This window comes from Onychostoma macrolepis, chromosome 13 (assembly GCF_012432095.1).
Source record: "Onychostoma macrolepis isolate SWU-2019 chromosome 13, ASM1243209v1, whole genome shotgun sequence".
Lineage (NCBI taxonomy): Eukaryota > Metazoa > Chordata > Actinopteri > Cypriniformes > Cyprinidae > Onychostoma > Onychostoma macrolepis.
The window spans coordinates 943,832-1,088,010 of record NC_081167.1 but is presented as its reverse complement, the minus strand read 5'-3'; the positions used below and the strand labels follow the sequence as shown (position 1 = coordinate 1,088,010).

At 38.8% G+C, this 144,179-nt stretch overlaps 4 protein-coding genes and 1 long non-coding RNA gene across 6 annotated transcripts in view; 1 reads left to right on the top strand and 4 right to left on the bottom strand.

The window, feature by feature from the left end:
* Positions 1 to 27,490: 27,490 nt before the first annotated feature.
* On the bottom strand, positions 27,491 to 30,092 carry LOC131552576 (uncharacterized). Its single transcript, XR_009274012.1, has 3 exons — positions 29,786 to 30,092; positions 29,426 to 29,516; positions 27,491 to 28,625 (listed from the first exon to the last, which is right to left on the bottom strand). It is a non-coding gene; the product is annotated as an uncharacterized LOC131552576 (long non-coding RNA).
* A 1,194-nt stretch (positions 30,093 to 31,286) lies between these two features.
* Positions 31,287 to 40,024, bottom strand: cutc (cutC copper transporter homolog (E. coli)). Of its 2 annotated transcripts, none has more exons than XM_058796434.1 (9): positions 39,805 to 40,024; positions 39,311 to 39,380; positions 39,131 to 39,190; positions 37,187 to 37,396; positions 36,480 to 36,515; positions 36,257 to 36,390; positions 32,805 to 32,832; positions 32,621 to 32,726; positions 31,287 to 31,681 (listed from the first exon to the last, which is right to left on the bottom strand). In XM_058796434.1, exons 2-9 carry the CDS (start codon positions 39,378 to 39,380, stop codon positions 31,570 to 31,572), a joined length of 756 nt encoding a protein of 251 aa, XP_058652417.1. In that variant the 5' UTR covers positions 39,805 to 40,024; the 3' UTR covers positions 31,287 to 31,569. The 2 variants fall into 2 exon arrangements, with proteins under 2 accessions (XP_058652417.1, XP_058652418.1); XM_058796435.1 differs by lacking the exon at positions 39,805 to 40,024 and adding an exon at positions 39,591 to 39,795.
* Positions 40,025 to 45,423: 5,399 nt separating this feature from the next.
* On the bottom strand, positions 45,424 to 66,253 carry LOC131552138 (Kv channel-interacting protein 2). Its single transcript, XM_058795694.1, has 8 exons — positions 66,129 to 66,253; positions 59,954 to 60,078; positions 59,640 to 59,709; positions 55,644 to 55,714; positions 55,271 to 55,378; positions 55,079 to 55,183; positions 48,403 to 48,465; positions 45,424 to 45,989 (listed from the first exon to the last, which is right to left on the bottom strand). The coding sequence occupies exons 1-8, from the start codon at positions 66,247 to 66,249 to the stop codon at positions 45,942 to 45,944; spliced, it is 711 nt and encodes a 236-aa protein (XP_058651677.1). The 5' UTR covers positions 66,250 to 66,253; the 3' UTR covers positions 45,424 to 45,941.
* Positions 66,254 to 68,142: 1,889 nt separating this feature from the next.
* On the bottom strand, positions 68,143 to 97,629 carry tp53bp2a (tumor protein p53 binding protein, 2a). The gene is made up of 18 exons (XM_058795693.1): positions 97,180 to 97,629; positions 95,706 to 95,853; positions 91,106 to 91,219; positions 88,910 to 88,977; positions 88,647 to 88,748; positions 88,372 to 88,546; positions 85,203 to 85,384; positions 84,951 to 85,121; positions 83,505 to 83,688; positions 78,968 to 79,078; positions 78,753 to 78,877; positions 77,517 to 77,898; positions 75,663 to 76,378; positions 73,266 to 73,401; positions 73,010 to 73,145; positions 72,109 to 72,275; positions 70,361 to 70,560; positions 68,143 to 68,804 (listed from the first exon to the last, which is right to left on the bottom strand). The coding sequence occupies exons 1-18, from the start codon at positions 97,186 to 97,188 to the stop codon at positions 68,763 to 68,765; spliced, it is 3,168 nt and encodes a 1,055-aa protein (XP_058651676.1). The 5' UTR covers positions 97,189 to 97,629; the 3' UTR covers positions 68,143 to 68,762.
* An 18,777-nt stretch (positions 97,630 to 116,406) lies between these two features.
* The window catches only part of slit1a (slit homolog 1a (Drosophila)), a 70,800-nt gene continuing 43,027 nt past the window's right edge, over positions 116,407 to 144,179 (top strand). The window contains 4 exon segments of the mRNA XM_058795179.1: positions 116,407 to 116,882; positions 124,337 to 124,408; positions 125,186 to 125,257; positions 126,141 to 126,212. Of these exon segments, the coding sequence (XP_058651162.1) occupies positions 116,701 to 116,882; positions 124,337 to 124,408; positions 125,186 to 125,257; positions 126,141 to 126,212 (398 nt within the window). The 5' untranslated portion in view covers positions 116,407 to 116,700.

The following is a 144,179-nucleotide window of genomic DNA, read 5'->3' as shown; positions in this document are numbered from 1 at the left end:
CAAAGATTCACATGGTTTTAAAAGAAAACTTGTATTCTCATCAAGAATGGGTTGCACAAATAAACAGGGAAAAAGATCCTCAATATCAGGAACATTAACCCATGTAAAAAAGTCTTCCAACATATGATCATCTTCAACTGTAAAACATAGTCTTAACTTGGTTAAAAATTGCTTGAACAGGTCAACAGATCTAATTCCCAAATGCTTGGAAGTTGCCTCCACATTCTCACATGCCAGTCTATGCCAAAGCGAAGAAGCGACTACATTGTTAACTATAAGAGTCCTCCCTCTATAGGACACATTTGGTAATAACCATTTCCATTTATCCATGCGCCCTTTGACTTTTTCCAACACCCCCTCCCAATTCTTCTGTAAAAAAAAACTGTCATCTCCCAAATAAACTCCTAAATATTTTATACCTCCCCTACCCCAACACAACCCATCAGGAAGACAGGGTATCCCTTCAAACCATTGACCTAACAATAAAGCATCACTTTTTTGCCAATTAACCTTAGCAGAAGACAGTATTCTCAAATCTTTGATTAAATTAAGCAAAGACTGCACATCACTTCGTTTACTAATCAACACCACAATATCATCAGCATAGGCTGACAACCGAACATTATTATTACAATTTGGTAAACACAAGCCACATACATTTTTTCTTATTTGTTGAAGTAGTGGCTCAATTGCCAATGAGTACAACATTCCAGACAAGGAACAACCTTGTCTCATACCCCTAAGAACCCGAAATGGAGCACATAAGCCACCATTAATTTTCAGTGCACTCTCAACATCGCAATAGAGTACTCAGATCATATCTACAAATTCTTTGCAGAAACCAAAATCTGCTAAAGTGTTCCACAAATAAGAATGCTCAACCCGATCAAAAGCCTTCTCTTCTCTTCTCTTGACCACAGTCTAAGTTTAACAATTTAGAAGCATGAAAAATATCTCGAATTAAAGAAACATTATCAAAAATAGATCTACCGGGGACACAATATGTTTGGTTCGGATGGATGACCTGATCCAACACCCCAGCCAATCTAGTAGCCAAAACTTTGGAAAGCAGTTTGTAATCGCTGCAAAGAAGCGAGACGGCGCCAGTTATTAATATCAGTAAGGTCCCCTTTTTTTGGAATAAGGGTGATAACCGCTCTCCGGCAACTCAGAGGCAACCTGCCCTCTGTCAAGCTGGCACTGAGTACCTCAAGCAGATCCTCTCCCAGCTCCAACCAAAAAGCCTTATAGAAGTCAACTGGGAGGCCATCCACTCCTGGTGCCCTCCCAGACTCCATGCTCTGCAGGGCCTTAAAAAGCTCTCTCAGGGTCAACGCTCCTGAAAGATCAACGCTAGCCTCCTCTGAGACTTAAGGCAAGTTGTCAAAAAAGACACTTTCCACACAACGCCCTGAATCAAGCTCACTTCTATACAGGTTTTGATAAAAAATAACTGCTCTCCTATGGATATCGGTGGCGTCTGACAACAACGTTCCATCCTCAGAGCGAAGTGCATAAATAAAACGCTTCTGCCCATTCTTTTTTTCCATGCTGAAAAAGTATTTGGATGGTACATCCATCTGATCAATGCTGTGGAAGCGTGAACGGACCAAAGCCCCCTGTACTCTGTACCCCAGTAGATCTGCCAACTGTGCCTTTTTCTTAGAACAGGCTTCCATATGTTGAATTTCACCAGTAGATTGAGCCAATTTCTGAGATTCAAGTATCTCTTTTTCCAAATGCTCTAAAGACCGAGTCAACTCTTTAGTAACATTGTGAGTGTACTGTTGTGTAAACTGTTTTATTTGGACCTTTCCAAAGTCCCACCACTGTTGCAAAGAATGAAAGGAACACTTCATTGTTTTATGAATGTCCCAAAAGGATTTAAAAGATTCCTTAAAAAAATTATCATTTAACAAATTGGTGTTAAAGTGCCAATAAGCACTCTTAGGTTTTATTGAACTTAAAATACATTTACAATGCACCATACTATGATCTGAAAAACTCACTGGTGTAATATAACACTACTTATATGTTAAGATGATAGTTAAAGCTGTAAAATCTATCCAGTCTGGCCAAAGATATAACATTAGCACGTGTATGAGCCCAGGTATACTGCCTTTCATTGCCATTTAAAGATCTCCAAATATCACATAATTCATATTTTTTTAATAAAATGAATAAGACGGGTACGTGAAGCTGGATGAGGCTCAATATGATTCCTATCTAGATTGAGCTCAGTACAATTGAAATCACCACCTAAGAACAAGAAATCTTCAGGGCTACAGTTTTGTAAGGTTGAACACAGTGTGTCTAAAAAAACTTATCTTTCAACTGGTGCAGTTGGAACATACACACAGATAAAAGTAAATACATAATTTTCAAAAACTGCTTTAACTTTTAAAAGCCTACCTTTAATAATTTCATCAATTACATAAGAACCAGGACTAAAATTCTTTGCAAATAAAATGGCCAGTCCCCACTGACTGAAGTGTTATGACTTAGCACAGAAGTGCCCTCAAACTCTCTCACCCAGTCAACAGCATTTTTCAAATCACTGTGGGTTTCTTGTAGAAAAGCAACATCAATATGTTTCTGTTTAATTACTTCAAATATCATTGCTCTTTTTCTAACATCTCTTGCGCTATTGACATTCAAAGTGGCTAAATGTACTTCACTCATAACTAACCAAAAATAAAAAAACAAACCATAAAGCAAAGAAAAATTAGCATTCCTGCTCATAAAGTTAACAAATGTCATTATTCAGGGCATTGTTAAGATTCCTCACAATTTTCTTTAAACGATAGACTTCTTTATTTCCTGAATAAGCCCTCTGCCATTAGGCCTCTTGTTTTTTCAACAAATTGTTCTAAATCAGGAAAAAATTCCTGCACCCGCACACCTCTTTTATTTTTAGTTGATCTGAGGAATAGCTCGATATCATCAAGCTCATAACTCCGGCCAACAAACTCACTCTGAGAGAGAGTCACACTAGAGTCAGAAGACTCAGCATCACTCTCCATATCTTGCTCTTCATCCTCATGCATTCCACTTTTTTTGCTTATTTTAGCATCAGGTACTTCATTACTTTTCTTTCTTTTTTGGGGCATTTTAAAAATGGATTGCTCTTCTTCCTTTCCAAAACAGTTATTCACCTCACACATTTCTTGCAGCTGTTCCGAACTATTGTCTGAACCCCTATCAGTTTGCTCATCTCCAGTGTCTCCAGAACCCTGTGCCACCTTTGTTAAATCCTTAACACCAGCATCTAATTGCGTTTCAGTGTGTGTCACACTCGAGGGCCGATGAGACGAGGTCGATCCAGTCACAGACTCACTGGAAGGACCTGGAGCCGCAACCGCCACGCTTTCTCCCGAGGGTACCGCCTCAGCCACACCGGCATCACCAGCTACATCAACACTTTCAGAATTCTCACTACCATTCTTTGCTTTTGCTGCAATTTTATCAGGACAGTTACGGATTAAATGGCCAAAAATTCCGCAGCCAAAACATTTCATCTTTGCGGTAGTGACAAAAACAATATAGTCAGAATCGTCAATCCAAAAATTAAGTGTCATGTCCAAATCAGCGTCATCCTTAGTGATCATATAAGCGAAACGCCTAAAAGAAACAATATGTTTCAACAAAGGAGAGTCACATGTAATTGGAATCTTCTTGATCGGAGAAACCAATTTACCATAACGAACCAAAGCCTGAGTTAAAATGTCATCACTCACAAAAGGTGGAACGTTTGACAAAGTAACTCGCTTCGCTGGTAATGAAAGGGGAAGAACAGGGACAAATTCACCACTGATAACTATTCCATGCTCAACTATATCATTAGCTTTTTCTATACTATCCAGAAGGACTACAGTAGCACTGTTCATTCTAGAGGCGGAGAGCACACTCTCATGTCCCACCACCTCTCCTATTGCCAAACAACAATCTTCCACACTCACCGCAGACGCCACCTTTACAGCGTGGCGTAAGTGAGCCTAAACCCCTGCACGTTTGGGACCGACATGCTTCCTCAAAGCAGATAGCACGCAGCCCGAAACTAACAAAGGATACACCTAGAACTACGCAGCCTAGGGATAGACACAGCGAGAAAAAGGAGAAAGGAGAAAAGTTCCACTCACAGCACTCCACTTGCACTCGCACTCGCACTCACAGCACTCCGCCTGCTCACGCTCACACTCACACCGGAAATGAGAGAGAGAGAGAGAGAGAGAGAGAGAAATAATTGTCTGTAAATTATTGCTTTATGGATTAGATTAGATTAGATTATTGACAATTATATTAAACAAAGAGAACATCACTATGAAACATTCGATGCTCATATGAGAAGAGATTAATGTCAAACAAGGGTAAGAATATAACAAAAATATACATGCAATGTTTATGCCTAAAAACAACTTCCAAATTCCTCAAAATGACAGAGGTATTTTCATAAGGTCTATTTTTTTCACATTATGATCTTCCGGCCAATGATAATGTTTACAGTTAATCATTACAATAGACATGATAAGATACAGTGTACTGTGACTCTGAGGATTCAAGGACACATCAGCGTGACATCAGCATGACAAAATGACAATCACACAGCATTTTTGCTTATAATGGTTTCCCTAATGAAAATGATCTTACAGAATTAGCAAGCTAAAGTTTTTTCCACCTACTTTTAAACAATCAGTCAAATTAGCTATATTGGTCATTCGTATAAGCGCTATATTTCTGCTCAGCAAACACTAAAGAATTTGAATAGTGATCTAATTCACCCACTGTTTTACTTTGCATCGCTAATAATGTTAACTATGTTCTAATTATTATAGTAATAGAGAATACCACCCCACCCCCATTCACAATTATATACCTGTGTGTGTGTGTGTGTGTGTGTGTGTGTGTGTGTGTGTGCAAGGGTGAATGGACACAGTTCAACTTCATAAGTGAGCTATTTCATTATAAAAGACCTGAGTGGCAATAAATAACCCAGTCAGCAAACAAATTTGGCCCAGATTTGGCATGCATCTGGCACAGCTGGCATTCATCCGGCACTGGCATACAGCATGTGGGCCAAACATGGCCCGGGTTTGGCAGAGATGGTACCGGGTTTAAGACGGCACACAAGACATGGGCCAGATGTCAAATGTAGTATTTGGCCCAGATGTCAAATGTAGATATGTGGGCCACATAAGTATTGCCGATCTTGACCCACATTTAAAGTCCATTTCAAATATTTTTGAGTAAAATGCCAATGTTTTCCCATACAGAAAGGTAATATATTCACATATATGTGAAACACTGTTAAAATTTTGAAAATATATTTTGAAAATGCATAACATAAAGCTCATGTTGTATGTTATTATGTGTTTACTTGTATGCAAAATTATATTCATGTCTCATATGATATTATATAATATATGATATTATATAGTATATTATAGAATAGTATATTCTGTTGTTTTATATATATATATATATATATATATATATATTCATCTGCCATTCATCCGGCACTGGCATACAGCATGTGGGCCAAACATGGCCCGGTTTGGCAGAGATGGTACCGGGTTTAAGACGGCACACAAGACATGGGCCAGATGTCAAATGTAGTATTTGGCCCAGATGTCAAATGTAGATATGTGGGCCACATAAGTATTGCCGATCTTGACCCACATTTAAAGTCCATTTCAAATATTTTTGAGTAAAATGCCAATGTTTTCCCATACAGAAAGGTAATATATTCACATATATGTGAAACACTGTTAAAATTTTGAAAATATATTTTGAAAATGCATAACATAAAGCTCATGTTGTATGTTATTATGTGTTTACTTGTATGCAAAATTATATTCATGTCTCATATGATATTATATAATATATGATATTATATAGTATATTATAGAATAGTATATTCTGTTGTTTTATATATATATATATATATATATATATATATATTCATCTGCCATTCATCCGCACTGGCATACAGCATGTGGGCCAAACATGGCCCGGTTTGGCAGAGGTGGTACCGGGTTTAAGACGGCACACAAGACATGGGCCAGATGTCAAATGTAGTATTTGGCCCAGATGTCAAATGTAGATATGTGGGCCACATAAGTATTGCCGATCTTGACCCACATTTAAAATCCATTTCAAATATTTTTGACTAAAATGCCAATGTTTTCCCATACAGAAAGGTAATATATTCACATATATGTGAAACACTGTTAAATATATTGAAATACATTTTGAAAATATATTTTTAAAATGCATAACATAAAGCTCATATTGTGTGTTTAATTGTGTTTACATGTGAAATTATATTCATGCCTCATATGATATTATATGATATGATATGATATGATATGATATGTTATAGAATAGTATATCCTGTTGTTTTATTTATATACAACTGACTTCAAACAATGTTTTGCATTCACTGCTTTCATATTCTCATTCAATTTACAGTTTGATGTAGGCCTACTAAACAATACATGATGAAGTTTCAGGACATTTTATTTGACTTTTATGTACCATTTATGTAAAACGTAACATGTTGGCCAATCAGGAGCCTGAAAAAGTTTCCAATAGGCGGAGATAACAGCGCAGGCTCCGACGTCACAAGCCAAAAACTCCGGTTTAGCTGTCTACAGGATAACACTGCAGCCAGAGTTTTTTAAAATCTTCACCCTGGCAGGAGTTTTCAAAATGTTCGGTTTCAGGGACCTGGTGCAGCGTTTGCGTGAGGACGAACGGCCAAACCGCATAGAAAAAGCTGCTGTTTTGAAAATAACTGCGTTCGTGTGGACGGCCAATGAGCGCGTGCGTTGAGCATTCAAATCATATTCAAACTGGAGCGGAGGAGGTTACCATGGTAACGGTGTCAACTCACTCAGCAAGAGGCTGTCTCTCTGCTTTCAGGTAAGTTTAGTCCCTAAAGTTACACAAATAATACATACAACCATTCCTGACACTTTCCTACATGTAATTGACACGTTTCTGTTGAATCTTTACTTTACAGGAGTGGTTGTGTCTTCAAAAAGACCGTTAGCATCAGGCTAACATATAGAGGTAAGCTAACTTATAGATTTGAGCTCTTCTTAATGAACGTTTGAGTTTTTAAGCACCTTTTATGTGTAGATGAGCGGCTCTGATAGTTTTGTAAATGTTTTGCTGATACTTTGTCAATAGATAAATGGAAGTCACTATAAGCTAATTAATTTAACCTAAAAGTCTGCACTGTGGGGTCAATCGGTGACGTCACTTACATGAACTAATGGGCTGAAACTATTTCAAACACATTTTGAACTTTCACTGCAAACAAATATTGATAAATTGTACTGTGATTTCAGGAGCGTCAGAAAAAAAGACCTAAAACGGGAAGTTACAAGAAAATTTGTAATGAGAGCTGCTGACAGAGATGCAGGAAACACAGGTGATCTGAGAAATCTTATTAAATAACTTTAAATGAATTTTTCACTATACATTTCAACTATATCATCATGCATCTGTAAAACCTATAAATATGAATTCTGGTATCTTAAGATTTTTTGTATGTTTTGTATATTATTATTATATGACATATTGTTCCTATTCTTCCATGCTGATGGTTGTGCTGCAGAGCTGGAGCGGAGCGGATCTCCTGACGAAGAACATCTCCAAAGCGCCATGAACCATCTGACTAGTAAGTAAAACCTCAAACATTCAAAAGTTTATCAAATATTTCCCAGACAGCAAGCAGTGTCGGCCCAGATCTGGCCCACATCTGGCCCGCATGGATTTCACACAGGTCAGATGTGGGCCGGATCTGGGCCAACACTATGTTGCTGTCTGGGTTCCTGTATGACCTACAAGGCCATCTTGTTTAACTCTGCTCTGAGGACACTTCATACACAACAACCTACAGAGGGGTCAATCATAATTTAAAAAAAGACACAGATGATAATAAAAAAGTTATTTGAAATTAAAATTAACAACGGTAAGATGGAACCAGAGTACTGTGAATGCACCTCTCTTCAAACTGTAACGGTCTGTATGTATATTATTTTCTAAACTTTAAATATAGTGAAGTTTTTGTTCAAGCAGACTTTGTTGCTTGTGGAAACCTCACGCGAGCCTGAAAGATACTTAAAACGTAAAATATTATTTGCACTCTTGAAGACGGTTCACCAGAGACTAAATTTCAGTCCAGCAGAATTTTCTGCACACTTCACCACCGAGACCAAAATGAGCATTGTGAATGTAAGAGCCTCACACTACATTGTTTGTTTGAATTGTATTTCAGGGCAGTTCGTGAAGACTGATAACCTGGACAGAAGTCGGTTCCAGATCCAGCCTCCACACCAGACTTCTCACTCACAAGGATTGCTGTCTACTAGATATTATGTGTACTCTTCAGACTTGGGTTCATACAGATATTATTCAGGGACATGAACACTTGAATATTGCAAAAATAGAGAAACTACCTTATTTAAGAATTTTGTGTTAATTGCGTGAACATTAAACAAATATACTGTATATTTCTTTTACTGTTTTTTGTTTTGTTTTCCAAAGCACCTAAAAGCCAATTCACACTGCCATACTCCAACAGGGTGAAACACACTGACCAAGCAAAACAAATAAGCATGTTTTTTATAGCTTTTGTGAAAGTGTGAATTAGAAAAATCATTTATTCAAAATAAATAACAGAGCGTCATATCTATACACATTTTCCCCAGAACTTTATCGCGACCCGGTAGGAATTCTTCCACGGCCCGGTAGTGGGTCGCGACCCGGTGGTTGGGGACCTCTGCTGTAGGCTACACAATCATGGGGAAGACTGCTGACTTGACAGTTGTCCAAAAGACGACCATTGACACATTGCACAAGGAGGGCAAGACACAAAAGGTCATTGCAAAAGAGGCTGGCTGTTCACAGAGCTCTGTGTCCAAGCACATTAATAGAGACGCGAAGGGAAGAAAAATATATGGTAGAAAAAAGTGTACAAGCAATAGGGATAACCGCACCCTGGAGAGGATTGTGAAACAAAACCCATTCAAAAATGTGGGGGAGATTCACAAAGAGTGGACTGCAGCTGGAGTCAGTGCTTCAAGAACCACTACGCACAGACGTATGCAAGACATGGGTTTCAGCTGTCGCATTCCTTGTGTCAAGCCACTCTTGAACAACAGACAGCGTCAGAAGTGTCTCGCCTGGGCTAAAGACAAAAAGGACTGGACTGCTGCTGAGTGGTCCAAAGTTATGTTCTCTGATGAAAGTAAATTTTGCATTTCCTTTGGAAATCAGGGTCCCAGAGTCTGGAGGAAGAGAGAGGCACACAATCCACGTTGCTTGAGGTCCAGTGTAAAGTTTCCACAGTAAGTGATGGTTTGGGGTGCCATGTCATCTGCTGGTGTTGGTCCACTGTGTTTTCTGAGGTCCAAGGTCAACGCAGCCGTATACCAGGAAGTTTTAGAGCACTTCATGCTTCCTGCTGCAGACCAACTTTATGGAGATGCAGATTTCATTTTCCAACAGGACTTGGCACCTGCACACAGTGCCAAAGCAACCAGTATCTGGTTTAAGGACCATGGTATCCCTGTTCTTAATTGGCCAGCAAACTCGCCTGACCTTTGTATTGTGAAGAGGAAGATGCGATATGCCAGACCCAACAATGCAGAAGAGCTGAAGGCCATTATCAGAGCAACCTGGGCTCTCATAACACCTGAGCAGTGCCACAGACTGATCGACTCCATGCCACGCCGCATTGCTGCAGTAATTCAGGCAAAAGGAGCCCCAACTAAGTATTGAGTGCTGTACATGCTCATACTTTTCATGTTCATACTTTTCAGTTGGCCAAGATTTCTAAAAATCCTTTCTTTGTATTGTTCTTAAGTAATATTCTAATTTTCTAAGATACTGAATTTGGGATTTTCCTTAGTTGTCAATTATAATCATCAAAATTAAAAGAAATAAACATTTGAAATATATCAGTCTGTGTGTAATGAATGAATATAATATACAAGTTTCACTTTTTGAATGGAATTAGTGAAATAAATCAACTTTTTGATGATATTCTAATTATATGACCAGCACCTGTATATACGTATATATATACATATTTGCTAGGGTTAGCTATGAGCCTGCTGCTCCCAGTATGAGTTGTGAGAGCTTGCCTCAGTCTGAGGGCCGACAGCATCACTCCAGAGAACGTCTCGGTTACGTATGTAACCCTCGTCACGTCGGATGACCGACGAATTGGGATCTCACTGCCAGAGAGACCAATCCACTTCGAGTGTAACTAAACGAGCCAATGGACATTGGCATGCGATCATTGCATCCAGCTGCCGCTGATCACAGCGTGAGTATAAGAGGCAGCAGGTGCACCGCATTAATTCATGCTTTCGCTGAGGAGCCGAGCCGGTGACCCGGCCGCTCAGCGGTGGTACAGCAACTGTGGCGACGGGACGTGACGTCTCCGTTCCCTTCTTCAGGGAACGAGGGTTACATACGTAACCGAGACGTTCCCTTTCAGTCGGTCACTCTGAGCCACGTCGGATGACCGACGAATTGGGATCCCTACCAAAACGCCACAGGAGCTGCCCCTTCCAGTGCCCTGTGTAGGCCTCCTGATCCTTCCTATAAGGCAGACGATAGGACCGGGCTCTACACAGAGAAGGTCAACTACTGTTGTTCCTTGGACAACCCAGACAGTAGGACTTGGATAACACTGGGAAGCGTGCCCTTCCATTTGGAAGAGGCACACTGCAGAGTCACCTCCTCCCCGAGGGGGTTAAGTGGCATTTAGACGTGAAGTAACCCCGTAGGGCCCTATTGCACATGGAAGTCTCTGCCAGGGGAAACACGGCTCTAATAAGCATACCGTGGAATACACATATGGGATCCCGGCAGGGTCTCTCATATGGGCACTAGCCTCACATCAGATTTCAAGAATTCATTGGCTGAAAGGCCTGGTGCCGGACGCTCCGCCACATCTGGACGCCGGAGTGCTGGGGGACTCGACAGGGTTTGCCTGGTTAAGGAACTCTCTGGAGAATTAGGCGAAAGAACGCCGCAAGCCGACTCTGAGCCGGGCCTCTCAGTGCCACTACCCGTTTGAGGTGAGAACACAGGAGGAAACCGGTTCGACACGTAGGCTATAAAACCTAGCGAACATGTTAGGAGTCGCCCAACCCGCAGCTCTACAGATGTCTGCTAGCGAGGCACCACGAGCCAGCGCCCAGGACGATGCGACACCCCTAGTTGAGTGAGCACGCAACCTGAGCAGGCAGGGCACACCTTGTGCTCCATAGGCCAAGGTGATGGCATCCACTATCCAGTGGGCCATCCTCTGCTTGGAGACAGCCTTCCCCTTCTGCTGTCCTCCGTAACAGACAAAGAGCTGTTCTGAGGTCCTGAAGCTCTGAGTTCTATCCACATACTGTCGCAGTGCACGTACAGGACAGAGCAAAGCTAGGGCTGGGTCTGCCTCCTCCAGGGGCAGCGCTTGCAGGCTCACTACCTGGTCCCTGAAGGGAGTGGTAGGAACCTTGGGCACATAGCCGGGCCGGGGCCTCAGTGTTGCACTGGAGTCAGCCGGCCCAAACTCAAGGCACGATTCGTCGACCGAAAATGCCTGCAGGTCCCCGACCCTCTTGATCGAGGCCAATGCAGTCAGGAGTAGGGTTTTCATAGAGAGAAACTTCAACTCGACTGACTGCAAAGGCTCGAAGGGGGCAGTTTGTAGGGCTCTTAGCACCAATGCCAAATCCCAAGAGGGTAGGGAGGGAGGCCTAGGAGGGTTTAACCTCCTGGCCCCCCTAAGAAACCTGACAACCAGATCGTGCTTCCCCACCGACCTCCCCTCTACGGGGTCGTGGTGAGCGGAAATAGCAGCAACATAAACCTTAAGGGTGGAGAGGGACAGCCTACGCTCCAACCCTTGTTGCAAAAAGGAAAGCACGGCTCTGATCGAACATCTCCGAGGGTCCTCACGATGAGAGGAACACCATTCGACGAACAGGTTCCACTTCAGCGCATAGGCCTGTCTTGTGGACGGTGCTCGTGCTGAAGCGATAGTGAGAGCTACCTCCTGGGGTAGATCACCTAGAACCTCCGCGTCCAAACTTGTGGAAACTCCATGTGTGGTCCCTGGACGGGACGCGGAGGTTCTAGGTGATCTACCAGTGCCAGAGGGTGCCCCGTCTCTGAGAAAGCAGATCCTTCCTCAGAGGAATCGGCCAGGGAGGGGCTGTCGCGAGGAGCATGAGCTCCGGGAACCAGGTCCTGTTGGGCCAATATGGAGCCACTAGCAAGACCTGCTCCTCGTCCTCCCTGATCTTGCACAGTGTCTGTGCTAGCAGGCTCACTGGGGGGAACGCATATTTGTGCAGGCCCTGGGGCCAGCTGTGTGCCAGTGCATCCGGCACGGACGTTTTGGTCAACCTGATTCTCTGAGTGTGGCAGTGCTCCCCTCACTGTGGGAGGGTCATCTATGAGCTTGCCGCTACCAAGCAGAACATGTGCGTCCTCCTCTCTACCTGAGAGCTAAGAACTCTACCCCAGGGCTATAGACTGCTCTTTCTGATTGAGCTGAGTTCTCCTCTCACTTCTGAGAGTCAAGCCTTCCACTCCCTGTTGGGCTGCTCTTTTGGTTGAGCTTAGCAGTGCTCCCCTTGCTCTAGAGAGTCGTCTATGAGCACACTGCTCCCAAGGTGAGCGTCTGTATTCTCCTCTCATCTTGAGAATTGGGTGCTCCACTCCATTAAGATGTGTTACAGTCACATCGGGTTGCTAGGCCTGTCTTGGCCTCGGGTTAGCCCTTAGCAACTGCACTTTCTGAAATCCACGTTTATGGTAAGTGCACACGCTGAGAATTCTGTGCACTTTCTAAAATCCTTTATGGTAAGGGTTACGTGCTGCCAGCCTCGTACCCTTTCTCTGAGTTGGCTCAGGCACGGTTCTTACTTTGGGCCCCACTCTACTTTTGTATCCTTGGTGATACCTTTTCTAAGCGGGGTGTTTGTTACCAAACTCTAGGAATCCTATGAGCAGGATATATGGCAAACCTAGATGCTCAGCCATATCCCCTTAAAGGAATATCATTGCTATCTGATTCCACACCACAGAAGCGGATGACATGTTCTCTCTGTGCTCTTTTATACTTTGGTCACGTCGGTAATGACGTCATAGGCTGTCGCTGGCAAATGTTATTGTTGTGTTTAGATGTATGCTTCAGACACCGGTCACGCTAAAGGCATTCCCCATAGCGACCGCTAGAGGACACAGTGTCTCATTCCCTTCTCGTTCTTCCAGCCTTAGGGGGAAGCTGTGTTTTATTGTTGTGTGAGCCTCCATTACAGGGTGGAGCTTTTGTTTATTGATGCATATGTGCGATTATTTTTGATGGATGGTTTCGTATTTGTAATATTATTTTGTTGTACTGTTCTCCTCGCATGTGCAAATGCAACTTAACAGTCAGCCAAACTCCATCCTGACTCCACAGACGAGTCAGGATTCATCTTAGTCTTTGTCACTTTAATAAGATGCCATTGAGATGTACATTATGAATTAGGAGTAAAACTGTAAAGAACAGCAAACAAACAATAATCAAAATAGTGCCAAATACAGATATTGACTCATATGGACAAGTTGTCATATCGAAGTAGAATGAAATCAACATATTAAATAAAGGCTAGGCTAACTGCTAGAGGCTATTACTAAAATTACATCAAATTGAAGATTCAAACGAACTTATTACAAATATGTGTACATATAGGCTATATATGTAATCAATCATTACATAACAACGAATTAACTTACAGATGATGCTTTCACAAACGCAAAACAAAGGATGGCATCCAAAGATTGATGAGAATCTGTTCGCATGAGATATGTGCTTTACTCTGAACTCACTTTCACTTCGCATAGAACGGCCACTAGGTGGCGCCAAACCTATACAACCTGGAGCAGAACATTTGTGTTTTGTAAATTCCATGTGGCAGAGCATATTTTTCTATATGTTGTATTGTGTTTGAGCTTTGTTTGAGTATTTTGGGTTTTATTCTTTGTAATCTGGATACTTCTAACATTTATCTTTATTTGTAATATGCTGACGTTTATTTTTCCTGTGTTTGAATTTGTGAACTGTGTGACTAGATTTCATTTTACTGCAGCCACAACTATATTATTTCCTTTTCATAATTTAATATATATTGTTATTTTGATGTTGCTTGTTAACTGACACAGTTCTATTTGTTGCAGTTGTTGCAGCTCTGTGGTTTATGTGAAAGAAGATGATGTTTGGGTACGTAGTGGCCGACATGGTTAAAGAGCCTAAATAAAAATAGTAGCTTTGACACAGCGGCGAACTTGGTGTCCTCCTCATTCACTTCTCACACCAACACAACGCAGAGACATTTGAGGGAGCACGCCAACGAGGAGGGTTACATACATACAGTGGGGCAAAAAAGTATTTAGTCAGCCACCAATTGTGCAAGTTCTCCCACTTAAAAAGATGAGAGAGGCCTGTAATTTTCATTATAGGTATACCTCAACTATGAGAGACAAAATGCCAAAAAAAATCCAGAAAATCACATTGTAGGATTTTTAAAGAATTAATTGGTAAATTCCTCAGTAAAATAAGTATTTGGTCACCTACAAACAAGCAAGATTTCTGGCTCTCACAGACCTGTAACTTCTTTAAGAGGCTCCTCTGTCCTCCACTCGTTACCTGTATTAATGGCATCTGTTTGAACTCGTTATCAGTATAAAAGACACCTTGTCCACAACCTCAAACAGTCCAAATCCAAACTCCACCATGGCCAAGACCAAAGAGCTGTCAAAGGACACCAGAAACAAAATTGTAGACCTGCACCAGGCTGGGAAGAATCTGCAATAGGTAAGCAGCTTGGTGTGAAGAAATCAACTGTGGGAGCAATTATTAGAAAATGGAAGACATACAAGACCACTGATAATCTCCCTCGATCTGGGGCTCCATGCAAGATCTCACCCCGTGGGGTCAAAATGATCACAAGAACTGTGAGCAAAAATCCCAGAACCACTCGGGGGGACCTAGTGAATGACCTGCAGAGAGCTGGGACCAAAGTAACAAAGGCTACCATCAGTAACACACTGCGCCGCCAGGGACTCAAATCCTGCAGTGCCAGACGTGTCCCCCTGCTTAAGTCAGTACATGTCCGGGCCCGTCTGGAGTTTGCTAGAGAGCATTTGGATGATCCAGAAGAGGATTGGGAGAATGTCATATGGTCAGATGAAACCAAAATAGAACTTTTTGGTAAAAACTCAACTTGTCGTGTTTGGAGGAGAAAGAATGCTGAGTTGCATCCAAAGAACACCATACCTACTGTGAAGCATGGGGGTGGAAACATCATGCTTTGGGGCTGTTTTTCTGCAAAGGGACCAGGACGACTGATCCGTGTAAACGAAAGAATGAATGGGGCCATGTATCATGAGATTTTGAGTGAAAACCTCCTTCCATCAGCAAGGGCATTGAAGATGAAACGTGGCTGGTTCTTTCAGCATGACAATGATCCCAAACACACCGCCCGGGCAACGAAGGAGTGGCTTCGTAAGAAACATTTCAAGGTCCTGGAGTGGCCTAGCCAGTCTCCAGATCTCAACCCCATCGAAAATCTTTGGAGGGAGTTGAAAGTCCGTGTTGCCCAGCGACAGCCCCAAAACATTACTGCTCTAGAGGAGATCTGCATGAAGGAATGGGCCAAAATACCAGCAACAGTGTGTGAAAACCTTGTGAAGACTTACAGAAAACGTTTGACCTCTGTCATTGCCAACAAAGGGTATATAACAAAGTATTGAGATGAAATTTTGTTATTGACCAAATACTTATTTTCCACCATAATTTGCAAATAAATTCTTTAAAAATCCTACAATGTGATTTTCTGGATTTTTTTTTTTTTTTTTCATTTTGTCTCTCATAGTTGAGGTATACCTATGATGAAAATTACAGGCCTCTCTCATCTTTTTAAGTGGGAGAACTTGCACAATTGGTGGCTGACTAAATAGTTTTTTGCCCCACTGTACATACATATACAGGTATATATATATATGTGTGTGTATTGACATGATTTCCTGTATGGATTTTGCCAAATGCTAAATAAATGTCATTGAAGCGAGGTAGGCTAAGACAGAAGGCTAAAGTAAGTGCAGATTGGCAAAGAAATTCAAAGCTTGGTTAAAGAGTTGAAAGTAGGACCTCTATGCTCTCAATGTTTGGTTAATGATGGACAAAGTAAGTCAGGGATGATAATAAGAATGAATGGACATTGTAAATTTTGAAAGATGCCTTGAGGATGTTTGTGTGTGTGCGTGTGTTGAGCAAATTACTAACAGTGAGGAAATTAAATGAAGAGAGGAGAATGTTTTACTGAAATACTTTTCAATATGTTGCAGGGTTCTTTAAGTGTGTGAGCATGTGTGAGAAGTGTGCATGAGACAGAGAGAAAATAGAAGAAGACACATCGGTAACACTTTAATTTGATAGTCCACTTTAGACATTCTACTAACAGTAAGTAATTGTGCAACTACATGTCAGCTAGCAGTCATTACAGTATTAGTAGACTGTCTGCTTAATATCTTCTAACACTTTATTTTGATGGGTCCACAACATACAACATACAACATACTGAGTTTGAGAAACTTTGGAAGTATATGTCAACTTATTCTAACCCTAAACCTACTCTACTGAGAGTTAGTAGACATGTAGTTGCAAATCAATGAGAATTCGTTGACATGTAGCTGACACGTAGTTACAAAGTTACTTACAGCTAGTAGAATCTCTAAAGTGGACTATCAAAATAAAGTGTAACCGACACATCTGCTCCCGTGTAGCACTGTGTTCTTATCAAGTGTTCGATCAATTAAATGTAACATTAGTGACAAAGATGGCTGTTGTAGAGTGATAATCAAAAGTGAGCTGTTGTGATGACCTGCAGAGGGCTGTCTGTATTTGCTTAAAAGCAGCAGAGAAGAACCTGTAACTTGTGTATACTGAGTCCACTTGAGATGTGATTAAGTGTTTGGCTTCCTGCTGAATCTCACCAAGCAAATTAATTATCTTGAACAGTCAAACCATTTGATAGGCAGTCTCAGTCTTGGGAAGAATATTGTGAAATTTTGCAACATTTCTTTGAGGCAAATGAGATTACAGAAGTAATTATATATATACTATATTGTTGAGCTCTGTGGAAAGTCAAACATACAGTCTACTGAGAAATGTATTAAGACCCGTTAAACCAGGAATGAACACATTTGGTGAATTAGTGGAATTGCTGAAAGAACATTTCAACACAAAGCCCGGTGAAACCGTACAGCGATTTAAATTCAATTCAACATCAGGAGAAGAGGGGGGGGACTGTGCTTGAGTATGTGGCAGTATTGAGGAAATTGGCTCATGATTGTAATTATGGAGAAAAATTGAGAGAAATGCTTTGGGATAGACTGGTATGTGACATACATGATGACCATATTGTATACTATTGGCAGAGATGGATTTACTGTAATATTTGGAAAGACACTGAAAGTAGCCCAATCAATGGAAACAGCTAATAAGGATGTGAACAAATTTGCAAGCTCAACACACAGAAATGTCCATTTCAATGAGAGTGCATACAACATCAATAAAGCAAGATGATAGTAAAAGTAGAGCATGTTACAGCGGAAGTTTGCGACATTTGGCAAATTAATGTAGATTTGCTTCTGAGAATGTCGTAAATGTGGGAAACATGTCCACGTTATAAATGTATGTAGATCAAAAACTTACCTTGGAGAACAAAACTTTCAAGGGGGTGGAACACACAAGAGAGGAGGACAGATAATGCATTATATGTGAATCTGCATCTAATTTACAGTTTGCAAAAACCAGAGATACCAAAAGTAGCTCCACTGACCATCACGTTGGCACAGTTTGAAGTGTAGAAGTCAGATAGAAGGGAACAGTGAAAGAGTAACCAGTAGTCGTAGTACCTGGAACAGGACCCAATTTATTAGGCAGAGGATGGATCAAGGAATTGGGCATGAAATGGGAGGACATACATAGAATTCATGGGGTGAAAAATTTAACTTTGCCTAAAGTCCTCAACCAACATACAGAATTGTTTAAAGTTGAGTTTGGTGAATTGAAGGGATCCATTTATGTGGATAAGGAAGCCAGAGCAGTCCCTAATGCAGAGGTAGAGGCAGAAACTGAACACCTGTTAAGAGAAAACATCATAGAACCTGTTAAACATTCTGAATGGGCTGCACCTGTAGTCCCTTTTTTAAAGTCTGATAATACAGTATGACTACTGTATGTGGTGACTACAAGCTAACGCTAAACAGAGTTTCAAAGTTGGAATCAGATAGAGGATTCACGAGCAAATTTGTCGAGTGGACAGAAGTTCATAAAATTGGATATAAGCCATGCTTATCACCAGACTGCATTAAATGCAGAGTCCAAGGAATATGTCACAGTGAATACCCACAAAGGGTTGCTTACTTACCATGTTTTACATTTTGGAGTCTCCTGTAGTCCCACCACTGTAGTCTTCCAAAGGGCCATTTGGGGGGTTGGGGGGGAGTATTGGAGAGTTCTTGCCCAACTTGTCTACTCTTTCAGCCCCTGTGCACAAGTTGCTGTGAAAAGATGAAAAATGGAACTTGGTGGGGAAGAAGCGGCTGCTTTTGCTCAGTCTAAAAAAATATTCAGAAAATTATATAAATTAGTTCTGGTCCACTATGACCCCATAAGGATGACATTTGTTTATTTATGTTTATTATGCAATGCTTCTCCTTGTGTACTAGGTGCAGTTCTATTGCATAAGATGCTTGTTGTCTTTATTTAACTAGTTAAAGCTGTTCCCAAATGTCCTCTCCTAGAATCCAGCAAAAGGCTGTGACCCTAGAGCAGGGTTCCTCAATAGGCGGCCCGCAGACTGGAGAGAAAAATGTTTGTCCCGCGCTAATTTCAAATAATGTGGCATGAACATTCAAACGCAGCATCATAAAGCGACATTAACTTAAATCGTGTCTACACCGACCGGACGCAAGCGGCATGGTGCGGCATGGCGCGACGCAACAAAATACAATAGAATTTCTAATAATCAGTGATGCTGTCTACACTGGATGCGGCACATCTGCGTACTGATGCTTTACTGACATAAAGTTCAAATGATTTGCAATGCTTTGTCGCGTCCAGTGTAGATATTATGTGACAGCAAAAACATGGCAAGTGTAAAGAAAAGAAAAGTGGACATGGAAAATAGATGATTCAAATGTGAATGGACTGAACAGTTTTGAGTGAGTGACTGATACCATCTTTGTTATGGATGTTGGTTCGCAGTGAGTTCACAGTTTTAACGTAAGTTTGCTTTAATTTATTTTCAAGATCTGAGGTAAAATACCCTAATCAAACACACCTGAGCATGCTAATCAGCGTCTTCAGGATCATTAGAAAATCACAGGTAGGTGAGTTTGATCAGGGTTGGAGCTAAACTCTGCAGGAAAGTGGATCTCGCGAGCCAGATTTGAGTATTACTGCCCTATAGAGCATATGAATACAATATCAACTACAATGCTGGCAAAGATCACAGAAATGCAGATGCTCTAAATCAGCTACTAGGGGTGTTGCAATTTACCGGTGTTGACAATAATCAAGAATATTAAAAATTAAATATCATTATCTTGTTAATTAGAGGTGTGGCAATATACCGGTATTGACAATAACTGGTATTTAAAAATGAATAGTACATATATCACATATTAAAATAATCCAGCGATAATAATCTGGTAGACATCCCTAGGTGCAGTAGATGGCAATATTGCATCTTAATGCTGGTTGCCATGTCATAAAATCATCTGAAATACAGAGCAGTATTTCTAGACTGCCCACACTCTGAAAAAGTTAGCTCGCCAGTGTGGGAGTTTGTCAGATTTAGACAAAATTAATCATTAGACACACCAACTTGCAGGAATTGCCATAGCGCAAAAAGGGGCAATACCACCAACCTGTTGACCTACCTTTGCCTCCATCATCCTATGTATTTTGTCACTGTACAAAGAGTAAGTTGCAATTATTTTACTTTAACCCGTTATTTTATGATAAACTATCAATTATTTTACTTTAACCTGTTAACGCCTCTCTGTTTTATTATAGTTACATCCCCCGGGGCTTTTAGTTCCGAAAAATGTTATCATTTGGATAAAAAACGTATGGATTATCACGTTTACCTAAAAAAAAGAGGATTATTTTTTGTTGAGGTTTTACCCAAAAATAGAGCCATGTTTGAGCATTATGGAGAGCTAAACTCTCACATATGTCTGTTTCATCCATTCATGGGCGCCATGGTGCAGAAAGTCCTCAAGCTACACTCACAGGAGTTATAAAATGGCATTCCTGGAAATCCCTAATATGACCAAAATGCATCTGTCACTGTACACTGAAAAAAATGATACTTTGGACTAACCTAAAAAACATACTGTAATTTGTTACAGCTAAATTTATTAGTTTTCCTCAAACTAAACTTTTGATTTGGTTGAAACTTTAAAAATGTAATTTTATATGAATCAAAATAGTTCCTCTGCCCAAGAAAAAAAATTACATTCACACAATGTTAAAAAAAATTTTATTATAGAGACCAGGAATATTTTTTTTTTTTTTTTACTTTGGTACAACTTAAATTTTTATTTTGGAAAAACCTACATTTTCTATAACATCCAAGTATAAGTTTTACAATTTTATTACATTTATTAAAGTCAAATTTCTGATTTAGTACAAACTATTTTTAATAATACCTTAATCAATTTATTTATTTTCTTTAGTCATGACTCACAAGACAAAACTTTACTTAAGGTAGGTCAATATAATACATTTTTTGGCTTTGTTACAACTTAACTTATACATTACATTTAGCAGACACTTTTATTCAAAGCGACTTACAAATGAGGACAATAGAAGCAATTAAAACCAACAAAAGAGCAATAATATGTAAGTGCTGTGATAAGTCTGTTATAAGTCTCAGTTATAACAAAAAATTCATATGGAATACTTTTAAAACACCTTTATGACCTTCTAGGATATTCATAGTTTTGGTTACCTGAACTTTCAATGGATCGACAGAAATCTCTCAGGTTTCATTAAAATACCCTTAATTTGTGTCTCAAAGATGAACCAAAGTCTTACAGGTTTGGAACAACGTGAGGGTGAGTAAATGACAGAATTTTCATTTTTGGGTGAACCTAACTTTTGAAGCCTCTGTGTCCATCTGTAGAACAAACAAACAGAAAAAAAGTTTCTTTTTCTGCCAAGCAGGGCTGTTTTTTCTCGTACTTGTATTTATATAGCGCTTTTTACAATGCAGATTGTGTCAAAGCAGCTTTACAGTATTAAAAAAGGGAAATAGTGTGTCGAAATAGTGTTCCGTTCTCCTCTGGCCAGACGGACCAGCAGTTTAATTCTAGGGTGTAACAACGTCAGATTGTGCAGAGGATCTGGTTCCTGTGGTCTTGTCCCGATGGCTGTCTAGGAGACAGGGTCTTCACTGGGAATCTGTCTCTGGGGCTCATCTAGTTGTCCTGGTCTCCGCTGACATTCAAGGCTGTAGAGGTCATCTCTAGGTGGTGATCCACCATCTGATCTGGATATGAACTGGATCCGGGTGACTGCAGTGACCATCTGATCTGGATACGGATAAAAGAAGTCTGTTACTGATAATAATCACATCAAATCAAAAATTTTACGTTCTGTGAAAACCACGTGACCACTGACGTCATCAAGGTTCAGGTTGAGAATTTTCTGATCGACGGCCACCTTGTTTTCCTCGCATCAAGACCGCGGCTGACACACACTTCCACAATATCGGTGAGTAATTATACAAATAACTTTGATTTTATTGTTACTACAGTTATATATGTGTATGATGATTTTGTCTAAGTTAACTGGTTAACGGGTGTGTTTTGTAACACGTACATGTGGCAGCATGTGCATACATATAAGTCTGGCGAGTAAACAAAAAAATTTACTAGCCAATGACGATTCAATTGCCAAGGTGTCTGTAGAGGGTTGCAGTGGGACCTTCTGTCCCAAGTTCAGGGAACATTCTACGTCCCGCAGTTGGAGATTTGGAAACCTTTGGTCTGGCCCCTAAGGGATATGAGCTCATAGATTCCAGTATTTCAGCCGAGGTTGTTGAGGCAATCCCCAAGTGCCAGAGCTCCTTCCACTAGGAAATGGTATATCGACTTTATTCAACAATTTGCCTCATCTGTGTCACCGTAGCGCCATTTTGGAAAATATCCGCTGGACGCAAACTGTGTACGCTCTTCTGTGTCAGCTGCGCCACACAGATACATCTTCTATGTGTATTTACGCTTTGATTTGAACGAAAACAGCGTATCCTTGTGGCGTGGCTAACACAGAACAGTGTACGCTATTTGCTATTTATTTGATATTCTCCAAAATGGCGCTATGCTGGCACAGAGAAGACGAATTGTTATTTTCTTTGCGTACAAAAAGTATCGCTTCATAAAGTTCAGATTGAACCATGGATGGCAGATGGACTATTTTGACGATGTTTTCATACTTTTCTGGGCCCTTACAGTTTACTTGGCAGTCAATGGGACAGTCACAAACCTCCCGGTTTTCATCCAAAATATCTTAAATTGTGTTACGAAGATGAACAAAGCTTTTACAGGTTTGGAACGACATCGAGGTAAGTGATTTATGACAAAATTTTCATTTTGGGGTGGAGTAACCCTTTAACTCTTTCCCTGTTAGTGTTTTTGAACAACAACAGCATACAATACTTTATTCTAGATTCATTCATTCTTTTTAAATCAATACATTTATGTGGTTATGTTTCATGAAAAATAAAAATAAACATTTTGAACAAAAAGATGAGAAAATCATGTTTTTGTCAAAGACTTTGTCCAATTAAATTCAGAATAATGATCAAAACAAAGATGGTATAGACTGCTTCCACCAACACCCCTAAACCTTGCAGTCCTATACCTCTTCATAAGCTCAACATTTCATTTAGCTAAGTTAGGCAGTTTTGATTTATGTGCTGTTTATGTGCTGCTATTTTTGATGATCACATTATTTTACATGTGCATCAACAATGCTTCTATCACTTGTTTCTGCTGCTTCTTCATCTGTGGTTTAATTCAAAGATTCTGTACTCTTTCAGAAGATGCGTAATAGCACTGCCTACCAAATTACAGTCAAAATATGGATTGCTGAAAAAAATCTTTCCATGGCAGGGAAGCATTGTGTCAGAAATAACATAAAATTCTGTCAATAGTGGGGAAAGAGCACTGGCACTGCTAGTTTATATAACATTCTCCAACAGAATAATATAAGTTTCATTTCTAGTCAAATTAGAGTGATATCTTAGTTTTACCAGCAATTTATATCATCTATGATTGCATTTTCTAAAGATATGTCTACATGAGCAGTCAACCTATAACATTACAGTGACAGCACTAGAAATGCCCATAAGTGACTCATTGCGCAAAGACTAATGACATTCAGTGACAAAGTCTTTGGTGTTGTAAAAACAGCTTTAGTGACTTGCATTGTAGGAGGTCGTTTCTGGTCCTAGAAACAAGGTTGGTAAATGTGACTGTGGAAATCAACATACATGAACAGTGTGATTCTCAAGTCAAGAGAAAATGATCTCTGCATCCATTCCTAAGACATTTCTAGTATGTTGTTCTACATGATATTAGATGGTCTAGAGCAGATGAGTCTCCAGGACTCTACATCTGTCTGATATCTTTTTGAGCTCCTCTTTGCAGAAATCCTCCAGTTTTCTCTCAGCTGACAGACAGATTCTCTTCTCTCAGGCCATCAAAAGAGAAGTGAAGGGAATATTGGGTACTTCTGTTGACTCAGGAGGAGGTGAAAGAGCCTGGAAACTCTACAGAAAACAGAAATCAAATCTCATCAACTCAAATCTGAATGATAAAACTTCTAACAACAACATAAATGTCCATATAAAAGTACATTTATGGACATACAGAGGTTTTTATAAATATGAGGTGCAAAATCTGAACTTAATAAGGTTTTAGGAACATGTCCCACAAAATTTTTTTTATTATCCTGTTCTACATGTTCACATTTAAAGACTTTTGTAGGGCAAAAATGGGATAACACTAATTTTAAAACCATGCTACTATTTTCATTTTGTTTGTGCCGCGAATGTATTGTTGCATTTGTGTCACTAAGCTTACATTAAAATGTCTTGCTTTGGTCTGCACTCAGGAAGTGTTCCGTTCATTATGCTAAATTTGACTAAAACTCAAACTTAATATATAAAAACTAAACAGAAATTAACAAAAATAACATTGTGTCAAAATACCAACACTAAGTGTCCCTCTTGAGAGCCCTTAAGCCAGTGCAGTCAGGATCGCTGTCTTTAGAGATAGGTATTTGAGCTCCACTGACTGCAGCAGCTCGAAGGATCCTCCCCATAAATGCCCGAGATGACCAAGAGAAGATCCCAAGAGGGTACCAGGTGAGGGCGGGAAGGATTTAGCCTCCTCGCCCCCCTAAGGAACCTGATGATAAGGTCGTGCTTCCCCACAGACTTAACGCCACTGAATTATGAAGTGCGGGCAATAACAGCAACATACACCTTCAGGGTGGAGGGAGACAGCCTTTGCTCCAACCCTCCCTGCAGAAAAAAAAAAAACACAAACCTGACCGGGCATGTCTGGGTGTCCAACAAGCGTTGTACAGGGCGCTCTCGCTGAAGTGATGGTGTTGACTAAAGCTGGGCGTAGATTACCTAAAACCTCTGCATCCTGTCCAGAGACCATACATGGAGTACATGGAGGTTCCAGTGATCTGGATGCGGGTGCCAAAAGGTGAATCTGCCAGGGAGGGGCTGACGTGAGGAGCATCAGTTCTGCGATACCAACCAGCAAGACCTGCTCCTCGTCCTCCCTGACCTTGGACAATGTTTGTGCAAGAAGGCTCACTGGGGAAAACGCTTATTTGTGAAGGCCCCGAGGCCAGCTGTGTGCCAATGCATCCATGCCAAGGGTCCCCTCGGTCAGGGAGTGAAACAACTGGTAGTTAGACGTGTCCAGAGATGCAGATAGGTCTACCTGTGCCTCCCCGAAGTGTCTCCAAATCAACTCTCGGGGTCGTCTCGGGGTTGACTCCCCCGGAAGTGTGGGCTGTCGTAAGAGCTTGTTGGCTGCACGATTGAGCTCTCCCTGGACATGATTGGCATGAAGCGACCTCAGATGCTTCTGACTCCAAAGGAGGAGATGGCAGGCGAGCTGCGACATGCGGAAGTAGTGTAGACCACCTTGAGGGTTGATGTACGCAACGGCCGCAGTGTCCGGACCAGTACGTGCTTGTCGTATAGCAGCTACTTAAAGCGCCGCAGAGTAAGCCATACTGTTAGCAACTTGAGGCAGATGATGTGGCACTACAGCCGAGGCCTTGTCCAGGAGCCCGATGCTGTATGCCCATTGCACATGGCACCCCAGCCGATGGCAGAGGCATCCACTAAGACAACAACAACCTGCCTAGACACTTGCATTAGAAGAAATCCTGCCCATAGAAAAACAAGGTACGACCAAGGGCTGAAGGTCTGGCAGCAGGACTGGGTAACTGTGACCCAGTATGTGCTGCACTGACATGCCCATCTCAGGACTCATCGTAAAGCCAATGCTGAAGCGGTCTCATATGAAGCAACTTGAGCAGCATGACTGTGGCTGCGGATGCCATGTGCCCCAGGAGCCCCCGAAACTGTTTCAGTAGAACCACATTCCTGCCTCTTAACGAATTCAGGCAGTTCAGCATCGACTGGGCATGCTCAGCTAGGAGGTGTGCTGTCAGGTTGTCCGAGTCCAACTCCATACAGAGGAAAGAGATCCTCTACACAGGGGAAAGTTGCTCTTTTCCCAGTTGACCCGAAGCCCCAGATGGCTGAGGTGTTGGAGCACCAGGTCCCTGAGTTCGCACAACTGCCCTCGCGACTGGGCCAGTATGGGCCAGTATGAGCCAGTCGTCGATGTAGTTGAGAATACAAGGCAAGCCTCTTTCCCTTAGAAGAACAAGGGCTGCCTCCACAACTTTTGTGAAGACATGAGGTGACAGGGACAGTCCGAAGGGGAGGACCTTGTACTTATATGCCCGTCCCTCGGACGCAAAACAGAGAAACAGCCTGTGCCAAGGGAGAATTGAGACATGAAAGTATGTGTCCTTCAGGTCAATTGCTATGAACCAATCGTGAGGACGAATGCATTGGGGAATGCGTTTCTGCATTAACATCTTGAACAGGAGCTTGTGTAAGCCCAGTTCAGGATGCACAGGTACAGGATTGATCGCAACCCACCGCCTTTCTTAGGTACAATGAAGTATGGGCTGTAAAACCCTGACTTTATGTTGACTGGAGGGACTGGCTCTATCGCATCCTTTCGCCAGCAGGACTGCGATCTCTGCCCATAAAACAAGAGCATCTTTGTTCAGCACAGAGGTGAACCGAATGCCCCTGAACTTGGGGGGAACACCAGGCAAACTGAATCGCATAGCCGAGTCCAATGGTCCGAGCGAGCTAGTGAGACTGCCTGGAGACCATGCAAGAGGGGTCAAAGGGACCAGAGACGTACCCGCAGTAAGGAAGCAAGGTGGAGCACAGGGACCCGACCCGGAAGGCCCAGCGTCCCGGAGTGGGGTCTGAGTGTGCAACACAACACTTACCTAGCTCGCCGGTTGGGCAGGGTGTGTGTGAGAAGGCATAGCGTCCTCAACTTGCACCCCACTGACCACTGGAGATAGGAGAGGGATGAGAGTGGCAAGGCATAGTGTCACACACTGCCATCCATGCCCTCTTGGGTCCCAGAGATAGAGGAAATTGCTCCTTACTGCACTAGCCGTATAGCCAGTGGCAGAACAAAGCTTCCCCACCTGGCCTTCCTCCGGGGGAAGATCAGCTCCCTCCGTCTATGGGTCACCCATCTCAGGAGTGAAGTTTTACCCACCGCTTGGAGGATTTAACAAGACTGAGATGGGTGACATCCTATTTTTTTGTGGGGCTCAATGTCACGGTTGAACTTTCTTTATTAAACTAGGGGGCAAAAAATTTATTTAAATAATAATTTTACAATTATTTTTGAAAAAATTAAAATGTTGCACAATCTATAATAATAGACATGACCAATTTTACTCATTGAGAGATTTCGACTTTTCAAATCTCTAAATGACTTTATTATGCACAATTAGTTTAAACACAATTTTGTCTTAAATGGATCATGAACTGCCTTTTTTATTATTTTGTACTGTTCTCTGAGGTCCTCTTATAATTGTGGCCTTCGCGTGCCTTACCGCACCCTAGAGTAAGCAAAGGGCCAGACTAAACTATCAGCAACAGGGGCAATATAGATACATTTAATAGACCAATTAAATATTCATACATATCCTAATTAAAGGAAAAAGGCAGGTGCTGGTGTACAAAAATACATAACTTTATTTCTCATTACTCTTGCATATACATATATATATATATATAGCTGCTAAGATATTTATTTAACAACAAGACCAATTAAAAAGAAAGAATATGATGTAATGCACACAGGCAAGGCAGGTCATAAACCCTTTAAATACAAAACCCAAGACACACAATACTCCAATACACAAACAGAAGATCACACCGCACATAAATCAATCACCTTCATGTGATACACTGCAATCAACACATTTCTGTGAAATTTTAAAGGGAATTATTGCACATTGCCCAAGGTCATTAGACCATAAAAAGCTATAAAAATATATAGTTGTTACTATCAGGAACCAAACAAACAAAAATGCAAATACAATTTCAAAGAAATACAACACAATACAATTGAAAACAAAATACAAAAAAAACACAACAGAAAAAGATAGCGTCACGTTTATGTTCACATATAAAGGTGTACGTATCGTGTGTCGAATTCAAATGCATCAAGCGACTTGCGGTGGTTATCACTTCAATAGCAGCAAAAGCGTTGGGCTAGTTCATCAGCGCTGTGCAGAAGACATGGGTTTTTCTACTCAGTCTTATCTTGGTCTAAGACTAAGAGGACTCAGGATTTTGTTTCAAGACCGGTCAAGACCACAACTGTGGGGCACTAAATTGCCAATGCATTGTCTGATTTATTTAGAACCATATAATGTGACTGGATGTAAAACTTCTTGCTTCAAATGGAATCAATAATTTATGCAGTTGTTAATGTACTGTGACGAGCGTCCCGAGGACTCATCAGCGTTGCCCTGGAGACGGACACAAATCACCTGCACCAGCTCATTACGGCTGGATCGGCCACACCTGTCGCTCGTTGCCCACGGCTAGATAAGCCGTGCGGGGCCGAGGAATGGGAAGAGACGAATCTCATAGATGCTGAGAACTAACGTGCTACCTCTCCTTTGCTTCCAGAAACACGTGTGTGACCGACCCAGCCCTGCCACCGACTCACCACGCACCGGAACTCACTTGGAGAGCACCAGAGCACCTCAGCAAGCCTACCCTCACTTCCCCACACTGCATTTGTGAATAAATCCACCCTCCGGGGTATTTATTTGAGCTCTCCTTGTCGTGTGATTCTTCCACCCTGCCACAGTACCAATTCAGATGCAGCCTCTGCAGTGCAAAGATGGGTTTTGTTGTTAGTGATTTCATTTGATTGGTAAAAGTTCTATATAGTGCCTTATTATCCTAAGTGTATTTAATGAATAAAAATAAGACATATCTCAAGCAGTAGCCTAAATGTGGATCTTTTAGATGAATTTGAGTAGCGCCAGTCTTGTCTTGGTCTCAACACACATAGGTCTTGGTCTTGGATCACCCTGTTGAAAAAACAGCATATTGCTGGTTAGGTATGTTTTGAAGCATGACAGCTGATTTGAGCTGGTTTAAGCTGGTCATGTGCTGGTCCTAAACTGAGCAGCTCATAACTAGCTTAAACCAGCTCAAACCAGCTTCCATGCTTTTAAGCATACCTAACCAGCATATGCTGTTTTTATCAACAGGGTAGGTGGTCTTGACTACTTCACTACATGGCTTTTGGTGTTTGTTTTCCCCTTTTTTTGGTGATTAAATGATACCTGCAACTCTAGATTAAATGAGTAAAAAAAAAAAAAAAAATTTTGTCACTCATAGCTTTTAGAGAGAAATACCACATACACTTGACAAGGATGCATAATATGCGTTTTCAGTGAGCGGCTTCCTCCACAACCAATCACGGGCCACCTCATTGCTCGGGCCCAGGGGCTTCAGCCCTTTTGTTAATCCAGCCCTGCTTGGAGATTCTTATTTTGTAAATAATGTTGAAAATTATGTTTTGCTTTTCGTGCAAACAAAGCACTCATGCTGCTTAGTAAACCTGAGGTGAAACCCCTGATGTCAGTCCCCTGGATTACTTTAAATGATGTCTTTACTACCTTTCTGTGCCTTAGAAGTTGTAGTTGCATAGGCTGTCTACGGAGCGACAGATAGCTCTCAGATTTCATCAAAAAGATCTTCATTTGTGTTCTGAAGATGAACATAAAGAGGTTAGAGTTAATTTTTGGGTGAAGTAACCCTTTCAATTTAGCTTTCTTCATCATACAAACTGATTATATCGCTTCAAACGACTAATCCACCTGTCATTTCAGTTAAGATTTTTAAACCACTTGCAGGTTTGCCCTGCAATAGCTGCTTGAAATTGACATTCTGTTCCACCTACACAACGGTTCCATATGACTAAAATAGAATAAACTTAAATCTGGCATTTCTCTGTACAGACAGTGAGCATTATTTACCCTCGACTGGTTTTGATTCGACCCCAACAGGGGCAGGATCCTTAGTACTGCCCTCAACCTGACGGGCTGAGGAGAGAAGAAGATCAGAATCAACATACAGTGACGTTAAACCACATGAGCACATCAGCAAAGCAAAGAGGAAAGTTTATAATAATATTTGTAATACAAGAAGGTTGTATAATGTTGAAAAACCTATTTTGTAATTTAAGTTTTTATTTATATTTGAAAAGGCAAACTTTACAGCTAATCTAATGATATAACTTGTGTTCAACAGCTATAATTACTTTGAATAGATTGGATAGATCAGTACTTTATGTAGTATCTACTAACTTACCATTAAAAATGAGGACGCCTGAAGGATTGATTCTTGTTCTACCCCTGAAATGAGGTCTTCAGAAAAAGCTTCTTTTTTTTTAACTAAGCAAAACCAGAACAGGAAAAAACAATAAAATCAGTTTTTGAAGAGAAATATGAGTGAAATTATGTGGGGAGAGTCTCTGTAGAAAAATAAAGTTTTCTCTGAATGGACAGCTATCCGACCGTGGAAGGACCTGAAGTAAATGCCTTCCAAAACGGATTTAAACCCAACCACTAAATCCATTTAAAGAGGTGGTCTGAAATGCTTTCTAGACAAAATTGGACAAGTGTAAATGCATCTTTGGTCAAATTATTTATATAGTGCTATATAAAGAAACCCGACCCTGACAAAATTGTACTCCTCCCAAAATGGTAAACAATCAGTCAATGAATAAATGAATAAACAAATGTGTGAGAGCTTATAGGCTCCCTTTAGCCAACACACATCGCCACAAATACAGCCGTCCACAGATATTAGATAGATATATCCTCACTGTATAACTGCTGCAAATTAAACTGAAAGTTTGGCATTGCATCCTGAAGCTCAACGCACTCAATAAATGAGAGACCAAGTGATCTTTTGATTATTTTATCTTTTGATCTAAACCTTTTGATTATTAACATGGCCTATTCTGCAGGTTAAAGTGATTTTAATTTCCAAACTATTTTGGGTTCATTTTTACCCAGCAGTATAGTAAACTTTTAACAATAGTTAAAAAATAAAATAAAATAAAAAATAAACCTTGGTAAACTGTGGTATTTCAAACATCTAACCCAACCCAGCTCCGGCTGTTTGGAAGTTAAGCCGGTATTTTTTAGAGTATATCAGGAGACTGTGACTCTGAATGGTCTCGACAAAAGTTCTTTATAAATGTACTATAAGTGTGAGTGGGAAAGTGTGACTGGGCCAGTCCCTACACAAATTAAGCATTATTAGCAACACATTAAATAAGTTACTTGCCTGTGAATGCAGCTGTTTCCTGCTGAACCCACGGGTCACATTCTTTAAAGACCCATCCATCAGTTAACCAATGAAGTAGATAAGTGTACATACCACTCAAAAAAATCTGGCCACACTGATTGTGTCAATGACCATTACATAAAAAGTTCAAAACAAATTACACAAAATGACAAAGTTCATTACTCAGCTGGAATTGTTTTGTTTTATTATTATTTTTGTTTTTATTTAATTAAACAGAGAATGAGAATAGATGACAAAAGAAAGTGGTATGAACATATGCCACTGATCAAGAGCTGTTAAACTTGACATATTTCAAGTTTTTAATTTTGTTAAAACTTCACTGTACACTGTTATAGAATAGATTCACATAAATATACTACAAATTTAGGAATTACAAGATTGTCCCTCTTGTACTACTGTACAGGTCTCATTGATTTCTGTTGATATAAATGAAGCTCCACGTATCCTAGAGTATGTTCTTCGCAATGGCATTCAGTGTACGTACTTTAGTCACATCAGCCACTTTTACAGCATATTCTGGCACGGACAGAGAGCCTCCCATACTCACATTAGAATTCCTATAGAAGAAAGCATAAACATAAATCAAGTCCTTGCATAAAAGCGTTAAAATAAGCTGAAACGACACAATTCTTATTTTAATTCTAACCCTCAAAATACTTTTTTTTTTCTTTGAATAACAATGGTTCCCACGCTCTTGGAAAACCTAGATATACAGTCAAAACAAAAACTATTCAAACACCAGATTTAATTTTTATTTTTTTTCTTGCTAGTGGGTGCAGGCCACTATAGTTCATTTATGTAAGTGAGGATAGCAAAATAAAGTAAACTGTGACATATTATACCCAAACATATTTCATACAGTAGACTACCAGCAAAATTTATTTAAAAAAATTGGGATAAAAAATTATTCAGGCACTTTGACCTGATTATGTTTTGCTTGAGTGTTTCTTCTTTAATTGCTAATGCGACTTTTTTACACCACAGACTGAACAAAATGAAGCATTGCTTGGTGATTGTTTGAGCTAAATTGGTATTATCTAATTATGTACTTAAATTTTAACAGCTGACAGCTATTCAACCGAATTCATTACATACCTTTATATCAAAGTTATCTGACATTATCTAGATGTCATATAAATGATGATGAAATGTCATATAATTAAAAAAAACCAAACAAACAAACAAAAAAAAACATTAATGTCTTGACTTCTAAAATGCAAATATTTTCATTTTTTATTATAATTACTTATTTTATTATAATTATAATGATATTATTATAATTACTTACTAATAATTACTCATCACTTATTTTAATTTACAGAAACTTATTTACAGATAAAAAGATTGTCCATGGATTAAAATAAATTCTGAAAACAAAACTTGAAAGTCTTAAAATATTGTTGTGTAAAAATTAAGTCAAAAGTTGAGAACCGCTACTTTACAAGAATAATGTATTTTCTGTACATTAGTAGTGTAACTTCTGCTCTTTCACGCACCTAAACTTCATGGTGGAGTCCTTGCTGGAGCGAGCAGAGCAGTGGAACTCCTGAGATCCAGAAGCTTCTAGAATCCTCTGAAGGTTCCTGTCGGTGATTCCACCTCCTGCACAACACAAGCATCATGCAGACCCACGCCTGAACCACGACATGTGCTAATAAATGCAATGAGGAATCCACATACCTGGCATTATTACTATTCGGCCTTTTGCCTATTGGTGTAAACAGAGAAAACGTCATTATCGCTTAGCTAATTGGAACATTTAACAAAGCACAAATATTTTAAAACAAGTCCAAATATCTATTCATAATAACTTATGCTAAACAACATAGCTTAAGCTAAAAATAGGGTTAATTGTACACATTAGAAATAGATTTCAATTAGAAAAAGTTACCAAACCTTCACAGTGGCTAGCTGACGACTGACAACTGCTATATTCATCATTACATCCAACAACAAAACACCTCAATCGCTTAATCGGAGACATTCTTGGGAGTTTCTCAATACCAAGTACGCAAAGTTCGGACGGGAGGACTCAAGTCTGGTAATTCTGCAATTGGAACAGCAGCATACTTGATAACGTCAGTGAGCTCGCCTTGGCTACTCCGGTTATCTTCACTACGACGAAATATGATATCAAACACCACTGCCTCTTTTCGTTTTCTTTTAAACATATTAATAGCTGCAAAAATGTAGTTCAGGGAACGTACATGCATTACAGTGAAACGAAATATTATATCAAACAGCGTTGCCTCTTTTCTGTATCATTTAAAATATTAATAGCCACAAAAATGGCACACATTACAATAAAATGAAATTATATCAAACACTACTGCCTTTTCGTTTTCTTCAAAATATAAAACACAACCCTTTTCGTTTTCATTTTAAAAATATAAAACATTAATATGTGGTTTAGGTAATATGTGCATATATATACTCTGATTATCTTCACTGAATAAAATGAAATATGACAAGCACAACTCTGCCTTTTTTGTTAAATGTCAGTTTTAATGAACAATAATAGCCATTATAAAAGTATAAGTATAAAGTATAAGAGACTTATGTAATAGGAAATAAAGGCAAAAGCAAACAATTCAGTCAAATTTATTCAACAAAGTCAGCGCTGTATTACGATTAATAAATAAATAATTTATGAAACATAAGTTTGCGCTCAGCCAAAATGATATGACCTGGAAGAAATAATAGGTTCATGAGACCAAAGATCGCCTGTTAGATTTACCCAAAACTAATTTTACCTCATGTTTAATCACTACAGAGACATCAGAGCCAGTGGCAAATGTCAGAAGGACTAGCCGCGGTGAGGCTGCTCTCAGTGGGATACATGAGCACTGAGCACCTGGTGATCGTGTGGAGCTTACGTCTCCGAAATCAGCGAAGCACATTTTCAAATAGGTGTTGTCTTTATAAATAAACCGCAGATTTGAGTTTTAAACAACTACATTCTCGCTTGAAATACTCTTAAAACTACATTTCATGACACAATAACAGTAATATTTTGAAAATTATGCGGGTTTTCTCCTCCGCCATTAACGCTCGCTGATTGGTGCGAAATGCATTCTGGGATACCTGGCTGACTCAAGTTCGCACAAGTCTGGATGCATCCTTGATAAAGGGGGCGGAGCAAGAACACATCCGGGGATTTGAACTGTACTTGGCTAGATGTGAACTTTGAATTGGAACAGTACTTGAGCGACGACTGATGACGTTTCACAAGAACACAAGTCCAGACAAGAACGCATTTTGAGAAACGGCCATCGTCTTCCCCTGCACCGGAGTCGACACAATGGCGGACTGATGACAGCTCACTCAGGGCGGGTCTAAAGTAAGCCTTGTCAATCAACTATTGTGGGAGCGGCCTGTACAGAACTACGTCATTCTGACAGGAATCTCAGAACAGCCTCACTTGAGAAAGAGGATTTTAAAATAGGAATTAAAAAAAAAAACACTGGGTGGATATTTATCATTATAGGATGGATGTGTACACACACTTCCAACACACATTTATGGTCAAACAACTTGGAAAGTGAATTTTGCATCCGATGACCCTTTTAAAGATATTTGCTTTACATGCTAATTTGTAGTTACTTTAAGGTATATTTAAAAATATTTTTTATTTAAATGGTTATGTGTTTGAAATATCATGTATGCAGGGCCAGCCCAAGCCTTTATGGGGCCCTAAACAGAATTTTATTTGGGGGCCCTCGGTGCTGCCAATACAACTGATTATTGTCAATGCTTGATTATTCACACACTATAAATCTAACACACCCAATATCAATTGTATTTGTGTGTTGCTTACATCATACCAATGTATGCCTGGCATGTTTTTACCCTTTGATGGTTTTTAATTGTAACAGTAGCAAACCCTCAAGAATGAATGTTAATTTGCACTTTAATATTCAAAGTCTTACAGTACTAAGTGGCATACTTAATATGGTGTACTGAGCTAAATTGCATTTACAGAACAGAATGTTATTTTAACAACATAAATGATTAAACACAGCAGCTAGTCATCTGTACATATAAAAAAACAACTCCTAATCTATAACTAGCTAACTGAGGCATAATGATGGAATATAATAGCAAAGATTAATAATGTTGAACTGTTACCAGTACCATGTTTATGAAACAGAAGCTTACTTTTATTATAAAAATATATTCCCAGGAAAGTTTTACACAGAAGACAAAAACTTTAATCTAAAACTAGCTAAGTAAAATGTTATAGGCCTATTGTAATCCATAATTATAGTGCTTTGGCTGGCGCTGATCCAGAGAAAAACGCGCTCAGCTTAATACCACAAATATTCAGTGTTTTCAACCACATAAAGCTTATTTTAAGTTACAGACATTTAAATAGACATTTCAATTATGTACTAGCAAAAAAAGCCATTTATAGTTTGTTAAATACACGCTGATTTCCATGACAGGCGGCAATAATAATCCTTTCAATTAAAATTTGACGACGTGTTTTATTCCTATCACACTGCATAGGTAATACTCAGTTTTTTCTTCGAGTTCTTCGAGCACTGGCCACTTACATTCATGTATTTCGGGAGAAATAGGTGAATTTACGCAATGTTAATCTGACAGATCCACACAACAGTGTCCAGCGCGCATTATAGATCAACACGGTCATTGAAGTTGTTTAAGGCTGTGGGGCCGGCTCTTAATATATTCCCCCTTTTGTCGATATATGACTATTAAGGCTAGAAATGACCAAAACGAAAGTTATAAAGGTTTCCATGGCAAACTGGCACTCAGTTAACTGTCATTACTTCACACAACCTCATTTGTAGTATCATTTCTAATGGAAAAGCAGAGTCCACAACTATTAATCATAGTCACTCACATAGTCACAATACACGTCACTCAAATCCTGGAGCAAATAGTTTACTGTAATCAGATGGAACTATTTTCTATTTTCATTTCTCTCAACTTCATCAAACTATTCGGATGAAAAATATATCATGAAGTAATAAAGTAATGACAATTAAAAAGCTGGAACCTATGAAGGCGAAACACTCCGTCTACAACCCTCTACATTACATACACTGAAACTGAAGCGCTGCATTAAACTCTGCAGTCTACTGAACATCTAATAGTCGATGTCTCACCTGTTCCACCAGCCGTTTAAGCACAGGCAAACCTTCCAGTGCAGAGCTGTCACAACCACTGGTCAAAATCCTCTCAAAGCCCAGCGAGATCAGAGCTTCTAACGCAACCGCCGGATCGTGGACCATATCGAACGCTGTTAGGAAACACCGAAAGAGAAGGTTTCTGAGAAACAGACACTTCAGAGAATGACCAGTCAGCATATTCAAGCAAATATTATTTTACCTCTGTGAAATGTAACTGGTAAAGGTCGACTAGCCGCTGTAGAGAAAACAAAAATAAAACATTCAGCAGGTGTTATATGATATATATATATATATTTGTGACCCTGGACGACAAAACCAGTCTTAAGTGTCAATTTTTCAAAATTGAGAGTTATACATCATCTGAAAGCTGAATAAATAAGCTTTCCATTGATGTATGGTTTGTTAGGATCGGACAATATTTCGTTGAGATACAACTATTTGAAAATCTGGAATCTGAGGGTGCAAATAAATCAAAGTATTGAGAAAATCGCCTTGAAAGTTGTCCAAATGAAGTTGAGATACATTTACGGTAAGAAATTTACAAAATTTCTTCATGGAACATGATCTTTACATAATATCTTAATGATTTTTGGCATTAAAAACAGAAAAATGGATAATTTTGACCCATACAATGTATTTTTGGCTATTGCTACAAATATACCCAAGAGACTTAAGACTGGTTTTGTGCTGCAGGGTCACATTTATAATATGCGCTGCTAAAATCAGATATGTTCAGATTCCTACAGTGATGGGCAACACTGTATTGTGGGGACTGAACATGCAAACAGCCCATTTCTATACAAGCTACACCACTCTGACAGCACAAAAACAAGCACCAAATCAAATAAAATTGTGTTCAGTCATTTCTGTGTAGCTCGGAGAAGAGAAAATGCATGCAGGTTTTACCCAGTAGTTCCATGCAGAGCTCAGTATCTACTCGGCCGTCTTCTGTCAGCGCTCCCAACACCAGCCCGTCTGCTCTGTGAATCTTCATCTGCTCAATGTCCCTCTTCATCACCTCCGCCTCCCAGTCTGAGTACAGGAAGTCCCCGCCGCGGGGCCGGATCATGGCATACACCGGGATCTGCACGTTCTCTTTGACCACCTGCAACAGACCTGAAGAGCAAAGACCGAACAATTAACACATGCAGAGCACTGATGAAGCAGATCTTCAGTGAGATCTTTCTAATAAACCTCACACTGAACACTATTAATAACACTGCCTAGTTTGTTGCTCTGTTGGATGCTGGGATGCAGAAAACCTCACATATTGTAAAAAAATAAATGACATTTTTACATTTCCTTTCGCAATTTTTATATCATATGGGTTCTATTTAATTTCTTTTTAGTCTGAATTTTCAAAATGTAAAACACACTTTTTCAAAATCTTGAACTCTTGGATTTCTGATTTCATAAATGTCTGGTGTGGTAACAACAAATCTGTAAATGACCAGCCATGTGAATGACAAATGAAGTCTGTAATACTAATGCGCAAGAATAGCATAAGAAATCCTTTGGGTCTGACAGCTTGGTGTGAATGGCTAAATAACTTTCACAAATTTAAGAATAATCATTCATAATTACAATATCTACTTACGGAACCCACGGAGTTTAATACAAGCAGTTTGCAAAGAAATCTGTGATCTCCAACATACTCACAGACCATTAAATGCTACTTTATGTATGTTAATGACATCGAAAACATGTTTTTTTTATAAATTATTATAAATCTGGTTGACCATTTAAAATTAACAGATAGTATTATTTGACTCTTTTAAGATAATATAGTTGAAGTCAAAGGTTTACACCCCTCTTTCAGAATCTGCAAAATGTTAATTATTTTACCAAAATAAAAGGGATCATACAAAATGCATGTTTTTGTTTTAGTACTGACCTGAATAAGATGTTTACATATAGTCCACAAGACAAAATAGTTCGAACCCCATTCAAAAGTTTACATCCCCTTGATTCTTAATACTGTGTTGTTCCCTGAATGATCCACAGCTGTGTTTTTTGTTTAGTGATAGTTGTTCACGAGTCCCTTGTTTGTCCTGAACAGTTAAACTTCCTGCTGTTCTTCAGAAAAATCCTTCAGCTCCCACAAATTATTTGGTTTTACAGCATTTTTGTGTATTTGAACCCTTTACAACAATGACTGTATGATTTTGAGATCCATCTTTTCACACTGAAGACAACTGAGGGACTCATATGCAGCTATTACAGAAGGTTGAAACGCTCACTGATGCTTCAGAAAGAAAAAGAAGAAAAAAAACAATGCATTAAGAACCATAATTTGTGGGAGCTGAAGGATTTTTCTGAAGAACAGCAGGAAGTTTAACTGTTCAGGACAAACAAGGGACTCATGAACAACAAACAAAAAAACACAGCTGTGGATCATTCAGGTAACAACACAGTATTAAGAATCAAGGGGATGTAAACTTTTGAACAGGGTCATTTTTATCAATTCAACTATTTTTTTTTTTTCTTTTCTTGTGGGCTATATGTAACATCTTTTATGGGAATATAAACAACAACATGCATTTTGTAAGATACCTCTAATTTTGGTTAAAAAAATAAATAAATATTTAGCAGATTCTGCAAGGTGTACGTAAACTTTTGACCTCTACTGTATATGAAATAACAGTTTTATAAAGAGACGCTTAAAACATTAATTATTGTCTCATTTGAGGTTGTATTCTGCCAAATTAAATGCCGAGTGTTTTTAAAATGAATTCTTCTTGAATTTTTGGCAACATTTGCATCAGTCTGACTGAGTTCAGTCTGAACATGCATGCAGTACAGTGAATGCATGTCAGTGTGATCGGGAGCAGGACCGCCGGGTGTAGTGACCTGTGCTGGGCGTCAGGCCTCCCTCCAGCAGGTTACAGCACAACTCAACACGAGCAGCACCTGAACATCAACAACACATGACATCTGACGCAAAACAAGTCCAGTGCTATGAATCTGATGATGCATTACTGTTTTCATTTTCATTAAACTGTGTATTCAAGAAGCTGTGTGAGATTGTACCTCCCCTCTCTGCGTTTATGGCCGACTCAACCGAGTCCACACACACCTCCATCAGGAAACCGTCTGACATCTGCAAGAACACAGTTTACAATCATAATATTAGCTTCTATTTGGAAATTAGTTATGGAAATTATTTTATTATAAATATTGCAAGCATAATAAAAAATCTGATCTATCATGGCAAAAAGTATAAACTTGTTCTGATACTACAGATACACAGGTGTCAGAAATGTTTAGTGCTATTAAACTAAGGTTTAGTCCACTGTGCTCGCTGGCGTACTGTAGTTTGGGGGCGTTGCGTCTGTAAGTTACAGCTTTAACAAGTGGAAGGAACATGTGGAACTCATATAAAAGCAGATGACTGAACAGTGTTCGTAAAGGGACCGAACGTGATAGATAACACACGTATGTTTAACATTACTGAAATGATTGAACGTGTGCTTGTTTCATATGTAATGAGCGATTATGCTCTGTTTTCTGTTTAGTTTCGTTACCTCGCGTGAACGTCCAGCGCCGGAAGTGGTTCAGAGTCAGGGTTGCCAGGTCTGCGAAACAAACCCAGCACAATTGCTACTCAAAACTAGCCTAATAATCGCGTTTTTTCCGCGGTTTTCACCTCTTTTGAGTGGAGGGAGAGAGAACGCTTTAACCCGCGGACTTAAAAAAAAAAAAAAAAGAAGTAGCTCAGTTTCGCGGGAAAACAGCGGGCTTGGCAACATTGCACCGGCCATGTCTGGAAAAAACACTGTTCTTAGTTCAGTGAGTTGATGACTCGAGATCCGCTAGAACCGATTCAGTCCGATTCTTGAACGAGTCGTTCGGAGGTTTTGTGAAACGGTTTAACCGATTGATTGGAAAGAAGATATGACAAACCTCGCTGACAAATATACACAAAACAAGAATAATATACAGCAACGCATGAGCCATTGTATAAAGAAGTGTCTTTAAAGTTAAAGTACAAAGGACAGTTCACGTTCTGAGCTGAAGAGTGGTGTTCATATTTAGTGTGCTTTATTACAAATGAGCAAAACTCTGGATTTTCTTATGTAAATGTACACAGGTATACTGAAATATATAACTTTGTGCAGTTATTTATATTCTCCTATCCTGGGCTGTATATGTTTATGGCTTATTACTAAGCCTCAGTTGATTTGTCATGTCGCCGCCATCTTAATTACTTTAGTCACTGTTGCTATGGTTACAGGTGATATTCTCAAACATTCATAGAGTTATTGGTATTTGATTAATAACTCGAATATTCTTCTGCTTTTTTAATGTCATGGACAGACAACAGAAGGTAAGCAATTTATGTTAATGTGTAGTATAATATGAACACATTAAAAACTGTAAAATATCACTGTATTTCTGAATGTGAATTTTTTGTCTTTGCATGACTGTTTACATCTACATGTCATGATTTGTGGCAAACATGGTAAGTCGTAGTAAAGTAAATCAAATTTGACTGCAATATAAGGCAAGTTCAGTCTGAATGTTATATGAATACATCAAAAACTGCATCAACTAGTGTTAAAGTGCTAAATCACTGTATTTCTGAAAATGTTCTTCTGTTTCTTTCTTTGCATGACTCTTTCTATCGACATGCCACGGTTTGAGTCGTCTCAGTGGTGAATATGGTAAGAAAGATCACAGTGGTGGAAAGAGTACTGAAAATCTGTACTTAAGTACAAGTACTGTTACATTGCTGAAATAATACTCAATTACAAGTAAAAGTACTGGTGTCAAAATGGTACTTAAGTAAAAGTACAAATTACTCGTCTCAAAAACTACTCAGAGTACTAGTTACTTTTTAGCGGCAATATTTAATGAGTTACCAAAAAATATAAATTCATATCTTCGCTTCTGGGTCCTAACGCTCTGCCAGACGCCTCAAGAAAACAACAAACTGTGCTGATATACACCCACGATGTCATGTAGTACTGAAAAATTATAACCCTAACCTTTATCTCCATACTGAAAACCCATTTTTTCAAGGCAAACATTATTTCAAGCTTTGAGTGGTTTAATCCAAGTCTTCTAAAAAAAAAAAGACACGTTCGTTTTATATAATGAACAGATTTTAATATAGGCTTTTATTTACATAGCCTACATATAAACATTGATTAATCACCATTACAAAAATCTCAATTTTAAACATTTGCTCATGCTGTGTATTTGTCTTTAAAATAGGGTAATTTTGTTGCAAAAGCTTACAGCAAAGAAGCTTGATTTCAAATTTGATTTCAAACTGAACTGAATTGACAAAAAAAAGACAAGTACACAGTCAGTAATAAAATTCAAAAACAAATGACCTCAATTCAGTTGAGGTATTCGAAATATGACAACACTGAATTTTTTATAAGCAGTGATTTAAGTGCCATATATGTTATTTATTTAGATAAATGGAGCATCAGATGGCTTTGACCTGTATGTCTGTACAATGTAGTGATGTAGTTAGACAGACCAGGATATTTATATGTACAAAATACAAATCATACAAATATCCCATTCCGAAACATTTCTAGCATAAACTTACATTGTAAAGAAATTATATATATGAATATAAATGGGGGCAGGGATAGGAATAAATTTGCCATGATTGCAGAGTTTGTTAAACAAATTGATATAGTTTTTTTGCAAGAAACGCATACAAATGATGATAATAAGATTCAATGGGGAATGTGGTGGGAAGGGAAGTATGCTCTTAGCCATGGAACAAATATAAGTGCTGGGGTAGCTATTGTTTTTTCCCAAAAATTGAATGTTAATATTTTATCAGTGGAGGAAATTGTAAAAGGAAGAGCACTTTTAACTAAAGTAGAGTGTGAAGGAATAATATTTGTTTTAATCAATGTATATGCTCCTAATAATGGACATTGTATAATTGAGATCAGTCATTCAGAAGTTTGATGATGATAATGATTGCATGGTAATTGGCGGTGATTGGAGTTGCACAACCAATTTTATAGTTGATAGGAATGGAGAGGAGCCTCATAATCAATCAAGCATGCAGTTGTTAAAAATTATAAATGAGTTTGACTTAATAGATTTGTGGAGAAATAGAAACATTGGAGTTAGACAATATACATGGTTAAAGGTATCAGATCATCAAGTTAGTGGTGCAAGGTTAGACCTTTTTTATTCGGGGAAGATTTGGAATAATAAGGTAATAAATGTTTCTATCTTGCCTAATGGGTTTTCAGATCACCATATGATTAGCATTTTAATGTTAAATTGTTACAAGACATTAGTTTCTGTGAAAAGTTTACATTTTTTTGGGATAAGTGGAAACTCCAGAAAGACACTTTTGAAAATCTTGGTCAATGGTGGGATGTTGGTAAAGCAAATATTAGGATTTTTTGTCAAAACTATACTTCATATTCCACCGCATTGATGAAAACAACAGTTAAAAGTTTACAAAGAGACATTGCATTTTTGGAAAAAGACATTTTGAATAATAATGGGACTGTGAATAATGAAAAGTTAAATAAGAAAAAAGGAGCACTTATAAGATCAAGATTTTGTTCAGTCAAAGATATGGATGCTCCTAGTGCTTTCTTTTTTAATTTGGAAAAGAAAAGTTTTCAACAAAAACAGTTGTGCCATATAAAACGTCCGGATGGAACTGTAACTTCTGACCCTATGGAAATGAGGAAAATGACAGTGGATTTTTACTCTGAATTATATAGTACTCAGAATTGTGACTCTGGAAGTATTGCTGAATTGCTTTGTGATCTGCCTCAGTTGAGAGATGAACAAATAACTTTGCAAGAGCTTATAGATGCAATGAGACAGTTATCTCCTGGAGGATCCCCTGGAGTGGATGGTATACCTGTGGAGTTCTATCAGGCTTTTTGGGATTTAATTGGACGGGATTTTAATGATCTACTGATGGATTGTATCAAAAGAAAGACATTACCCACAAGTTGTTGTAGAGCAGTTCTATCCTTAATTCCTAAACAAGGAGACTTGGGATTATTAAAAAACTGGAGACCAGTGTCGTTGTTATGTTCAGATTACAAAATAATTTCTAAGGTGTTAGCAAATAGACTTAAAAAATATTTACATGTAATAGTTCATAGAGACCAGTCCTATTGTATACCAGGTAGATCAATTATGGATGATTTATTTTTATTGCGTGATATGATTGATTTTAATCGAAGTAATCATTTTAATTTAGGGGTTCTTTCGCTTGAACAAGAAAAAGCTTTTGATCAAGTTGACCATAAGTATCTTTTCACTGTATTAAAACAATTTGGGTTTGGTGAGAATTATATATCATGTATAAAATTGTTGTATTCTAATGCATTTGTTCTGGTCAAAGCTGGAGGTTTGAGTGCACCTATAATGATGTCCAGGGGTATCAGACAAGGATGTCCACTTTCTGGACAGTTATATATGTCAGTCCTGTCTCGTGTTTCCCCTCCTCTCGTGCCCATATTTGGTTTGTTCCTGTTCCTGTCATTGAGTTGATTAGTCTCCATCCGTGTTTGATTTGCTCCCCACCTGTTTGAGTTCTCCTCGTCTGATTTCCTCGTGTTTATAAGCCCTGTGTTTCCTTGTCTCCCGTGTTCCTACGTGTTTATTTCCAATAAAATCTATGTTTTGGATCAAGTTCCTGGTCTCCGCGTTTCCCTGGCTCCGGAGGATCGTGACAGAACAGCTGAACTAACCTCAACAGTGGCCGCAACGCCAGTTTACCCCGGTTTGTTTTTTCCCTTTTTGAAAAGTTTTTTGTTGTTCCTGTTTTTTGTTTCCCGCGGTGAGGTCTTCGCCCTTGCCCGACGGGATCTCCATTTCTATGAGTAGGAAGACACGGGCATCCTCCACCTTTTCCAGCTCGGAGCCAGTCTCCACCATCCCATGGAGCTCCCAGACACCACGGGACCGTGTTGGAGAGAGGCTAGTTACCGGTGTCTGGGAAGCGTCCGGGCCCGAGCCGGAACTAGCCCGCCGTCCACGGCTTCCTCTCACCAGCCGCCAGCCGCAGCTCACAAGATTGTTAGGATCAGATTTCCTCGTGAAGGACAGGTGGAGAGCCCTGTATAAGCCTCCCATAGAGAAGAGGACAGCAGATCTACAGCGGAGGCTTATTCACGGGGCAATAGCTACAGACAGACATGTGGCGCACCTGAACTCAGCAGTGGGTGGTGAATGTAGATTTTGTGGAAAACAAGAAGATTTAGAACATTTGTTTTTAAAATGTGGAAGATTACAAGATCTTTTTAATTTTCTTAAGGATTTGTTTAAAAAATTTGATGAGGAGTTTTCAGATAAAATATTTATTGGGGGCGTTAAGTATAGGTATTCAATGAGAAGGATGACGTTTATTAAATTATTTGTTGGGAACAGCTAAATTAGCAATATGGAAAACGAGAAAGCATAAAGGAAAACAACTTGGGACTATTGATGTGGACATGATGTTTAGAAAATTAGTTGGTGGAAGAATCTAAATTGAATCTGCCTATTATAAACTTGTTAATGAATTGGTTTTTTTGGTGATATCTGGTGTTTTAAAGACATCTTATGTGTGGTTTTTGAGGGTCAGTTGTTTTTGAATGTTTGAGTATTTTATGAGAATTACTATTGTTGTGAATTTGTATGAGAGGTAATTTGTGATAAAATAAAGTGTTTTGATCCTCCTCTCTCTCTCTCTCTGTATATAATATCTCTGATAATGCCTAAAAAAATATACTGAAAGTACACTCTTGTTTTTATTTTATTTTTTTAAGTATATGCACTTAAAGCCAGCAGCAGAGAGGGCCATTTTAGGAAACTGTAGCTAAAGATCCTTCTGAGTTATGTTAAAAGTGACGTTAAGGCTGAATATGTAAATGTATGTTCAACAGTAAACAGAACAAATAAAACGCACTGTCACTGTTGTAGAAACACGTCCCATCTTCACTCTCACTGCAGAGTTAAAAATGAAGAATGTAAACAATGAAAACTGGCCATATTCAGAGAGTTTGCTGAGAAAGCAACCAGAGAAATGAGAAAACAGACAAACTAAACGAGCAAGTGATGAAAATGCTGTTGAAGCTTTTGACTTTTCTCCATTATCACAAAATATTTATTGCACAAAGGAAGTATAAATGTATTTACACAGGGATGATTTTCACAGCATACTACATTGTTTTTCTTGTTGTTTTCAGGTAAGCTAAATAACATGCTTCTTGTGGTACATGTTTATTTCCAGCTCAACAAAATACACTCTTGTCTGTGCATCTGTTCTGCTTTAATGACCGCTGGTTTAAAACATGCATTTCCTCCCTTTTTCAAATTGAAACATACCATTTGTAACACAAAATTAACCCTCACATTCTTACTGTAGTGCACTTATCATCAGTAAAAGAACAAGAGATAAAATCAGAGTTAACACAATAAAAGTTAATAAAAAATAAATACAATAAACAGTATGGTTAAAAACGAAACATACTTTTTTGCATACTGATGTTTCCAGAAAGAGCTAAAAAGCTTTTCCCTATCAGATGTGTGCTTCCCTAAAGGCCTTCTATGATTAGAGCAAAAGGCAAACCCCACACAAGTACAGTGTGAAAACCGTAAGATTCTTGATGGAGAAATCTCCTGATGGAGAGAGAAGAATGAGCTGAAATCCACAGCCGGGCAGAAACTCCTAAAAGACGCTGTCAAACAGCCGCATTGACCGCATGATATTTGCATCCTCAGATAAACAGAAAAGAAAGACAAGTAAATGGCAAGAGTCACATTTTCCTGCAGGATATTCCAGAAAGCAACTTTAGCAACTAAACATTTAGTAAGTTTAGGAACTATAACTTTTAGTAAGTTATCCCAGAGAAAGCCATTAACTTCAACTTTCAGTCCCCAAAACTGGAGGAACTTTAATAGCAACTTACTCCATGAACCTGTGGTCCAGAGTTAGTTTACTTCAGGTTAATGTCTCAGCTTCACATGTGTTCCCTTCTGATGAGGTTCCAGTGTGCATGGCAGCACAGACTACACGTCATATTATAATTATATAGCATTACTACAGCACAGTTTATTTTACCATACAAATCTTAAACCCGACATTTTCTCCTCTAACACATTGCTGCATTTCTTTTTCCAATGGGATGTTTTCTATATACATTTTATTTTAAAAATGCAAATATGATGCATGTGGTGCATATGCTTGTCACAGTATACAGTTACACCAGGGGCCGGATTCACAAAAAAAATCTTAAGATATAAGACATTTCGGTAACACTTTACAATACGGTGACACTAATATTTTTACAGGCTATATCAGCCCAGTCTGTTCTGTTCCGTAACGTTAGTAATACACAGTCTTGGTGTTTTTGTTGTTGTTTTTTTTGCACATTAATCTGACAGTAAATGTGGCACACCCAGAGTCTCTCTTCTGGCTACGCTCCTGAGTCGAAAGCATGCCTTTAAACTTCCAGTTAATCATTAGCTAATGATTTGCATGGGTATGATTATGGTGTGCCTTTACTTGTTGAGGCACATGACTAACTAACTAATTCAAAATCTATAACCACAATGACATATTACTTAACAATTAGTTAATAGGCATGTGCCTCAACAAGTAAAGTCATAACATAATGATAGCTTAGCAAATCATTAGCTAATGATTAATTAAAGCAGACAACTGGAAGTTTAAAGGCATGGCTTCGACCCAATGTGGTAATCAACATATGAATTTACTTCATTACTTAATAAAATAAGTTATTAGGTAATTAATACATTATGACACATTTAACTAATAACAATTCATTGATTATTTAATCTTTGAATCATATCGAATGTTCATTAGTTGCTGATGCAGTAATCATTAATAAATGGTGTAGTTAATCATGAGTTATACATTAACTCATGATTATCTGTGCATTAGTTAAGCATTATTTAATGCATATTTGTGCACCCGTATTGTAAAGTGTTACCAAAATTTCTTAAGATAAATTCCACGAAGTTCGTAATAATGTTCTTCAGTGCAATTAAACTGTTACTTATTTGAGAATATGTTCTCAATTATGTTCTTAAAAACAACCTAATTTTTTTTCAGTCTTTATCTGACTGAATGCATGACTGAAGACGCACTGATAAACTCACACTTAAAGGATTGTCTTTTTGTGTTTCCTCCAGATTACCCTAATAAGCATAAAAAGCGCACACACTATTTCCGGCGTGACCGGCTTGACTAGGCTTCGCGTTTTTAATGTGCAGTGTTTTTGAACAGTTACTTTTAAAGAGCCTTGTTGTAATGGGAAACTATTGATAAAATGCATCAAATTAACTTGTCTCAAGTTGCAGTGACCTGTTTTATTCATTTTTGTGCTGTGTTTTTGCGTTCTCTTCTGAGTGAACGCTTGCGGTATGTGTCCGCGCTGCTACAGTACATTTGTATGGGTGCATTACTGCCAGAGATTATAGCGTATTTATAGGCTAAAATGAAAAACAAGCCCTATCTGACTCATTTTTGTGGAGTTATTACTGAATTTTGAATTCTGTAAAATGACGCGTTACACATAATCATGACCTGTCATTGTTCACATTATCAGTCATCGCTGTCACTTCAGAAAACTTGTGCATGTCACTATTAATAGTAGTCCTATGTATTATATGTAGCTGTTGTTGTGATGCTTAAATATAACAATTAATTTGAAATAACCCAATAAATTCATCATTCTTACTATTTTGGATCTAGTCTGGGGCTTTCCTAACTTTAAGAGGTTATTTAAAATGATTTTCAAGAAGATTATTTTCAGGAATTTGAATACTTTTTAGGTTTTGTCTTAAGAACAGTCTAAAGAAGAATTTTTGGGAATACAACATTTTATTAGCTTGTTTCTTAAGTTAAAATATAAGGGAAAAATGGCAGGTAAGAAGACTTTTTTTCTTAAGAATGTTTCATGAATCCGGCCCCAGTTGTACAAGGGATGATACTGGGGCTGTGAACAAGCAATGCATACTGTTTAATCAACTTTGGGTTATGTTATGATAATCACAATGCCATGATGTCAAGTTGAACCTGCTCTCTGGAATACTCCCTGGACATATTTCATCTTTGATTATGATGTTTTGCATTTTGATAAAAATAATAAGTTGCAGAGATCAACCTTTTGACATGACTCCATGAACTCCTCAATGGTGATCACTCCATCACGGTTTCTGTCCATTTTCTGGAAGAAGTTTATAAAGTTCAAGATGCATTATTGAATCCTTGAAAAGAGGTGAAAATCCTTGAATTCAAGCAGTATACAGTGCTGTGAACATTTATTTGCCCCCATCCTGATTTCTTTTGTTTTTGTGTATATTTCATACAAAATAGCTTTAACAAAAGCAACATAAAACAGGCAACCTGAGTAAACACATAATACAGTTTTTATTTATTAATTTATTTATTTAGTCAGTCATTTTAAAGCAAAAAAAAAAAAGTTATTACACAGCTGTCACCCAGGTGAAAAACTATTAGCCCTATTAAACTTAAAATCCAGTTGTGCCACCTTTAGCAGCAATAATTGCAACCAAACGCTTCCGATCTCCGAGACTGGAGCTGTGGTGGTATTTTGCCTCACTCTTCTTTGCAGAACTGCTTTAGTTCTGCCACATTAGAGCGTATTTGAGTGTGAACTACCAATTTAAGGTCCTGCAATAGCATATCAATTAGGTTCAAATCAGGACTTTGACTAGACCACTCCAAAACAGCCATTCCATGGTGGACTTACTCCTATGCTTTGGATCATTGTCTAGCTGTATAATCCAGTTGCATTTACAGACTGAAGACCAGACATTCTCCATTTTGGGAATTTGAGATTTTTTTGTAGACTGATAAGTCAAAAGGGGAACAGTTTAGACGAGAGGGGTCTTGTTACATCTGGTATAAACTAAACACTAAATCCCACTAAAAGAAAATCATATGTACAGATTTTCTAGTAGAGAGCAGAATTCATGTTTCCCTCAACTGCTGTTGGGAAGGTTCACTTGTCACAGAAGGATAAAGATGACCGAGGTTGTTGATGTGAGTGGTATTTGTTAGACTTTAAATGGAGGTAATGCGGGATTTATACTTTCGCCTGGCTCCGCTTCGCGAGCCTCCGCTGATTGTGCGCGCACTTTCCCAAACGGACGAGACTTTTACAGGTGCATCTCAATAAATTAGAATGTCGTGGAAAAGTTCATTTATTTCAGTAATTCAACTGAAATTGTGAAACTCGTGTATTAAATAAATTCAATGCACACAGACTGAAGTAGTTTAAGTCTTTGGTTCTTTTAATTGTGATGATTTAGGCTCACATTTAACAAAAACCCACCAATTCACTATCTCAACAAATTAGAATACTTTATAAGACCAATAAAAAAAAAACATTTTTAGTGAATTGTTGGCCTTCTGGAAAGTATGTTAATTTACTGTATATGTACTCAATACTTGGTAGGGGCTCCTTTTGCTTTAATTACTGCCTCAATTCGGCGTGGCATGGAGGTGATCAGTTTGTGGCACTGCTGAGGTGGTATGGAAGCCCAGCTTTCTTTGACAGTGGCCTTCAGCTCATCTGCATTTTTTGGTCTCTTGTTTCTCATTTTCCTCTTGACAATACCTCATAGATTCTCTCTGGGGTTCAGGTCTGGTGAGTTTGCTGGCCAGTCAAGCACACCAACACCATGGTCATTTAACCAACTTTTGGTGCTTTTGGCAGTGTGGGCAGGTGCCAAATCCTGCTGGAAAATGAAATCAGCATCTTTAAAAAGCTGGTCAGCAGAAGGAAGCATGAAGTGCTCCAAAATTTCTTGGTAAATGGGTGCAGTGACTTTGGTTTTCAAAAAACACAATGGACCAACACCAGCAGATGACTGTAGCATTTGGACCAATCAGACACACAATTTTGCATTTGATTTAACAAATCAATTAGTTATTAGATTAACAAATGGTCACAGACCCCTCACCCAATACACATACCCGGTGCCAGTAGGACTGTCAAGGACTTCAGGCCCCTGGTCCCATGGCAACCCATCAGATAACACTAGTTTTATTGCTCAAGGGAATGCAAATGACCGAGCAACACTCACTTCATAGCCCCTTTAGGAAAAAGACATTATGCCATAAAATGGACTCTTCTCTAATTAATTCATAGAAAAACCTTTCTTTGAATGAGCACACATATCATTAGGTCATTGTGTATATTATTACTGTTCTTGTATATGTTTTTGTGTATTGTATACTGTTTTATGCATGCTTATAATAGATTACTAGTTAATATCACTCTGACTGTAATATGTTTGGTCTCTATCAATTCGTCTTCGGATGATCTAATTGAGAGTGAATATTACATGTTGATACCTATGCAACATATTAATGTCCTAAGAATCTTTAATAGTTTGTATAACAACTTCCAATCCAACCCCTTTGCAAATTACCATGCTCTCAGACAAAGGGTCATAACCCCGCCCAGTTTTTCCAAACTCCCGCTTGGAAATTCAGCCTTTCTCATTGGTCAAGCCCATCCTGAGAGGTGTGACTCTTCGCAGACCTTAAAGGGCTCACGCACAGTTTCGCCAGTGCTCTTCTGCAAAAGCTCTACTGCCAAATCTCCAGACTGCTGCCCATGTGGAGAGCCTGAGCTGGAACCGGCGTGCCCGGTGGGCTCCAACATATCTCAGTTGTGCGGTTCTGTTAGATCCTAGAAGGATGTGAGCTAGAACTCTTCTGAAACTTTAAGTTTTGCGCCAGGCCTTGCAGGCTTGACTTTCCATTTAACCAAAGCTCCGTGGACCTCAGAACCAGAATAACATCTTTGGAATTCATCACTCTTCAACCCGGAAGAACGTGATCGCGAGTCCAAAACCTTGAAACCATCAAGACTTTTCATCCGAGACTGCATTCCAGACACACGTCAACAGCCGTGGAAGTGCAAGTATGGTACATCTAACTAAACTAAACTGAGATTTAGTATAAGTTATAGACCCCGTTATAAACGGCGCTGATGGTTTAACTCAGGTGGTTAACTGACTCTTTCCATAACTGCATTCTGTTTTCTCTAATGGCTTCATTCATCCACTTTAGCTCCCCTTTTGTATATACGCGTGAGTGTGTGTATGTTTGTTTGTTTGTTTAGATTAGTTATGTGTGTTAACGTTTAGCTAATAAAAGTTGTGTGCACAAATTACATGAGTTTCTGGTTCTGCCTTGCAAATTAATGTCCCTTTACGATTTTCGATCCTTACTACATGCTCTAATGCATTAATACTTAAGAAAGTATTTTCTGTGGCCACGAAAATATCCTTTCTTAGAGTTGATATGAACTTACACTGAATGGTCGCTGGACGAACAGATCAGTTGATAGCAATTTAATTCTGCTACAGTTATTACTGTCAGCCGATATAAATAATTGTAATTAATCATAATTAATTGTAATTATTTATAAACAATTCCCTTTTAAGCTAATTTGCTACATGACATTGCACCCCAAATCATCACAGACTGTGGAAACTTAACACTGGACTTCAAGCAACTTGTGCTATGAGCTTCTCCACCCTTCCTCCAGACTCTAGGACCTCGGTTTCCAAATAAAATACAAAACTTTCTCTCATCTGAAAAGAGGACTTTGGACCACTGGGCAACAGTCCAGTTCTTCTTCTCCTTAGCCCAGGTAAGACACCTCTGACGTTGTCTGTGGTTCAGGAGTGGCTTAACAAGAGGAATACGACAACTGTAGCCAAATTCCTCGACACGTCTGTGTGTGGTGGCTCTTGATGCCTTGACCCCAGCCTCAGTCTGGTAGCCTCATAAATACACAGTCTGTATGTCACTGTTCTCGCTGATCGGTGCTCTTGCTCCGGCACAGAACGGCAGCTTTCCCGACCGTACGATGAGCATGCGAGCGACCTCTTTCTAAAACTCTCTGTACAGACGTAACTCAGCACATATTCTCCGACTGACGTAACTAAACAGCCAATAGGAATAGGAACAGAATAAACATAGTGAATAGGCTTAAAGGGACCATGCTCTCTTTACTACAATATAAAGCTCTTCATGGCATATTTCTGTGATCTAGTTGCTCCTTACATTCAAGCCATAGGCGTAGCTTGACGTTTGAGCTTGTCGATTTGGTCAGTCAAACTTTTTTATAGATTTTAGCATTTCTGTAGTAAATGTAAAAATTCACACTCCATGTACCGCTTAAAGGGTTAGTTTACTCAAATGAAAATTAGCCTGTGTTTTACTCACCCTCAAGGCATCCTAGATGTATATGACTTTCTTCTTTCAGACTAATCCAATCGGAGTTATTAAAAATTGTCTTGCTTAATTTGCTATTAATCACAGAACCGGCTTTACTGACGAGATGCGCATGACAATCGCATGCGATTTATCGTGCAGCCCTATAACTAACCCTTTAAGCAGTTTTACTATGACTACATAGAGCACCACTGCAGCGTCAAGCACGTGAGGTTGCCATTGTCTATTTTTTTCTGCATTATAAACACATTGAATAGAATGCGCTATAAACATGTTTGTCAACAGAACCGCAAAGTAGACTTTAAGCAAATCAACGAGTGATTTGCACTGCTTTTAAACAGATATCTGTTGGACATGATTCAGTTAAACACACACAAAAGCAGGCACACAAACACATCTAGTAACTTTAAATCTTACTGAAAATGGCAGATTCAGCAGTTTATATTCCGTAATCTATTTCTAGGTTCTGTTCTGTGTGCATTAAATTACATTTGGATGTAAATGGTCCTTTTCCTGACATAAATGTAAAACACTGAGCTGCTACAACAAGCATCCTGAGGATCACCTTGACTCTCCGGGTCTGGAGTCATCAAGCACGGCATCAGCATCGGCATCTTCATATGATATATTTTAGTCCAGATTCCTCTGCAGTTGTTGTATGTTGTAAAAAAAAAGCTAAATATCCATTCACGCCATGCAACAGGCAAGCAGTATAGGCTATTGTCCGTCAAAATGCAGATTCATCACGCAACAACTTCTTACGCAAATGAGATTGGGGAAGCCAATAGTAAGTTTGATTTTATTTATTTATTTATTAAAGCTGATGGGTGGTCATGCCTTCTCTGCTTTAGCTCCAAGGTTGTGGAACAAACTTCCTTTGGTGGTAAGAAATTCTCCAATATTAAAGACCCATCTATTAGATGCTACTTATTTTCTCTAAGTGTACTATCATTTCTGTTTTGTTTTATCTATTGTTTTTAAATTGCTTTGTGTAGTGCTTTGGGTTTGAGAAAAGGGCAATATAAATAAAATGTATCATCATCATAATCATCAACAGTCACTGGCATATGAAATGGAGAACTCAGAGGAGATACTGGATGGATGGAACGTACCATGATTAGAGGAGGCCAAACAAGACACTTTGTGAGAAAATGCTGGAAGTATGGCAGAGTTGGGATTGAAGACAGCGTTGATGTTCCGAGGTAGTAAAATGTGATTAGTACACTTGAATAGGTTCCTCTGTAACAGAAGGAGGACGATCTTGTCATGGCCGGAGAGAGATGAGAGATAATGAATCCTACTTTGGCTTTCTCAGTGGGAAATAGGTAAGGATTCATTTCAAGCATGATGGAACACCCTTGCAATCCCTCGTTGTTCCCTGAGTATGGCACTGACAGTGACACGAATCCCACATTCAGCATCGATGGCAGCAATGAAAAAGGGCTGGGTGAAGAAGTATACGGGGGAGTGTTGATGCACTGGTTTTATAGGGGTTATACGAGGTCACAAAAAACAGTTAGGATTGGCCAACAAAAAAGCAATTCCTGCTTCAGGTTTTTGATGGTTGCAGTGAACACGTCCAGGCCCAATCTCATTGGATCCATGTGGTTACGGTCTTGTCTTCTGACACAGAAGGTGACGAAGTTGTTACAGTGAGTGGTATTAGACAATCAGCAGTGGTAATAAACAATTAAACACTATGAGGATGGTGAGTAGAACACATTAACATCAGTGGTGAAGAAGCACAGCCAATAACAATCCTTTCTTACAGGTATCCGAAGATTATCATAATAAGACCAGACAACACAATGAAGGTGTTTTGAGGGTGAATATATATATATATATATATATATATACAATCCGCAATTGGGGTTGTGATGAGGATCAGGTGATGATGATCAGTATTCTGGTGAATGAGATGGAGGTGAAGAACCAGGTGGAGGTGTGACATCACTACTGTGCCAAGTCCAAGAGCTCATGAAATGGCTTTGTAAGCCTTTCTAGACTAGACTTTCTAAGCCTTGTAATTTCTGTAATTTCTTTCACCTTTGGCATGGTGTTATTGCTTAACAAATTTGAACCAACTTGCTATTGAAAAAGTTTTATGTGTTGATTTAATTGAACTGGGCTGGCAGTAATTAGGCCTGGTTGCATCTAGTTCAGCTGAACCTCATTATGAATGCAGTTTCATAGATTTGGGAATTTTTCCGAATTTTCACATCGACCCAGTTGGTGTTAGATAACTTCAATATATAGCATTATTGTTTAATGCTATATTATTACTTGAGTTACATTTATTTTGTGTTAGATTTTGTTTTCATTTTTGAAACAATTAAGCATAAGATATGAACAAAAATGGAAGGAATCAGGATGGAGGCAAACACATTTTCACAGCACTGATTGTATTACTTTCCATTCATTGTAGCTGATATGGAGAGAGAACATGGAGTTCCTTTTGTAATAGTGTTCCATACTTTTTTTAACAATCCAAAATGTTTGGGTGCAAGAAATGTAGAGACACAACATGGACATGAATGAACTTCCTGTGTGTTTGCGTTCACCTGAAAGAAGTTTTCCACATGTTCTCTGGGAGTATCATTATGTATGGAGGGATACACATACTTCCCCATCAAATTATAAATCGACTCCATGATCTTCATCATCTCCTAGGAGACCAAAACCACGTACACACACATATACTTTTACATTAGTCTTTCTAGACACTAAACTGATCAAAGTTTCATTTCAAGTACCTCTCTTGTGATGAATCCATCTTTATCAAGATCATAGAAATTAAATGCCCAATTTAGCCGGTCATATATTGAGCCTCTAAGGATGAGTGACAGACCAGCAACAAACTCCTGTAAAATGACAATAATAAGAATTATAAATCTGTCAGGAAACAAACAAACAAATAAAATCTTAACTAGAAGACAGGCTACAAGCTTCGTTGTAGACCCACCGCTCTGCACATTTATGTCTCTCTTATCTGACACACTTAGCTCAGCTCATAGATCTTCTCCTAACCAGTTGATATGAATCAAGTGTGTTAGATAAGATAGACATGCAGAGTGGTCCATCCTCAGAACCAGAATAAAAAAAATAAAACTCTGGTCTGTTACTTACCTTAAAACTCAAACAGCCATTCATGTTAGTGTCAAATGCCTCAAAGAGGTAATGTGCATAAATGCTTGAATCTGACGGAGAGAAAGAAAAAGGAATTCGACAAAGCTTTATATATATGTGTGTGTGTGTGTGTGTGTGTGTGTGTACCTACTTAACCATATTTTGGGGACAAATTTATACCCAAAAGTGAGGTAAACCTGACAAAATCTCCATAAATCTCCCTTTGGGGACGTCCTCATTTGTAAAACGGGTTTAAAAATAAACTAAACAAAGTTGTTGTTTTTTAATTGTAAAAATGCAGAAAGTTTCCTGTAAGGGGTAGGGTTAAGTGTAGGGTTGGTGTAGGGCAATAGAAAATACAGTTTGTACAGTAGAAGAACCATTACGCATGGAATGTCTCCATTTAGATAGCTAAGTAAACGTGTATGTGTGTGTAGACGGTTTCATCGGGTGCACGCGCCTGGCCCGAAGTTAACTTCCGGTCTGTGTTTGTTTATCGGTCTGGTTAGTAGCACTGGCTACAAACGCAGTTAAAGTTAAAGTGATGAGTAATAAAGTTGGGATCAGGTTGTTGTGCTGTGGGATGCATTTCCCATACATTTATTTATTTGTGGTGACCCCACGATATCAAAACTGACCAATTTTCCAAAAGGCTTCATTGAATAAACTTGCATGAGCACATAATGCACGTTTAAAAATCAAAACGAGACACGGGTGTTTTTATATCACTGTATTTCTGAAGGAAGACTGTCTTTAGAAAATATGCCTGATAAAGCAGCGTTTGTAAACTCAGCGCTGCTTTGTGTACAGCCGTTACCAGGGAAACCTCTGGTTCTCCCGCTTTAAAGCGCCCCCTGCTGACAGAGAATGAATTTGCATTTTTAATAAGTCTGTCTGATTTATGCAGCAAACATATTTTGCTTGTTATCAAAAAATAATTGTCACATGTTGATCCAGTTTCCTTAGTTCTCCTCATTAGTTAATTAGCTCCACACCTGTTTCTGTTTCCCCTTGATTACGTTTTGTATTTAAAACCTGTGTTCATCCATGTTTCTTTGTCTGCTATTATTTGATCAATGTGTTTTGCTACTCCTCCCTCCTGGATTATCTCTGTTTGATTTTTATTAAAAAGACTCTGTTTTGTTTACACTCCTTCTTCGTGCGCTTATTGGTGAAAGACTGTAACAATAATCTACTCTAAAGGGACTTAGCTGTTGTTATTGATTCTATTTGAATGTCTACTGGAAGTTAAGTTAAGGCCACAAAAGCGCGCATGTGTAGTAATGTTTGTTTATGTTGCCATTGAAACCGTCTATCCACCTTTTTCTTGACGTAAAAATGGGTGCGGCCATTTGTAAACTCTATGGGTCTAGCTTCCGGTCTCATCCGCGTCCAGCTATTTTTATCTGTACAAAACAGTTTGTTTTGCTGCTTGATATTGAAAATTAGTGTGTCTTATCATATTATTTTAATGTATTATCTTAATTATGAATACACTGGTTTGTAATGCAAACAGTTTTACCGTTTACTGCATGTTGTTATTCTCCTCATTATTTACCTATAGTGGCTAATGAACCGGAAGCCTCACCCATAGGCTTACTTCCGCATTGAAGAAAAAGGTGGATAGACCCTTTTCCTGTTAGTAAACATTGTGATGTTGTTCTGTGGGCGGAGCTTTGGTGGAGGCAGAAAGATCCCCCTGACCGCTTCACTAACGCTAGCTATGAAGTCTGTTAGCTTGGTTTTTTTTAACAATAACTGGAGAAATTCCGATTTTACCTGCATATGTAAGGTCACTCACTGTCTGGGACTGCGTTATTTGAAAAGGTTAACTTTAACGGACGAAACCGGATTGGCTGACCTGTACTCACTCAAAATTTGGACGATCTGACAGGATTCCCTTCGGTTGAGTGACTCACATCTAACGTGTATAGTAAACACAAACTCACCGTGTATCTAGTCATGAAGATGTAATATATATTTCAATTTCAGCAGGCAACTATTTTTACAGCTACATTATTATTCCAGCCACAATTACTCATAACAATGTATATACAATTACACGTGATTAAGCATATAAATCGTCAGTTTGTTGTTTTACATACATGCACACAGACATTATTTCATTCACGACATAGTACTGAGATCCATAAGAAATCTTTAGATGCGCCCATAACAACAAAAGACGATACTTTATTGAACCTTTTCTGATAAGAAGTCTGCGCTGCAAACACGAGCATTTTTGACGATCGTTTCTGTCCAGTCCGCTCGGTTTATCTCATTTAACCACAGCTGTCGTCGTTTTTTTTTTGTCCGGCAGTGGCAGCAGGTATGCATTAAAATTTCATTTTCAATATTTCAAAATTCTGACTTTATTCTCGCAATTCCGAGATTATATCTCACAATTCTGATAAGAAAAATCAACTCGTCATTCTCTCTTTTGAGTTTATCCCACACATCTAGCTTTTTTCCCCTCAGAATGGACAAATTTGCTATTGTTGAGTTAAATCGAGTTATAAAGTCCGAAATACGAAATATAAAGTTGCATTTGCGAGAAAAAAAGGCTCAAAAAAGAATTGTGAGACAAAATAGGTAACATTAAATGTAAAATGTTATAGGTTTACACGTCTACACGAAATTGGCCTATAAGATGCAAATGGAATTTATAGATATGCATTGTGTAGTATGTGATTCAGTGACTATAAGGGAATCATTTTGATTCTAGCCCATAAGGTTGTGTAGATATGAGCACAAATATGTGATTCCAATTCAACCAGTGTTCCCCAGCTCAAAGTTTTAATTTTGTCAATATTTTTTTTTTCTCTAGTAAAATAAACACAGTGAAGAGAGCAAAAATGTTACATGTCATAGATGTATTTACTATGTATGCAATTGTTTTGATAGAGGGAAACAAAACATATTTCTACTTTCAACGTTATTTATTCTTCAGACATTCCCCTTTACATACAATATGTATCAGCTGTATGCAAAAGTGACCAACATTTGATTTTCGACCACTGAAAATGGGTAATATTCAACAATCTTGACATAGAGCCACATTGAGATCCCCATATCTCTGGGACTGAACTACAAATCTGAAAATCTTATTGAATATCTTTAATACATCTTAAGTTACAGACACGCAAACTTTGGAAAAAGTATATTTATGGCACTCAAACAAGTATGTTCTATGCAATTGTTTTGATAGAAAGAAACCAAATAAATTTCTAGTTTCAACATTATTTTTTCTTCAGACATTGAAGAAAAGTATAATCTGTATGCAGAGTGACCCACATTTGGTTTTTGACCACAGAAAATGTACAATTTAACTAATTACTCCTGGAGCCATATTAAGATTCCAAAATTGCTGGAATTTAACCATATATGGCCTTAAAAATGTAGACGCCGCAAGGAAAGTTTGTTAAGACCCAAAATCTGAAAGGGCATTAAGATATCTTTAATAATTCTTGAGTTACAGGCATGCAAACTTGCTTTTTCCCATTTTCGAACGGTCACCACTGCCACATAATGCAACAAAGACATATCAATGTGTATCCCCCTCTCCCCCCATTTAATATTTTGGCTTTCATCACTGTACATATTGATCCTTCTTCAGAAAAAATAATGACAAAACCAAGAGTGTGTTTGTGAGTAGTGGGTGGGATTTTGGACCCTCCTGCCAAGTTTGAGATCTATGTATAGTTTTTGCTTCAAATACATTTGGAGATTTTTAATACAAACTAATAAGAAAATTCTAGCTAAAACAATTGGGTTCCAGCATCTTAAGTGCTTAGACTCCAAAAAATCATAGCCAAGGTGGGTCTACACCTTCAGCACGAGGTACAAATTCATACATCGATAACTATCTGAAATTTAATTAACATTATATTATTAACAACAACAACAACAACAACAAAACTTAACTGTACTTAGCATTATATTATCAACAAAAACATTACTATATATATATATATATATATATATATACTGTCTCACCTCCCTGTGGGAAGAACTGAGAGTAAATGAGTTTAAACACGTCCTCAGTCACCACTCCACTGGGACATTCCTGAAATGCACAACAGATCTTAAAACAAACACTATACAAACACCATTATGACCAAAAACCGTCAGCATAATACAATATGCAATTAATTATATGTCTTTCAGAAAAAAATAATAATAATGAAATATAAATTCTAATTATGAATTAGAGAAATACTGTAAAAATTATTTGTGCCACACAAAGGGTGATATTCCCAGTTAATGTACTGACTTCCCCCTTATTTAATGTTTAGTAGAGCAACATTTACATTTTTGAAGGCCCTGTAGAGGAACTGCAGCTCTTTCTTGCTGAATTCAGTCTCTTCCTGTAGTATTTCCAGATCATCAGGCCGATGGCAAACAAAGGATATTTCAAACTCATCCTCAGTACTTTCTGTAAGAGAAACATCTCATTATACATTAATAACTGAATGTTACATTTCTCATCTGTTTTAGAGAAAGTGTTATGAAGAAGTTCATTACATCACACTAACAGTGTGAAATAATTGGTAAATTTTTTTAATGCGAGAAGACAGGAAAGCAATAGGTGGAGAGATGGGAGTGGGATCAGCAAAGGACCTCAAGGTGGGACTCGAACTCAGGTCTACGTGAGCGTAGTTGCGCTATGTGTTAACACACTAACCACAAGGCTATCGGCACAGACATAATTGGTTAATTTTAAGTTGAAGTTTATTACAGTGTGGAGCTTAACATTTTAGTGGCAAATCAAACTCACTTTCGAAATATGCAATAAATAAATAAACATAAAAAATATATAATAAATATGTTTGACTGATTTTTAAAAAGCTCAAAATCACACAACTCTGCTTTCTCTGATTAAAAAGTAGCTGCAAGCAGCAGTGACGGGCCCAAGCACGACACCGCCACCCAGTTGCTTTATCAAAACAATGCATAGTGCGTATGTCACACTGCACATGGCTGCCGATCATGAGCCACAATAGCCGCATCAATCAGCCCTTATGAGAAAATATAAAGCACCAGTTCAATCAACATTGAATTAGACATTACACTTAGAAGATATGAGACTCTTTCTTTTAAACTGTGACCATGGCAACACTGTGCAATACATCAAAAATCTTAAAACTGGTTGGGCGTCACGTGGCTCTGGCGAAGATGGCTGGTTGATTGATTTGCTCCGATAACCTGTACACAGAAAAACTTATAATACTAATAATACTTTACAGAGTATTAAAAATATAATACTCTGTAAAGTTAACCAATTCCGATCGAAACTAACAATCTGAGTATGTCCAAACATTCGGCCTCGAAACAGTGTGACATTTTTACCAGAGCTCGTAGAACAGGCACGGAAAAACAGAAATCTCAGGGGGACTCGCTGTTTGCAGTTCTCACAGTTTAAACAGATTCAGAGCATTGTATCTAATCTTTCATCTTCGAGTATACATATGGATGGTCACTGTAACCTAAGCACTATTGTAAAATGGAAAATGTATGTAAAGTAATAACATGGAATGTCAAAGGGTTAGGTCACCCTATCAAGCGCAAACGAGTCCTCACTTTTCTTAAGAAAGAAAAAGTTAGTATCGCCTTTTTGCAGGAAACCCACATTATTATTTAGAGAACAACAAAGTGATACAGAAGGAAGATTTATTTTAATTAAAGGCACTCTGTATGGTCAAGAAATTACTTTAATGAACATCTATGCTCCCAATACAGATACTCCAAAATTTATGAGCAATATTGTTACTTTATTTAACCAATATTGTACTTCTTTGGGACTCTTAGCAGGGGATTTTAATTGTTGCTTTGATGCAAAGTTAGATAGGTCTACATTTTCAATGTGTAATCATAACTCATCTAAAGCCCTAAAACTGGCCTCTAGTGAAGTAGGCTTAGTTGATATATGGAGAGAATTAAATCCTGGAAACAGAGATTATATATTTTACTCAACAAGACATAATGCATATTCACGCATAGATATGTTTCTTTTGCCTCAAGAGTATATTCCTTTTGTAAATGTATGTACTATCGGATCAATACTTATATCAGACCATGCACCAGTCTATCTTAATCTTTTTATAGGTCAAAGCTTACCTCAACATAAACACTGGAGGTTTAATTCTTCATTACTTGATAATAATGATGCATGTAACAATATTAAAGAACGGTTTAAATATTATATTACTGATAACGCTGCATCTGATGTAACACCAGCTATTATGTGGGATGCTGCTAAAGCAGTTATCAGAGGGAACCTAATATCATTTTTGGATTCCATATCTTTACCATCACTGGCGGAGGGGGAAAGGGCATTTTTGGACGTATTACCCACTTCAGCAGAAGTACAAGAAACTATCAGCTCCTTGGCTTCAGGGAAAACCCCTGGATTAGACGGATTCCCTTCCGAATTTTATAAGGCATTTTGGCCTCAAATCGAACCCCTCTTTATGCCAATGGTAAATGATTTCTTTGAGAACGGGAATCTCCCTGAAACAATGAAGACTGCCATTATAACTCTAATTCATAAAAAGGATAAAGATGCAACAGAATGCATGTCATATCGCCCAATTTCTTTATTTCCAGTTGATCTCAAAATTATATCTAAACTTCTTGCCAGCAGGCTGGAAAAAATTCTCCTTTACTTAATTCACTCAGATCAGACGGGTTTCGTAAAAGCTAGATATGGTTCAGATAATATTCGTAGGCTCTTAAATATAATTAATCACTCAAAATTGAACAATGTACAAACATTAATAGTATCCCTCAACACCAAAAAGGCATTTGATAGAATCGAGTGGAAATTTGTATTTGTGGCACTAAAAAAATTCAATTTGAGTGATAAATTTATATCGCTGATCAAAAACTTATACAGTAATCCCTTAGCAAAAATCTGTACTAATAATTTTATGTCTGAAGCAATAGTATTAAGAAGAGGATGTCGACAGGCTTGTCCTCTTTCCCCTTTACTATTTAACCTAGCAATTAAACCCCTCGCCGAAGTTATGCGGAGTAGGGATAATGTTTCAGGGGTATGTATTGCAAATACTGTTCATAAGATATCACTGTATGCAGATGATATATTATTATATTTAACTAAACCTGACCAATCTATCCCTGCAACACTTAGTATTATTAATGAATTTGGCAATATATCAGGTTATAAAATTAACTTTACCAAATCTAATGCCTGCTGCTTATCCTCTCCAATTACTGAAAATCTCTATAATATATCACCCTTTACTTGGAGTCAGACATGTTTTAAATATCTGGGCGTGGTGATATCTCCTAACCTTGAGGATCTGTTCAGCCATAACTATCTTCCATTAAATAAAAAAATAAAGGATGATTTAGAATATTGGTCTTTATTGCCCATCTCTCTCCTGGGAAGAATCAATGTGGTTAAAATGAATGTATTGCCATGCTATAATTATCTTTTTCAATCTCTACCATGCTATTTAAATAAATCATTTTTCAAAACCATAAATAGGCAAATTAGCACCTTTATTTGGAGCAACCGTCCACCAAGGATTGCTTTTAAAACTTTATGCAAATCAAAGGAAAATGGGGGCCTAAGTTGGGTACACCCTCGAGAAAATGCAAGGTGGACTGATATTGAGAAACAAGCCATTTACCCAGTATCATTAACCTCACTACCATATATTAATAACATAAAACAGGTAAATAACTGTGTAAAGACATTTGTGATTTATAACACAATGAAAACCTGGCAGGAAATAAAAAAATTTTGCAGCATGCATTCAAAAATCTCTATTTGGTCACCTTTGTCTTATAATCCTGATTTACCATCCTCTATGGGAAGGACATTATTTACTAAGTGGAAAGATCAAGATATTGTCTCTTTTAAGCAAGTTCTTAAAGAGGGCACCCTTAAATCTTTTTCTGAATTAAGAAGTGAATTTGATATTGACAATAAAGATTTCTATAAGTACTTACAACTTAGACATTTGATAAACAATCTTCTTGCAAAGGGTCATATCTCACTGGAACTATCTAAATTAGAAATCATTCTAGAGAACACATCAATATTGAAAGGGAAAATATCTGAGATATATGCAGTCTTAAAAAGCGTATGGCAAAAAGATCTTGGTTGTAACTTTGATGATGAACAGTGGGATGTGGTATTCAGGTGCGTCGTTTTCTCATTCTCTAGTAACAAAATAATAGAACAAAATTATAAATTTATACAAAGAATATACTTGACCCCAGTTCTCCTTAGTAAGATATATCCTGGTGCATCTCCTTTGTGTAACAGATGTAAGACACATAAGGGCACCATTATGCACGTTTTTTGGAACTGCGGAAAACTAAAGGAGTTTTGGGATAGTGTACATGAATTCTCTGTTACTGTCTTGGGGAAGAAATATCACAAGACTCCTTTAATATATCTTTTTGGGGTGGATTTAAATGAGATTTCAGACCGTTTATTCATTAAAAGGGTAGGTTTGATTTCTTATGTATCTAAGAAATGTATTCTATTAAACTGGAAAAAGGAACACCCTCCAACATTTGAACTATTTAAAAATATCATAAACGACACACTGCATATGGAATATTTAACATACAGTTTAAAAAACCAAACCCACATTTTCTTAGAGACCTGGAACATTTTTTTTTTTTAATCTATGAACCCTTTGACTCGTGCTTATACAACTTAATATCCATTGTTATCACACTGACCATCCATGTGCTGTCATTTTATTTCAGTTTTAATTTGCTAACACAAATTGGAATTGATGTATGTTTATATTTGTATACTCTGATGCTGTTTTTTTGTTTTTGTTTTTTTTTTGGTTGTATGTTTTTGTTGTATTGTAAATCAATAAATAAATAATAACATTTTTTTAAAAAAAATCTTAAAACTCGTAGAAGGGCGGTTTTTTAAGCATATTTCAAAAAATGATTTGCCTTCTGAAGCGAAGTATAAAAACCTAAAAGAGATATTGGAAAAAGAACTCTGATCAAAATTAGAGAACACTTACAGATACCTCCAAGTTATTGGTGTTATTTTGGCACCTGGTGCCTTAATTATATGACAAACCTTATTTGACTTGCAGCATTCATCCAATTTTCACTGAGACTGCAAGATGGCAGGCCGCTCTAAGGTGACTGAAACCCTGCGACAGGTTGTCCAAATGAAGGCCAAAGGGATGACCCTTTCAGTCATTGCAAGAGAAGTTAGTCATTCCAAATCTGTGATTTCTCAAATATTGCAGGTTCAAGTCCCACAAAAAGGCTGGTTGTCCATGTAAGAGAAATGCACAAGAAGATAGGACAATGCAGGGGCTCTCAATGGGGAATCGGTTCAGCACTGCAGCTGGAATTGCTTGCTAGTTCAGTGCTGAATATAAGGGTAAGGACCTGTCTCGGCACGTTTAAGAGAATTTGGACTGAAAGCACACTCTGCAGCGACAAAGCCTCTCATCAGCAGAAAGAATCAAAAGGCTAGATTTTTGCTGAGGAGCATGTTGTGTGGAGAGAGGAGAACTGGTTCAAAGTTCACTTTAATGATGAGAGCAGGTTTCATTTATTTGGGTCTGATGGGAAACATTATGTTTGGCGTCAAACTGGGGAAAGACTGAAGACTGAAGCCCAAGTGCGTAAAGAAGTCAGTGAAAGGTGGATTAGGAAGTATCGTGGTTTGGGCAATGATTTCTGCAGCAGTTGGGTCTCTTATACAGCTACATGGCGGAGTGAATGCAAATGTTGATCAGAACCTCCTTTAGCAACATGCTGTTCTTTCCCTGCATTCATCACCCAATCTCCCTGCAATTTTGTCACACTACAAAACAGGTCAAGCAGTTCCTTGAACATTGAAACAATGAAATGGATTAAAAACCTCTGTAAAATACTTGCCGACAAAGTTATGGCAAAGAAACCCACTATATGGTGCATATTTCTTAACTTTTGCCAATGATTGACATCCAACAACTCAACGTGTGTGCTGAATTTCACGAAATTATATTTTAAATGGTGTTGCCAGAGTAACAAATCAAGCCTCTTAACAACACACAGAAATAGTGTTACAGTTTGATTTGTTATTCTGGCAGCACCATTTAAAATATCAAGCGATTTGCAATTTTACATCAGCTGAGTTTTGACAATTCTGAAACGATTGAGGTAAATAGAAGAGATTTCAAAGATATTTACCATAAATATATTTCCTCGCTGCAGTCAAGCTTTCATCATTCATTTGACTTGATTGTTTTGTTGTTATTATATCACACATCCTGTGCGTAATGCAGAATTTTACAGTGTGAAATAAACACTGGAATAATAGTTCTCCAGTTTGCCGTGTACACCTTTTCCGTCATTTCCTGATACATTGGCTGGTACCAAAGAGTCTGAGTGGAAACTCTGTAAAGATGAAGGCTAGCCCTGCCTTTCTACTCCTACCTGAAGAGAAGTGAGAATAAAGCTGCCTGAGCCAATCCAGCCACTCACCGTCTGTAAAGCACCAGTAGTACAGCGGGAAGAAGGACACCAGCATCAGGATGTAGAGTCCACCTGATTCATCGCCGGGCATGAGCTGTTTGAAGCCTCTGCTCTCCTGTGACTGTGACATGCTGCTGAACATGATGCTGTCTGTGTGTATATGTGTGTTATGTGTGTTCCCTTCCAAAAACACTCCCACCCACACGCTCTGACGTCTTTCCATTACTCTTTCATGTCACTTCATGCGGTTTCCAGCCCAACAAAAGCCTGCATTAGTAATTCATCGGCTTGTTTTGGAATTGCTTGTTTTCACAGTCACAATGGGTGGGAAAATAGTTTCCATGTTGGCAGTTGTGGCTCTTGTTTCTCTTCTGATTACATGTAAACACTGCCTAGTGTCACTGGGAAATCCTCAAAATCAGCAGCCATCCCAGCATGCAACTGAATTACCTGTTCATCTGTTTTATTATGGTACCACGTCCATTTTATTTTCACGGGAAATACATGAAACAATTTAAAAAAAGAAGAGAATCAAATAACCCCCCTGCCATTAAATACGAGTTCTGCTTGTATTATGGGTCAACTCAATTAATGCACTTTGTAATTTCACTTCTTGTCTGTAAAAAAGCAATCATATAGAATGATGAAGACAAAAGTGACACCAATATCACAATTATTACTAACCATTGAAACCATGTAAAGTCAGTGTTGATGCAGCAATGATACATTTCAACGCAAAATCAATGGTTCATTATACTGTGGTGTTATCACTGCTGTTGAACAAATATAGCAAAGAATCAATTGTAATGTGTTTCAACCATGTTAATCAGTAGTGTTAATATTAAATCAACGTCCTCAGGATCTGTAGAAGCTTCCAGACAGGTGTGTTGGAGTCAGCAGGTGTTTAGTTGACTGTATTTGCCAGAGATACAAATAGGTAAGTGGGGGGGGGGATTGAATCAAGATTGAATATATTTGGTCAAAATCCCATGTTATAAAGGATGAAGTGCTATGCAAACCTCTCTCTTCAGTGTTCCCACATTTCTGACCTCAAATACATCAAATATTACACTTTTTAGACGTTTCTGAAGTAAAGATTAATGAAAATAGGCTCCTATACAAAACGTATTGAAACAACCAGGGGCCAGTTGCATAAACTTATTAAGACTTGTTAACATGCTAAGACTGTGTCTTAAGAACTAGTTTGACTAACTAGCAGCTGCCAAGGGGAAATCAGTCTTTCTTTTCCCAACACAAATAACACCAATCTACCTTTTCATAACTGAATTAAAAAAGTTATGACCAGTCTCGAATAAAAAAATTAATGACTGACTTTTTAAGAGCTGTCTAAACAGTTTATGCAACCGCCCCAGTTCTTTATTTACCCTTGCAACACCCCTTCCCCTTCATTAAAACACTTTCTCAGTGGATCTAAGCAAACCTCATAGGTGATGTATTTTGATCTGAAGGTGAGTTTGCATCTATGATTTGAGCGTTTTGTTGCATGTAATGGTGGACTGCAGCGTGTAACTGTGGCATGAACGAAGTGGTGCAGAAATAGTTGGTTTCATTTTATTTATTTATTTTTTTGGCCATATGTTTCCCTTACCGTTTGTGTTTGTTCTGATCACACTCGCGTGCCTCACAGGCCTGCAAAAGGGCACAAATGTTCATCTAAAGAAGCTTTAGATAAAGTGACTGTCATTCAAGGTACACATTTCATATGGTGTTGCTTTCCAAGGGTATCGAACCCATGACCTTGGCATTTCTAGCTCCACGCTCTACTGTTTGAGCATCAGGACAGTTGTATATCTATATAATTCATTAGAATTAATAAATAAGTGAAATTCAAAATCAAATCAACTACTGAAACTCCACTACAGTGCACACATATCACAGCACACATCTGATGCTGACTTTCACCCATTAATACCAGAACAGAATTATTAATCGTGCAGAAGATCAGCATAATAAATGTCTCACTATATATCCACTTCACAGACGACAGCATTCACATGAGAACTGTGTTTTTAATAATTTTTTATCATCAGGTTACATTTGACCTGCAGCTGATTTGTCCATAAGGATGAGGACATGGAAAATGCAGGTTGTATTTGCTGAACAGAGGAAAATAATGTATAATAAATGCATGTCTTTCAATATGAATATCACCATTTTATGCAGCTGAAGAGGAGATGAAGCGAGAGATCGCTGCCGGACACCTGCTGTAAATCACTACTGAGCCAGAAACTCACTGAACTAACCCCACATTACTAGCACTGTACAACTAGTTCATTTTACTTTGTGCTCATAAAAAAAAAAATATTGCCCCAGATTCAGAAGTTCTGTTTCCGACACAATTCATGTCCTTTCAATAAAGCACTGAAAGAACACCGTATGCAAAATACCTGTGATTCAAAACACAGGCCACAATTAAAACAATTTCAATGAAAAAATCTTGATATACAAATATAAAGTAGAATCTAAACACTTAATTTCTATGCAATTGTTGTGACCATCACTGTAACATATCAACAGTAACATCCAATAAACAACTACAACGCAGAAGATGATCCTGCAGCCGTCACGAGGAGGTTAACTAGTGGTGTTGACCGTCAGTCTTTGTTCTCCGCTCTGAAGGACTTAAGCCAGACTTCGCTGACGAGGTTTAATTCTTGGGTACAACTGATGAGGAAGAACAAAAAAACTATTATAATGAACACACATTAGCTGCTTCAGAAAAACCTTTGATTTAAGACACCTGATGTTTTTAGATTGTGCATATTTTGAAAGACAGGATTGAAGTAAGCGATATTCAAGTCAGTGAAGTAAATTACAGATTTTTACTAGTCTGTCAATCGATTAAACAAAATCAACTAATTAATCGCCCATTTTTTCTGAAATTAATTGCGATTAATACCACCAAATGTTAAACTTTTTAAATACACATTTATATAGCAGTAATTATTTTATATTAAATCTCCAAATTCATGTAGAGACAACATAAAGACAGTACTGTATATTTTTAATGACATTTTATATGACTGAAGGCAAGCATTACTGATACCAATACTACTGATGTCTCTAGGATTGGTTTTTCTTTATATTTAACCATTGACTATACTAACATTACAGTATAATAGAGAGCTATCAATTTGAACATTTATTAGGCTTTAAAAATAAATTCTAATTTAAGTGAACTTAAAACAATCTGCACATAAACCCATTATAATAAATGTCAGATTTACCTGTGCCCTTCAGCAAGTAGGAAATATACAGAAATTGAATAAAGTTATCAACACTAAATTCTAAATTAAATATAGATGAATCCTTAAAGTTATTGATTTCCTCTTTTTTCTGTTGTTCTTTGATGAACAGTCACCACAGCAGCAGGTTATTTGGCTGCTATTGCTTTAAGAGCTGCCGCTGCTGAACGTCCCGTGGATCTGAAGCGCATTGTATTGTCTCACAGCGAGCGCCGCTGTATTTGTGCACGAGCGCAGTACAACGGCTGACAGGACAGGAAAACTGGTTTTTACTGACATATGTGACCCTGGAGCAGTCGCTGGGGTATATTTGTAGCAGTAGCCAAAAATACATTGTATGGGTCAAAATTATCCAGTTTTCTTTTATGCCAAAAATGTGAAGATCATGTTCCATGAAGATATTTTGTAAATTTATTACCATAAATATATAAAACTTCATTTTTGATTAGTAATATGCATTGCTAAGAACTTCATTTGAACAACTTTAAAGGTGATTTTCTCAATATTTAGATGTTTTTGCACCCTCAGATTCCAGATTTTCAAATAGTTGCATCTCAACCAAATATTGTCCATCAATGGGAAGTTTATTTATTCAGCTTTTAGATGATGTATTAATCTCAATTTCGAAAAATTGACACTTAAGACTGGTTTTGTCGTCCAGGGTCACTTATGGCCTGACAACTTCTCACTACTGAAGCTCCTCGTCACCTGTAGCGTTTACTCTGTGCTCGTAAAGACGCTCTGCATCTAAATAAACGCAATTCTTGTCATGAAAAAGAGACCGACCCTAGCTCCACCCCTGCGTTACATGTTTTTAACGCCGTTAAACTGGTTTTAAAAACTAATTTTTGCACTAAATGTCATCAGATCTTAAATTACAACCTTCTAGAGGAAAATGCATAATAGGATAAATCTTTCAGGTTTTACTGTAGGCGTGTATACAGTGTGAAAAGGGCAATAACTGGAATCACTCACCCCCAGCAGGTTTCGGGGGACGTAGCCGTCTCCGCTGGCCGAGCGCACCCACCACCACTCGGTCTCGTCCTCGTCCTCCCGCTGCAGCACCGTCATGCAGTCGCCCTCTCTGAAGGACAGCTCGTCGTCCTGCTCGCTCTCGTAGTCCCACAGGCCGTACACCACCCCGCGGTTCATGATGCCCATCTTCTCCTGGACGCCTGCACAGCACGGGAAACACAGCGGTCAAACACACACGCGACCGAGAACACAGAGCGCCTCTGAGCTGACACAAGTGTTGAGTTACTCATTTTCATCCTAAATTTCAAAACTAAATACAAACTCAGCACCAGGGTCTAAATGTGCATTTTCCAGGATCCCATCCATTTTGGAGCAGATGCAGTGCTTCTTGTTGTTTAAATGCGTTTAGATTTTTCATATTTCTCATATCAATTCTTGATCTTTATAGCAGAAGTGACTCAATCTCAATCTCTTTCCATGTTTCATGCGGTTTCATTTGCTCATGCCCAAAATCCCAGGACTAATCTAACAAATAACTGAAAGAAAATGTATAGCGTCAAAGCAGGCTGGATTTGAATGGTTTTATTGAATCAATCCTGTAATCTCAAGTTTTTGCTAGCATTGTGGTACAGGCCTCTAAAATCATGAGCAATAAGCCTCAAGAGTTATTATGAAGTTGTTATTTTTGTTTTCTTTGCACACAAAAAGTATTCTCATAGCTTCGTAAAATTACAGTTGAACCACTGACGTCACATGGTCTGTTTTATCGATGTCCTTACTACGTTTCTGTGCCTTAAACATGGTAGGACCCTTGCTGTCTATGGAGGGTCAGAGAGCTCTCGGATTTCATCAAAAATATCTTAATTTGTGTTCTGAAGATGAACGAAGGTCTTACGGGTTTGGAACGACACGAGGCGAGTAATTAAGAATTGACAGAATTTTCATTTTTTTATTACATTATTCCTTATTGAGAGAGAAATTCAAGCATTTTTAAATGACTTTCAAGCATTTCACAACTATTTGCAGGTCTTTAGAGCTCTAAAAATTATCCTAATTAAATATTATTTTAATGGGATGACCAAAATATTTGTGGTAAACAAACACTTACGTAAAATTAAAAAATACATCATATCACTAGTATAACCAGTAGATGGCAGCAGAGGAGCACTTGTTGGCTTTTTAGTCATTCATTTCTACATTTGCTTTATATTTTGAAATTATAAAATCACTATTAAAAAATATCAAATCATCAATAAATCAGATTTTGTCAAAGTTTTGCACTTTTTTTGTGTACAAAGTAAGAAAAGTCACAAAGCGCCTTGAAAAACAAACTTTTCTTCAATTTGCAACTGAATCACATAAAAAGTTGTCGGTCAGTTCTGTATAATACTATAGAAGAATAATGCTAATCATTTAATAAAAGTAGAAATTTAATAAGAGTAGAATATATACATTTTCCATATGAAATTACATTTTGCACGTAACTATGTAGGCTCAAGCTCAAGCTCAGTGCTTTACTGTCAAATGTGCATTACCAAGAAATAATCATGTAATATATTATTAGTAACTGCACTTATTAATGCAAAACAATAGTAATTTTATGATTAAATTATCTTTATTTTTAATACCCCCAGCGCTACCAAATCTGCTCCTGGCGCCACCATCTGCAGAACTTAGTGGCGCTGGTGCCTCTGCTCTCAAATGTTAGTCTGAGCAAGGCTTGAGAGAGCCTGTCATCATCTGCTCACCGTAGAGGAACTGAGAGCACTGAGTGTATCCCTCCTCCATCTCCTCACACTTATCCGCTGCCGTCTGCATGTCGCTGTAGGTCATGGCAAACACGGCCGCCCCAGACTCCACCAGGAACTTACACACCTGCACGTTATTACAGGACGCGGCGCAGTGCAGGGGTGTCCTAAACACACACACACACACACACACAGGGTTACACACACTGCCACCAAAACAACAGCATGTGTCTGAGGACAGGGACGCGGCTACAGGCGGGGTATCATTATCTGCTGTTGTACCCTGGTCAGTGTTTGTTTGATATGCACGGAATAAAACACTGATATAATCTTTATTTCATAATGATGAACAGCTGTCTGAAGATCATCCCACATATTGCTTGTACAACAAATGTGACATTAAATATTGATTTGACTGTTTTATAATTTTGTCTGCAGATTATTTTAAATCATAATCATGCAAATAGGTTATCAGGTGTTTACACTGAAGTCTCAGTCAATGTTGCTGTTATTAAAAATATCAGAGGTGTGTGTTTGTGGCTGTCTAGTGCATACAAGCACAATTTCCTGCATATGTGGCAAAAACAAAGCTCAGAATCGTTGAATCGGAGAATTGACTCCTATTAGATATCACAAACATTTAATTTCAGAGAAAAGGTGCTGCTATAAATGACTAACATGCAAATGCCTTTGACTGAACTGAATGAATGTATTTAATGTGCATGCACAGCACTGGAAATCGTGGTAACGATATACTTCTTAACTTGTGGATTACACTTGATGGTTGCAGTTGTATTTTCAGATTGTAAAAGTTTAAGCTGCACTAAACCCTGAATTGATGTCTGATGAGTTTCTGTGAGTGATGAGGAAGCATGCGAGTGTGTGCTGAAACGCTCCTCACCATCCGTCACTGTCAGCGGCGTTCACATTGACTCCAAACTGCACCAGGAACTTCACGATGTCTGTGTGGCCGGCACACACTGCGTTATGCAGCGCCGTGATTCCCTCATCGTTAGGCTGACTGGGATCCTCAACCTGTAAAACACCCATTCGCCATATTACTGCCATATTCCTGAATTCAAGATATGTAAAACACTGCTACTCAATCATACACACACACAGATCTTCAGGTTTTAACAGTGAAATGTGACTTTCCTCGTAGATGACCCACTGCACCAGATCATACTCTCCCTCCAGCGAGGAGTCCAGTAACAGAGCCAGAGGATTGAAGCGCACTCTCATGCTGTGATCGATGCGCTCGGACCCGGCCTTACGCAGATTCGTCCTCTTACCCTGCACACAAAACACCTTCACAGTCACGCATTCCACAGACGCTTTCATCAAAGCTGACTTGCCTGTGAAAATGGCTAAAAAACAAAAGCTAAATTTGCTATCTCCAGCTAAAAAGAATTTAGATTTCATTGGGCGATTTCAGCGTGTATGAATGAAGATTTACCTCACCACTGAACATCACAGAGAAGCAGCATTTAACGACCCTGGACCACAAAACCAGTTTTTAAATTGAGAATTCATACATCATCCGAAAGCTTAATCAATCAGCTTTCCATTGATGTATGGTTTGTTAGGATCGGACAATATTTGTCTGAGATACAACTATTTGAAAATCTGGAATCTGAGGGTGCAAAAAAATCTAAATATTGAGAAAATCACCTTTAAAGTTGTTCAAATGAAGATCTTAGCAATGCATATTACTAATCAAAAATGAAGTTTTGATATATTTACGGTAGGAAATTTACAAAATATCTTCATGGAACATGATCTTAATATCCTAATGATTTTTGGCATAAAAGAAAAATGTATAATTTTGAGCCATACAATGTATTGTTGGCTATTGCTACAAATATAGCTGTGCTGCTTATGACTGCTTCTGTGCTGCAGGGACACAGATATGAACATGGACGTGTGTAATTCTGAGACCGTATTTGTTGACAGTCCTTTTTCTCAACAAAAAGTGTTTCCAAACTACTTTTTTGTGACGTACTGAAGTATCAACACAGAATTTATGAGTTGGCTGTTTTCTCACTCACAGAAATGATCTCAGAGCACAAGAAAAGTATTATGGGTAAAAAGTGATAGATTAATACTAATTAAAGCAGCAGCAGCTCTGTATTTGTAAATGAGTCGTACAATTTTAATTTTTTAGTTAACATTTGGATTAATTGGTATTTAAATACACCCAAATAAGTAAAGTTAGAGCAGTGAGTGTTCTTTTTTTTTTTTTTTTACTTTGTCAATATTGTTGATAAAAGCCCTTAATTACCAGTTTCATCACTGTATATGTAATCTAAAGGTTAAATTAGTCATGTGACTTACGGCTCATCAACACAAACCCATTTAGACCAGTGGCAGAATTAATATGCAAAACATTGGAACGTTTTTACAGAACATTTATATTTAATAATAGTCTACTGGTGTTATACCGTCAGTCATTTTGAATTACCTTGAAGTTTGAGATTTTTTTAAAGCATTTTCCTCGTATTATTTCTGAAAATATGTATAAGACAAGTTTGTACAAGATGTAGTTGTAGTTCATGCATTTTTTTCTGTAAAGATATTTAACAAGTGATTTGTTTAACATTTACATGTTGACAACTTCATGTGATGCACTTGGGTTAGAATTTTCTTTAACTAGAGGCTTAATAAAGAAAAAGTTACTTGAATCATGTTGTAGTTACATTTTCAAGGTGACTAGATAAAAATTGTAAAAAAAAAAATAATAATAATAATAAAAAAATAATAGAGAATCTGTCAAACGTTAAGATTTAAAAAAAAAATTGCCATATCACCAGTGTTGGGGAGTAACTCATGTAACTAAATTACGTAATTTAATTACAAAATAAATGTAATAGTAATCAGTTACAGTTACTGAGAAAAAATGTGTAATTAAATGACTTACTTATGAAATGTTAACAAATTATTTTTCCACACACCCACATACAGATTTAATCGTTTTCTTTCATAAATTGCATTCACTGCTCTAAAATATAAGATACCAATGTTTCAGGAGTTAAGGACACATGCTTATTCGATAACTGTTTTATTTCCTATTTGGGTTTATGCATATGCTTTATTTTTTAAGATTAACTGTTTTTTCCAAGACATCGTTAGATGCCAGTGTTTCCTGTCAAAGCTGTGCAAAAATGAGCTGCTAAACTATTTCTTGTTAGGATTTTCTTGTTATGAAATCTGTATTTAACCTCAGAATGACCTCAAAGTAAGTCTGATTTTGTGGTGGCTGTGCTTTAAAATTAAATGATTATAATCTTAATTCAAGTGATGAAGGATTTTAAAAGTGACAGTAATCAGAGCTGAGTACTTCTGTAAGGTTAACCCTGCCTGGTTTACAGGTTTGAAAATGATTAACAGTTGAAAACATTCGAAATTAAGAAAGGTAATCAAATAAAGTAATTGAAATAGGTTACACTAATTACATTTTGGATGGGGTAACTTGTAATCTGTAACCTAGTACATTTCCACTACACTGCATATCGCCCAGCTCTAGAGGAGAGTCAAGCCTTATTTAGTGCACTTACCGGTGGAGAGGGAACCTGTCCGGTGACCTCCGGTGGCTTCATGCTGAAGCTGTCTTCTGGAGCCTCGTGCTCAGCGCCGCTGGGATACGGAGGAGGAGGATACGGAGGGAAGTCCTCCGGGAAGCTGTCAGGAGGAGGTGGAGGAGGAGGGCTGTCCGGCTGGGGCGGTGGAGGTGAGAGCGGAGCGTGGGACTGCGGGGCCGGGTGTGGGGGAGGTGGAGGAGGCATGTCCTCTCCTTCGGTCTCTGGGGCCGCTGTGGGCTCCGCCGGCTCAGCAACAGCCTGCTCTGCTCCCTCCAGTGAAGCTTCATCCGCTCTCTGAGGATCTGCGGGCGTCTCCTTCTCCTCTTCTCCTGGAGGAGTCACCACGGTCTCCATCGCAGCCAGAGTCGTCTTCTGGTACAGCAGCTTCTGGATGTTGGGGCCGCCCGGGCCCTCGGGCTCCGTGATGGAGCTGCGTTTCTTCAGGGGCCTCGGCGCGTTGTAGAGCTTCTTCCTGAGGGCCTCGAGGTCGACGTCGCTCTGGTGCCGGTAGGGGTTGGAGATGAAGGGCAGCAGTTTGGTGGGACTCAGAGGTCTGGGGATGCGCTCGCTCTCAGAGGCTCCAGCGCTGGGGTCCTTCTCTGTTTCGGGGGCACTGGACGAGTCCAGGTACGGGTTCTCTGGGTGCTGGTTTTGCGACGGTTGGCCTGCGGGGGTCACTGGCTTCCCATAAACTGCATGTGCATCAAGACAAAAACAACTGTCAACTAAACAAAAGAGTAACAAATAACGTCATGTGTTCTTACACTTTTATCCAAAGCCACTCGTTACCAACAATTCAATTCAAGTTTATTTATACAGTGCTTGTCACAATACAAATCACTGCAAAGCAGCTTTGCAGAAAATTTAAGTTTCTATTTTAAAGTTTCTACATTATATTTAGTTGTAGCTTATCAGTGGTGACCATGTCAAATTGATGTCCATATGGCAGAAATGTACAGTAAAATTCACGCAGTTAGTTAATGACATGTAATCAATCAGACAGTGAACACTATTAACTGCAATGATTATATGTTGCGATTAAACCAACAACACTCAGTGCACAATGTAAAGTTTATTAGAAAGCCAGATTAAGGCGCTGGGATAGACTCAAGCCCCCCCCTGCTCTTCTGTTGTTCTGATTAGGGTTGGGGATCGAAAATCAATTCTAAAATCGGATACTTAAGGTCAGGAATCGGACACTTGTTGTAAAGTTAAGATTTCAATTCCACCAATCAATTCCTGTGTGCACATCTTTTATTTTTATGTGGCAAAAAGGGTTGTTAAAAATGTATTTGTATTTGTCTTTGAATCATTCATTCAAGAGATTCATTCAAAAACACTGAGTCATCCAGTAATGAAATGAGTCAATCTTGAGTGAGTCATTGAATCATTCCCTTCAGAAATTCCAGAGATTTTTTACAGAATTGTGAGAGAACTACAACCTCCATTAAAAAAATTTATCCAGAATGGTGCAGCTCTATTTTGCACACAAAAACGACTTAATCGAGTCCAGTTTTTATGTAGCCGACTGATTTTTGTTCATGGTATTCAGCAGCAATTAAATGTTTTGCAAAAAGACACACAAAGTAAATATGTGTTTGGCTTTTTTTTTTTTATTTCTTTTTTATCCACATTGGAATCGAAACTGGGAATCTATACGAATCGGAATCGGTATTGATAAAGTTAAAACGATACCCAACCCTAGTTGTGATAGTGTTGCAGCATCTATTGTTCTGGTGTGAGTTTGATGTGAAAGGATGAATCCAGTCATGTATGTATTCATCTGTCTGCTACATGATTTGGATGTCCTGGTGAACAAGCATCTCTCACCGCTGATGAAGTTGCTGCCGCGGTTCTGGGCTCGGCTCAGCGCTCCCTGCGCGGTCTGCGGCTGCGTGTACATGGAGTAGATGGAGCTGGTGGTGAGCATCTGTGGCTTGTGCAGGAGCTGCCCGCCAGAGTCTTTGGCTCCAGGAGGCTCGGGGCTGAAGGGGTATACAGTGGCAGCTGGGGGAGCTTCCAGTTTGGAGGGCAGGGGTAAAGTACCACCAGACTGGACGCCAGCGGGCGGCTGCTGAGCGGGAGACTTACTCTTCCCAGGGAAGGTGCCGGCCGTCTTGCCGTATCCCATCTGGCCACCAGAGGGAATGTTGGCCTGTTTTGGTTTAGAGGGAACTGGAGGAGGAACCTTGACCGTGTTCCTGACAGCGCTCTGAATGAAAGGACATATCAAAGTGTCACTGAGGACATTTAAAGGAGTCATGAACTGAGAAACCAAACTTCCCTTGATCTTTTGACATAAGAGGTCATTGTACTATAAAACGTATTGTCAGTTTCAGAACTCAAAACTTTGTCGTTAGTCTAAAAACAGCTTATATTAAAGGCAGTCTGCCAAAACGACAGCTTGTGGAATGCTCTACTCTGTGATGTAATAGTGTAGATAAGCACCGCCTTCGCAGAAGATCATCAACACCTGCTTCCACATCGCTGCCTGTTTAGCCCCGCCCACTGATTCCACGTCGCTGCCTGTTTAGCCCCGCCTACCGATTCTGCATCGTTGCTTGATTAGACCTGCCCACCGATTCCACATCGCTGCCTATTTAGCCCCGCCCATCAATTCTACAGCGCTGCCTGTTTAGCCCCGCCCACCGAATGTGCAGGTCTGTCTCTGAAGACAAGTCACTGTGCAGTGCCAAGTTGTGGAAAAAGTCTTTCATATCGTTTAATATGTATTGAGTTATTTATGCGTTTTTGACCTAAATCACAGGAGCATTTATTTATGAGGAAAGTAAGCAGTCAATCATACACAACTATTAGCCAATCACAGCAGTGGGTGTTTACTTCCTAGTCTTCAATCCTCCACGCCTATTCAAACATAAATTATGATGTTTTTTGATGTAAAAATCTTGATAACATTATAAGTGGACCTCAGAGAACAGAACAAAAACAGAGGCAGTTCATGACCTCTTTAAATGTCAACCTGGTATTGTTCAGGTATTAAGAAAGTATTGAACACAAGAGGACTTGTATTATGAAATGCAATTCGATATGATGCCTGGGCACTACCTGGGCGTCTCTCGCAAGGTCCTCGCTGCTCTGGTTCTTCCGTAAAGAAGCTGCTGGTGGATCAACGGACTCAAACATGGAGGCCGGACGCACCCTGGGGTCCCGCTTCAGTACATCTGTGTTATCTGGTATGGGGAGCAGAAGAATTCACAATACATTTAAACACATACTAACTGGGTGTTATACATCCAACGGGGATGCGAGTGGAGGGTCACCTTGGTTTTTAGATGCCTGGGTCACCATGCGGGGCAGAGTGGACGACCCAAGATTACTGCCCGTCTTCGTAGCGGCCGAACTCCAGTTAGACATCTTTGAGGACACCTTGCCTGAACGCAGACAGAATTACACTTCAGGCTCATTCTGATGATAATGGTCACATTCAGACTGCATAGGAGTGAAGTCCCTTAAACTGCGTCATCATGAACACACAATAACATATGTAGCAATAACCTCACTGAAACATGAATGTTAACACTTTATCCTATCTGGTGTTAGCCGATTTTAACAAAAGACATATTAGCAACCGGAAACACTATTTTGATGACATTTGTTAAGTTGCTGCACTTGAAGGGATAGTTCACCCAAAAATTAACATTGTCATCATTTACTCAACCGAACACTTAAAAACTCAAACACAAATTATTTTTAATGAAACCTGAGAGATTTTCATTCCTCCAAAGAAAGTCCATGTAACCAAAACCGCACTTGCTTGGCGCTTGAGAACAATCCCCGTGAGCTTCTTTTGACGCGCTCTACGTATTAGTGTTGATCAGTGATTATAAGTGAATCAAGCTTTAAATTTATCTTTGTAAAGTGATTATGTCTCTTCAGAAGACTGCTTGATTAATGTGGATTACTTTTACAATCTCTTTACAAACTTTTGAAGCATCAAAGTTTTGTATACATGGATATTCCAAGAAAGGATGGAAACCTCTCAGGTTTTATGGAAAAATAGTTGCAGAAGATGAACGAAATGTGTGATGAATTAATGTCTTCTGGGTCTGGAGAGACATGAGGAGTAAATGACCATTTTTAATTTTTGGGTCAACTGTCCCTTGAAACAGAAGGCTCTCTCTAAATTAATGGGTTAGACAATACTGCATACTGGACCACAGAATGAAAATGCTGTCTTTTCTGTAGATTTGTCTATTTTACAAAGGCAAAATAGAGGGGTTTTTTTATTCACTTGTCAAAACCTAATGATTTACACATACACACTGAGCAGACGCTGTTATCCAAAGTGGCTCACAATGCATTCAAGTCACTGTACACATTTTAATCAGTATATGTGTTCCCATGCAAATCAAAGCAAGGACCTTGGTATTGTGCACCGCAAGGTCCTTAAAAGAATAAAAACTGAAATTGACACTATATTTCTATAAAATGATCATATCAGTTGCATACAGTATGTAACAATTGTTTTCTATTTAGAAAACAAATTGTTATGGAACATCTTTTTTTTTCTTCAGTTTTTGCAACTGCATTATTTACGTACAATGTGAATCATAAAAAAATAAAAAAAAATTTTTTTTTAAATGAAATTATATTCTGGGATGTTTTTCATGTAGTTCTGAATTATATATCATTTGGTTTTTATGTGTGTTTTTGGAAGGAAGCCTAAATTTGCTGTGAGGAAAGCTCACAAAATAATCAGTTTTGTGTTTTATAATTCTCTCATCCTCAAGTTTGAGGCTCAGCATGGTCAGACATTACTTTTGCTTCCACTATGTAACAGGACTCTCAAATCACAGTCTTATTGGGTGAATCCCATTTCTCTGTCTTACCCCTTCCCCTTAGTTTTGCGCGTTCACGTGAGAGTAAGGGCTATCCCAATTCTCGTTTTGATCGAGGGTAGGGCTAAGGGAAGTGGTAGATACCCCTTAAAACCAAGCATTTTCGCGAGCTTACTTGAAACCAAGGGGTACCCAGAACATACTGCGCAACCGGCAACAATGGCGGCCAGATCATCAAGTATTCAAGTATTTTCGGCTTAAATAATTTATTTAAAAATTACGACAGTCTTGTTTTGTGCTCAAGACAGTCCTGTACATATATATTTGCAACCATGTTCTTAATTGAAACGTTTAAAAAAAATCGCTAGTTTGCTACGCTAACGTTACATTGCTGATTTGCACAACAGTCCCGCAGACTAGCCTTGAATGGACTCCATGCATGTCTACAGTTTTAACAAGTTTGTAAACGATCCAAAGTTTGTGATCAACACTTGTCGGCTCTGGTGACGTAGCAGCCAGCTAGCGACGGTATGATGACGTAAACGTAACCAAGTGGGGTCTCATTTCATAGTGGTATGTTTTCACCCCTAGCGCTTACCACTCGGTTTCAAGGGACAAGGGCTAGGGGTAAAACGAAGGGCTGGGGTAAGACGAAGGGGAAGGGGTAAGACAGAGAAATGGGATTCACCCTTATTCTTTTGTGAACGTCTATTTGAGCTTCTCTATTAATCTTTCTGCCATTATCTGAGTAATTTCGACTCCTTGACAAAAAGCTGTCTATTTTCAAAATGCACCAGGATTATTCCTTAAACCAAAGCAATCACTTTGAGCATGTCATTCAAGCTTGTGGGAGTGATGGTTAAGGGTTAAATAAATCACTCAACATTTTCAAATTAGTCATACAGACACTACAAATCCATTTACACATGACTGCATGAGTGTAATACTGCAAATCATTATGTTATATGCTTTGTAAACGTGCACTTCATCGCTCTCTCGTGCACATGCGAGATTCATTGATCCTCACACGTATCCTCAACATACCTACAGATTCAGTAAAGGAAAAAACTCTGGAAAAAGAATACAGTGGATAAAGATATGAAAAGACATTTTAACGATGTTGCACAATGACCACAATTACTTCACTATAAGAGATGGAAGGGGAGAATGAGATGTGTTCAAGCCTAAGTTACTGTATTCTTGTAGATCTGTACATTATATTGTAGATCTGTATATTTGTTATTTTAGTTTTGATAAAGCTGCTAGCTGTTCATCTGTGTAGTATTTTGGCTGGATGCACAAGATTGACACTGTTTTGTACAAAAGTTATGTGTGCATCACAGAAAATTACAGTCTCTCAATTAGAACCTAACAAAGATACAGGGAAATCAGATCAACATGGTTTTGTATGCATGTTTGCCATCTCTACTGTTAACTTGCAGTAAACATGAAACTTTAGAATTATACAGTATATAGAGCATTATAGTACCTTTTTAATAATTAGACCACACTAACTAATCACTAGGGCTGTCCCCAACTAAGGATTTGTCTGGCCGCCTAGTAGTCATTCATTTTAAGCATTAGTCGACTAATCGCACATTTATTTATAAACCATTTAAGTCATAATACCGAGCCATTAATTGCCTACATTGCCTAATAAGCGCTCAAGCACACGCATAAAGCTTGTCACAGCGCACCAGCAGAAGTAATGATTATGAATGTGTCAGGGAAAAACAGTAAGGAGGCTGCATTAACATTTTAATAATTTGATAATCTAGTGCTTTATTTGTTTTCAGCTTCAGAGATGAAGTCGGCGTCACTGACTCGTCATCTCCGCAGTAGTAGACGCACCCGTGTGCATGTTTCATATGTGACCCTGGAGCACAAAACCAGTCATAAGCAGCACAGGTATATTTGTAGCAATAGCCAAAAATACATTGTATGGGTCAAAATGATCTATTTTTCTTTTATGCCAAAAATCATTAGGATATTAAGTAAAGATCATGTTCCATAAAGATATTTTGTAAATTTCTTACCAGAAATATATCAAAACTTAATTTTTGATTAGTAATATGCATTGCTAAGAACTTCATTTGGACAACTTTAAAGGTGATTTTCTCAATATTTAGATTTTTTTTTTTGCACCCTCAGATTCCAGATTTTCAAATAGTTGTATCTCAGACAAATATTGTCCGATCCTAACAAACCATACATCAATGGGAAGATTATTTATTCAGCTTTCAGATGATGTATAAATCTCAATTTGGAAAAATTGTCACTTAAGACTGGTTTTGTGGTCCAGGGTCACATATGGATTACATAATCTGAGAATAGGCTATTTGTTTTCCATTTCACTCTCTACAGATATATTTTTCTGTGTCTGTAAGGCAAAGATATACACAGAGTTTCGCGCTAAAGTTCATGGAGACCAAGACGCCAGAAAGCTCATCCTGTTTGCTTTCATTATTTTACAAAAGCGCAATGTTTTGTTATTATTGTGAGTGCACACAACTAAACATAGAGTCTTTACAGATTTGAAAGATGTATTACTCTTATCTGTATGACCAAAAATGAGGGAGTATTTTAAGAGCAAGTGAGTGCAGCAGCGCCTCCATCTGTCCTGCAGTGAGCGCTGTTCAGCTCCACACTCCACACACACACTTGAACAGCGCACATTTCTCCGTTAACATTAGATTGAGCGGCCATGTTAAGTTGCTAATACTTACATATTTCAGATGATAAGCCATATTTGAGGTCGATGAATGATAGGCGAGCGTTTGGATATCCTGCGCGTACTGTATTATCACAAAGACCAGCCGTTAACGATCTGTCCGTCACGGACTGTGTGACTTCACCTGTGGATTTTTATTGTATTTTTTTCTGCGACTAATAAAATTTTTGTTCAACCAAGCCTCTTCTGGCCGACTAACGGTTAGTCGACTATTAGGGGACAGCCCTACTAATCACACTAAACAGACAGCCCAGTTCTCTCGGGTGGGTAAACGGGTGATCTGCAAACCTGAGTCCGGGTGAGTGCTCTTGTCCTGATGCAGTACAGTTGCTGTGCCATCTGGGTAAGCGTGTTTAATGAGCAGGTCCTGTTTATTGGGGCCCCTGGGCATCGTAGAGGACTGGATGTAAGGGCCGACAGCAGCCACACGGGACGGTCCTGTCTGCTGCACTGTCTGGGCTTCTGAAGGCAACTGGAATAAGAACACATCAGCAGTGAAACCACACACCGATCACGACAGAACAAGGACAATGTGAAATCACAACGGACTCTGTGTGCCTGATACTGATCTTACTGTGCACATTATTCCAAATATTGAGCTTTTCTAAAAATCTAAAGCAACAGTAAATCAATTTGATAAAATAACCTGTGTTAAACCTCTCAAGTACCTGTATCCCTACTTATAAAATCTGTCAAATCTGCCCATGATCCTGTTCTCTTTGGAAATTTTCAAAATGCTCTTTTACAAACGGCTGTGTTGGAATGACATTTGGAAATTTGTCATCGGGATAATTTTTGGTATTCCAAAAGTAGTACATTTTTGATATTTCAAACAATAATTGAAGCTGTAGCTTTGTGCATTTAAATGAAACTTTGTATGAAATGTGTGAACATGTTCTGAAGGCCCCTGTTTTTGGCTAAAAATCACTCTAAAAACTTGATTCTTCTGACTCATATGTACAATGTAAAGTTCATAAAATCAAGTTAATGTGAAAATTTGTTTCTAATTTTCTTAATTTATTTATTTTTTTGGATTTTTTTAAGCACTCAAGGTTGAACTACATATTTATGTTCACAATATCACATGGCCAAAAGCCCATAGAACCGTTTTATACTGACAACTGACAACTACATTACATTGATTGTAGGCATGTGACGGTATCAAATTTTCATGTTGGCGATAATTGCTAAAGCTTTTATCATGGCATACGGTATTACCACAATATTGAAATAGCCTAGGTTGCAAAAAAAGTATAAAGTATACAGTATAACAGGTTTAATAACTTTTTCCGGTCACACTTTATTTTAAGGTCCAATTCTCGCTATTAACCTTTTGTTTAGTTTAGTTTATTTGTTTTTAAAGCACAGAGGCTGACTAAAGCCGTGCTGTACACGAGTAAAATAATAAGTCCAATATAAAAATCCGATATAAAAATAATCAAAATCAAAAGCAGAATTCACACAAACCAAATTTGAAACCGAAATAAAAATCAACAATTGGAACACGTTGAAGGCTAAGGAAGTGAGTTTTAAGGAGAGATTCATTCTAATTTGTACAGGCAAGCACCGAAAAGGTGCCTCAATAAACTGAATGTGCTCCTCCTGAACTTTGTTAATAAAACATACATTTTTAAGTTGCTTTGGAATAAAGTGTCTGCTAAATGCATGACTGTAAATGCAGGCTTGTAATTGGCATGAATGTATTAGCTGGTGTGAACAGGAGAAATGGCTCACGCTGACAGGAAGGTTCTCTTTCTGCTGTAGGGCAGCTTTCTTCTTCCACAGGCGATCTCGCAGCTCACCGACTCGCTTGTCCATGCTGGCCACCTCCTGGTTCCTCTTGTTCAGGTTCTCTCTGTGCTGCTGCAGTTTAGTGCCCTGCTCCAGGTTCATGTTCTTCCTCATCTGGTGAACACACACACACACACAGGTGAGATGTTTCAAACAGAGGCCTGAGGCTGTGATCTTCACCTCCTCGGCTCTTACCTGTAGTTCCCTGTAGAGTCTGTCCAGCTCGGCCACAGAGCTGTGGTTACTGTGAAGCGCATCCAGCTGGCCGTTTTTTAGGGTCTCCAGCTGTTTGCTCAAGTCTTCCACTTTAGACACGGCGACTACCAGCTCCTTCTTCTTCTGAAGAAGCAGATTGTTCATCTGTTCCACCTGCTCGACTAAAACAAACACACGCACAGAATAACTTCCACCGCCTGAGCTCAAGATCCTTCAGCCTGCACTGAAAACACTGAATATGAGATGATCGCTTTCATGCACACAATAATATCCAAACGAGTCACATGAATGTGCTCATCTTTAGATGCCCATGTATGATGCCCCACACGACATGCAGACAAAAAATAGTTAAGGTGGCCACATTGTACTAAATCATTGGCTCGTTTTATTAATTTATTAACGAGGGAATGAATTAGGGATGTAACGGTGCACTCAGAGCCAGTTAAAAATTTTAAACAAATGTGTAACGATTCACTGTCATCAGAAAAGTTTAGCATTTCTGTATAATGCATATTAAAGCAGCAATCAAGGAAAAACTGTATTGCTGCTGTTCCATAAGCACCACCTGCTGGCAGAGAGTGAATCTGCATCTCATTTAGCCCATCTGCTGTTTTTGTTTTGTTCAGATGTTTTATGTAGAATAATTTCACAAAGCTAAAGTCAGACCATTTTGAGATTTCTAAATTATTCAATCTAAATTATTAAATTAAAAACTGCTCATAATGCATGTCTGCAGCCTCTTTGTTTGTATTGTGATTAAAATGCAGTGGTTGCTTCTCATTTTAAATGGAAAGCGCACAGATAAAGCCTTAGTTTGTTTATATGAAGAGATTTATGTTAATTGTGTTATTTATTTGATTTGGAATTTGTTTAAAACATTAAATTTAGTTAGAAAACATGTCAACTTCACAAAGAAAAGTGCAACATTTTGTCTGAGGATTAATAAAAGGACGCCTTTTCATTTATAATTTGTCCTAAATCTCAATTTGTTAAAAAAAAATGTGAGAAAATAATATTGTGAAATCAGTATCGTCAATCGTATCGCATCATGAGTTGAGTGAACCGTCCCTAGAATGAATAAGTACAGCGTGGCCATGTGGGAACTAATTTTTCATTTGTGGCCACAAGCGAGGGAACAAATTAATAAAATGAGGGAACAAACTCTAAATTTGAGGCCACAATAAATATGTTTTTGTCTAAATATATGTTTGCACCACGTAAACACTTTATTCAGAATATACTGTATCTGCTCATGTCCATAAAAACAGATTCAGAGATTTGTAAGATCAAAGCTCTCGATGACAAAAATAAATATGAACGATTTAAATAACTTGAATGGCAGAAGAAAGCAGAAAAAGAATGAGATTCGTTTATTCAGAATAAGCTGTGAAGGTGAAAGAATATAATGCAGCCTGAATATTCCTCTAGCCGTACACTTTTTTGAGCAAGATGGACATCGACCGGTGAATGGTGTGCAGTGTTAGGCAACACAGTCAATGAATGAGTTTATTATTAACTGTCAAATAAATAATTCATGGCTGCTCTAGAGCTTGCTATCTTTTGCGCTCAATAACAAGCACTGAATTAGGGGTGTGCCCGAAGCCGAATACCTTATTCGGGAAGGCACAGATAATGGCTTCAAAAACGAATACCGGATAACGAATAATTCTGCCCGAATACTCGGCTGAGGCTGCAGCACAGTCTGGTGTTTGCTAGATAACAGGTGAGCCGGGGATCAGCGCCATAATGAGTGTGTGAAGTGAATGAATTTAAACTTTATGAATGAAAAGAGCGCAAATCAAACACCGCTTGCTGTTGCCTCTCCGTGCATCTCTCAGAAATCAGAGCTTGGCAAGAGTAATATCAACTAAAATAATACATCATACACGTTCTATTATTTGTGTATATTTAAAAGCCAATGATTTAAACCTTATAGGCTACGATATGATACACGAATGAATGGAATAAGCACAGCGCGATCACCAATCAAACACGTTACGCGTCTCTCAAAAACAAAACAAAACCAGCCCTCTGTCAAGAGTAGGCTAATAATCAGCTTAGATACAGATACATTTTCTACTAGGCCTACGTGTTTGCTTCTTTATCTTTTTCTGGTTTGCATGGCACACGCACATTTATTTAGTAAAGTAAAAAAAAAGACTCGTTTAAAGAGATCTGCGTAATGAAAAAGTGCGCCTTAAATTAATTCAGTGGTGTTCAGATGATTGCTAAACGTTTGTCATGAAAGCTCTCTACTTGTATGATCAATTTATTTTTAGAAATTAATTTTATATTTTAGAACACTGAATAGGGCAAATAGTCAAAACAAATATTTTTTTTTCCCAGACCTGCAAAAACTGCGCAGGAACCGGTGAGCCAAAGGAAATCATGCTGTTTTACATAAACCTCTAAAATTACAACGAAGTAACAAGTGTGTGAAGTAAATGAGTGTAAACTATGAATGAAATAAGCGCAAATAAAACAGCAGTGTTGCACTTGCCTTTTTCCATGCATTTCCTGGAAATTACTTTCCATATTTCTAAACTGCATAGGAACCCTTACTGTTTTAATTAGAAGATATTTAAATATGTATTTATCGGATCACGAAAGGTCCCCAAAACGGGACTCGAACTCGCGTTCCCTGAAGCATAACCACTACATAAATAAACGTTATAATCATAAAAAATATATATTTTAGTTAAACATGGCATATTTGTTCAGTGATAACTACGGGAAAAAAAGAAAGGCTGTAAAACCACAGACATAACGGTCTTATCAAGTACAACTGTACGAAGTTCCGGTTCAAGCTCCGCCTACTTCCGGTTTTATCCGAATACAGATACGAATAATTTTGTGATTGTTACAGATACAAATACGGTCTTCGCTGCACACCCCTACTAGGAATGAATTGCATATGTTTCCAAGCACATTTAGGAAATTACTGTATGCTTACATTTAGAATCATTCTGTGCTTTATAAATGAGGAAAAATTTTAAACCAACTGTCAAGCAACTCTTACATGGAGTGCTGAATGCATCGAGGTACTTTGAAAACGTCATTACGCAGATCTCACTTCAATCTCCAAAAAACCCGTTACATCAGCAGTAAGATCGTTAGAGCTCATAATGAGCGGCGCTGTGATGCTCACCGAGTTTCCCATTGCTGAGGCGTTTCTGCTCCACCTGTCCCTTCAGAGCTCGCACCATCTTCAGCTGCGCCTCCTGTTTCTCCACCGTGTCCCTCAGATGCTGCAGCTTCTTCTGCTCCGAGGACGTCTGCAGCTGCCTGTGCTCCTGCTGCTTCAGGAAATGCAAGCGCTGCTCCTGCTCAGGACAGTGAGAGGGCAGGTTGTTATTTTCATAATTTTTCTTATTAAATAACAAAGACACTTTAATTTCCCCGTTCTAGTGTGTTATCCTGTACCTTGGAGGCCAGGAGCTGCTGCTGGGTGTCGATCTGATGCTGCTGTCTGGCAGACATGTCCTGCAGCTCTGCTAGAGTCATGTCCATCCACGGGTTGCTCACCTGCACAACACAACACACCAACATCAGCCTCTGAAATCCTCACATGCTCGTCCATTTCCTGTTCAACTAGACTGCATTCCTCTCATGCCTTCATACGTGCGAGTCAAACTGAGGACTACGTTACACGAGGAAATGAAAGGCACACGAGTGCAGGCACTCACTCCATTCTCCGGCCGTCTGTCTGTGGGCTTCTTGACGCCGTTCCTCTTCTGATTCCAGGTCCTGGAGTCTGAAATACAAACACAAGCTCAAGCCCAGTGATACTGCAGAAAACACCTGAGCGCAAGCCTGAACGATGCCAACTTCAATTTAGAAACTCTGCTTAAAGACACTGATCAGTGTAACGCATTACTGTAATCAGAGCACTTGTTAACGTAAGGTTCGACTGATAATGGATTCTGCCAATGCACATAACTGATGTGGGAAAACTTTAAAGGGGTCATGAACTGAGAAACCAAACTTTCCTTGATATACTATAAAAGCATCCTGTATGTTTCAGAACTCAAAACTTTGTCATTAGTCTAAAAACAGCTTATATTGGAGGCAGTCTGCCAAAACGACAGCTTGTGAAATGTTCTAATCCACTCTATGATGTAATAGTGTAGATAAGCACCGCCTTCGCAGAAGATCAACACCTGCTTCCACGTCACTGCCTGTTTAGCCCCGCCCACAAATTCTACATCACTACCTGTTTAACCCCGCCCAACGATTCTACATCACTGCCTGTTAGCCCCGCCCACTGATTCACGCATGTAGTGTTTAGGAGAGAGGCGACTCCAGGTCTACGCAGAAACCAAACAATAAAGATGTTGCAATTTGTGTCAAAACCCAGCCCTACTGTTGTATTACAGTGGACTGCTGTACATGTGCATTTGCTGCTGCTGTAAAGCAGTTTATCCTTTTGGCAGAATTTCGCACCTGCTCAACAAACACACACACACACACACACACACACAATCCCAGAGCAGATGTTTGGGGAAGCGTGGGAAAGAAACACCACGGTCATATCCATCTTTCACTATAGGCGTGTTTGCAAAGCTTCTGTCTAATTGTGACATAAATAAATATTCCCTACTGGCACCAGAGACACAATCTCAACAGGGGTCAAACACTGGAAAAGATGCGACCCAACACAAACACATGCTCAAGAGTAGGAAGCGTCACAATGCCTCATGCTATTTAAATGAAGGAAAATAATTATTTAACTATTTTTAACTAGTTGGAAATACATAAAGAGACTGATTATTTATGTTACAATTATTATTATAAGTAAACAATGCATTCAATATGTTTAAATATTTTTTAGATCCAATTAAAAAAAAATGAAGTTAAGAAACTCAAAGAAGCTGTTGAACATATTCAGCAAAAACACACTTGCTTCTCTTTTCCACTGCAGCACTCAAAGCTCAGGTCTATTCTGACATCAGCTTGTCAGATATTTCGTCCTGTCCATTATCACTATCAATAACAGGACGATTCAGCGGATTCACTCCCGTAATTATGAAAAATTTGTACACATTGAACAAAGGTCTCTTCCCATATATGTAAGAATCCTTCGGAAGGTTTGCAGAGACAATGCTCTTCTACAACTAAGAAATGCAGAACATTTTAAAAAGTCAGCATAATCTATTTTTTATTCCATGTGATCCTGTTTTTATAATCTCTCCCTTCACAAACACAGACCAGTGAGCGAAGCCAAACAGACAGCGAGGCATTGATCCATGTCTGTGCAGGCGGTTACGTAATAAAAACAAAAAAGCAGAAAACAAGTTGTTTTGGGAGCTTGGTTTCAGTAAAAAAGTTTTGAGTTTGTTTCTATAGCACAACGATCTCTCTTATGTCAAAAGATCTGATTTCTCATTTCATGACACCTTTCAGCATATTAAATGGCAAAACGTTTTACTATAGAGTTGTGCAATGTTTTAAAAATATTGTTGTCCAAAGTTGTTGGAGCCTAGCTGTTACCTGAAGGAAGAGCAAGTAAGATCATAATTATTTTATTATGTAAAACATCTAGCCACCCTGTAATTAAACTTCATAACAACCAGCCATTTTTATCAGCTGCTGCAATTTGATTGGTTGTTGGCAGCCATTTCTGTTGACCTTTGCTAAATAATTGAAGGATGTTAAATATAAAAAAAATCAATAATATTTTGTCAAACACTGACACATTCCTAAGTCATTTTGACTTAACTCACACAGTGAATGTACTTATGTGTGTGAGTTTTGGGATCACAGAGATTCAGGACATTTATTTTTTTGGATTAAGTATCTCTGCAAGACTATATGCGACAGAAGTGAATATACCAATCCTTGCGTGTACTTGGGCAGCAGTGAACACTACAGTAAGAGCTTACCTGTCAGCAGGTTGGGTGCTCTGCCTCGACGCAGAAAGAAGCGGACCTCAGGCCTCTGCTGCCCCCACTGCAGCAGCAGATCCATCATCTTCTCGCTCTCGCCTATCGCCCGCTCTGCATTCAGTCACACAAACACAAACACACACATGCATGCATCAAACACCCAATTAATTAAAGGAACATTTATTTAGCACTAGCTATTCATGGAACAAATGTGTGGCAAGGTTTAAAGGGGTGATTGATTGCAATTGCACTTTTTTAATGTTAGTTAGCGTGTTATGTTGCTGTTTGAGCATAAACAATATCTGGTTTTGTGGTCCAGGGTCACATATGCATCACAGAAGTAACAGAAATGATGACGCTCCAGGAAATCCCTATTATGGACAAAGGCATCCACAGGGCTCTAAACTGCGTCCAAAATGGTCGCATTTGCAACAGTTTTTTGAGAATGTGCGAGTTAAAATTTGAGGTGGTCACATTTGTCCGAGTGCATGGTCTGCTCTGCTCCATAAAGCACCACGGCACAGTGCAGCAAAAATGCTGCAAATACTGAGGAAACGATGGCAGACGGAGGATTTGGTTTTCAAGCGAAATGTAAAAGTAAAGTAAAAGACCGCTTCTTAAACCAGAGAAAGTGAACATGCAAGCACCGCCACCGACAGCCTGTTATTTTTTGCTTTTCCTTTAGTTTTGACTTTGAAAAGCCTGTTATCTTTGCTGTTTACCTCATGTTACGCTATGAAGTCTTTCTTTTACTACTTAAACTTAAATGGATACCTGGACAATTTTAAATCTGGTTTCCGAGCACATCACAGCACAGAGACAGCACTCATTAAGATAATAAATGATATTCGCTTCAATTCTGATTCAGGCAAAATATCAGTTCTGGTACTACTAGATCTTAGTGCTGCGTTTGACACTGTTGATCATAACATACTTCTAGAGAGACTGGAAAACTGGATCGGGCTTTCTGGGATGGTACTCAAATGGTTCAGGTCATACTTAGAAGGGAGAGGTTATTATGTGAGTATAGGAGAGCATAAGTCTAAGTGGACGTCCATGACATGCGGAGTCCCACAAGGCTCAATTCTTGCACCGCTCTTGTTTAGCCTGTATATGCTCCCACTAAGTCAAATAATGAGAAAGAACCAAATTGCCTATCACAGCTATGCTGATGATACGCAGATTTACCGAGCCTTATCTCCAAATGACTACAGCCCCATTGACTCCCTCTGCCAATGCATTGATGAAATAAACTGTTGGATGTGCCAGAACTTTCTTCAGTTAAATAAGGAGAAAACTGAAGTCATTGCATTTGGAAACAAAGATGAAGTTCTCAAGGTGAATGCATACCTTGACTCTAGGGGTCAATCAACTAAAAATCAAGTCAAAAATCTTGGGGTGTTTCTGGAGACAGACCTTAGTTTTAGTAGTCATGTCAAAGCAGTAACTAAATCAGCATACTATCATCTCAAAAACATTGCAAGAATTAGATGTTTTGTTTCCAGTCAAGACTTGGAGAAACTGGTTCATGCCTTTATCACCAGCAGGGTGGATTATTGTAATGGTCTCCTTCCAAAGAAGACCATTAGACAGCTGCAGCTCATCCAGAACGCTGCTGCCAGGATTCTGACTAGAACCAGAACATCTGAGCATATCACACCAGTCCTCAGGTCCTTACACTGGCTTCCAGTTACATTTAGGATTGATTTTAAAGTACTTTTACTCGTTTATAAATCTCTAAATGGCCTAGGACCTAAATGCAATGCAGATATGCTCACTGAATATAAACCTAACAGACCACTCAGATCATTAGGATCGAGTCAGTTAGAAATACCAAGGGTTCACACAAAACAAGGGGAGTCTGCTTTTAGCTATTATGCCGCCCGCAGTTGGAACCAGCTTCCAGAAGAGATCAGATGTGCTAAAACATTAGCCACTTTTAAATCCAGACTCAAAACTCATCTGTTTAGCTGTGCATTTGTTGAATGAGCGCTGTGCTACGTCCCAACTGATTGCACTATGTATAATCACTTTCTATTCTTAAATGTTTTAAATTCTTTTAAAATCAATTTTTAAACCACTTTGTTTTTATTGTTGATTTTTATTATTTTTAATTTCTTATTATTTTTAATGACTATTTCACTTCCTTTTATGTAAAGCACTTTGAATTACCATTGTGTATGAAATGTGCTATATAAATAAACTTGCCTTGCCTTTTAACTTTTTTTTTTACTTCCTCAGTGTTTGCTAAACGTTCTGTAATTTATTAGTCAATATATAACACAGCATGTGGTGTATGCCGTGCCTCGTCTTATTCGATTTTGTTAATAAACGTTATATAAGCTAGTTTGTCATTGTAGCCTACTGTTTTATTGTTGTTGTGCTTTTCAATTCCATTGAATCCATCTTTCAAGCATTTGTTTTAGTCTTAAAAAGACACTGAATCATTGACTCACTGGATTCGTTCAAAAACGTGGATTCGTTCAGTAACGAAACACCACTGTGTTGCTCATAGACACACAACACTTCTGCTGTGGCTTTGAGCAAAAACAGTCCATATTTTGTCTTAAATCTAAAGTCACTTAATTTTTAACTTCTTGTTTATTGAAATACTATTGTATAAAATCAGTGTCACATTGCAATCATGTTGATATTTATATTCGGGGGAAACATCATGGCCGTATAATGTTGCTCATCTAAATCATATTTTGTAAATATCTCACTCAGGCTGTGCAAGCCTCATCAGGCACGACTTAAATACATTATCAGTCGCCGTTTACACTGAATGCCTGCACCGCTGGCAATAAAAGGATCGGCTCGGAATCGGCTAGACGTGAGACTGACCGGCCGGTCACCGATCCAGACCGGTCATGTGAAGAATCGGCCGATTCCGATCACTGGCCGGTCAATCGGTGCATCTCTATTTCTAACATTCAACTGATGTTGTGGAGCAAAAACAAGATATAATGTTCTTTTTTTGGTTGAGAAACGGTTCTCATTACAAGTCATTATAAGGTAAGATGTTTGGCATGTGTTGCTTTTTCAAATGCTCGTAATAAACAGGAAGGCGTTTCCTCATCTCAGCATGTAGAACTGCAGACCAGAGATGTTCACAAGTCTTTAACTCGAAGTCCGAGTCCAGTCTGAAGTCTTTGTCGCTGGAGTCTGAGTCGAGTCTCAAGTCATTTAATGGCTCGCTAAAAGTAAATCTCACTCAGAATCCTCATGTCTTGAAATCTTCCTCTTTATGAAGCTGTTTTATAGACTATAGACAAAATATATGATCTGCTTTGTAAAAAAAAAAAAAAAAAAGAGGTGTTAAGATGTAAGGTTAATATACATCCAGCCTGTTATATGCTATGTTTTAAACCATTACCATGTTCAAAACAGATTTCTGTAATCAAATTCTATAATAAGAGTCCGATCTACCACGACACATAAGGAAATATGTGACACAAAACCATACAAACAAAGCATTTCTTTATGATATAAGTAAGGGGTATTCTCTATATTTCCAGCCAAAAAAATAAACACATGTATTGTATATTTACATTTAGATACATGCGAGGCCATGTGACAGAAAAAAAATACTGTTTCTGTTCAGGGTTTTCCTCCTGAAATCTATACTATTTAAATATTTTAATTAAAATCATTATCTACTAAAAACAATGTAGCTACAATAATCAAAACGTTCTCATCTTGAACAAAAAAGAAAAATAACTAGCAGTTTCCAAGTTTAAGTTCTATCCTAGACATCTAACAACAATTTTCCCAATTATAATTACATGAACTGTTCTTAGCCTACAGATTAATAACGCTAAATGTAGATCAGAAACGTCTCGTCACATCTGATTTGAACAGTCAGAGTCATAGGTTATAGATAGATAAATAGATAGTATGAAAAATAATTATATTTGCAGCATTGTTTTTTTTTTTCTGCTGTTTTAGTGAAAGTAATCTATAATTTTGCTGCTCACCGTGTTTCTGTTGTGATCTGCAGCTCTTGAATAAAGCGCGTTTGGCTTTAGATAAACATACTACAGGATATAGCACTGAAAGATATTTGCCATAAACGACCCGAGCGCTTGTTATGTGATCCGCTCCGCTGTTTCAACACGCTGCTCACTTGAAATAGTGCTGTGTTACGGCTCGTGGTCCGGATGGATGCCATCCGCCTTTTGTATTTAAGGATAAAAGACTCGAGTTGCTTCACGAGTCCTTTTCCTCGAGTCGAGTCAAGTCTGGAGTCATTTCAGGTTGAGTCTGAGCACATTTGCTGATTGTCACATGCATCTCGTCAGTAAATTGTTCTGTAATTGGTATTAAATCGCCATCACCTGTTCTCAGATGGAGCGGCATTTAATACACAGAGCCGTAGTTCAGTGACAAGCTACGCAATATGTTCAAAATCGCAGATGAATCGCATGCGATTAATTGCACAGCCCTACGCAAAATACCGTACAGGTTGGCAGGTCTGCTGTTATATAGATCTAGATTTAATATGTGCCCCATGTTCTTTGAGCGCAAAGCCATCTGTAAGGCACAGGTCAGAGGCTGGTGAGGGCGAGGAACGCCCCATTCTTCTCTAAGCTCTCACCTGAGCCTCTCCACACTTCAGCCAGGTGGCAGCTGGCATCGCCCGGCTCCTTACACAGCTCCAGCACGTCTCCACACATGGTCTCGGGCGTGATGGGCACCTCTGTGAAATGCTGGTCATTGTTACTGAGGTACACAGTCAGGAACATCTGGAAAACATAAGCAGACGTGGAGGCTGAGAGGCGGGCGGGAGAGTTTATCACACGGGCTGATCGCCTCGATTCCAAGCAACACTGTAATGTTAAAGACATCACACCACCGCTGCACATTTTCTACGCCTCTCTCTGATTTAACACACATGATCATCAGCTGGTTAGGAGAGAGAAAGACATGCAAAATGTGCAGAGCAGTGAGCTGTCAGGATCAGGACTGAAAATCAGTGCAATATGTGACTCTGGAGCACATAAGCAGCACAGGTATATTTGGAGCAATAGCCAACAATACATTGTATGAGTCAAAATTATTACTTATATGCCAAAAATCATTAGGATATTAAGTATAGATCATGTTGAATGAAGATATTTTGTAAGTGTCCTACAGTAAATATATCAAAACTTGATTAGTAATATGCATTGCTAAGAACTTCATTTGGACAGCTTTAAAGGAGATTTTCCAGATTTTCTCACAGTTGTATCTCAGCCAAATATTGTTCGATCCTAACAAACCATACATCAATGGAAAGCGCATTTATTCAGCTTTCAGATGATGTTTAAATCTCATAAGATTGACCCTTTTGTCTGGTTTCGTGGTCCAGGGTCACATATGTGATGCTGCTGGTCACACGACAATGACACCATGACCGATGAAGTATTACACTCATACTACATTATGAAATAAACTTATTTAATGATCATGAAGTACCTGCTGAGAGACTATTTGATTTCTGACAGCCAATGAAGACTCCTCCTAATTAATTAATACAGTCAACACGCTAATGGATCCAAATTAACATTGAACAATCAATTCTGGTGATTTCCATATAATAATAACATCACAATCTTGTCAATACCACGTAAGGATATCATGTAAAGAACGTAAAATAACCGGTTTCTTTTATTTGTCCTTGTAAGGAGTTAAAGTGATTGAATGTCTGGATCGTTTGCAGTTGCATTATTATGAATTTGGAAAATAAACATGACAAATAAAATAAAAATAGTTTGAACGGCAGACAGGTGGATTGACAACACAAGATACAATCCTGATGTATTATAATGTCTGGACTAAAGCACAATGATAGGTAATAAAATAACGTGAAATTATTTCACTTACAAGTTTTTGCTTTATTATTACAACAACGCATTAATATCATGTTACTTCATAAAATCCGCATCGAACATTAATCTAATACAACAGTCACATAAGCAACAGGTGACAGCATTATAGGTAATATCTATCTATTCAGAAATACAGTGTTTTCCTGAACTTCTCAAGTTATATAACGCTAAATGAAAACAAGAAAGCAAAGTCTCGCTCACCGGCATCATTTTCGCGTCGCGCTGAGGGTGTTTCGATCCGGATCGGACTGTGTGACGGTTTACTGCTTTAATCAAGTTAAAAACTCGGTTATATGTGAAGAAAACCCGTCCTGTCCTGTTTGAGATCAAAGAGTCCCGAGAGGCGTGACGTCACCGGCCTTCCCAAACTTTCCTTCCGCGAGAGTTTTCCTTCGCGAACATCGGACGCCTCGAATACCGACGATGTTTTATTTACCACAGAAGCGCTCAAATGTTCAGATGACAAAACAAGTTGACGTGGATGTGATTTTCCAGTATCTCTTATCACAGTTCAAAGTGTTTCTCGTTCTCTGTCGCTGTTAGACGCCTGTTGCTGCTGCTCGCGAGCGTGACGTCACCCCTCTGGAACACCTCGGGGGCGGAGCAAGATGGCGGCCGATAAACATGTCGTTTTTTGCGCTTAGAAAACTATTTTGCTCTGTACCCCACATATATTTAATAATATTTAATACAGCGATGTATACATAGCCGTTGGGAGAGCGAGGCTTTTCGAAAGGTTTGGAAGCGCTCGATACTGCGCTCGCTGAGGACTTCTGCTGGTAAAGACGCGCAAGTGCAGCGAGTAAACAAAGTGTTTCCACAATATAAACAAAATACAAACTACAATATTTCGGTCATCCAACTTTTAAAAGGCTTTTAAAATATATCCCTGCTAAAAAAAAACAAAACTAAAAAAACAATAGAAGCCCAATAGAAACCATCACAGAAATTCCAATGGTTTCCATTAAAATATCATTATAAACCACAAAAATTCCTTTTTGTAGTGTGTTTTGGGCATTTTTCCAATAGTATTTAACATCCCACCAATAGAATCCATCACATACCAGTAGACACCATTATAGTTTCCATTAAAACCAATACAGTTCCCATTATAACCATTAAAACCATTACATTTTCTATTGGTTTTTCCAGCAGGGATGCAGTACAGAGCCAACTAATAATGACCATAACAGGTGGCCAATAGTAATAGAGTGGACAATGCCACAGAAACAATTATTATATCCACAATAAAGAACTCCACCTAATGGAGAGGCATTTATATAACAGCAAAACCACAATACGATATTGTAAAATAAAACAACATAAGTAACAGGGGAAAAGACAGCAGGCTACATCTTAGTTAGACATTCTGTACATTTTTACTCCAGTCCCGTGTGCTTATAATCTACTGCATCATTTTGAATAAAATGTCAAAAGGGCCATTCTGGTCTGCCGATACACTGTTAAAAATGAATCGTGGGTCTTGTAATTTACATTAAAAAATTAAGGTGATAATTAAAAATAGTGAGTATTTTTCATTAAAGAAATTGTGATTCAGTGTTGTATAGAAAATATTGAGGACTTTTTACTAATAAAACCAAGAGATGTGTTTTCCTCATTTTTTTAGCTTGAATTGAGGAACTGATTAAGATTTATTTTAAGAGAATTAGCTCGATTTTGCGGTTTTATTTTAGAGGTGATTGTTAGTTCCCAGCATGCTTTGCATATGGCTGGATATGGAGAGTACATTTTGAAATTAAATGCTATTGTATGTGTTTTGGAGTGAAGGGAAATCTATTAATGTTTAATGTTCAGTTATGTTTGACATTTGAAAGAGTTTCTGTTACATTGAAGTCTCCATTGTGCAGACGAGTAGAGCTTATGGTTATGGATACTACTCCTACAAGGTATAAAGCCTTGTTCAATGAGCAGTAGCTTTGCTCGTGCTAGTGCAGTACTTTCCAGTATTTCTCAAGTATTTTCCTACTTTAGCTGTTTAGCGGTATACAGTCTTTTAAATATACAAAATAACTCAAAGTCAAATACAAACAGGCCTCACTCAAAATAACAGACTTTTGAGAATCAACTTAAAATAAATGAGCACATTTCACAAATTATATAAAATTCAGTGTGTCATAGATTAATTAATTTAGGAGATTTTACATGATTTATTCAGGTAGATTCCATTAAAAAAAAAAAAAAAAAAAACAAGCCTTAAAAACTACTCAAAAATATGAAGTGTAATATTGTTACCATAATTTTTTTAAGTAAATAGCCCGTTCCATTTTTGTACAGTGTACACTGTTAAACTCCTGATTCTCCTCCTCTGCGTTCTTCCAATACCAGAGTCATTCCTGGGATTCGGGGCCTTTTGTGTCCCCAGTAAAGATCATGATATAATTGCTTTAAAATGTTCAACAACATCAATTTTAAAGTTGTCTTTGACATAAAAAACACCTTTTGAACTTTAAGCACATTTAAGTTTTTATTTACGGTATATATAATTCTAAACATTTTACAGCATTTTAAACAAATTTGCATGAAACTGTCAGAAATGTAGCAAAATATATGAAAATTAATAAGAAAGAATGAATTTATTAAGCACCCCATCACATTACCTTTAGTCCAAACAGAATTCCACCTTTTCTTAAATAGGTGATATTCCTTGTTGTTACACCACAGGCATAAAGAAGAAAATATAATATATATACAACATAACCACTTCATTTGGGTTAAAAATGTTAGATTGTTGCAATTACAAACCAAGATGCCTCTGAGTATGCTGTGATTTTGTTTTATTTGTATATTTTGTAACACGTTGTCTTTCAAATGCAATTAAAATGTAGGCCTACATTTAAAAAAAAAAAAAAAAAAATGGTAAAGGTTTTAATATTCTCTACAGAATATATATTTGCAAACTTTTTTTTTTTTTTATGAATTATTGGTGTTTACAGTTATTTTAACTGTTGCGAAGTAGAATGACGCCAGTTGTCACAAATGACCAGACGGTGGCGCACTTCCGGTTGAAACGAATGATTCACTCATTTGAGTCAGATCTGTTTAACGAATCGGTCAAACTAGTCTCGTCTCGGTTCGCAAATCAGTCTGAATCATTTGGACAGTTCCCGTGAATTTGACTTGCTTTAAAACTATAACGCGATACGAAAACAAGGAACAAAAATGGCAGATAAAGTGGGATATTTACCTACAATACACTGAAAACGAGGCTGAAAGCGACCTGTCGCGTGCCAGTGATGAAGAAGGTATTTTTTAAAATCAACACTTGCAGGTTGTGACTGAGGTAAAATCATTTTACAAACAAAATTATCAAAGCAATAATGAATGAATGCTGCACACTATCAGTATTTCAAAACTTATCTAAAAATAGATTAATTCACAACGATTTGGTCCCATGATCTTCATCAGGCATATAAATATAATCAAAACACGCAAAAGCACACAGCACTTATTTTGTTGTAAATGTACCACAGTGTAAAGCTGGGTGTATAGTGTAAATGCCGTATTGTGCTTTTCACATTTAAATTTGTTCAAAGCAGGCCATTGTAAACCTTCATTCAAGTTTCATTCTATTCAGTCTTTACCCCGGGTTAGGATTATGGGGCCAGTTGTTCAAACGTAATCTGATTGGATAAAATCTTGAAAATGTGTTTTTCAAAACAATAAAAGAATTCTGAAATCAGATCAGATCCCGTGGCGTTCCGTCCATAGCCAGGCCGTCTGAGAGAATGAGTTCACGGGCTAATGAATATAAACATGATTATAAGTTGATCTCTTGTCATTTGAGATGTGACTTAAAGCTTAATAAAGTGTTGGGAATAAGTATGTAACATTATTTATTTGAAAAAAAAAAAAAACGGTCATTTTCTGTAAATCTACGTCAGTGAGACAGTGACGGAAGCTGTATATAGCCTACTCCATTGTAACTTAAGATCCTGAGCAAGATGAATTGTTCGTTGTGAGTTTGATAAAATGCTTTAAGTTATAATTTGCTTATGGCAATTAAAAATGAAAAACAAGTTAAAATGGGTAAATATTCTACACATATTTTTAATTGTTCATTTTCTTTCCTGACATACTCCAATTCGTCTTAAAACACACTAGACATGCTTATTCTGTGCATTTTTAGCACGTTTTGTGTGAAATATTTATTTTGTCCATCAAAAGTGTGCTGTCACTTTAATTGAGCGTGAGCGGCGCAGCAAAAATAGACTCGGCGCCGAAACCATCGCTGCAGCGCCGCTCACGCGACGCTCCTGCTCGACGCTCACGCGCTGCTCCTGCTCCCGGTGTGAATGCACTCATTTATTAACATGGGCGCCGAAAAAAATACGCGCTGCTCACGCGCCGCTCACGCTTGCGGTGTGAAACGGGCGTCAGACATTAAGGGTTACAGAGCGACTGAGAGAGGTCGCAAAGCTTTATTTATAAACATGGTCAAAAACTGGCAAGGGGTCAGCCAATAGCAAACAGGGATTATCCAGACAGGACGGAGGGTATTCCAAAACAGGCGTGGTCGATCGGCGGCTAACAATATCCAGAGGGTGAAGCAAACGGATAATCCAAGACTGACAATAGTGCAAGCGAGGTGCAAACAATATCCAAACAGGGCAGGGCAAGAGGGTAATCCAAGAGGCGGGCAAAGATCTAAGACACTAATGAGTGTCCATAACAACAAACTCACTGAGAGAAAACATTGCTGAAAACAGTCCACGTGGAAAGAAGGTGTGACAACAGTAAAGTAAAACAAATTGGTGCCATAAAATAATCCCCAAATAGCTGTCAATATCAAACAGAAATATTATATTTAATTTAAAGTGTTTTTTTTAATTACTGTTTGTAAACTACATTAGCACAATCATCAGAGATTAACCAGTCAAAAGTAGTTATGAGCGAATGCAAAGTTTCTTGTGTGAATTAACTTTTCTGAGAGAATGCAAAAGCATTGACATATATTTATCTGATTTTTTTTTTCCATCACCATGTAGGTGCTCCATAGAGCACTAATAATCCAAATTTGGTAATCTGAAGAAGTGTGTATCTGGATCATTGTGATCCAATCCAATTTTTCTTTGAAAAACCAGCAGAAAAGTAAGATTCAGATTAAGCTTTTTGAACAACTGGCCCTAGGTTTCAAGGCTGTAACACTGTACATGTGTTAATTTCAGGTTAAAGGGGTCATATAATGCCCATTTTCCACAAGTTGATATGATTCTTTAGGGTCTTAATGAAAAGTCTGTAACATAGTTTGGTTAAAATTTCTCAATGGTAGTGTAAAAAAACACCTTTTTTACCCTGTCAAAAACAGCCCTTGTCAGAGCAAGCCGTATTGTGTCATTCTCCTTTAAATGCTAATGAGCTCTGCTGACTCCGCCCCTCTCTTCCAAGCCGCTCTCTGAGGGACTGTTTACTTTAGCCGCATTCATTGTGAAACTTGCTAATTGGCACATTATTAGGAAAGGCGATTTGCAAAGATTTATTTCAAAAATCTTCTGGAGGTGAAGCTAGATCACGAATGATTCACGCGAACATTCACACGTTTAAGCTGCGTTCACTCTAGCAGCTTTTGTCGCTGCATGTTGCCAGGGGCTGCGATGAGGTCGCTAGTGGGTGATCTAAATCTGAATTATATCCGTACATAACAAACAAACATGTTTGATATTTAGGACTCTTCATCGGGCTGCCTCTGACGTGATACCCGCGATAGCCAATGACAGCGAGCAAGCATCACCTACCGGATGCTGCGTGCTTCTACAGCTGAAACTTGGCAGCCACAGACATGACATGAAAGCAGAGAATATCACCCATATTCTTTTCTATATTTTGTTTTCCACTGTGAAACAGAACGTGCGCCAGGAGAGCCAGCTGACAACGTTGATTGTCCTCTATTTGTTTTTCTTCTCTAGTCATGTTTGATCTTGCGAGTGTCAGTGAGATGAGCAAAATCTGCGCAGAACCTATCACCGGTGATCACCACGAGGTGCATGCCGGTTAGAAAAGTGTCCGAGTTATGTCTGACTCACTCTGATGTCATGCTGACGTGTGCCGAAAAACTCTGGCGACGGCGAGGCGGCTGTGTCGGATTGAGCAGTCGCGCGCAGTTGCTCTCCACCGACTGCGCTGACCAAAAGCATGATGGGAAACGACTGACTGACGACACAGCTTAATGCTCATTGGTTCAGACAACCGTGATGCTGCGTTCTCTTCTAAAATGTTTTATTTTTCTACCTGGTTTCATGTGATTATGTATTTAAATTGTGCATGAATATTCCCAAACACTGGCAATGACAGTGTGATCTCTGTGTGAGATATGTGATTGTTGTCATATTTTCTATAAAAATCTAAAATACATGTTTGTATTCAAGTAGAAATGGATGATAAATGCATTAAATAAAATGCATTTCTTATGGAATTAAATAGCAAGCACTTTGAGTGTCTTGTTCATCATATTTATATTCATATAAAAGCAACAGAACTGAAATCATATCATGTTTATCAGCAGCACAGCATATGAGAGAGAATAACACGTTATCTGCCTTTGATCTCGTAGGTATCTGTTCTACTCAACATGATCTCACAGAATTCCGTGTAATGTTCACGGATTTAATTAACCTCCGAATCTGTGGTGGCATCACAGAATCGCCGAAAATTCCGTGATGGGCTCACAGAAAAAAATCCGTGATGGGCTCACAGAAGTGGTACCAATGTAAGTCAGTGACAGGCATCAGCCGTGGTCCACGCACGGATCCACTGGTTCAACACTTTCAATATGCCAACGCGATAATTTATCGTCATCATTATTGTTCAGAACTGGGTAGGTTTAGGGTAGGGGTGGGGTCAGGTACTCCAGTGAAAGTATAACTGCATCGGAGTCACTCTTTTTACGTGGTCCGATGCAGCGCTGGTGTTGAACCAGTGAATCCGTGCATGGACCACGGCTGATGCCTTCTGTGAGCCCAGCACGGAATTTTCGGCGATTCCGTGATGCCACCACAGATTCGGGGTTAATTAAGTCCGTGAACATTACACGGAATTCTGTGAGATCAGGTTGGTTCTACTTCCAGAACTCAGAACTGTCCATCTTGACTGCGCTTATTTCACTCCTCCCCTCACTGCAGCCGCCTACTCTCACCTACATTTCAGGCGAGGCGCATCTCAAACAAGCCTACTGTGAAATTGTTCCTTCAATCTTCAAGTGTGTGGTCTCGCGGTCTGGTCTGGTGTGTTCGTTCAGAGGATTATAAGGCTAAAAATCGGTTGAACTGTCTTCATGTCTGTGGTCTCCCATGGTTTTAAAATTGTTCGCTTCCGGCTTCGCTACTGTTCGGACGCTCCTGCTTATTGCTCTGCGCTTCGCTCCCTATTTATGCACTTTTCTCAGATTTCTCTAAGATTTTAACTTCAGCATATCAGCACAGAGCTCAAACAACACAGTTTTTAGAAAAGGAAGACTCTTTGCCTCCCGCTGCCAGCAGTTGACATTCCGGAGACGGGAAAACACAGCTGCCTACATTCAAACAGACGGGAAAGAAAATGCCCCTTGTGGAATCTACTTGCTGCATGAACTGCCACAGACTTCTACAAAGGATTGCGGTTCTTGAAACAAAGTTACTTGCTGGACCTCCAAAACAGGTGGAACACACAGCAGATCGTCATCACGGACCCCCGCGGCATACAGCCGGTGAGTCCTATGAATCTAGTGAATCTCAACAGTTTATACAAAGTGTAGAAGAACAAGCTGATCGGCAGACTAATCGATGGCACAAACAGGGAGCAAGACCCAAAGCCACTCGAGACATCAGATTGTCACGAGTATCTCGTATTGCTGCCGTAGCATCCTCTACCCCAGATACGGCTAAGAAAATGTTTTCACGGCTGCTTGGGCTGAATACATGGCTACAAAGAACCTGCAGTACAAAAGGAGTCAACTTCATCGACAACTTTATTTACCAATATTTTCTGGGGCCATAGACAACTGTTTAAACTGGACGGCTTCCACCCAAACAAACTTGGTGCGAGAGTGCTAAAGGACAATATCTATTTCTCCCTCCATCATCCTTCAGTGGTGTGTGCCAATCCACTCGGCCTCAATGGCACACACACACCTGGACAGAATATGAGTGACCACAGAACTTCATGTCAGCCTCAGAGTCATCTTGTGGTTGACACATCCCACAAGGACACTGATAACACCACGCAGCCAAAACAAACTTTCCTCACAGAGACTATCCCAGCTGAGCCCTGCCCACAGAGCTCATCACAGACAGACTGTGACGTACTACAACAGCTCCAAGACTCAGCACCCAAGGACAACTATCTGGAAAACAGCCAGGGAAGCCAGGACAACATTTCACAGCCACCGGAAACACCAGAGCCAGAGCCCCACTCGCCAGACACACTATCCCTCTCTCCAGAATCTCCACTTCTAAGCTTCTCACAGAAAATGGAGGAACTGGTGTATGCTGGGACCAAACTCTCCCACTCGTTCGCTGCAAGCCCCCAGATATCAACTAAAAAACGGCGGGCCCCACAACCACCAAAGACAGCAGGCCCAGCTCTCCCTCCTCCTCCTGTGAGAGCTCTCCGTCCGCTGCCACAACGCCAGGCCCAAACCCTCCTCCATCGGCTGTAGGTGAACCAAAAACAACTGATAACAGCTCTCAGTGATATGTGTCGGGTCCCCGCTATATTAGCAGCAACACTCACAAATGTTCACAGAACAAGCGGGAACCCAGTGAGTCTGTAGCTTTCTATATTTCTGTTTTATCACGTGATAGAAAGTCTAAGGCCTTCTCAAGCCGTACGGCTGATCCATCTAATCTGCGGCCTGTAATGCGTCAATCTGAGATTGCTGTAGAGACAAAATGTAATTCCATCAAGTTAGCATTTTTAAACATTCGCTCACTAAAAAATAAACCATTTCTGATCAATGATTTTATAACCACAAACAACCTGGATTTTATGTTTCTAAATGAAACATGGCTTGAAGACAGCTGCAGTGCAACAGTCCTCAATGAAACAGCCCCTCCTAACTTTAACTTTACAAGTGTCTGCAGGACTGTTAGGAGAGGTGGAGGTGTAGCTGCTCTATTTAAAGATGTTTATCAATGCAAGCAAGTGTCATTTGGTCAGTATTTGTCCTTTGAATATCTAGGTATTGTGCTGAAAGGTGCTCCACGCATTCTGTTTATCATTATTTACAGGCCTCCAAAATACTCTCCAGCCTTTGTTGAAGAGTTTACAGAACTGTTATCAATGATTTCCTCAGAGTTTGACTGTTTTACTATTGCAGGGGATTTTAATTTTCACATAGATAATGCAGAAATCAAAACTGCAAAATAAATTATTACAGTTTTAAACACTTTTGATCTGATCCAGCATGTGCATGAACCCACACACAATCGTGGACACACTCTAGATTTACTCATCTGTAAAGGTCTAAACATTTCATCCATTGTTGTTAAGGATGTAGCACTATCTGATCACTTCTGTATTTTCTTTGATATATTGATCTCTGTTACCACTGAATCTAGATCTGTCTCTGTCAGAAAGAGATGCATTAATGAGAACACTAGTGCGCTATTTATGAAGGCTATATCTTTAACACCAAGCATTTCTGCAGACTCTGTTGATCTTCTCCTGGATTCTTTTAACTCAAAAGTTAAGAATGTTATTGATGATATTGCTCCGACAAGGGTCTGCAAGAAGAATGGCAGACAAAAATCACCATGGAGAAAATCAACAGCAGTTCAGAGTATGAAAAGACAATGCAGAAAAGCTGAGCGAATGTGGCGGAAGACAAAACTTGAAATTCACTATAGCAGCTATAAAGACAGCCTTCATGCTTTCAATGTGGAACTAGCCACAGCTAGACAGACCTTCTTCTCAAACCTTATAAACAGTAACTTAAACAACTCTCGCACTCTTTTGCTACTGTGGAGAAACTGACAAACCCCCCAAGTCAGATTCCCAGTGAAATGCTCTCCGACAGCAAATGCAATGAGTTTGCTTCCTTCTTTTCTGAGAAGATCAATAATATCAGAAAGGAGATTGGCATATCTACTTTTGCAGAGGTCACACAGATTCGACCGCAATTTCAAAAAGAAGTGACTATGTCTGTTTTTGAAGCAATTGATTGCAAAATTTTGAAAGAAATAGTACAGCACCTTAAATCATCAACCTGCTATCTTGACACACTTCCCACATCTTTTTTCAAAAGTGTGCTTAACTGTTTAGAAGCAGATCTCTAAGAAGTGGTGAACGCTTCACTTCTTTCTGGGACTTTTCCAAACTCCCTGAAAACTGCAGTTCTTAAGCCCTTTCTGAAAAAGCGCAATCTTGATAACACAATGTTGAACAACTATAGACCAATATCAAATCTTCCGTTCATAGGTAAGATTATTGAAAAGGTAGTTTTTAATCAGCTGAACAACTACTTAAACTTAAATGGATACCTGGACAATTTTCAATCTGGTTTCCGAGCGCATCACAGCACAGAGACAACGCTTATTAAGATAATAAATGATATTCGCTTCAATTCTGATTCAGGCAAAATATCAGTTCTGGTACTACTAGATCTTAGTGCTGCGTTTGACACTGTTGATCATAACATACTTCTAGAGAGACTGGAAAACTGGGTCGGGCTTTCTGGGATGGTACTCAAATGGTTCAGGTCATACTTAGAAGGGAGAGGTTATTATGTGAGTATAGGAGAGCATAAGTCTAAGTGGACGTCCATGACATGCGGAGTCCCACAAGGCTCAATTCTTGCACCGCTCTTGTTTAGCCTGTATATGCTCCCACTAAGTCAAATAATGAGAAAGAACCAAATTGCCTATCACAGCTATGCTGATGACACCCAGATTTACCGAGCCTTATCTCCAAATGACTACAGCCCCATTGACTCCCTCTGCCAATGCATTGATGAAATAAACTGTTGGATGTCCCAGAACTTTCTTCAGTTAAATAAGGAGAAAACTGAAGTCATTGCATTTGGAAACAAAGATGAAGTTCTCAAGGTGAATGCATACCTTGACTCTAGGGGTCAATCAACTAAAAACCAAGTCAAAAATCTTGGGGTGTTTCTGGAGACAGACCTTAGTTTTAGTAGTCATGTCAAAGCAGTAACTAAATCAGCATACTATCATCTCAAAAACATTGCAAGAATTAGATGTTTTGTTTCCAGTCAAGACTTGGAGAAACTGGTTTATTGTAATGGTCTCCTTCCAAAGAAGACCATTAGACAGCTGCAGCTCATCCAGAACGCTGCTGCCAGGATTCTGACTAGAACCAGAAAATTTGAGCATATTACACCAGTCCTCAGGTCCTTACACTGGCTTCCGATTACATTTAGGATTGATTTTAAAGTACTTTTACTCGTTTATAAATCTCTAAATGGCCTAGGACCTAAATGCAATGCAGATATGCTCACTGAATATAAACCTAACAGACCACTCAGATCATTAGGATCGAGTCAGTTAGAAATACCAAGGGTTCACACAAAACAAGGGGAGTCTGCTTTTAGCTATTATGCCGTCCGCAGTTGGAACCAGCTTCCAGAAGAGATCAGATGTGCCAAAACATTAGCCACATTTAAATCCAGACTCAAAACTCATCTGTTTAGCTGTGCATTTGTTGAATGAGCACTGTGCTACGTCCGAACTGATTGCACTATGTATAATCACTTTCTATTCTTAAATGTTTTAAATTCTTTTAAAATCAATTTTTAAATCACTTTGTTTTTATTGTTGTGATTTTTATTATTTTTAATTTCTTATTATTTTTAATGACTATTTCACTTCCTTTTATGTAAAGCACTTTGAATTACCATTGTGTATGAAATGTGCTATATAAATAAACTTGCCTTGCCTTGCCTTAAGATTTGAAAATCGTCTAGTGTGCAGCCAGCTTAAGACACCAGTGCAGTCTGTGCTAAAGTGCTACTGTCAATCAAACTATCGTGGGAGGGGCCTGTCTGTGTGACGTCAAATATAAAAAAATTATAGAGAGAATCAGTAAATGCAAAATCCCACCTTTAGACCTACATCCCTTAATCAACTATATATTAGATAAATGGTAAGCAGAATGCGAAGAATGTCAAAATAATAAATTATTGTGTGCTGTAACACTTTGCGCTGGTCACCACTGTTGCAGCCACTGCACTCTTAATCTGACATTAAAGAAACTCTCTACAGTTGTTTACAAATTGGTTATAAGATCAAAAACCAGCAGAATTATACCAAATAAAGGGAAGCAAAACAGCAACGTAGAGTCAAGTAAAGAACTCAGAATTATGACCAAGTGGTTAACCACAACACACTGTGTTTGTCACTCTGGCTAATTACTAGTGGAAACAAGTGTTACTTTGACACAAGACTTGAAACGGTGTAGTCTCTCAAACGTTATGGATAGTGCAGTAGGCCTACATATCAATAAATTGACAAACCCAAAGATGTGTCAAGGCTCTGAACCACATGACAGACGTATTAACAATCCATCATCGCTGACTAGACTTTCGGGGCTCGACTGAAGGCACAGAACTGAGTAAAGTCTGACGCTGATCTGGCTCACTACTCAAGCAGCATAAACACCCGTTGGTTTAGTTAGTGTAGTTTAGTTAAGGCGTCATATATGCTGAAGTTTTCGGTTTCCACATTTTCTTTTTAGTATATTAGCTTAGAGGTTTGGGTTAATAGTTACGGAAATTGGTTTTGATTATTTCTTTGTTTTGGTGACACTCTTGTTTTCCCCTCTGTGTTTGTATTTTCTTGTTTTATTTAGTCTATATTGTTTGTAAGTTATACACTTTGCTCTCACTAATATATGAGAGAGTCTCATTGGCTGCCTCTGCTATTTGCACCCACTGCTGCAGTCAAATCTCATTTAAATGTTGCGCAATCATCGCCTTTATAATATCAAGCACATAACAGCCCCACACACAGAGAGGAGGATGTTTGAGTGGCCAAACAAACTCCAACAGTAGCAGATGTTAGTTAGGTATTGAGGTCAAAAAGTCTCCACAACTATAATTAGACAGCACCTACATAACCACGGCTTGTTTGCCATACAAAGCCTTTGGTGTCTTCAAAGAACATACTCATATATCCACAATTTACCAGACATTATTGGAACTTTCAACACACACACACACACACACACACACGCGATGTCCAGGAAAGGACCCGATAAGGGAGACAGGAAACGCTAAAGCTTTTACTGTATACACAAGGGCAAGGAAAGTAACAAGGAACATCTGGAGAGACAATCAAGGGGAACAAATCAACAATGATAGTTCAAAGGGACTAAAAACTGGAACAGAAAATAGGAAACCAAGGGGGAAAAAAGAACTTTAACATTAAAGTCCAGACAAAAATTAAAGAACAGAAAGTAACAGAGCCGCACCATTAAGGAGAGAATTCCAGACACTACATTCAAACCAGTTCAGGTGGGAGGTGGTTGTGCACTAGAGGTAGAGATGGAGGGCCAGGTCCATGAGGTGGAAGGGAGGAGCTGAATCTACTGGAGTAGGAGACCAAGGCAGAGATGGAGATCACCACAGTGGAGCTTATGGAGTATAAAACTTAGGCAGAATGGGGGACTAAAGCCCTATTCGCACGGGATTAGTATTATCTGGGGACCTTGTGTGATTTAGAAATTGCACCCCACATCTGAATTTCACGTGGCGCATTCACACTGGATAAGCGAAGCCTGTGGCTTTAGTCGAATTTACTAACTTATCACCCGGATATGATGTCAAGTCTTTGCGTTAAATTATATACATTGCTCCAAAAAATTAAAAACACTTTTTAAATCAGAGTATAGCATCATGTCAATTAAACTCCTGGGATATTGATCCGGTCAGTTAAGTAGCAGAGGGGGTTGTTAATCAGTTTCAGCTGCTTTGGTGTTAATGAAATTAACAACAGGTGCACTAGATGGGCAACAATGAGATGACCCCCAAAACAGGAATGGTTTTACAGGTGGAGGCCACTGACATTTTTTCCCCTACTCATCTTTTCTGACTGTTTTTCACTAGTTTTACATTTGGCTAGGGTCAGTGTCACTACTGGTAGCATGAGTAGGGTGACCAAACGGGCCATTTTTACGGGATGCGTCCTTGCCAGGATTTCTATATTGCCTAAAATATCCAGGTTTTGGCTGTTTGCATTGTGCAGATTGATCGTTGAATGACATTCACGAGAGCTATAGAGAGCAGAGCAGACAGCTCCTTATGCTTTCGAATCGCTTTCGCAGTACTTTGGTGTCATACAATGATCGGTGAGCAGTGCCGCTTCAAGTTGAACAAATGAACAAACACACCTAACATGCGCCACCCTAAGCATGAGGCAATACCTGGACCCTACAGAGGTTGGACAGGTAGTCCAACTCCTCCAGGATGGCACATCAATACGTGCCATTGCCAGAAGGTTTGCTGTGTCTCCCAGCTCAGTCTCAAGAGAATGGAGGAGATTCCAGGAGACGGGCAGTTACTCTAGGAGAGCTGGACAGGGCCGTAGAAGGTCCTTAATCTATCAGCAGGACCGGTATCTGCTCCTTTGTGAAAGGAGGCACAGGAGGAGCACTGCCAGAGCCCTACAAGATGACCTCCAGCAGGCCACTGGTGTGAATGTCTCTGACCAAACAATCAGAAACAGACAAAGTCCTCTAGTGGGCCCTGTGCTCACTGCCCAGCACCGTGGAGCTCGACTGGCATTTGCCATTGAACACCAGAATTGGCAGGTCCGCACTGGCGCCCTGTGCTTTTCACAGATGAGAGCAGGTTCATCCTGAGCACACGTGACAGACGTGAAAGGGTCTGGGAGAAGCCATGGAGAACGTTATGCTGCTTGTAACATCGTTCAGCATGACCGGTTTGGTGGTGGGTCAGTGATGGTCTGGGGAGGTATATCCATGGAGGGACACACAGACCTCTACAGGCTAGACAATGGCACCCTGACTGCCATTAGGTATCGGGATGAAATCCTTGGACCCATTGTCAGACCTTACGCTGGTGCAGTGGGTGCTGGATTCCTCCTGGTGCACGACAGTGCCTGGCCTCATGTGGCGAGAGTATGCAGGCAGTTCCTGGAGGATGTAGGAACTGATACCATTGAATGGCTCCCACACTCGCCTGGCCTAAATCCAATAGAACACCTCTGGGACATTATGTTTCGGTCCACCCGATGTCGCCAGGTTGCACCTCAGACTGTCCAGGAGCTCAGTGATGCCCTGGTCCAGATCTGGGAGAAAATACCCCAGGACACTATCCGTCGTCTCATTAGGAGCATGCCCCGATGTTGTCAGGCATGCATACATGCACGTGGGGGCCATACAAACTACTGAGTACCATTTTGAGTTGCTGCAATGAAATTTCAGCAAAATGGACTAGCCTGCTGCATAATTTTCACTTTGATATTTGGGGTGTCTTTGAATTCAACCCTCTGTAGGTTGATAATTTTCATTTCCATCAAACGATGTGTCCATATTAGTGTAGATATCCAGCATGATATTTTTCCCCATTAAGATCTGATTTGTTTTCAAAGTGTTCCTTTAATCTTTTTGAGCAGTGTATCATAAACAGAAGAATATTCCTTACCGCATGCTGCTATACATGCCATCCATCTCCATCTAATCTTTCTTTTTGTTTTGCTCTACTGATGGTTTTCAGCTTTGTCTTTCTGCAAATCACATAGTTGTATGGTGTATAGCGATATGACCCAGCACCCAAAATACTATCAAAACACTCTGTGTTCAGCGAAATATGGTAGGTCATTTGCGAGTGAATTTGTATTTTACAAATTACAGACATGGCCGATTAGCACGGGATTAAGATCACAGACAACCTCCGCAATTATTACATATGACTAGAGGTCACCAGGTAATACTAATCCTGTGCGAATAGGGCTTAAGGCGTTGATGGAAATCATGGTGGAGCCAGTGAAGCAGGGAACCAAGGCAGAATCAACAGAGCAAAGGACCAAGGCAGAGGTGGAAATCATGTTGGAACCAGTACAGCAGAGAACCGGCAGTGCCGGAGAAGAAGGGGACCAATGACGCCACTGGCTCCACCATGGTCTCCATCTCCACTGGCCCCGAGACCTTTCCCCCTCTCCTTCTTCTCCTTGGAGCCTTGTTGAGGAGCATGTATGAGGGAGCCTCCTCCGGCAGTGGAGTGCTGGGAGCCGTGACATATCCCACGGTGTAGAAATAGAAACTGAGCCAGAGAGCATAATTAATGAATGGTTCCTGACAGTGAACAAACTTGTCTTTTGGTAAACAGGACTTTATCAGCTCATTAAGTCCAACCCTAAACAAGGCCTTTAGCACCAGTTCCTCCCAGTCCACACTACAAACAAGTCACAGAACACCTCGGTGTAGTCCTGGTCCCTTGCCATGAGCCCACGAGTCAAACTGTTAAATCCATTTTTGTGGTCTTCTGTCACAAGGATGAACTCCAAGGAGAGGGATGAAACCAAGGAGAGCTGGATCTAAATGCAGATTAAGATAATTATACTAATAAACAAAATCCAGGAAAAACCCAGGAAACAAAATACGAGAAAACAGAACTAAGCACACACATGAGACGCCCATGAATGGACCAGACCTGACAGGGAACACTTATAATGTATAGCTACACAGGGTCAAACAAGGAACACCAGGGGAGACAATCAAGATGAACTCAACAATGAAACTACAAGAAACAAGAAATTCCACAAGGGCTACGTCCAGGCTGTGAGGCTAGGCTACGTTCACACTGCCAACCTTAGTGCTCAATTCCGATTTTTTTTTTCTCAGATCCGATTTTTTTGTGTGTAGCTGTTCACATTGTTGTTGTAAATGTGGGCAATATCAGTTTTACAGTGTGAACAGATCATGGTTCTTAACCGACCTGTATGCGCAAAAGAACAATACGAACAGGGTTTCCAGGGTTTCACAACAAAATCCGCCCAATTGCTTCTCAAAACTAGCCCAACCATGTTCAGGGGAGTAAATATCGCATTAGTGGTGTTGCGTAAACCCACGAAGTTGAAAAACAACCCACGGCAACAGTGGAAAAAGTAGCCCAATTCTGCAGGGAAACTGGATTTGGCAACACTTCACGTCATACAGAAGTAAACACGGAGGACATAAAGTAAGCGATTATGCGTTTATTTATATTATGATCTGTTGCAGAAGCCAGCGAAATTATGCACAGGCAATATGAAAAATAAAGACAAGGATGTGACAAAAGACAGCTGAGTTTTGAAACATTTATGATACGAGCCCTCATGTTTTGCTTGTATATAGAGTTGTCGCTGTAATACTTATGAGTTCTGACACATCACACTTCACTGATTACCATTCGCAACTGTCTTGATAACTTTGGATATGTAAAATCTTTGAAGTGTCTCCCGTCAGCGCGGAATTATGAATGTCGATCTAGATTCTAGAGTGATGTAAAAGTCGCATAAAATCCGACATGACCGTTCACACTGCAGTCGCATTGCAAAACATCTGACCTGAATCGGATTTAGTACCGGATTTATGGAAGTGGCACAAATCGGAATTGAAAAGATCAGATTCCATGTGGTTTGTGCTGTTCACACTGTCATGACAAAAACAGATCTGAGTCACAAATCAGATTTGGGCCACATTTGCCTGCAGTGTGAACGTAGCCATAAAGTCCCAACCCAAGTAACTCTCAGATCCCTTGTTATATGTTCTGAAAGATTAATATGTAGTGTAGAAGACACGTTGTATTAAATGAAAGGGTGCCAATAATTGTTGTATATGCTGTATATCTGAGAGAGAGAAAAAAAAAGAACATATAAATGAACATTTTAAATAAAAGACTAAGAGGAAGAGCAAAGACATGGGTCTGCAGACAAGAGCAGCTCTACATCCAATGTCTGAATTTCCTGTTCCTCTTCTGTTTGGCACCATCATTGCACTGCATTGTGCAGCATCGGTAAAATCTGGTTTCATTGGTCAGTTTTCTTCATTGGCTCTTTTCCAATATGAAGGTCCTTAGCAATTCTTTTTCGCAAAGAACATTTGCAACAAATATTCAGTCTTGTTGTGAATAGACCTACAGTGAATAGGCGATTCAGTGGAGTCAAGAACATTTGAAGTGTTTTGATGATTTTAGTGCATTTTGGAAATTACATTAGGTAAATGTCTACATGGTTGTTGGAGAAAAAAAAATGTTTTGAGTTTTAGTGAAGTAGTCAGTATAAAGAAATGCATGTAACCAACGGTAAGAAACTTTTGCAAAATTATTTTTACAATTTTAGCCACAAGGGGGAGCAGTGGAGGAATTTGTGTGAAGTAATCAAATGTGTGGAGAAGTCTTTTCAGCATGTTCTTTTGTCCAGAAAAACCTTTCATTAAGATGGACACATTGTTATTGTTAGTGTTGCTGACACATTACACTGGATGGATATGCAACATGACAGAATGTCCCAGTCTGTCATAATGCTTATTCATCACATTATGTTCTTTGCATTGTTAACATTTTATTTGTATCTGACACACAAGAACACCAATAAAACCCTATTTAAAATAAGATTGAAATGCATTACTTTTTACCATGCTTAATGCTTGAAGATATATATTTTTTTGTGCTTTTTGTTTTTAAACATTGTAGTAATTGCTTGCTACAGAGAATGTCATTGATTTTTAAAGGCATGTATTCATTAGGGCTTTAATTTAATCAGTATTCACATTATTCAGTATATCCACAATTAGACCTTTTGCTGGTACAGTATGAGCACGGCAATAAATGCTGACAATGTCTTGCATTCCAAAAATATTTTGTTGTAAATCAACAGAACAGCATGATCTCATTGCATTCATTCTTTTAAACTTTCTTACAAGCAAATAACACCAAAGTGTAATGTTGAGACAATCAACATTTGTCATCATCCGATGCAAAAAAAAATGACCGTCCAAACAAACAAGGGCTCTGTTCCAATGGAAGATTTGAATTGTTACGAATTTGTTACGCTCACAAGATCTCCTTCAAACTTGAGCAAAGGTTTGGTTTTCAATGAAGAAGTCAAGCGACAAAAAAAAGTCCTCCTCCGTGCTTTCCACAAAGGCTCTGTCATTTTGCTCTCTGCATTTCTAACCTTCCCCCATCCCAAAACATGATTATACACTGCTCTTTTGGGGAGGGGAGGGATGATGGGGGGTATGGGCACACTGCCTTTCCCCAGTGGACCCCTCCCCGGGCCACTCTCTTCACAGGGGCCTTTGCCTGAGGACGGCTGCGGCGTGCCATGTGGGGAGGCCATCGCTGCGCCGTCTGTCTGCAGGGGCTCCTGCGAGCCTGAGAGAGGGGAGTTTTAGGTTCTGGCAGGGGTGGGGGAGAGCAGGGTTTGATAGGGAGGGGTGCGAGAGAGGGTAGGGGTGGGAGGAGTCCGGGAACTGCTATTTGTAGATCCTTGTGATGGATTACTGCCGTGTGTGTGTGTGTAAGAGAGGATAGAGATTTTTTGTTCCTGTGCTGTTCCGTATCCCCCTTTCTTCAGGCAGACGGCAGAGCGCTGCTGAGCAAAGCAGTGAGGCAGGAGAAGAAGCGGCAAAGCAACTCCTCCAAGAAGAGGGAAAGGAGAGTTTGTGCACAAAGTGAGAGCGCAGGAGCTGCTTTTTTTTTTCTCTCCTCGCATTCTGGAAACGGGAGAGTACTAGCCCGGGCGCTCGTGTCTCAAAGCTTGCGAGATCATGCCTGCGAGAGGAGGACAATCTGTAGGCAGACTGGTGGAGGCGTGTATCCGGATACTGCTGCTGTGCAAGGCTGCCACGGCATGCCCTGCGCTCTGCACTTGCAGCGGCACCACAGTGGACTGCCACGGGCTGGGGCTCAAAACCATGCCCAGGAACATACCCCGAACCACAGAGAGGCTGTGAGTAGACACTTTACATCCATCTGCATGTGCATGTGTGTGGGTGTTGGTGGGGGGGTCTGCATCATTACCAAGAGGAATTGAATGAGAACAATAGCTCAATGAGGCACAGGTACGATCAGACGTGATCGGCACGGATGCGTCCGTGTGTTGACACATGCTGCGGGAGGAGGGAAACTTCCTATCACTCTTTCAGCTGTTGAGAACTTTCCCTTTTCTGTTCACTCTTTCGACCGGAGTCGTTTTATAGTCACTTTCACACTTTCAAATGAGATGTGTGACCATGCAGCACAAAACCAGTCATAATGGTCAATTTTTTGATATTGAGATTTATACATCATCTGAAAGCTGAATAAATAAGCTTCCATTGATGTATGGTTTGTTAGGATCGGACAATATTTGGCTGAGATACAACTATTTGAAAATCTGGAATCTGAGGGTGCAAAAAAATCTAAATATTGAGAAAATCACCTTTAAAGTTGTTCAAATGAAGTTCTTAGCAATGCTTTGATATATTTATGGTAGGAAATTTACAAAATGTCTTCACGGAACACGATCTTTACTTAATATCCTAGTGATTTTTGGCATAATTTTTTTTTTTTTTAATTTTGACTCAAATTGCTACAAATACACCCGTGCTACTTTTGTGGTCCAGGGTCACATATTTGGGATAAAATATTTACTGAAGGAGCCTTTTTCCACTAAGTAATAGTAAAGTAAATGCTACTCTTGAAATAGTTCTGAGGAAATATCTGATGAATTATACATGTCAGAGAAGCACTGGAACCATTTTGAAATTTGAAGGAATTCAGATTTGAAATTGTATTTCAAGGAAACAAGCAGATCTAGTTTACTAGAATAATATACACTGAACTACATCATGAGTGTTTGGCCAGATTTCAGAGGCTCATTGTGTGGAAGTGAAGTGTGAAACAGGGTCTTTTTTGCTTTAGCCATGCTTATCAAGTAAAATACCTTACATGATTGTATATAACTCGACTGATCGACTGATACAGACAGAGTGTCTCAAGTACCTTTACAAGGCAGTGTCCACATGGTCAAGGCTCTGCGTTCAGTCTGGAAAGGCTGATAGCTGGGGGTGGATCAACAAAACAATTCAATTTGCACCTGTCATAGGGTGTTTTTATCAAACACCACCCCTTGGATGTCTTTGATGGATTCTGTAATGACTATGTGTTCAGGAAGTGTGAAAATCACACCTCTACCCCCCGCTACCCCCCGCTCCTCACCCCACAAGGTTTCCCCATTAACCTGCACTTCAGACCTAGAACACATGCTCACAGGCCATCAGCAGATCACCAGACAAAACATTTTCTGGCTTTCTTCATGGGAATGTGGCTTATGTAAATGTATGCATGTGCCAGACGACTAATAGTAAAGGTGTGCTCACACGGATTACACCATCAACACAGTGCGTGCAAAAGTAAACACCCCCTCCCCTTGAGCAGCTCTCTAGGCTTTCTGATGTGCAGACATGACGCGGCCGGCGTATGAGTTTAATGTAGACAGATTTTTTCATGCTCTGTGAGATGCATAAGTCTCTCTGCTCTTTAAATGAATAATCTCAGTCATTTTATATGTACCCTGCATTCATTTTCAGACGTCCAGAGACTCGACCCTTCTTATTTTATCTATGCTAGCGCATCTATTTATACACACTTCGGAAGCTGCTGTGCCTGAGATCAAACGGCGCCGATGTGTCAAGAGTGAGTGATCTGATTGAGAATTCTCTTTAAACTGCAGCGATCGCTCAGAGGATTGGGCCGCTCGCGTATGAACTCCAGCTCTGATGTGCTCAAGAATGCAGGCCAAATGTCCCTGTGAGCTTCCTACTGATTGCTTATTGATTGTCTTGAAAGTGGACGGCAGCTCAGACGGAGAAACACTGTAGGCTCTGCTACTGGATCCCAGTGATAAATCTCATAACCAATATAAGATTAGCTTGTGAATGTAGAGCTTTTATCTGTGAGAGGTCTTTGTGATGGCAGTCACATAGCGGCAGAGATGGGAATGATCATGTGCTCTGACTAGTGGGGAAAAGCAGGCATGTAGTGGTTCCTTATGTAGTTCTTCCCTGTTGAAAAATCCAGCATATGCTGGTTATGTATGTTTTGAAGCATGGCTGCTGGTTTGAGCTGGTTTAAGCTGGTCCTTAGCTGGTCATGAGCAGGAGCTAGTTGCTTAGGACCAGCTTAAACCAGCTCATGACCAGCTAAGAACCAGCTCACACCAGCAGCCATGCTTCAAAACATACCTAACCAGCATATGCATATATGGATTTTTCAACAGGGTTACCCTAGAAACAAAGTAATATGTTTAAAAATACATTTATTTCATAATAAGCATGGTTCAAATCTATTAACATATTTACTGACATATCGCTTGAGACTTACTGTTATAAAAATTATAATTAAACTTTACTTGGAGTACTACTTTTCTTAATATTAAGCCTAAAATGTGTTTTAATATCATTATTGATATATATTGGTCTTTAAATGCAAGATTAAATTACCTGAAGTATACTTGCAATAGTTCCACTTCAGCTCAATCAAATATACTTCAGTATATCTTTAGTTGGACTTCAGCACTAGTTCCACACAATTGAAGTGCATTAAGCACAAAATTACACTGAACAAAATTATAAACGCAACACTTTTGTTTTTGCCCGCATTTTTCATGAGCTGAACTCAAAGATCTAAGACTTTTTCTATGTACACAAAAGGCCTATTTCTCTCAAATATTGTTCACAAATCTGTCTAAATCTGTGTTAGTGAGCCGAGATACTCCATCCACCTCACAGGTGTGGCATATCAAGATGCTGATTAGACAGCATGATTATTGCACAGGTGTGCCTTAGGCTGGCCACAATAAAAGGCCACTCTAAAATGTGCAGTTTTACTGTATTGGGGGGTCCGAAAACCAGTCAGTATCTGGTGTGACCACCATTTGCCTCACGCAGTGCAACACAGATTTAGACAGATTTGTGAACAATATTTGAGAGAAATAGGCCTTTTGTGTACATAGAAAAAGTCTTAGATCTTTGAGTTCAGCTCATGAAAAATGCGGGCAAAAACAAAAGTGTTGCGTTTATAATTTTGTTCAGTGTAGTTGTTCCAGTTTAGCAGACTTTAAGTATAGCAGTTTAGTATACCAAAAGTACAATAGCAGGGTATTTTTATTAAGTACATAAATATGTAAATGTATTTGTAGTATACTTAGCATGAAATTAATGTTTTTCAAATGCATTTTAGTGTATTTAGTTTTCACTTGATTAAATGTCCTAAATTGAGTCTCCAAATGTAGCAGAGGAAATTCAGTAGAAGCCTAGCTTGTGATTCGGTGCAGGTGAAACCAACGATTTGGCTTTCCCTAATTTAAATGGAGGGATCAAGGAGCCATTTATACACCCTCATTGATTAACCTCTTGACCTTTCATTTGAAACTCTGTGAGGAAGTTTCAGGGTGGCCCTTGTGAAAACCTCTACCTGAGAACGTGCCTTGCAAACCATTCAGAAGAATTAGGCTGCTTGATGGATCAGACTCGTTAAAGCTCCATAACTGGCCCACCAAGCCCTGCGTTAGAGCATCAAAGGGTTTCTGTGAGATGTGCTTTTTTTCTCTTTTAATTCATTAGCTGGATAATGAGCGGTTGCTTTTTTTCCCTAACTCGACTGTGTTATGGCAGAAATGGTTGTGGCACTTTGCCAATAGTAGAGTTTGCTCTTTAAACTCAAATCACAGTCAGGTTTTTAGTGGTCTGAATGAGCTGTAATGAGTGCTTTATGTTTTACTCTTACAGGGACTGTGTTCATTAGAGCATAATCGACTGAGCTTCATGACTTGCATGCATTCCTGTAAGGTTTACATTATAGAGAACCAGTATTTTTTTTTTTTTTTTTTTTTTTTTTGAGACAATTCAAAACAATCAACCTGATTCACAACAGAAATTTGGCACAAAAAAAAAAAAGGTATGGACACTACAATTTTGGGTATTGTAAATTCAAATGGTTAGTTTCCGTTGTTTTCTTTCTTTCTTTCTTTCTTTCTATAATGTTCAGCACTTTGGTCATCATTCTGGTTTTAAAGGGTTTTATAAATACATGAAACTTGAGACCTTTAGCATGGCTGTGAAAGGTTTATTTATGGTAAGCACATATGGTTAAATAGTTTAACATTTTTTACACATTTAGTTACACATTCATATAGTGCATGAGTTTAGAGTTTATTAATTGTTAAAACCTGCTGGTGCATTCGAACTTTCCCACTTACATGACGGTTGATGTGCACTGTAAAAAAAAGATCTTTCTAAGTTGAAAATAAAACTAAGATCATCGGAGTATGTTTTACAAGGAAAAAAAAATCTATCTTTCTACTTCAAAAGTTCACGTTTAATTTGCAACAATACAAGTGTTACTTGCAGTTTCTTGTAACTATTTGTGAAATTTACTAACAATTTCTGAGTATAAAGTAAATCCTACGCCAGATATTTTTCTGTGTGGGCCGTGAACACTGCAGTCAGTCCTGCTGATCTGGATAAAGATCAATGCTGATGCTTCTGATCCGCTTCCAGTGCTTTAACAGAGTCTCCTGGAGACCTTCATCAGGCATAATTACCCATCACAAAACCTGCCTTAGCTTATCTAATCAGGCTTTTTAGACCTGCTATTAAGATGTGTTTAGGATGATCCAATTACAAGTATAATTAAAGTTCAATGGAAGTGTCAATGAGACATTTTGTTTCTGAAAAGAGATTTTACATTGGACATCAAGTGGCGACCAACACAAGTGAGCTGAATCTTGCTTGTTAGACCCTACAAGTGAACTCAACTTAACCTTGCGTAGGTTTTTGTGAATGAGGTAATGTCGCACAGCAAAATAAATATGAACCATTGTCCTTGCAAAAAAAAAAACTTTTAAAAAGAGTATTTATTATGGAAATAATCATTTTAAAACAATATACTTAAGTGTGAAATTAATTAACCCTTAACTAATGAAATAATACATTATTATACACTGTAAAAAAAATGTTTCAAAAAGTTGTTTCAACTTAAAATAATTTGTTACCCCGCTGACTTAAAATGTTTTAGTTTAGTCAACTTGAAACTGAAGATACTCAATGTTAATTTAATGGACAACTGGAATATTTTAGTTGACTAAACTAAAAATTTTAAGTCAGAGGGGTAACAAATTATTTTAAGATGAAACCAAAAAAGTGATAAGTATGATTAAGTAATTAATAATAAAAAATTATAAGTTAAGTGGATTGTCAATTGTCACTTGACCTTTTTTTTTTAATTATTACTTACTTAATCACTTTAAGGCAATGGGTTTCCTCATTTTTTTTAAGTTAAGTCAGCATCACTTTTTACAGTGTAGTTTCAGTTTATATAAAATGCAATTAGTTGAACTTAACAGTGCTTTTATGACCCACTTAAGTACATCTTTATATGTAATTTCAGAATTATTTTTATTGTCTTGGGTCATGGTTAATATATACTATGGTTAAAGTATTTGTGATGAATTAAAATATATTTGAATGCAATTTCTATCGAAACTAATACATTTAAATATTAATTACATGTAATATCAAATAACGCTACGGATAAAATTATAGCTACTGTGTAATTTAGTATGTTAGTCAACACATCAAAATAAGTGTACTTTAATACAAGACAAAATATTATTAATTGTGATTTAAAATTACTTAAATGTTTAGTTTAACATTATTACAAAGTTGTGCAAGTTAACCAGCAAATGTTCAAGGTATTAAATTATTATTATATCTATTACATACCTGTAGATTTATACTGATTAAAGCTAGACAGCAAGATAGCCTTTACCAAATCCGCAATAAACCTCTCCTGACAAGAATTGTGAAATAAAGTAAAAAAGCTCATTCTTACTCAAATGTTTCTGATTTTTGTTCCCCTCTTATGATGAAATATATGCAATCCATTTGCTTTTATTTTGTATCCTGCTACTCTTGAAGCTGGTTTTGTTGGTTAATTTTTTTTTTTTTTTGCATCCATGGCTTTGTATCGAAACAAGCAAAAGCCACTACAACTTTCTTCTTATCATCATGAGTTTCTTATTAAATACATATTGTAGTGTATGGATTGTTAGGATGTGATTTGATCAGTGAGGGATCTCATCTACTTTGGAGGAGACTTGAAGGATTGAGCTCCAGGATGAATCTTCTGATCTTCTGAAGTCTTGACTGTCACAGATGCTGTTGTAGGCAAAGTAGGCAAGTTGAGTGGTTCATTGGAGTCTGATATATGGGACAGTTCTTGTACATGTCCATTTTAAAGTCAGCCGGTTTCCTCTTGTGGAGTCTTCTCTTCAGTGCATTTGCTGCCAGCTCTTAAAGAAAGAGAAAGAAGAAAGGCTGAACTCCAAAACAAAAATACGCAGAACATCTACATATCAGGAGATCCGGCCACGGCTGATGAATAGCAGCCCATTATTTATTTGGCTGTGCCTGTGCACCTGTGCATACATCTGTCTGCAATCTCTCTGTCTCTGTTTTGCTGCGCTCCCAGGAGTGGTCATTAGAACCAATAGAAAGTGCATGACTTTGTATCCAGTATTCATGGGAGATTTGTGCGAGTGTGTGTTTCTCTCAGTGATTGGGGAAGAGGTTTACAACAAAAAAGAAACACATGTTCCCAATAATGAGCAGACATTTGCAAAGAACCCACACAGTATTTTTCCGCGGCAAACTGTATATGTAATAACATTCGGAACTGTTATGCGTCGTTCAGTCAATTCCAGCTCATTGCACATTATTTGATCAATTGTCTTAAGAGTTGAAATCATATTTATGTTTTTGTCTTCTTAGGTGTTCTTGTCTTTGCTTTATGTATTAATGTCCAGTGATTCTTGTACTGTTAAAGTGTATATGTGACCCTGGACCACAAAACCAGTCATAAGGGTCAGTTTTTTGAAAATGAGATTTATACATCATCTGAAGGCTGAATAAATAAGCTTTCCATTGATGTATGGTTTGTTAGGATTAGACAATATGTGGCCAAAAATCTGGAATCTGAGGGTGCAAAAAAATCTAAATATTGAGAAAATCGCCTTTAAAGTTGTCTTTAGTCGTTTCTAAAGTCGCCTTAAGTTCTTAGCAATGCATATTACTAATCAAAAATTAAGTTTTGAGGTATTTACGGAAGGAAATTTACAAAATATCTTCATGGAACATGATCTTTACTTAATATCCTAATGATTTTTGGCATAAAAGAAAAATCGATAATTTTGACCCATACAATGTATTGTTGGCTATTGCTGCAAATATACCCCAGCGACTTAAGATTGGTTTTGTGCTCCAGGGTCACAGATATACTTGACACTTGTTGAGCATAAGTCGTTACAGCAATGTTATATGTGTTGACAATAGATTTACAAATAACATATGTTTCATTTTTTAGGGAACTGAATGGAAACAATCTCACACGCATCAACAGAAATGACTTTTCTGGACTCAAGTATCTTCGAGTTTTGTAAGTTTCTCTACATGTGATATGTAATATTTCACTTTCTTTCTTTCTTTCTTTCTTGTTGCAAAAGCATGTGTGGCATTTTGATGGATTGACACTTTTGTGAAGGTATAATCTCTGTTTGACATCCTCAGAAACTCAAGAGCAGACAAATATCCTGACACTGCATTAAAGCCAATTTGTCCTAAATGTCTTTCCAAGGGAAGTCTCTTCACAGTGCTTGTGTAGGCAGAGCGGTGCAATGAAAACACAAGCATGGGCCCTATTATTTCACTAAATCACATGGAAAATGCACCATGAAACTATTTATCAGCACTATATTTTGCAATGTAGGCTTTTGTAAAGCAAACACTGGAGTGAACTACTCAGCCGTTGTTTGAAAAAAAGACATCTGCCAAACTCAAACAGTACTTTCTCAGACGATTTAAGCAGTTTATAGCTACACTTTAAGGCTTTGGTTGTTTTGCATGTAAACTTCCTCCTCGTATTATTTGCTTGACAACCAAGTTTGTTTCAACATGCTATAAGCATTTTATAATATATTGCCAGTAAAAAAAGGAAAACTCATCCAAACATGTATAGATGCACAGCTGCTTCGCTAACACCCTGCTCGTGAGTTCGGTGTGAAACGGGCCTAAAGCCGCATGAAGCTCACAGAACTCCTGTTTTGTAGTTTTATATGTGCAGTGGCTTCTGCCTTCATCCACAAGCACCAGCTCTTTTCCTGCTCCACTCCTCAAATCTCAGTCATTTCCTGTGATTTGTCCTGTCTCTAAACAGGCAGCTGATGGAGAACCAGATTGGGACCGTGGAGCGCGGCGCGTTTGATGACATGAGAGAGCTGGAGAGACTGTGAGTGTTCACTGAAAACAGCCACGCTGTGCCCTCAAACTGCGGGCCTTACAGGCCTCCAGGTCATATGATCTGCATGCTAGAAATGTCATTTTAAAATATTTTAACTTAGTCTTATATGTAAATGATGTGTTATATATTTTAAATTAAAAAGGCAAAACTGAATAGTGTGCATTCCTGTATTAATGTCATGTTCTGCATTTCTGTTGTAAATCAGCTATGGCCTTCATCTTACCTCACACTTTCTCACATTGAGAGTTCAGTAAAGCCTGCCACCTTTGATTTCTCAATCATTTTGACACTGATATTTGCTGATAGGCAGCAGAAGTGGACTATGCCATTCTTTTATTCAAGAGTAAACGCTTCTTCCATTACAAAATTGGGTCCCACTTTATAGTAGGTGGCCTTAACTACAATGTACTTTACATTTAAACATAGATTTCTGGGCGCAGGTAACATGGAGAAAGAGCACACTCACATACTCTACTGATATTGTAACAATATAAAATCAGCAAACTTATTAGTTAATAATGATTGTCCTTCCTATTTTAAAGAAGACATTACGTTCCAGAACTTGCAAAATAAAAATAAAAATGAAATATGAACATATCAAAGTGGCTGAACTAATCTTATTGATTTGAATAGTTTCCAGCATCCTTCGAGATGTTTTAGGGGGTTTGCTGTCATTATCTAAAGCATCTTCTTATTACAGGTTTAGTTTCCCTGAAGTAACTGACGTTAAGCCTCCAAAGGCGCCTCCTTACGAGGCCTGAATCAGCAATTTTGTGTCCTAATCATGGGTTTGCTAATCACATGTAGATCTAGCACTGTTGTCTTGTGTTTGCTCAGTCTGTGAATGTGTTTGTTTCTTCTTTTCTCAAAGACGTCTGAACAGAAACCAGCTTCACCAGCTTCCAGAGCTCCTGTTTCAGAAGAACGCGGCTCTGTCCAGACTGTAAGTCCCTGCTCTCTGTGGTTTTCTGGATTGATTTTTAAGTGATTTGTATGATGAACTGATGATTCATATTGCGTGATGCATTTGTAAAATAATGCAATTAGTCTAATGAGTTCACATTAAAGCAATTTTCTTTTGACGCTCTCGACAGCTGTTTGTACCTTGTCATTTTGATGGAAATAGTTTTAACCATTGTCACTGAATGTGTGATAAGTCTGCTGATTGATACCTGCTTTTCACCTGATTGTTTAGTATTTTGAGTGATTTTGGTGGACGGATTCTGTCCCGCTTTGGTTCAGGAGCTCACAGGTGTGCTTGTTAAGGGCCTAAAGATGGATGTAATTCTTCGTGTTGTTTTATAGTTATGAATGAATACAGCTGATTTGCTGTAAGGCAGTCTATGACAGTGTTTACTGCTTGGTTTAATGATCATTACCCATGATTATCATTGTCAAATTACTGTGACAGCACATGAGAGCCGGCAGTGCATGTGTGCAGAGACCCACGATCATGACACTGCTGTAATTCACTGAATACGATGCTCCTTCCCCTTTTCAAATTCCCCCCTGTGAATATAAAAGCATATCCAGAGGCATGTTTAAACTTATTCCCTTATGTCAGTAATTAATATTTGTGCTGAGTTTAAATGTGTTAATATTTGGCTGGGTTAAGGCTTTAAATAAAAAAAGGAAAATAATCAAATTAAATAACGCACAAAGATTTTTCAAAGGCTATAGTGCATCACATTTTGATTCCTCGTGACTGTTTAAAGTGAGTAGTTTGTGTCATGTACCAAGTGTTGAGGTCGGTGTGTTTTTTTCTGTTGTTTTTGTCTCATGAGTGTTCGTGTGATGGGTGTTCACGTGACATTGTCATTAATTTAGGCAATAAGTAGTTTGTTCTTCGTGTGCATAGGTTAGCCAGTCTGTCTGGTTTTAGTTCGGGCAGTCCATTTCTGAAATCCCAGGCAATTGCAACTGCAGTGTAAATGCATTCATGCCATCTCTGAGCTGCATTAAACAGACTGTGTAGATGCATCTAAATGCCACTTCAGATGCACTTCTGTGCAATACAAATATGGATTTTGTTTACAACCCGAATTCCGGAAATGTTGGGACGTTTTTTAAGTTTGAATAAAATGAAAACTAAAAGACTTTCAAATCACATGAGCCAATATTGAATTCACAATAGAACATAGATAACATAACAAATGTTTAAACTGAGAAATTTTACAATCTTATGCACAAAATTAGCTCATTTCAAATTTGATGCCTGCTACAGGTCTCAAAATAGTTGGGACGGGGGCATGTTTACCATGGTGTAGCATCTCCTCTTCTTTTCAAAACAGTTTGAAGACGTCTGGGCATCGAGGTTATGAGTTTCTGGAGTTGTGGTGTTGGAATTTGTCCCATTCTTGCCTGATATAGGTTTCCAGCTGCTGAAGAGTTTGTGGTCGTCTTTGACATATTTTTCGTTTAATGATGCGCCAAATGTTGTCTATAGGTGAAAGATCTGGACTGCAGGCAGTTCAATTCAGCACCCGGACTCTTCTACTACGAAGAAATGCTGTTGTAATAGCTGCAGTATGTGGTTTTGCATTGTCCTGCTGAAATACACGTCATCTGGAGGGGAGCATATGTTGCTCTAAAACCTTTATATACCTTTCAGCATTCATAGTGCCTTCCAAATCATGCAAGCTGCCCATCCCGTATGCACTTATGCACCCCATACCATCAGACATGCTGGCTTTTGAACTGAACACTGATAACACGCTGGAAGGTCTCCCTCCTCTTTAGTTCGGAGGACACGGCGTCCGTGATTTTCAACAAGAATGTCAAATTTGGACTCGTCTGACCATAGAACACTTTTCCACTTTGAAACAGTCCATCTTAAATGAGCCTTGGCCCACAGGACACAACGGCGCTACTGGATCATGTTCACATATGGCTTCCTTTTTGCATGATAGAGCTTTAGTTGGTATCTGCAGATGGCACGGTGGATTGTGTTTACCGACAGTGGTTTCTGGAAGTATTCCTGGGCCCATTTAGTAATGTCAATGACAGAATCATGCAGATGAGAGATGCAGTGACGTCTGAGGGCCCGAAGACCACGGGCATCCAACAAAGGTCTTCGGCCTTGTCCCTTACGCACAGAGATTTCTCCAGTTCCTCTGAATCTTTTGATTATGTTATGCACTGTAGATGATGAGATTTGCAAAGCCTTTGCAATTTGACTTTGAGGAATGTTGTTTTTAAAGTATTCCACAATCTTTTCACGCACTCTTTCACAGATTGGAGAGCCTCTGCCCATCTTTACTTCTGAGAGACTCTGCCTCTCTAAGACATCCCTTTTATAGCTAATCATGCTACAGACCTGATGGCAATTAACTTAATTAGTTGCAAGATGTTCTCCCAGCTGAAAATTTTTGCAAAATGTCTTGCTTTTTCAGCCCTTTGTTGCCCCCGTGCCAGCTTTTTTGAGACCTGTAGCAGGCATTGCATTTGAAATGAGCTCATTTAGTGGATAAAAGTGTAACATTTTTCCATTTAAACATTTATGTTCTCTATGTTCTATTGTGAATAGAATATTGGCTCATGTGATTTGAAAGTCTTTTAGTTTTCATTTTATTCAAATTTAAAAAATGTCCCAACATTTCCAGAATTCGGGTTGTATCCTGATTTATTATTCAAATTGCATTTGTTAAGTAAATGTAAGAATTTGCCCTTATGAAGGTTATATATATATCCCTTCACTGAATTCTGCAGTGGCCCCTTTTTTGGTGTAGAAATGACCACCATAATGTGCACTTCTAATAGAAAACATGAGATGAAGCATGTAAGACTGAACATTTAAAGGGAACAATTTGCATAGCACACATCTTAAGATATCTTGTTTGACTTAATCTAAATGGGCAGATTTTAAGCCATGATAACTTTTAGGTTTATTGAATGGAATTAAGTAAATGAACCTTCTAAGTTCTAGGAAGTTGTCATATTTTACTGTGATATGAGCTGTGTCTGCATTGCAGTTCATTGATCCATTTATATCTGCGATATAGTTTGTCTAGTTATCAGAAACAGTTTCTCCAGTGAAAGATCTTGATTTTCAGACAAGGCGTTCAGCAAAGAGACGCTGTGCCGTCTGCAGTCTGATCATTACTCTTTGTTCCTGTTCCCTGCCTTTCAAGGTGGATCTTTATGTTGTTGCTGTTTTTTTTAATGATTTACGCGGCTAGTGAGAGCAGCAGAGGCTCCACAAACCCATTTGAGGGAAGCCAGAAAGACATATTTAAAAAACACGCTGAAATATTCAGAGCGAGTGGGACGTGGAAACAAACAACAGGGAGAGAGAGATGAAAAGGGGACAAACACAGACAGAATTCTCCATGTATGTACAAGAGATTCTATATTTCGCTGCCATCCATTATTCATGGGCAGGAGAGGCTCTGTGAAATATTCACAATGAAGAGCATCAGCAGGAGTGACGTCTCGGTGTTTGAGAGCAGGAGAAACAGCCTCCCTCGGGGCTGACACGCTGCACAAGCGTCTCTCGCTCATAATAACCTGCCCTGTTAAACACGCACTAACAGAAATGATGGATTGATATGACATCCATAAGTCATTACGACGTTTTCTCTTAAAAAACTGTAAGCGATCAGGAAACGTTGTCAGGGCAGACATCTTTATTCAGCGAGACGACACGGGAAAAAAGAAAACTGCTCCGTTTCCTGCTGTTCATCTCCATCAGCCCAAGAACCGGATCATTTTGTATCAATATTATATTATGTTTTGATGTCTGAATTAAAATCAAATTTTTATTGTAAATTAATATAAACATGTACATATTAATTAAAGCTTTGGAACATATAAAGCATTTAAAATGGCTAAATTTACATGTTTTATATGCTCTTTTTGAACTAAATTATTAAAGAAATTCAGTGGATTTACTTTCTTATTCAGATACTTTCTTTCAGCTGCCTTCTCAAACTTACAGAGCCCTTACATGACAGCTGGGAGAAAAAAAAAAAAAATATATATATATATATATACTGAGGCCAATAATGAAGAATTAAGATTTAACTTAATAATAAACGAGGGAATGAGTGTGGCCGTGATTTAAATAAAAAAGGGAATTAATTCTTACAAGGGAACAGATTCTTAATTCATGGGAAAGAATTCTTAAATTGCAGTGTCTCTTCTTGTGAAAAGTGAATCAAACGAACGCTCTTCATGCTTCATGTGATTGGCTCTCGACTGCAGATGCCACACGTTTAAGTGCACACACTAATCATAAACTCCGAGTTGACAGAACATTTATAACGAGCATCTTGAGCCACTAAACTGAGATTTGCTTGCTTTTGTCAACTCTAAATCTAGCTGCAAAAATAATTTTCCCATTTTCTAATTTTCCCATCAAGTTACTCATGTACAATATGGCCATATTTAAAAAAAATAAATGTTTTAGAAATGTTTTTTTTTAGTTGTGCGAATGATAAGGGAACATTCTATTTTATTATTTTGCAAACAGTATGCGAACGCTACTTTTGAATCTTTTGAATGTAATGAACATTCTAAAACTAGTAACATTTGCTAGAGGGTTTCAGGAAAAAAAAAAAAAAACAATTCCATGAATGATGTTTTTGTGTTACGTTTTGAGAACATTATTAAAGACTAGAGAACTTTGAGCAAATGTTCTATTAATGTTAGTAGAAGAGCGTTTGTTCATCGGTTTGAGTGAACCTTTAGCAGGTCGCCTCTGAAGCTCAGACTCTGTTCAGCTGACTTCATGCAACACTGGACAGAAAGTCACCTTGTCCAGAGTCGAGTTCAGACCACACGGAACCACGTAAAATGACACCGTAACATGCAACAACACCAAAAATGAGGCCTTTTTTGGTGTGTTTGTGGACGTCGTTTTGAAGTCAAAGACATGGTTGTTAAGGTCTTTCATGATTGATCACTATCTCTGGTGTGATTCTGTGAAGGCCTTCATATTCTGTTGATTGCTGTGTTTGTGAGGAGGCTGGCAGTGAGTGCAGGTGAACCCTGCAGAGACGCAGCGCTTTCCCCGGCTGCTGGAATGACTGTGCCCTTGTTCTTGGCCCAGTTAGACAGGAAAGTGGTGGCTTTGACTCAATGCACCGGTTTGCCTTTAAGCTGAGCACACATGGCAGTAATTGAAGAACGGATGCTATTGTTCCAAATCCGTTTCATCCAAATATTGTGAAATTCTGCGATGCAAGATCCTATCTCTGTACTGTATGAGACAGAGTGTTCGCCGAGGTTAAAGGATGTGTTATTCAAACTGCGCTGTGCAAGCCTGTTCATATAGAGCTGGAATGAATCCAGGGGAAAGTTTCCACGGCCACTCGCTTTCAGAAACCTCTAAAGGTAGATAGTTGAAAGCCCTTTGGAGCGCTTTTGCGTCGGCCTTCTTGGCTGAGACTCGATGGGAGAAATCTGTTTAGTGCCTCGGATGAAACTGTGGCAGGCGTCCAATTATTAAAATCAATCCTTCGGCGTAGCACAGTACACATCTCTGTTTTACACATTAGCATGTGGACTTGCGCGGCGAATGCGGTTTATCTGTGGTGTGGGAAGGGTTTGATTACAACTCTATTAACAAATCTGAAATCATGGCTTTATTGTACTAAAAATAGATTTTGGGAGAATTACTCGGTCACCATGATCATCTTCATTCAAAAGCAGCAATATTTGAAATGCGTTCACTTCATCAGGAACACAGAACACGAATGGCATATTTGCATTTGCTTATACGTAGATTGACAGCGAGAAGTAAGGATTGTCCGTCTTGACAGCTCTTTTTTTGGCCGTCTGCTCTCGTCTACATTCACGGCGAGTCGCTTGGCATCTCAAATGAGCCAAGAGTGATCACCAAACATATAAGCAACACAGATCCGTTCTGTTTGTCACTGAGATGGGAATAAGCAAGGACAGCATGTCTTCTGGAGCGGCTTTGGACACATCAATCATATTGCTGCTGGGACTTTGTGGAAGCTTTATTCCCATTTGAAATAAGAGTGTGGACTGGATGTTTTATGAAGGACGGTCTCTACAGTAAACGCTCTCACTGCAGTGCCTAAAAGTGTCCTTCTTTGTCTTTCTCAAACCAGCCCTTAAAACACACTCACACAATGACCAGTGTTTGGTTGGTCAGGTTAATTGAATTTGTGCTGTGGATGATTTTGTTGATGAACTTGAGCCAAAATATGGATTTCATGGACATTTACATCTATTGTGTCTTCATGCATTGAACTACTTTGTGTTACAGAGCTTTTCTGTAAATATGTTTTGTCATTTATGGATGAATTTTCACAATTGATCAGTGAATTGATTGTCAAAATGTCATGGTTCCCCTGCATTAGTTCCTCTATTAGCAGCTCATAGAATCCTATAGAATTTAAACGTAATCCTAATTTTGCTGATTTAGTCACGATGTTGAAAAACATCTGGCCAGTCGGTTAAGGAGCTGTGTTTAAAGTGTTGAGGATCTAGCACACACTGGACATCAGCTGACGTTTGTAGAGAAATAAACTGAGACCATGTCAGGAGATGACAAATGAAGTAATGGTGCGGTTACACAGAGTGCTCCTGTTTCACTTTATTTTGACATGAATGTAATTTAAGTATTACAGAGCATATTAAAAACAATCTTCCTTCTGGAGGGTTTAACCAGACTGTGAAAGTAATGAAATCTGTGATCAATCGCATGAGGTTTCTATGCATCATTAATGAATTAGCTGAACTTTGCTTTAAAATATTTAGTCTCATATCGAAATGTAGTGGGTTGAGTTTTGGTGAATTTGTTTTTATCAAACAATTTGTAATCAAGATTATGTAATAAAGTATTATGGACTAAATATTTAACTGATACCAAACATGTAATATATCTCATTTATACCAATAAATTAAGGTGTTTATTTATTGTGTTTAGGGTTTTTCTTCTCAGATTATTCTAAAATATTTAATATGGTAATAATGCCCAAACTAAAATGTAAATTCAATGAAAAAAATAACAAAAATTCCTGCGCTTTTGTCCCTGCCAGGATCCATCTGGAGCATAAAAGCTGACGTGTAAAGCTGGCTCTTATTTGTGTCAGTGGCAAATAAAGGATGCTCACAATTGTTCAGCCAAAAGAGTTTGCCAGCTAACTTCACTGCTTTCACTTTCCAATAAGCTTCAAGGTTTGTTAACATTAGTTGATGAATCAGGTATCGGCTAACAATAAAACAATACTTTTATAGCATTTATTAATGCTTTCCAGAACAGTTCTAGCATCCAATAACCAGTTTCTTATTCCCAGCTGTAGTTCACAGAGGTACACATCTGTACCTTTATTAATTTCTCACCTGTTTGGTAGATTCAGGTTAAAATAACTTAAAATAAACTTGTGTGCACAGCCAGTTTTAGACTGATTTCATGGAAAAACATTTGAGGAGAACGTCATGCTTTCAGTTTCAGTATAAAATATTTCTAGTTCAATCCTGTTTAAAACTATATTGGCCATAATGCAATAAAACAAACACGTTTTATAAGTAATATAAACATAAAAACAGACTTCTCATGCTTGCAATTAAAACATATAATTTTTGCTTTTATTACTTACTTCATTGGAAGGCAGTTCATACATCTATTATTATTTAAAAGTAAAGCATAGATTTGGATCGCTGTCATAAGTACAGTTTTCATTAAAGATAATTTTTCTTGCAATATTATTGTTTCCATGCATCTTCCCTGGTTTAGTCGTAGCATGCTTTACATTAGATTCTTACAAGCTATTCATAAATTGTTACTTGCACAAAAGTAGTTTATTTATTAGCGTAAAATCTTAAACAAATAATAATAAAACAATAACTATATGACTTTTCTGAATGAAATCAGCTAAGCTGTTCATGAAGATACAGCAAACAAATCATGTGTAGTGATCTCTGTATTTATAATTTTTAAAATTGTATATTTAAGGAGAAGTTTTAGGTCTGTTTAGTGTTTCTTTTCAGCCTTTTGCTTTCATTAAGTCAGTTTTCCAAACATATTTCATGCCAACTTCTCTTGTATAGAGTTTTATATGCTTTCACGTTTCTAGAAAAATGTGTAATGAGAAATTTAATTGCTAAGCAAGTGTTCTGTTAGAAGAGTAAAAAGAAATGACAAATTTCACGAGAAGGTTATGAAACAGCCTAAATGTTAGCAGTAGACTGTGTGTGCAGAAATGAGGATGTGTGGAGGAGAATCCGGGGGCTTTCAGAGAGTGAGATATGGAAGAGCCGTCCCCTCAGCCCGTGTTTCTAAGTCAGTGCTATGCCACCTCTTGTCTAAGCAAAAGAGACTGGTCTTTACTCGCGCCGTGGGCTTTCCCAGGCTGCCATTGTTCTCGGTCTCCAAGCGATAGGCCTTGCAATGTCACCAAGGAGATCGGGGACCTGCATGTTTGATTTTGGGTCAGGCGTGATAAAGAATGGCACAATGGGGCCTGGCATGTCCTGAAACTCCTCTGCCATTTACTAGACCATTCTTCCCCCTCTCGCATCCTTCACGGCCCTTATTATGAACACTTGCAAAGAGAGACTCACAGCGCTGGCAGAAGGCTGGTTAGACCACCGCAATCATACAAAAACATGTGGAGTGGATGGACCAACACATGTGACTGAAGAAGTCCCTTTAAGCACAGACTGTGGATCTTGATTGTGGACTTTATAAGCGCAGCTCAGATCTTTCATAGTCTGCTTCCTACAAAATTATACTGGAGCTGTTATAAGTGCAAAACGCTTAGACCTCAACCCAAACAATTTATAAAAATCACAAAGTTTCTCTAGTATCAATATATGAGTATCTCTCTATGATAAATGCACCACTACAGCAGATACTCTCTTCTGTATGCGAGCATTAAGTTTCCAACCAAAGGAGCACAACTATAGAAGCCTTTATGATCATGATTTGGCCTTAGTTCATGCACTTAATGAGCCGATTTGAGAAGCTCCATTGTAAAAAATAAAAAACAAAAGTGCAATGTTAGGTGACAACCATAGTTAACATCATTGTTGCTGTCATATAAATTCAAACCTGTCACAGGGCACCGCGGAGCAGGTATTGTTTTAATTCGGGGGTTTCATGCACATTTGTATTTTCTGGCATAATACATAAATGCATTTCAGTGATCAAAATGCATCAAGAAGTGTCCATTTGTCTCTCATAAACAGTGTGAGAGTGAGATGCGTTTAGGTTGCATATAATGGCCTTGCACTCCATTGTGTTCCAAGGCTCTTGGTAATTTACAAACACTTTTCATGCTACTTAGATTACAGTGCTTTTGGGAAACGTTCCACAGCAATTATGTGCTACTTACATTTCTGTAACATTCAGCTTAGTGTTTTGGGAAATCCAGCCCTTGGTACTGTCAATTCACAAATATGACGTTTGGATAATACTGTATTTTATTTAGGATGGCCAGAGATAAGTTTTCCAGTTCATGCATGTGTGCTGGCAGCTTTATAATAGTGATCATTCTGTTAGGAAATATAGTTTCTAACATTTAAAGTTGCTATATTTACACGTCAGCTCTAAGCCTGAACCCAGAACTAACCCTAATCAAATCTTTAGCCAAACAAAGAAACTTATACAGGAGGCTTGCTGGAGGAACATTTTTTAAACAGGCTCCATTATTACTTTCTAACAAAACTGTAAAAAAGAGTTTAATAATGAAATGCTTTAACTTGACAAAAAATGATAAAAGAGAGAAAACACAGAGGAAACATGAAGAGTTGAGTCTTGTGTTTTATTCACAAGAGGTTCACGTGAGATCAGCAAGTGGCTTAGAAAAATTATGTTTTGTTCATGTCAAAATCATAGTCTTTTAACTGTAATTTCTATTTTTAAATCTGATGTGTGAACAGTGTGACATCTGTGTGGAATATGTTGGTCTGTGGATGGCTGCTCTATTTGTTTTGGATTTGTTACAAAAACGTGTGATCCAGAGAAACATCCTGCCATCAAAGTATTACAGTGGAGAGGTTTTAAATTCTCTACTCCATTATGTACAGAAAATATGCTCTTTGAGTTACTCCCTATGTGAAATCAAGCTCTTTTACAGATGTTACTTATATGCACAAACCAGGTCAGAATAAATTACTTTTATGGACATACTGTACAGACGGTTACAGTCAGTATCATTTTCTGTGAGTCTTTAGACATGCTAACTAGCCTAAAGTCAGATATGTTTAATTGTGTGTAGTAGTGCAGTCTATTACCATGACGTTTCTCAGAGTAAAAAGGTTGCAGCCCTAGAACAAAACCTTGGGGGATACCATGCAATATGTGAACTTTGTTTGCCCAAATCATTTTTATAATTATTTTTTTGCTAATGAGACTTAAATGTGTGTTAATAAATGTCAGCGTAGATCTTGTTTATTGCTGCAGCCATGTGTTAATATCTGCGTCAACCATATTTCATTCAGGCAAATAATTTTTAAACTATGATCTGATTAAATTGCAGCTAAATTTGGTCAAGAGCAGCTAACTCCTATGTGCTGTTTATGAGTGGGGCTTTCTGAGATATGCTTTACCCCACTAACATGGAGGAGAAAAAAAAAATGGTTATCTTTTAAATTGATATGACTAACTTGAGCAAATTCCGTAATTATTTCATCCTCAAAACACTATATCTAACTGGTACGTTATAAGCATGATTTTTGTACTGTGTCACATAGTGAACTTGATGTGCAATCACGTCTTCCACTAGCGTGTCCATACAGTAATTTTAGATTTCAGATCAATGCCCACAAGTGCCCTCTATGTGCCCTCAGTGCACACCGAATGCTCTCAGAAGCCAGTTTATTCGATTAGAATTTACTAGATTGAGAAAATGCTTTCCAGTTAATGCATGATATGCATCAGATGATTAGTAAAAACCAACAGGAAGCTCAACCGTTCTTGTTTGACACATGAAAACAAACCTCGTTGGTATACGTGTTTGCACTTCTGTTTACCATATTTGATGAGGTTCATTTAAGTGTGTTGATGAATGCTTAAATGTGAACGAAAGCCGTAATTAAATTTGTTCTAATAAGATTGTCTCTTCTGAAGACTTTGAAATCTCTTTTTGAAGCTTGAAAATGTTGATTGCCTAGGAATTCAAATTATGGACAAAAATGATTAGAGAATATTAAATATCTTCATTTGTGATCTGAAGATGAATGAAAGTCTCGTGGGTTTGGAATAATATGAAGGTGAATAAATGATGAAACAATTTCATTTTTGGCTGAACCGTTCCTATGAGTATTCTGGCCAACTACAGACTGCAACGGAAGACAAAACACATGATTGATCCTGCAAACGTAAGTGACTTTCAGAGAAGTGGAGTCACAGTGGCAATGTGGTTTTTGGAGTTTCTGTCGCTCATCTACACTGAGAGGCGGATGAAGCTTCTGTTAATAAATAAACTGCATTTGGAAATGAGAGCAGCTCTCTGTAGATTTGCTTTGAGAATGGCTAATCTAGGGCTGCATCAGTGGATGCTGGAGAAATCATAGAATTTGAGGTGATTTTGCACCAGAATTATTGATCTCTTTTTTCCCGTCCCACTGTTGATGTTCTTTATGTTTTCATCTGTGCACAGCACTCGCCTCATAAATGCAAATAGGTAGGCAACCAAGTAGAGAAATGATTGGCATCACAATTATTAAAAAAGTCCCTGTATGACTCATTGCATATTTAGGAGTGTGTTCAGTAATGACCATTTCACTGCAGTCTCCCCTGTGTAAACACATAAGCGATTCTGCCCTACTTCTGAAGTGTTAAAGAGAGGACAAGGACATGAGGGTAAGTTGCTCCTACTGCCTAATGTTCCACTTCCACTTCTCTGAAAGTCTTTACAGACTTAACCTTGATCAAACCGCCAGCATGCTCCAGTGTTATTAATTACACCGAAAGGAGAGTCTTTAAATATTTAGAGACTCTGTTTGGAGTATTAGGCGGAGGAATTCCAGCGAGACACAACAGCCAGATGACAAAAGAGAATCGTGAATGTTGCTGTCATGCTTGGGCTGATACACGTCTGTCTTACGCACACTAAATTGGCTACATTAGAGTCCAAACTGAGACTGTTAAAGCCGTTAGTGAAAGGCCTTGATGGTGTGTATCATGTGACTGTCTGTCTGATGCTATCCAGATTTGCCCTGTAGGAAGCAGAGCTCACATGAGGGGATTGCATTATCATTGACTTTTTATGTAATTGTATGGTGGTTTTCAGTTTAGTAGTGCTCGAATGCTGTTATTTCTGCTTTTTCACTAATGGCACCTTCTATTGTCTGAGCTGTACTTCACACACCATCCATCTCGCACTGGATTTGACCATATTCGCCATAAAACAGCCTAATTCATATTCAGAAAGCAGTGCAGCGTGGGCACCGTTAACAGTTCAAAAGAGACGAGAAACAAAGGCTCTGTGAAGTGTGTGTTGGTGCATTAACCTGTATGCCTTCATAAGCTCGTGTGAGTGTGTGTGTGTGTTAATGAGAGTCGGTCATCAAGGATGACAAACGCATTCTCAAAATGTCACCACGTCTACCCTCCAATTATTCCATTTTACTGATCCCATGCTGCTCAGTAACCCATTGCCTTGTCGCCCTTTCATTCGCCTTTGCAAACATTGAAAGCTAAAGAGGAAAAAGCCAAATCCATGTGCAAATATTAGCCAAGCGACACAAAGGCATTCCAGAGCGGCTTGTTGTCCTCTCGCTCCCTGACTCATCTTTAACCCCTCTCAACAACTCCTTCCTTCTGCAGTCATTCTCATAGAGCTGGTTTTTCTGTCTTGCACATCTGTAAAACAACATACCATCTGAAAACACTGTATACTATTCTAAATGCTAGGACATCTGAAAAGCAAAATCGCGACCCAGGCTCATTGGAAAAAACATGCCGACATTTCTTGCACATTTTGTGAGTCTTTCAAAGTGAAATATCTTAACTTAACTTAAAGCGTGTTCAGTTTTATCGGAAACAGATAACATGTTTTGTTGGTTGTTGTACATATCCCACCAATTCAGAAATGTTTAGTGTGCGGCTCTAAAAGGTTAATGCTCTGTCGCGTTTAAAAATAACTTAGCACCTACACTAAGCCCTACACTTTATCTACCTTACAGTGTTCGTAAAAGCAAACATTTGCTGAATCAACCATGTCATTTTAGCTTGCTTCTGCTTGAGCGTTTTATCGAGTGTCATGACTCAAACCAGAGCGCTTCATATTTCAATGCTGTACCGGGTGCGCGACAGATCAAGTTTACTATGTCAGAAAAAACAGGTGGAGCTGATTATATGATGCAAACCTTAAAATGTACTTGTTCAAAATATATTAGTTCTCACATAAACATGAAAACCAACTCCTAAACCCAACCATCGGAGGGTAGTGTTGTCAAAAGTACCGAAAAGTAGTAACTAGCATTTCCCGCTAGCATTTTGAGCGCTATTGAGCGGATTCTTAAACACTTCTGATTGAGTTGGGCATTTGAAAGCCGCGTCTATCAGCGGATCCATCTATGAGCAGATACATTAGGGATCTGCTGACAGACGCAGCTTTCAAATGCTCCTGTCTGTATCTGTGTAAGCGCTCGGGGAAAGCGTGAATACATACTGTATCTGAGCGCGAGAACACAATGGCCAATCAGAGGTGTTTAAGAATCCGCTCAACAACGCTCAAAATGCTAGCAGGAAATGTAATTCGTACAGTAACATAAGATTTTTATAAAAAATATAAGCATGGAGGGTCACCCCTAAACCTAACCATCAGTGGGGTGTAAGCAGATCATATGAAAGCATACGAATGAGATTGTAAGAATTCATGCGAATTAGCCACCAATTTGCCAAAACGTAAAATAGTTGTGAATTGCCAGAGTGTGTTGCATAGTATTGTGCAAGGACCACATGAAAATAAGTCATTAATCAAAAATCTGCCTCTAGACTCATACTTTGTGTGAAACTGCAGTGAATTGTATGTATAGGTACGTGAATGGAGCACATTTTACCAATGAGTCTAGCTCGTCTAAATATCATTGTAAGTTCTGACAGGGAAACAATGTGACCAGCAAACACTCTCACAAAAGTACACAGACGTATCCACTGGTCATAGTCTCTGGAAGGAGGACTCTACCCACAACACAGCTACACAGACACTTTCAAATAATTCCTCTGAAGAAATGTCCAACCTAGGCCTAAGAACGCAGGAGCGCCGCTGCCATTGTGCAGCCGATGCGTAACCCTGATCAAACCCGGGCTGGTCCTCTTTATTTAGTCTCTCACCCTTGGCCTCGGGTCTAAATGCCGTTCCCATCGCTGTCACGGGCTGAAGATGGATTGGTCAGCCTGGGCCCCCCTGGAGCTGTGTTTGCCTGAGGAAGTCCTGAGGTGGAGAGGTCAGTGTGGAGGGACGGCGGGGGGCGCAGATGATGTCCACGCTTTATTGAGAGCTCTTGCTGCCTATTCACACACCAGTGCTGACTTTCCAAAGAGGGAAGGTTGTAAATGCCTAGAAGAAAACAAAGATAACCCGACGCCCATCCCCGATGGCAGGGCGCTCGGTGGGATTGGATTGTATTGATTGTGTTGTGAGCCGAACCCCTGCAGACACGAGCTGTGATTGTCCTTCTCTCTGATGAGGCTGGTGCTTGGCTTGAAATCGCTTTTAATCATTTTTACAAAGTAACAAAAAAACAAACATTTATTGGTTTGAAAATGGCAGGATTTAACATTATTATTTGTGCAAAATTTTGAAATTTTCCCATTACATTAATTTCATGTTTAGAGCGAGAAACATGAGTGTGGTGATCTTGTTTTCACAGTCATCATCCCTAACTGCATTTTTACAGACACAAATGTGAACTAGGATTTAAGTTGGTCCTTTTTCTTGCAGAAATTGCCAACAGGACAGTCTTTTCTCCTATCCGGCATTTTTAAGAGAGCACTCTATATATATATATAGGCTCTATTTATTTCCTCTCTGTTTTAAAGTTTCCTATGTTGAAGCCTCTGGGCTGTTTTAAGCATATCGTGAATCTGGGAGAAACGTGGCAGAGAAATGACCTTTCTCGGAGAAGACAGCGCTCTGGTTTTCTGGAGGGGACTGTGGGAGTTTGGAAGTATGAAAACATTAGCATTGGTGAAAAAAGACGCGAGATGTGTGTAAGAGTCCAGAATGATCATGAGAGTCTCTCACACACTGATTCCTGTCTGTTCCTGCTCCATTGTTCCTGAACACACACACACACACACACTCAGTTCCAGCTGGGTACCTTGGTCTCCTAGCAACCTTCACCTCAGTAATTTGACTGGCGGCACCTACGGTGAGGAATCATTGATTCACAAAGCCTCAGGACATTTATATTACACCCGCAGAAACAGACGGAGAGACGAGACCTTTAGATTTCTGTAGGCCGTGAATATATCGCTGCTGTATTTCAGTCCGACATCACGTTATTTGCTTGGCTGTATGTCAACACCAGTGAAAGATACTGAATGCAAGATAATAATGACATTTTCTGGTCTGAGTTTGTGTTAATAATAGTCATGCTTGTGAAGAAATAACATATGGCAGCTCAGTTATTAATATGAGAAAACAGCACACATACCGTGCTTATATCTGAATCAAATCAAAATCACAGTTTATTTATAAAGCACCTTAAAAACAACAGTGTACCAAAGTGCTGAACAAGTCCATAAAAATAAAGCGAGTGTCTATTTACACTATTTGCATGCCTTGTTGGCAGAGGCTATTTACACTAACTCCGCCCACCACCGTGTGATTGGGCTAGTCACCCGAGGACCCGGGTTCAACTTTTTTTTTCTCCCTTTTCAAATCTCATATCGCATCAGAAAGGCACTTATTTTCACTAGAAATTAAGCAAATAATCATATTGTCCCAATAAGGTGGCATCCATTTAATAATTTGAATTAACATTATAATTTGCACTCAATATGTTATTATTGCATACTGTTTTATAATGTGCTACAATACTGATGTGCAGATAATTGCCACTATTTGCAATAAATAGCAGAAAATCCTGCTGTTTTAACATAGAATCTATTTCTATTTGCTCTTAGTGCAAATAGCCGTTGCCAAAAATAAAATAGAATACAAATAAAAAACAGAGAAAAACATGTTAGAGGAGATTAAAAAAAAAAAATCAATGGCAAGCAACCACCGCAAATGAATCTGATCCAATCTAATGGTCCTCGCAAACTAGCAAAGGCCTCATCAAACAAATACAACATCAAAATCATTTTCAATGAACATTTCTGACATAACACTGTTAAAAATCATTTTAATCAACATTATTGGTCTTTTTACTTCAAAATCTCATGCTTAATTCAGTGTGTTACTTGCTGTTTCTTTGGAATTATTTGTGACTAATAATCACAAATAATAAACGTGGGGTTTCAATATACTAGCAATTTATGAGTGATTTTTTTTTAGTACAAACTGCAGCATAGAATTTGCTGTTGATCTGTGAATCACCTGTGTATTTATTTGTATTTTTAGTTTGCTGCTCCTGCTATTATTATTATCATCATCATTGGTTTATTACATGTTTATTACATAGTAATCCACCAGTTACTAATTACCATAAGGCAGTATTGCAGTATCGGGATCATTTTGGCAGGTTGTTATAATGCACTGATGGATCTGAGTGTTTAGAGGGAAACTAAACGTTCTTCGTAAGGTGTTTGTGCTGTTACTCATTCACATTTGTCTTTTAGCTGATGCGCAGCACTAAAAAATGATTGTGTCCTCTGTCACCCAAAGCGCCGCAGGCAAGATAACCGGCCAGTGAAGCTTTATGAACCGATGAGGAGACCAATCACTGGCCTCTGACCGCAATACACCCGACTCATTACCCATGGAGCACTGCAAGCCTGGAAAGAGACGAGCTGCTGTGCGTGTGTGTGTGTGTGTTTGTTTGCGCAGAAGCCTTCTATCTTTATTTATTTAGTCCTCATGCTCTCCTCACTGCTCCCTAAAGTGTGTCAGAGAGTGACACACATAATTCAGCATCACACACTCTCTCTCCCGCTGCGGAGACGCACAGGTACAACGATCAACACGAGAGTCTGTCATACTCTGTTCTCAGAGCCTCCACTTTCATTTCCGCTGCGAGGAACGAATATTTCCTTCTGAACATTTCATGTGTATTCATCTGAGGGTTTACCAAACACAAAAAAAAAACTTATTCTTATTTGAGTGCAAAAAGCTACCTGGCAAACAAGGAGAAAAAAAGAAGCCATGCTTTGAATATTCATATTTTGCACACCGACGCGAGAAGGAGAAGAATGCGTGAGAAAATGTGTGAGAAAGCAGATATGAATGAATCCGGTCTAATCCTGCTAAAGTGCCCTTACACGATTGACACTCAATAGAACGGCAGACAAAAGACTAGTGCAGCGTGTTTGGGACTGAGACACTTCTGCTGCCATTAACGAGGCCAGTTCTCTCTGTCCTGCACTTTTCATATTGTTCAGTCCGAGGCCGTTTTGGCTGGAATCGTAATTTCCAGACCAGAATTCATTTGAATCCATTGCCTGCTGTCATAACGTGCTTGAGTTGCATTGTGAGCTCTCAGAATGCGTTGTGTATTGTTTTAAAGACATGTATGAATATGTGTTTACAGGTGGTTTAGCATCCGTTCTTTTGTCGTGTCGTTTTTAATTAGATGGACATTTCTAATGCACTGCATTGTGGGAAATAGCGTTTAGAGGCATGGCTTTTTTTCAACTACTGAATATGCTCTAGTCTTATAGAGTAGCTGAACTGAGACATGTATTTCTGATTTTCTCAATATTTTAGGATATTTCATGGCATCTTCAACTTCTCTCTCCTCAAATTTGCATTTAAAAAATGATGCTAGACTCAAAAGAATCTGTTTTTGAGATGACGTGATAACACAAAGCTCAATCTAATTG

Excerpts from the sequence above, each read along its gene's own strand:
- tp53bp2a (XM_058795693.1), bottom strand. Across the intron at positions 85,122-85,202 it reads GACTCTACAGGGAACTACAG|ATGAGGAAGAACATGAACCT; the intron begins GTAAGAGCCGAG and ends TGTGTTCACCAG. Across the intron at positions 79,079-83,504 it reads GAGCACTCACCCGGACTCAG|GCAAGGTGTCCTCAAAGATG; the intron begins GTTTGCAGATCA and ends GTCTGCGTTCAG.
- LOC131552138 (XM_058795694.1), bottom strand. The coding sequence starts at position 66,249 with ATGTCACAGTCACAGGAGAGCAGAGGCTTCAAACAGCTCATGCCCGGC. Across the intron at positions 55,379-55,643 it reads ATGGCTGTTTGAGTTTTAAG|GAGTTTGTTGCTGGTCTGTC; the intron begins GTAAGTAACAGA and ends GTCATTTTACAG. Across the intron at positions 55,184-55,270 it reads ATGGATTCATCACAAGAGAG|GAGATGATGAAGATCATGGA; the intron begins GTACTTGAAATG and ends TTGGTCTCCTAG.
- cutc (XM_058796434.1), bottom strand. The coding sequence starts at position 39,380 with ATGTCAGACGGTTTCCTGATGGAGGTGTGTGTGGACTCGGTTGAGTCG. Across the intron at positions 32,727-32,804 it reads CCGAATAGTAATAATGCCAG|GAGGTGGAATCACCGACAGG; the intron begins GTATGTGGATTC and ends TGTGTTGTGCAG. Across the intron at positions 31,682-32,620 it reads GACTCCACCATGAAGTTTAG|GAATTCTAATGTGAGTATGG; the intron begins GTGCGTGAAAGA and ends TTTCTTCTATAG.